Source organism: Prenolepis imparis, unplaced genomic scaffold, assembly GCF_030444845.1.
Source record: "Prenolepis imparis isolate NDT839.2.m4 unplaced genomic scaffold, iyPreImpa1.0 SCAF_11, whole genome shotgun sequence".
Lineage (NCBI taxonomy): Eukaryota > Metazoa > Arthropoda > Insecta > Hymenoptera > Formicidae > Prenolepis > Prenolepis imparis.
This window is the reverse complement of record NW_028141169.1, coordinates 14,285,290-14,408,976: the sequence shown is the minus strand read 5'-3', so window position 1 is coordinate 14,408,976 and position 123,687 is coordinate 14,285,290. Positions and strand designations below refer to the sequence as shown.

Here is a 123,687-nt window from a genome sequence, read left to right as displayed (position 1 = left end):
AAGCAGTGGTATCAACGCAGAGTACTAGCCCATTTGGTAGAGACAGAAATTTACCTAGGGCTGACCGTCTTTACTAGTACCTAGTCGGTGCTATAAGTAAACATAATGATGAAAGCGCGTAATATATCGAAATAAAAAGTTTTATTTAATATTAATTTTAATATATTGCACCGTAATAATACCATAGCATTACATTGTAATTTTTTTAAAAGCTGAAATTTTACTGTTGCCACATTCTTGCAGTAATATTGCAGGAATATTTCACAACTCACATGCAATATTATAATGTTAGATCTATGCAATATGTTTCTACAATCATTCAATGCTGTATGGGTTAGCGAAAAGAAATGATAAGAAACGATAACATATTAATAGGATACTTACGAAAGGAAACGCTAGAGAATCAATCGTACATTTACGATATTCTTTCGTTAACTTTCGATTCATAACTACGATTAAAAACGATGTAATCGTTTTCTGTTGTTTTCTATCGATTTTTTTTATCAGGTCTGTTTCTTATTGTGTCCAATTGAGCTTGTGTCCGACTCAACCTGTTGGGTCCAATTTATTCTATGCGTAACTGGGATCTCTCTTTTAAAACTTACAATAAAGAGCTTTTTTGGTGTGAGAAAAGCGGACAGATCCAAGATGTAATTAGCATCTTACCGCGAATCATACCCATAGCTCTGATCTTGCATTAAGCACCGGTAAGCTATAATTCAAGGCGTAGTGGTTACTGATTAACCCTTAAGATGGATGTAACACATTTTCGATTAGCTCTAAATTTAAAAAGCCATTTCGCTAAGAAATCGATAAATTTCAAAATGTTGGGATCCCTGGAAAAAGCTGGTGTTTTAAGATATTTTTGAGCATTGGTTATAAAGTGATTATGGACAATAAAAAATCAGAATGATGAAGTGATAGCAAAACTAACAACCGTGATGGTTTTCTTGGCGTGGCAATATCTGTTGTCATTTCTAAGAATGCCTGAATGGACTGGAATTTAGACAATAACGTTACTCAGATCAATTTTCTTAAATTTGAAAAGCTTTTGTTTGATAAAATAGATAAAACAATTATCAGAATGTCTAAAATTAAGAGAAGATATAACTCCAATAACACTGAGAAAATCGGAAAAGATAACTGACATGGATATTGAATAAAAAAGTAACTACTCATCAAGAATAAATAAGATAGCTAACAATGAGTAAGCAGCAAAAAGAAAAGAGTGAAAAAATGTTTTCCAGTAATGTATACAGGCGATATTGTGTAACATTGTGTAACAGTGTACGACCAGTGCGGCCAGTGCTTTCCGATTACGAGTCGACACAATCGTACACAACATAAAATGCTGTGTTCGACTGTGTCGTTGTTTTGTATCACTCCATGGATATTAACATTTTTATATTTGTTTTTTCTTTTCTATGGGATAGTATTCTAGTAAGAGATAAATTGAAAAAAAAACCTTAAAAAAACTTAAAATTGAAAAATTATGTAATATAACTTCTGCATTCTGGCGGTGCAGCAAAAAACTAAGAAGTCTTTCAGCGCTACAAAAGAAAAGTCAACATTATAATACTGTGTCGCAGTGTATGATAGTGTTTTGTTCCTAACAAGCACTTAAAGTAGAACAATATTAGACACCAAAAATCTAGAAATAAAGCACGATATGTAACTGAATATGTCAGGATCATCACACTCCTTCCTTTATTAATTAATTAGTAATAAGTCGATACCGAAAAGATCAATCGATCGTTTCAGAAAGTCAAAGCACACTGTATCGCACCCGTATATAACTCGCGAAAAAATCTCATCTGTAAATAAATAAATATACTCTTTAACTTGGGGTGTTGGGGTGCGTTGGGAGGAAAAACCTTTCACCAAGAACGGTCGCATCTGGAGACATAGTCAATGGATGGTTGGAGGTGATTGGTCCCCTCAGGGCACCCAGTTCTCATCTATGGCTCCACGCTGCCACACCCTGGAAACTGCATCGACCTGCAGGCCAAACTAGATGAGGATAGCCAGATATGGTGAAAAAGTGTAGCGTCTGACCCAGATTGGGCGGCTGCAAACAGCGTCTGACCCAAAATGGGCGGCTGATTAAAAGAATGCAGAAGGATCAGGGGCCCCACTGTATTTATCAATGCCCCTAGTAAACCATTATGAGAGTACAATTTAAGGAAAGAGATGTGCCATGCGATCCGGCTAGCGACCGGCGCCTCGAGGAGTCCGGGCTTAGAGGTGTAAAATGTGCTATCAGCCAAGAAGAGGTAGGAACCAGGCCTCACTTGGAAAATATGCGACTGGTCAATAAACATAAAAGGCGCAGACCGCTCAGAATGGCGACGTGGAACGTAAGGACCCTGTATCAGGCGGGGAAACTAAAAAACGCGACATGGGAAATGCAAAGAATGAACCTCGATATCCTGGGAATGTGTGAGACCCGATGGGTTGGAAACGGGCAATTCAGAACGGAGGGAGCGGCGATGTACTACTCTGGAAGCCAGGAGGACGACGTCAACCATAGACATGGAGTGGCTGTCCTCGTGTCGCGACGACTGGCCAAATATGTCGCCAACTTCGTGCCGATCTCCGAGCGTTGCATGCTTCTTCAGATAAAAGGGCAACCCAAGAACATCAATCTAATTCAGATCTATGCACCAACTCTCGATAAAATACAGGAAGAGATTGAAGAATTCTACGAACAATTAGAAAACCTGATGAGAACCCTTAAAGATCGTGACATTAATATAGTTATGGGCGATTTGAACGCCAAAATCGGCCAAGGACAGGTTGAAAAAATTGTGGGCCCACACGGGCTAGGGCAGAGAAACGAAAGAGGGGACAGACTGTTGCAGTTCTGTCAGGAGAAGGAGATGGTCATCACAAACACGTGGTTTCAACTGCCACCCCGCCGCCTGTACACCTGGCGATCTCCATTGGACGGTGCTCAGGGCAACCTAGTCAGAAACCAGATCGACTACATCATGATTAACAGGCGTTTCCGAAACTGCGTCAAAAGCGTGAAAGCGTATCCGGGCGCGGACATAAACTCAGATCACAATCCAGTGGTGGCGGAAATCCGACTTCGTCTGAAAATACAACAGAGAAAACGACCGACGAGAAGAATCAACACCAGTAGCTTGAGGAACCCTGACATCAAGAACAACTTAGCGGACATTCTGAACGGGAAAATTGCGGACATAAAAGTTCGACCCGAACTCGATGTGGAGGAAACTTGGAAACAACTAAAGGAGACACTTAGAGAGACAGCGATAGAACAGCTGGGTATCCAGACAAAGGGAAAGAAGAGTGGATGACTAACGAAATTCTCGAGTTAATGGAGCAACGGAGAAGGAACAAAAATGAGGAAACAACATATAAAAACATCCAGAGAACCATCAGAAGTAAGATTAGAGAAGCAAAGGAGGCCTGGATCAATGTTAAGTGTCAAGAAATAGAAGAGCTTGAAAAAAAGCATGATAGTTTTAATCTGCACAAAAGAGTGAAGGAGGTGACGAACACCGCTCGGAAAAAAGTAGTCGCAGGGTTGGTTGACAACGACAACAAGCTCGTCGTGGACAAGGAGGAACAGGCGAAAGTTTGGAAGGACTACATCACAGAACTCTTTAAAGACAATCGCGCAGCGGCTGAGGATATTGAGGTAGAACTGGAGGGTCCGGAAATAATCAGAGAGGAAGTGAGGAAAGCCTTAAGCCTAGCAAGATCTGGCAAAGCAGTCGGACCGGATGAAGTGAATGCGGAGTTACTCAAACTGATCGACATCGATAAGAATGATACCCTCCTGAGGATATTCAACCACATTTACAACACCGGGAACATCCCTACGGACTGGCTGAAATCCACATTCCTCAGTCTCCCCAAAAAATCGAACGCAAAACGATGCAGTGACTATAGGCTTATCAGCCTCATGAGCCATGCATTGAAAGTGTTTCTGAGAATTATACACACTCGATTATGGATTAAAATAGAAGAAAATATCGGTGAAACTCAGTTTGGATTTAGGAACGGCTTAGGGACGAGAGACGCTCTGTTTGCTATGCAGGTTCTTGTTCAGAAATGTTTAGATCAACAGAAAAATGTCTTTGCGTGCTTTATCGATTATGAGAAAGCTTTTGACAATGTAAAACATGACATCCTCATCAGACAACTCAGGCGCATCGGTCTGGACAGTAAGGACATTAACATCATCAAGAAACTGTATTGGAACCAAATAGCTCAGATCAAAGTAGGAGACTACATTACCGAAGAAATCAAGATAATGAAGGGGGTGAGACAGGGGTGCATTCTGTCACCGGCCCTTTTTAATCTGTACTCCGAGGCTGTATTCCAAAACGCCCTGGACGAAGTCGATAAGGGAATCAAGATCAACGGCAAGCGAATCAACAACATCCGTTATGCAGATGACACTGTGGTTCTCGCTGACAACTTAGAGGACCTCCAATTGCTTATGGACAGAATCAACGAGAAGAGCAGAGAGTTTGGACTAAAGATGAATATCCAGAAGATGAAGATCATGATAGTCAGTAAACAAAGGATCGACAATGCTATAATCACATTAGATAGAAATCAGATTGAAAAGGTGCCGCGATTTAGATACCTTGGCTGCTGGTTAAATGAGAAATGGGACCCTGACGATGAGATTAAAATCAGAATCGAGATTGCGAGAGGGGTGTTCCGGAGGATGGGGAAACTCGTATGCGGCCGCGGTCCCCGATTTGAGACACGATGGCGTACCGTGAAGTGTTACGTGCTGTCGGTTCTGCTTTATGGGGTGGAAGGCTGGACGCTGAAGGTGTCCTCGATGAACAGACTGGAGGCATTCGAGATGTGGATGTACCGCAGAATGCTGAGGATCCCGTGGGTGGACCGTGTCACCAACGACGAGGTGCTCCGTCGAGCCGAGAAGTCACGAGAGGTCTTGACGACCGTGAAGCGAAGAAAAGCCGCGTACTTTGGACACATTTTTCGAAACAACAAATACAATCTCCTGCAACTCATCATCGAAGGCAAGTTAGAGGGAAAGCGCGGAATCGGCCGGAAAAAGTTTTCATGGATGCGGAATCTTCGGCAGTGGTTTAGCGTCCGCGACGTGGCCGCGTTGATTCGGCATGCACAGAATAAAGAAGAATATCACATGATGGTCGCCAACCTTCTGTAAGGAGAAGGCACCAGAAGAAGAAGACTCTTTAACTACAAAATACGGATAAGTGTCTTTATTTAATTAGTGCGTGGGTTAATTCTTTAGGACGAATTCCGGAATCTTTTTCTTAGCGCCGCTATGAGTACAACCAACAAAGAAAACAAAAAATTAAAATAAATAATTAAAAAAGAAATAAAAATGAATTTCTGTATAAATTAGGAAATAATTTAAGTACATTAACTGATCATTTCCCAGATAGCACCAAAATTGAAACATGTCCAAAATCGGCGCATAAGACATCTTTAAAATATTTTAAAAATGTCTTTTGGATATCATAAGACTTCTTAAAGATGTCTTAAAGATTTCTTAAAGTTATCTTATGTTCCAATTTTGGACATGGTGCTGTCTGGGTTGGGAATGCGTAAGTTTTATACCAAAATAGTTTAACTCATTATTGTCAGAAGATCAAATGTAAAAATTTTTGTCAGTGAATAGTTTATATTTTTTGATAAATTATTCTTTTGCCCTATTTCTTTTTAAAAAATCTATTATATTTTTTTATAAATTATATTTGCATTTTTACCGATTCATACAAAATACAATCATATGTTGAGAGATCATAGATTTATATAATATAGACAAAGCGCTCCCGAGGTTTAAAAACAACATTATATATAGTGACAAAGGACAATAATAGTAAAATGCTTTCCTTGTCCGATTGTGCAGTTTTGTTGGGAGGATCAAAGAAGAAAAGTAGCCATCTCACATTTTTCTGTTTCTCCTTTTTGTTTCACCTTTTCTCACAATTAGAGCATTGTGTGACGAAGAAAGCATCTTACCGCGCATCTCTGTTCTTTACTCTTATCATTAGCGCACTATTGCGTACGCGCGCGCATACACACACACACACACACATGCGCGAGTGTTCAATCTTTTATATAAGTCTATGATTGTGATATAATATTTTTGATATTTATACAATATATTAACTTATCTAGTCTTATTCATCCATATAGACTTAAGAATAATACTTGAAGAAAATATTGAAACTTATAGTCTATATAGGTTATAGAAAAAATTGAATACAAAATATGTGTTATATAGTCTTAAAAGGGATCGAACGGTTCAAATAAAAAAATTACTTTATTATTTTGTTCTCCTAAATTTAAATTAATATGTATTATAAAGTGCATACCTATAGATATCGCGCGAGACATATAATTACATATAATTAAAATATCGTAATTTGTATAGAGGAAGACAAGTGCGCAGCACATTAATTATTTCATTCTCTGCAGATATGCTATTAGAAAATTAAAGCGAAAATTATATGGAAAAAAAACTTTATAATAAAAATGTGTAGTTTTAAAAGTTTTACAATACGGACATTTGACTGTAATAAATTGTAAAAAATATCAATCTTTTTCTTAAAAACATATATTATGCGTCAAAGTTTAGTCCAACAAAGCAAATATGATAATTAAAAATACATATAAATAACTCTTTTTAAATAAACAATTTTTTCACAAAAAAATAATAGAACAAATAAAAAAGTTACACTTTGTAAAAGTATACACATATATAAATTCGGCGCAAGGAAATAATTTATTTTTGTTTTATAGTTACTTTCCATTGCTATAATTAATGGAATAAGCATATGTGACCTTAGAATATGTAAATCTGTAATACACCACGATATTGACTTCAAAACATATTTAATAATTAATCTTATTTGTGCAATATTTAATCGATTTGTCACATATTTCGAAATATTTATCTGCTTATACTTATCGTTAGCAATACAAATAGCAATATACAATAATTTTTTTTACAAAAAGGCCTATTATAGTATTAGATAAAGATATACTTATAATATAATCATTAGATATAAAACTTTGTTAACCATTTTTACACATTTTAACAAGGTCAATCAATTAGAAGTAATATAACTGTTCTTATTGTTGCACACCGTTATTCTAAATTTTGGTCACTTATCGCAACTTTTGAAGTAAATAAATTACAATTTTAGCATATACCCATTTTCTTTCTTATTATATATAAGCTGCATACGCACAATATATACACATTTATGTGTATACCTAATACATACATATACGCTATATATATACACGCGTGGTTAAATTATACTTTAACTCTTATTTTAATAACAATAATTAACTTTTACAGGAAAGTTAAATATAAAAAATTTAAAAGCTTTATCCAGTTAGCCAAATCTATTCAAATAGATTTTGCCAAGTGCCTGCTACAAATTGTTATCAATAAAAAGATTACAAATTTGGTACAGGAGCTATTATCGATTAAGTAAAAAGATTGACTGTAGAAACCGAGTAAGATTGTCAGATTGGTAACAATCGTGTAATATTGAGATGTCTCTTCTCGTCGTGCGTTTATACTCTCACGGATAGGCCGATCTTTTTGCGATTATGTCTGTCAGATAGAGCTACGATTATTATGTCTGTCTTTGTCAGCTCAACAGATTGTAGCTCTATCTATCGCGACATCACGCGATTAATCTATTGCTCTGTTTTACTCTTGAGCCTCGATCTCGTACACTTACACACATATGTAAGAAAATTTTGTGCACGCTTTTCTTTTTTATTAGGCTTTGAAATACATATCTAAAAGTTTACTAATACTCCTTTATACAATTTCTAGCGCGGACTGATCTTATTTTGTACGTACAAACTACAGAACTTTTATATTAAACAAATATATTGACGTCAGAAGCTGATAATAAAACTGTAATTTTCAAATTTTTGGAGTTTTTTAAACATAAAATCGGACAGTTTCACCTTTATTATTATGTGCACTTTAATCATGGAAAAGTATTTAATATTTTATTTAATTAATAAAAAAATTACTATGTGCAGAAATTAATCGATTTAGTTGGTAAAACAGGAAGGTCCGGCATCACCTTAAGAGCTTTAAAATAAATTTGTTATCGATTTATGTTATTATTTTATTTAAATGGCTAAAAGATGCAGATCGTGCTCTGTTTTACTGCCAATTTGCCGTTAGATTACATGCGCGCAGATTCTGCTCGGTTTTATCCGCCATTTTGCTGTCAGATTATGTCTTATGTCAGCAGATTCTGCCAGTAAAACACACAAGCACACAAACACACAAGACGCAGTTGATCTACATGATTGAATTTGTTATCTATGTGCTGACATATTGCACATAGAAAAAAAATCTTATAATATATATATTATTGTTTCTATTCAAATTATAAATTTTGTAGCAAATTTTAAAATGTCACATACATTCTAAATTTATTAACATATTTTAAACTTAAATAAAAAAATTTGTTTATTCAAACCTTAGAACATATATTTACTGGAAGGGGAATTGAGCATCGAGAGCTGAATTCAAGAGCTGTATGAGAGAGAATGGTAGTGACTGATTATCATCTACAATATGCATGTGCTGATATTGTCGTTGCCATGGAATGGTTTGTTTGATGATTTAATTTTGACAAATTCAAAGTCAGTGACAAATCAGTGATAAACCATCCCATACATGACAACGATGATATCAGCGTATGCGTATTGCGGATGATAGTCAGTCACTACCTTTCTCTCTTGCACAGCTTTTGAATTCAGGCTTATTCCATGAAAATATATATAGGCAATTGGCAATTCCCCTTCTATCGATATACATATGTTCTAACTAACAATAAGACCCAAACATACATGAAAACACACACACGAAATATGCGCACGCACATATATATGCACACATTCATATACATTTGCGCGCGTGTGCGAATAATTTCATATATTTATAATTTTATTAATAATTCATTTTGTTACTTTTAATTCATATTTATATATCCTATGTTTATTTTATCTTTTATAATCTGTATAATGTATGTACAACCGATATTCTAAGTTATTATATGTAAGATTTTTGAAATTATTATAAAACTTTCAATTACTCAAATTAAAAAATAAATAATTAAAAAAAAAAATTATTTAAAAAATATTATAAGAAAGATAAGACTGAGATTTTTATTTTTTTTATAAATAGTTTTCTAAGAAAAAAGTAAAAATTAAACGATTTGTACTAATCAAAAGAAACACACGCACGCAACACACACAAACGAAGACGCACATATACTATAAATAATGCTAAAAAGAGCTTTATTCATCCTTATTTAATTTGTAGGTTTCAATTTAAATTTAAATTTATTGTTAATTACAAAGTAATTGACTTCGAGAATCAGAATATAATCATTAAATAAAATGGTTTTCATACATTTTTAATTAAAATTTTAATAAAAAATTAAGAAATATTTTCAAACGAAAAAAAAGTTTATATAGTTATTTTATCATTTATTACGAACAATTTATTAATTGCTTTAACTATTGCCAATTATTAATAATCACGTAGTTACAATTTATTATAGTTTCAATTTACATCAAATAACTTCGATGTTCTTACAAATGAGGAATGCAGATGAAAGAAAGAGAGATGATATAAATTCTTCATCTATTTTTAATGATTATGGGGAAAGGGGGAAATGTCTTTATACATACATATATACTGTATGCATATATAGTATGTATATGTGTGTTTATAATACAATAGAATGTTCAATGTAGAATCGAGATGATTTTCTTCATAGATGCCGCACTCATCATCTTGTTCGAAATACTATAATCTGAAATTTTATTTACAAATTAAAAAATGTTTTATAGTATGCTCTACATGAAATTATTTATTTTAATCAACTTCTTTAAGCTGTCAGAATTATATTATATAATTCCATAGACTTGGTGAGATTGGATGGAACGTTATTGAAGTTCTTACACAATATAGATATACTGAAGATATATTCTGCAACCATTTGATAATACTTAACATATTCTAGAGATAATTGCAAAAAATAATTCTAATAAAAAATGTTAAGAACACTAATTTAGGAATTATGTATAAGCTCGAAAGTTCTTGTTAAGTTGATCACTGTCAAAAACCGGCTTGTTAACGATTGAGAATGTAACAAATTATAAATACATTGAATTATTGCTGGAAACTAGCATATTGAATAAGGCATTGCGGTGATAATGTCGCAGACAGCATTTTAATGTCTACTGCATGATACTGCGATTTTCCACATTTGATCGTTAGAAGGCATCTTTAAGGGGATCCTAGTCGGATCCTAAAGTTAGTTCTGTCGGTACGGCAGAACCAACTTTATTATTTTGGGATATCTTTTTATTGACTATACAGATCAATAAATCCTTTTCTACGATTAAAGTACTTATAAAAACGGACCGCGTTAGCTATAATTCCATATATAAATCATATAAAAATAAAAAATTACAGTTTTGTTATCGGCTTCTTTCATGTCAGCTCGTAACAATACTTATTTAATAAAAATAGTTCTGCAGTTTATCTGTGCATAAAATATAGTATACGCGATAGGGTTAACATGAAGAAATATTAGTAAACAATAAAAAGTGAGATTGCAAGTCTAATAAAAAAGTTATATATTAAAAACATTTTCACGCATATGTGTGCATACGTGCATATGTTGGATATGTGTGGTGCTAACCTATCGTGTGTATTTGTGTATACGTGTATATGTTTGGATATGTGTGGTGCTAACCTATCGGAGTTCGACCATCCGACTAGGATCCCCTTAAGGCTCCTGGTACCTCGCCGACCATGTCGGAATCGTGACGTCAGAGGCGAGAAATAACAAGTTGAGATTTTTTAGATGCCATTTCTAAATAAAAACATATTTGCATAAAATAACACTTAAGATCTCTTTAATACACTTTTAAAAAACGCTGAAAACTATCCTTTTCTCTTTATAATCAATCAACAGCTGTAAATATATATATATATATACAGGGTGTCTCAGACCACCCGTATCACCCTATTATATCGAAAACTGAGCGCGGCAGACAAAAATGTTTCAGACAAAAGTTGTAGGGCTTCAAGTAATGCATTACATAGTAATATTAGTATGACCTTGAAGAGTGTTGTCAAGGTCATATAAAAATGACCTTGAAATTTTTAAATGGAAGTACCTATATTTCATTCCATATTCTTGTAGCTTATCTCGAGAGCTTTTCAAAACACTATATGTAAGTCTCTTTTTATTAAGTAGTTTTCGAGTTATGGAGCTTGAAAGTTACAGTACCGCCGGCGTTAGCATTACTCAAAGTCTACCGCGCGGAGGTTGCCCGGTCGGATTTACATTTCTTTTGTATGTGCGCGCGCGTATGTCTGTGTGTGTGTGTGTGTGTGTGTGTAAATGTATGGCTAGATGCTACATGTGATTAGGCCTGATGTTCGAAATGTTTACCGTTTACTTCAATACAAGCACGTATTCTTTTCTTGAAATTATTTGTTGCATAAAGAATTTCATCGGCAAAAAGCACCGCTAGGCGGCGCATGGCGTAACAATTAATCCGTACATAAAATTCACTTAAGCGGAATTATTAACAGGCTCTCCAGCGAAGAAAAATGATCTTCTCTTGCAGAAAAGCACGTAACGAAATTCTCATTAATCAGCTATGTCGTATTCAAACGCAGAAGCTTCGGATATGATGCTTATTTTAGGTGAATGTGGTGGTCAATTTAGAGCAGCTGCAAGATTGTGGCGAGAACGATACCCAGATCGCGTTCCTCACTCATACAATGTTTTTTCTCGCTTAAGTAAACGAATTATTAATAAAGGCATTATTCAACCTGATCACAATAAAGGTAGACAAATTCGACGCCCAGTTATAGAGGAAAGGACGCCAGAAATTCTTGCATCTGCTCAATTGTATCCCCACGATTCATTAAGGCGTAGAGAAAGAGATTCTGGTATTAGTCGTGCCACGATCCACCAGATTTTTCATGAAAACAAGCTGCATCCGTACAGGATGAGTCTTCACCAAGCATTGACGATTGTCGATTTTAGAAACAGACTTGAATTTTGCAATTGGATACGTCAACAACCACAAAACTTTCATCAGAAAATAAAATTTTCTGATGAAAGCACATTTAAAAGTGACAGGTCTGTAAATACTTGGAACTGTCGTTATTGGGCACAAGAAAATCCTCATTGGTTCCGAGAAATTGACCATCAACATGTTTGGAAAGTCAATGTTTGGTGCGGAATTATTGAAAAACATGTCGTTGGGCCGTTTTTCTTTGAAGAGGACTTAAACGGTGCTCGATATGCCAATTTCATTGAAAATAATCTTCCGCTTTTGCTTGAAAATATTCCTCTACAATTACGCCTAAACATGTTTTTTCAGCAAGATGGATGCCCAGCGCATACATCTATAGTTGCTCGTCAACGATTGAACAATATGTTTCCAAACAAATGGATAGGCAAATAAGGCCCACATCATTGGCCAGCACGATCACCGGACCTCAGTGTTCTCGATTACTATTTGTGGGGAAGAGTAAAAGATCTGGTATACTGCGAACCCCCAACGACAAGAGATAATATGATTCATAGAATACGCGACGCTATTCGTTATTTAGATGCCGATGAAATTCTTTATGCAACAAATAATTTCAAGAAAAGAATACGTGCTTGTATTGAAGTAAACGGTAAACATTTCGAACATCAGGCCTAATCACATGTAGCATCTAGCCATACATTTACACACACACACACACACACACACACACACAGACATACGCGCGCGCACATACAAAAGAAATGTAAATCCGACCGGGCAACCTCCGCGCGGTAGACTTTGAGTAATGCTAACGCCGGCGGTACTGTAACTTTCAAGCTCCATAACTCGAAAACTACTTAATAAAAAGAGACTTATACATATAGTGTTTTGAAAAGCTCTCGAGATAAGCTACAAGAATATGGAATGAAATATAGGTACTTCCATTTAAAAATTTCAAGGTCATTTTTATATGACCTTGACAACTCTTCAAGGTCATACTAATATTACTATGTAATGCATTATTTGAAGCCCTACAACTTTTGTCTGAAACATTTTTGTCTGCCGCGCTCAGTTTTCGATATAATAGGGTGATACGGGTGGTCTGAGACACCCTGTATATACACCGGGTGTCCCATTTTAAAGGACTCACTCAAATATCTCAGAAACACTGCGTTAAATCAAAAAACATTTCCTACAAAAGTTGTAGGATTTCGAGAGGGACATAACATAGTAATATTCATATGACCTTGGGCGGCGTCTCCAAGGTCAAGTGAAGGTAAGAATAAATTTTTTAAATGGAAACCCATATTTTTTATTATAACATCTTTTTCTACTAATTAATTTGAACAACTTTTATCTGAAGCATTTTTTTATTTTCTTCAAAATTCACCTTCTCACCTTCAAATTCTTACCTTCACTTGACTTTGGAGATGCCGCCCAAGGTCAAATGAATATTACTATGTTATGTCCTCCTCGAAACCCTACAACTTTTGTAGGAAACATTTTTCGATTTAACGCAATGTTTCTGACAATGAGATATTTGAGTGGGTCCTTTAAAATGGGACACCTGGTATATATATATATATATATATATATATATAAAATTAATGCGTTTTGTAATATTAAACTTACCTATTGAGTTATTGATGAAACGATAATTGCTAATTGTATAAATAATAATGGAAGATTAATTGACACGTAGCCAGCAGAGTTATCTGAAATTAAATAAAACCATTTATTAGAATTCAATTTATAATAATTATTTGAATATAGCAAATATACGCATATTGTTTATATATGTAGTTTTTTAATTAATAGTAATTTTTAAATTACAAATTCAAAAGGAGGCTATATGGAGCCACGCGTAGGGTGTAGGTACGTAAATATTAAAAACAAACTTGTTGGAATAACAAATTTATTGAATCTAAACGTTTCGATCCTTTCTTTGGATCTTCTTCAGTAAATTTAATACAATAAATAATAATGGGGAATCTACATACTACCGCACGTAGCGCAAAAGCCGTGAGCCCCCCCTATCGATATCCCATTAGATAGACAAAGTGACATAATATGTCAGGTACTCAAAAGTGGACTCTAATGACGGGTATAGTGAGGAATTTCCGAAAGGGGGCTCACTCTTACTCACACACTCATCCATCGCACGTTCACACGACCGTACGCGGACGCGCCCGACGCACGAGTGAAGAAGATATTCGTTTTGATGCTATTTATAAGGCGCCCTACCACGGCTCATAGCCTGTTATCGAAGTCAATGTCAAACAATGTGTGGAATTTATTTCTCCTCTCTCTCTCCTTCTCCCCCTCCCTCTCCCTCTCCACTCTCTCCCTCTCCCCCCTCTTCCCCACCCCCCTCCGTCTCTCTCCCTCTATCCCTGTCCTCCCTTTCTCTCGCTTCCCCCCTTTCTCTATCTCCCTCTCTCAAACATACGATGTATGGAGATTAATGTTACAATTATGGCTCTCTAAAGGAATTCGATAACAACTAAACGAAGACCGTCTTTCAAGAAATTTGAGGCATATTTGTCACAACAGATATATATGCTCGATTTAGACACTCTGTGTCTTCTTGTCGGTTTAGGCCATTTATCTGGCGCCTGATAAACAGCATCTCTGAAACAAGTCTCTTCCTTAGAAACGGTTCCTCATCCAAGATCTCAACGTTATCCCAATCAAATTCGTGGTTATTCAGCCTGTGATCCGTGATCACGGATTTTTGCGCGGTGTTTCTTTTTATGTGATTTCTGTGCTCCCTAATGCGTGTTCTCAACTGCCTGCTGGTCTGACCGACATAAGAGGCATTACAATTTTGACATGAAATTTTGTATACAACGTTATTATGCCAGTCTTTCTGCAGTGTGTCTTTATGCACGCGGATAAACGAGCGTAACTTATTCAAATCTGTGTAGGACATTTTTACATCTAGATCACGGACCACATGGCTAAACCGCTCGGACCATTTGGGTATGTATGGGACATTAAAATATGCAACGCGAGCCGAATTAGTATCAGGTGTTCTGTTAGCGTCACCTGAATTATTATTTTTATTTCTCGCAAACAAAGTCCTAAGCCTTTCGTGAAATGTTTCAAAAATCAGTTGTAATGGATACCCATTATCACGTAACACCCCAATGACCAATTCGAGGTTCTTTTGGTGATATCTTGGATGTGATAACCAGAAAGCCCTATCTATTAGGCCAAATATTGTGCCTCTCTTGTGGCAGAGAGGGTGACAGGAGTAATAATTCAGATATCTTCCCGAAAATGTTGGTTTATGATACCAATCGAATTCAACGTGTCCCCGGTTTAGAATGAATGTAACATCCAAAAAATCGAGTCTATTGCCCCCCTTTTCCAAAGTAAACTGTAATCTATTATGACACGCGTTAAACTGTCTTAGTATCTCCTGGCTCGTCCCGAGAGGGACGGCCAACGCGATATCATCAACATAGCGTACGTAGATCGGGAGTTCAAAAGGAAGGTCTCCTATCACCCTGCTCTCCAAATCGCGCATGGTTAAATCGGCTACTATGGGAGACAGCGGAGAACCCATGGGCGCTCCGAAGGTTTGTTGATAGATTATGCCATCAAAGGTGAAAAAAGTTGAGTGAAGAACAAGCCGGACTGCCTCCAAAAATTCCACGCGCGGTATCGTACAGTTATTTTCTATGAAATTCCACCTCGCGGCTATGCCGTCGACTGCCAAATCCAATGGGACGTTAGTGAATAGAGAGACCACATCCAGTGAAATTACCGCCGTTGCATATTTTAATGTCCCATACATACCCAAATGGTCCGAGCGGTTTAGCCATGTGGTCCGTGATCTAGATGTAAAAATGTCCTACACAGGTTTGAATAAGTTACGCTCGTTTATCCGCGTGCATAAAGACACACTGCAGAAAGACTGGCATAATAACGTTGTATACAAAATTTCATGTCAAAATTGTAATGCCTCTTATGTCGGTCAGACCAGCAGGCAGTTGAGAACACGCATTAGGGAGCACAGAAATCACATAAAAAGAAACACCGCGCAAAAATCCGTGATCACGGATCACAGGCTGAATAACCACGAATTTGATTGGGATAACGTTGAGATCTTGGATGAGGAACCGTTTCTAAGGAAGAGACTTGTTTCAGAGATGCTGTTTATCAGGCGCCAGATAAATGGCCTAAACCGACAAGAAGACACAGAGTGTCTAAATCAAGCATATATATCTGTTGTGACAAATATGCCTCAAATTTCTTGAAAGACGGTCTTCGTTTAGTTGTTATCGAATTCCTTTAGAGAGCCATAAATCATTTGTAACATTAATCTCCATACATCGTATGTTTGAGAGAGGGAGATAGAGAAAGGGGGGAAGCGAGAGAAAGGGAGGACAGGGATAGAGGGAGAGAGACGGAGGGGGGTGGGGAAGAGGGGGGAGAGGGAGAGAGTGGAGAGGGAGAGGGAGGGGGAGAGGGAGAGAGAGAGAAGGAGAAATAAATTCCACACATTGTTTGACATTGACTTCGATAACAGGCTATGAGCCGTGGTAGGGCGCCTTATAAATAGCATCAAAACGAATATCTTCTTCACTCGTGCGTCGGGCGCGTCCGCGTACGGTCGTGTGAACGTGCGATGGATGAGTGTGTGAGTAAGAGTGAACCCCCTTTCGGAAATTCCTCACTATATCCGTCATTAGAGTCCACTTTTGAGTACCTGACATATTATGTCACTTTGTCTATCTAATGGGATATCGATAGGGGGGGCTCACGGCTTTTGCGCTACGTGCGGTAGTATGTAGATTCTCCATTATTATTTATTGTATTAAATTTACTGAAGAAGGTGCAAAGAAAGGATCGAAACGTTTAGATTCAATAAATTTGTTATTCCAACAAGTTTGTTTTTAATATTTACGTACCTACACCCTACGCGTAGCTCCATATAGCCTCCTTTTGAATTTGTAATTTATCAATGCAGGGAGCCTACATTGTTACTTATTAGTAATTTTTAATTATGTCAATATTTCAAAAAATAAACATAAAGCTTAAAAGAAAAGATATTATATAAACATAGCTTGTTCAAGTTTTATTTAATATTACAATATATTAAGAAAATGTTAACGTAATCTCCGTTTATTGCAATGTGCATATATGCATCTTAAATGTGACTTGCATTTCACACGTACATTAAAAAGTACAGATGTCGTTCAAATAATTTCAAATTTTTTGTGTTCTTTTGTTTATTCATAAACGTTATTAATTTGTTTTGCATACAAAATTTTAAATATTTTTAAAATAAAAATTTAATGGATTTAAATTAGAACGTCGTCTCTCACTGATCCAGTAGGCTAACTTTTTAACTTTTAATGTTGATACAATATATTAATTATATTATTATCGAAATATTATTATATTACATGTACATTAAATTTAATTTAAATATTATATTTAATAATAGTAATTATATTATATATATATAATATATTGTTTAATAGTATATATGTATATATATATATATATATGTATATATATATGTATATATATATATATATATATATATATGTATATATATATGTATATATATATATGTATATATATATATGTATATATATATATATATGTATATATTATAAGAAAATTTATAATATATTTAAAAATGTACGATATTTAAAAAATAGCTTTTCTCTTACCATCATTATTATCAGATTCTGATTTGTCTAAGGCCTGGATCTCCATTTTACGATGTAACTTCGTTGTAGTAGTTGATGTAGTAGTAAACATTCCTACATAACAAAAATATCATATATCATTTATTCATTTAACGCAAGTTTACCAATAGCAATTTTACCAATAAATAAATGATAAAATCACGTTTTAGCAAATTGACAAGTTTGACAACATAATATTTGACAAATAAATTAAACTATCAAGTAAAATACAAATTTAAATTTCCCAGGCTAGTAAAAACTAGACGCAAATGGTAGTGTATACATAACATATTTTAAATTTTCCGAACTAGCAAAAGTTAGTGCGGATAGTAGATGTAAGTTTCAAGAAAAATTAATCTTTCTTTGAAATTGAATGTAGGTGTGCACAGGATACAAATTTTTCTTAGTGCGATATGAAGTAATTAAATAAGTTTCAATAACTAATGGAAAGAAATCATAAACAAAGTCGATAATGATTGCTAGAAATAAAAGCTGTGTAATTTAAGATAAATAGACTGACAATGAGTAGACAGATCAATAGACAATCAGATTTTAAAATCTATTATTTGGCAGGCGGACTTAAAAACTAGAAAAAAATGGACAACTTTTTCAGTAAAGTTGCCACAAAAAGTAAATAATAATAAATTAGAAAGATCAACCATGCATTTTCATGGAAAATAAATACTGACTAAGACTATACATGCGCTCGCTCGATAGACCATTTTTATTCAATATACATTGCAATAAAATCAAGTGGATAATAAAAGTGACAACTTCATACACTCACACTAAGTTCTCCACACACATTAGTTAAAAATTAAAATAAAAGTCTCCATCAATATCAAAATCTTTAAGACCTCCAATATTCGAAAAACGCCTCCTGATTTGATTAGAAATTTTGATTTGTTAGACTATTCCAATTGTCCAATAAAGGGGATTACCAAAGATTTAGGATATATGCGAAATCCTTCGAAGAAAATTAATCGAGCAAGATCTGATTGCATACATTGCCAATTGAATACTAGGATCTTTTGATTAGTCAATTTTGCTGGTTACTCTCATTAATTGATACATAGGGGAAAGTAGGGTAAAACCGGGCAGGCTGGTCAAACCGGGTACCTCTATTTCTTTGTGATAAGTGTTGGCCTAGTTTACATCGAGCACTTGATGCACTTATCAAATAGTAAATAACTAGTAAGTTGGTTCAGTTATTGGCTGATCAGTTCAAATTCACTACTTGATATACGTATCAAGTGCTCGATGTAAACTAGGCCATTGTCATTTGTGACCAATTTGTGTTATTAGTTGTAAATTGACGCCATTGTTGTTCTGAGATAAACCGTGTCCACGTATACACGATACTTTTTTTGAGAGAAGTTTAAAGTTTTCGAAACAAAAAAGATCGATATCGGAAAACAATCAAGTCGTCGTGGACTTTTTCTATACAAAGCATTTATTTTGATAAATGCAGAATTGAATTCTGTACATATTAGAAAGTATAGATCGCATTAGTTTTCATCGTTTCTTTTACGTCGGAATATACAGCCGCCGTGTTTATTATTTTCCTCGTGTTGGGGCAAAACCGGGTACAAAAAATATAGGATTAAAAAATTAAATAATAAAAAAAGCAAGAAGACAGTTTATCTTTAGAAGAAAAAAAAGATGTAGCCTGCATCTTTTGCAATAATTTGTACTTAACATCAATCGAAGGCCAGATACAATGCATTACATGCTAAGGGTGGGTCCATGAGTTTTGCAGCTATATAGAGCAAGATATTTGCTTTTTTTGTAATTTTTGTTTGTAGAATACATACAGAGAGAATTTTCTTAGAATTTACCCTGAAAATCATGGTAATCGTGAGACAATATGGAAAGAATTTTAAAAATATGATTAATTTTACCATACTTTTAGTGAAACTATACTTTTAGTACAATTAATCAAACATATTTTATATTTTATTGTATTGTGATAGATATTATTTTTTATTGTGATAAATATTAATCAGAAAAATTCTCATAAAATTTTTTTCATATCATATTGTCCCATGATTACCATGATTTTTAGGATAAATTCTAAAAGAAAATTCTCTCTGTGCATTTTTGTATTGTATTATGATTTAAATAAATCAAGATTTCGTAATTGTACGGTAATTTACACGCTTTTAAATGAGTACCCGATTTTAGCCTACCGGTGGGGCAAAACCGGGTATTTTGACTACTTCGAAAAATCTTGTCCTTGGTAAGCAAATATTTTTTTTCAGCAACTAGCCTTATTTTCTCGTAGTTTAAGGTTTACTTAACACTACTAACGGTCAGTAGATTTTTTTTGTCTTCTGATTTTTTGTAGGAAGACAAATCCAAAAAAGTACCCGGTTTTGCCCCACTTTTCCCTATATGTATATATGGATGTGTTATTGGGAGAAGTGTATGTGCCAATGGAATCCTGCCAATCAATTTTTCATACATAGAATCTTATATACAGTTTATCATGTAGCCCCCATGAAAAAATTTATATTAAATTATTGTAGTTCTTTTTTGGCAATTACAATTGGAGCAATTTTGCGATATTAATTTTAGAGTAATTACTAGTAAGAATATGCAATATTATAAGCTGTACGCATATATTATTATGAACATAGATTATTATAGACATTTATGTGCAGAAAGCATATTTTTAGGGAGCAACAATTAAATCGTTACATGCGGGATCAGTACAAACATGCTGAAAAAGTCCAGTTATGCCATGACCGCTTGCTACCGAGACCTTTGCGCGTCAGTAAAAATCTTTTGCAAGATAAAATTGTACTCCTAGCATCCCTACAGTAATTTCTCTTGCGTTAAATTGAATTTTTTATTTAAGATTATCCAATTAGTCAGATGATCAATAATATGTGCAGCGAAAAGCTTAAGGATCATGTTTCTTAGCACGAGAAAATATTAGTTGAGCAACATTACGATCTTTTTTGGATACCAATATAATGCTGAAGATCTTCCAATATCTAAAGACTACTTCAAACAGGCAAGAAGCACTAAAGATTGTTGTAAGAAACCGCGTCCCAAAATCTGTTTCATAGAGATGTCGTAACCCGATCATTTATTAACATTAAACATTAAATATAGAACACAGAAAAGATTGAGGAAGAATAAACTGTAAAAGTACAGTAGATTGAAAAAGGTTATAATAAAAAGATATTAAAGATGTTAGAAATAAAAGATAAAGATAAAATATTACAAAGTAAGAAGTGATCAGGCACAAGCAAGTCACGGTCAAATTCTCAAAAGTTGAGTAAACAGCGAAAACAAAAATGTAAAACGACTATAAACAGAAGAACCAGAAACGAAGCACGATATGTGACTCTGGTTAGAATCATCATACTTTTCTTTCTTTCTAATTAAATAAATCGATAACGAGAAGCAGAGCCGGATCTAGATATTTTGTTACCTGAGGCAACATTAGTAATTGGCGTCCCCCCCTTCCCTCTACATACACACACAAAACACAAGCATTATGTTAAACATACTTTGGATGCAGTAGTACATAAGTTACTGCTAGTATTATTTTCTAAAAAAAATTTTTCTAAAAAAAAAATTTTCTAAAAATTGTTTAATTTATTTAATTACAATACAATTGTTCGTTTCTGCGCCCCCTCACGTCTTTCGCCAGAGGTGAGTGCCTCGCTCGTCACACTCTAGATCCGGCTCTCTAACGAGAAACTCGGACTTTGGAAGATCACTTCCAAAAGTCATAGCGCATCATACGTACAATATATTATAACCGCTAAAACTCGCATAAACTCACATTGTGTGATTAAGTGACAGCAAATATTATTTTTTACTTAAAAGTACAGAGTGTCTTTAGTTTGTATGTATGTGGGTTCTAAACTCTTTAGGCGTATGAATCTCAAAAAGTCCCTTTTTTAGCGGCTAAGGTTATTGTAAGTGATACTTGTGTTGAAACACAAAGTTATTCATACGCTGAAACCGATAATTCATCTCATGCTCCATAAACAGAGTCATAAGAAATGTGACATTCCTTAATCTCGAATAGTTGATATATTTTATTTCTGCGTCGGAACTGTTCATGATGTCCCGCGCTCCGCGCTGCAATGTAATCGTTCGAAGTACGCCTGAATCTGTTGTCACGACACTTGATAGAAGGGAGGTTCCTACAATACTTTACGAATTATTTTGCAACGGTTTGCTGTGTATAACAGTTTAAACGTATAGTTTTGTGTTAACCGTTATGCTCTTTTTCTGACTAACGATTCTGCCGATTTCAGGATTTCAGGATTTTTTCTCGTTGACACTGCTTTTTCTTGGCATTTTCACAGTGCGGCTTTGGCCAATACTCGAGTCAAGGATTTTCGCCTCTAATGCGCTAATATGTTTAATACCTGAGATCTGCTCCTGATTGCCAATTGTGTTTACGTAAAACAATAGCAAAATTTCAGGTTTTTCTCAGTTTTTGATACAACCTTTAAAACATCCGATATAAAGGATGCAAACGATTTGGAAACCATTCAGCGTACAAAAGTTACCCTTATTGACTTTTGATAAGTTTCTTCATAAATGAGGAGCACATATTCGTCAAATGAAAACTTTATATTCACAGTTTACTTGATTACTATAGGAGAGTGATTAATCAATTAACTGTATGTATGCACGGAATGTTTGAAGTAATGTTCATTTGCATCAATAAACATACACTACTACATCTTTTGTAACGTAAGGGAATTATCACTTTATCACTTTTTGTAATTTTGAATAACATTTTATGATAGCTTATTGAACTCTTCTAAATAATCTCTATATCAAAGATAAAAAATATAGCATTCTAATAAAAAAAATGAAGATGATCTTGGATGGTACCCGTTAGGGGTACTTGCACTATTGAACACGTTCCGATTGAACACTGCTTGATTTGGACATAGCATTATTAAACATCGCATGATTGGACACGTACACTGCACGATTGGACACTGTACAATTGAACATCCCACGATTGAACACCGCACGATTACACATCGTACGATTGGACACAGCATGACTGGGTACAAGACGATCGGATATAGCGTTCGGTTTGGACGCTTACACGCTTAAAGCGCTTTTAAGCGTTATTCACATCGTTCGCTTTGGAGTTGTAAGCGCTCACAGATCGACTAATGACGTCATCGTGACGTCATAACTTCTGCTCACAAACGCTTATTCCTGCGAGGTAGGGCAGCGTGAAGGCTGGATTATAGAGGTCGTAAATTTTTTCCGTAACCGTAAATTTAAGGATTCAACCAATCGCGTTGCTTGATTCGGCAACGGTGATTGGTTGAATCCTTAAATTTACGGTTACGAAAAAAATTTACGGCCTCTATAATCCAGCCTTGAGCGTGAACAAGCGTAAGCGCTTACGTTCATTTCGAAACGCATTGTTAACGCATGGTATCAGTGAATTTGGCTTATGGCCTAGTTACACCATCATTTGATACTCGTATCAAGTAGTGCATTTGAGCTGATCAGCCAATGAATAAACGAATTTAATAGTTATTTACTATTTGATACGCGTATCAAACGATCGGTGTAAACTAGACCTGTGACAAACATTATGACAGAAATAGTTTTTTTAAAAGATGTGGAAACCGACCGCGTGTACAAAATATATAGAACGGCAGATGAAGTAAAGCGTATATTTGCGCAAATATAATATAATTAACTTATCGTCTGCCATCTTGATGCGCTTAAGTCGCTTACAATTGCCAAAACGAACGGTATTCCTAACTGTTGTGTAAGCGCTCAGATACCAAACCGACCGATTGAAAACAGCGCTTATAAGCGTGAGCGCTCACAGCGCGTGAGCGCCCAAACCGAACGCACCCATAGTATGGACATTGCACGATTGATTGCATATGATTGGACATCGCATAATTGAATACAGGCTCGATGGGACATAATTTCTATCGATAAGGTGTAGTGAATGAGTTTACTTTTGCAAAGTTGCAAATCTATGTGTAATTGTAAAATAGAATTATTGATGTTATTAAAAACTGAAAGAACCAGTCGACATTGGTAGACTTCGCTTTGCGCAGAAAATTACAAACTCGTGTGGAAATTTGTGCAGTGTCCAATCGTGCAATGTGCATGCTATTCAGTCATATTGTATCCAGTCGTTCTGTGTTCAATCGTCCGGTGTCCAATCGTGCGTCCAATAATTCTATGTCCAATCAACCATATCCAATTTGTATCAAACGGAATATATCTTCTTAAAATCTCTTCTACGTCTCCGTTCACAATAAATTATTTCTATCATCACGTTCTCCTCGATATTATACAACTTTTGTCAACAAAATTATTCCATATTATTAAAAATAGCAAACTTATTCCAGGTGGACAAAATTATTGCCCCATCCTGTACATACAGGGTGAACCGTGTAACGTATGCGTATCCACCTAAAATTATTTTGTTAGTGAATCGGTCAAAATTTTTTTGTGTCGCATATATGATTTAAAGAGGCTCTTAAAATGATTATAGTAAGATATTATAGATAGATATTTTATTAATTGCTTTTTTTAGTTTTCAAGGTCTTTCAGTTTTTTATAGATAAACCTATAATGTGTTTTTCTGATATTTTATACTTTAATTTGACATAATTTTGCATAAACTATAAAATATTTATTTTTTAATATTTTTATCTCAATACTTTTATACAAAAAATAACGAGAGCAATTAATTAGTGTAAAAGAAAAAATATAGTTGTTTAAAAAAAAAGTATGTAGTTGCTAGTTGCAAATTACATATTTTAGACTTTTCATTTCAAAACTGCGCTGAAGATGGTCCAAAAAAGAGACCAAAAAATGTACGCTTATATATCGAATTTTAAATATCGTATAAATTATAGTTATATTGAAAAAATATAATTATATTGAAAAAACCCGAGCAATGGTAACATGAGTAGAGGAAAATACATACATGTAAATCTATGTACATACATGTGTATTTACACAACAGAAGATCGACAAATACACAAACAACATATGAGATGTGGAATAGCAAAAAATCCAACTTGAAATATTTAAGAATCTTTGGTTGTATATGCAGCATATGAGAAAATATTAGAAAATTAGACAATAGAAATAAAACTATATAAAAAATTGTTGATTATACGTAGACTGAATATCGATTATGGGAGCCAATAAAAAGATAATAATTGTCTGAGAAGTATACATTGAACTATATATACTGGAATAAGTGATCCTGTTGGTCGGCTGTCATCGAGAGAGAGGTACATTTGGTGTGATTGGCATCCCTTTCTAATATTACCTGATTGGTCAACGGTATGTCACGTGACATAATTCTCAGTTTACTACCTTTTTTTTTTTTATTATCTTTTTCACATTTCTTTTTAGTTTTACTTTCAATTTCTACTAATTGTAAACACTAGTGTAAATAAATAATATTGAATAAGATTATAGCCTATAGTATATGAGTGCATGACATATATACTGCATGGTATAACCGAGTCGATGTTTTTTAATAAGATTTTATATCGATAGAAAAAGGATGCCAATTACACCAAATGTATCTCTCTCTCGGCGACAGCCAAACAATAGAAATGAATAGGGATTGCTCATTCCAGTATGTATAGAGTTCAATGGAAGTATATAATTAGCAAAGATGCGAATATATGTATAACAGAAGAAGACAGAAGAGAAAATTAAAATCTCTAATATGCACGACGCACGCACGCACGCACGCACGCACGCACGCACGCACGCACGCACGCACGCACGCACGCACGCACGCACGCACGCACGCACGCACGCACGCACGCACGCACGCACGCACGCACGCACGCACGCACACACACACACACACACACACACACACACACACACACACATCATAAAGATAATTTAGATCTAAATAAAGAAATTTTAAGCGATGATGAGGAAGATATAAAAAACGTAGAAGAAAATACTGAAGAAGAAGAAGATGACGAGGAAAATATAATAATCATAGAAAATGTAGGATATATAGCAGAGTAAAAAAACACAGATTTTACCGAGAAACTGTTTATATAATTATACGACAAAGGAGAATACAACATATCTTGGCCGTTAACCTTTTGTAGTAGTCCTTTTTTTTTAGTAACCACGACCATAGCATACAAAACCAAAGAAAGAGACTTACTAGATTATAGCAACGTAGTCATAGGGTGCGTTCGGTTTGGGCGCTCACGCTTATAAGCGCTGTTTTCAATCGTTCGGTTTGGAATCTGAGCGGTTACACAACAGTTAGGAATACCGTTCGTTTTGGCTATTGTAAGCGACTATAAGCGCATCAAGATGGCAGGCGATAAGTTAATTATATTTGCGCAAATATATGCTTTACTTCATCTGCCGTGTTCCATATATTTTGTACACGCGGTCGGTTTCCGCATCTTTTAAAAAAACTATTTCTGTCATAATGCTCGTCTTAAGCCAAATTCACTGATACCATGCGTTAACAATGCGTTCCGAAATGAACGCAAGCGCTTACGCTTGTTCACGCTCATGCTGCCCTACCTCGCAGGAATAAGCGTTTGTGAGCAGAAGTTATGACGTCACGATGACGTCATTAGTCGATCTGTGCGCTTACAACTCCAAAGCGAACGATGTGAATAACGCTTAAAAGCGCTTTAAGCGTGTAAGCGCTCAAACCGAACGCACCCATATTCACTATCTCTAACACCCCCACATGAATATGACCAAAAAAAAAAAGAAATCTATCATATTTATTAAACAAAATAAAAACTAACAATAAGAAGGACAACTTAACTATCTTCTTTTAAACCAAAAAATTTGACACAAGAATTGTGCTTCAGTTTAGTCAAAAATTTCGTTAATTCATTGGCTGGCATCGACTCATTATACATATATACTCTACCTCCACATTACCCTTATTCACGTGATCTCTAATAAAGTGATGCTTTATGTCTATATGATTAGATTTCTGACTAGTAACCGTATTTTTAGCTAAGTGTATCGCCTCCACATTATCACAATGTATAATCATCGATCTCTTAGACTTATTATCTATCTCATTAACTAATTGGTTAATCCATAGAGCCTCTTGAATTGTAAAGGATAAAGCCATATATTCGGCTTCTGTGGTAGATAAAGCGATGGTTTTCTGTTTCTTACTGTACCATGAGATGAGCCCACCATTTACTTTCACGCATAAACCAGTAACAGAATATCTATCGTGTAACTTATTGCCCCAATCTGCATCACTATATACATCAAAATTTGACTCACTGTTAAACTCTAACTTATAATTTAGTATACCTTTTAAATACCTGAGAACGCGCTTTACTGCACTCCAGTGTACCGTAGTATGACAGTTATTGAATCTACTTAATAAACTAGTTGCAAATGCGATGTCCGGTCTACTTATCTGTGATAAATATAATAAGCTCCCTATGGCTTCTTAATAAGGTACCTATGGTTTCTTGATAAGGTTTTTATTTACATTACCGTTGCTAACGCTGAAATCTAATTCTAATTCTAACGGTGTGTCCACTGCTTTACAGTCTATCATCTCGTATCTCTTAAGTAATCTTCTATATAATCTCTCTGATCAATCCATAGTTTTCTTTCATCCATATCTCTTGTGATATTCATTCCTACACATTTTTTAACAGTACCGAGATCTTTCATCTCGAAATTCTTCTCTAAATTTCTCTTGATGTTCTCTCTTAACTTTTTTTGATTCGAAAAAATGAGTAGATCGTCGACGTATACTGCTACTATTAATCTCTGATCTGCATTTTCTTTTAATGAATATATACATGGATTTATTCGTGTTAATCCGAGATCAATTAGGACTGCATCTAATTTATTATTCCAGTATCTTCCACTTTGCTTTAATCCATATATTGCTTTCTTCAAGCGTCATACCTTTCCATTTTCGACGCCTTTTTTACAAGTACTCAAAGGTTGTACATAGATCTCTTCATTTATTTTGCTTTGTAAATACGCTGTGGTTACGTCCATGTGATCTATTCTTAAATTCTCTTTTACTGCTAATGAAAAAAGATATCTTAATGACGCTTATTTCACCACTAAAGAAAAAGTTTCCTGATAGTTAATGCCTTGCCTCTGACTGCAACCTTTTATAACTAAGCGAGCTTTAAATTTCCTTTTACCCGCTTTATCCTTCTTCTTCGTGAATACTTATCTAGTTTTCAATATTTCCTCACCTTCTGGCAGCTTTACTATTTCGTATGATTTGTTCTTCACCAGAGAATTCATTTCACTTTCTATGCTCTCCTTCCATTTTTGAGAGTCAGGTCCTTGTAAAGCTTTTTCTACCGTTAATGGTTCTGTTCTTTCTTCTTCATTTGTAGCATAATATGTTACATAATCCGGCAATGGTTTTCTTTTCCTTTTAGAACGCCTTAGCTCTTCTACTACTTTAACTTCTTCTTTATCTTTTTCTTCGTTTGCAGTTACGTCGTTCTCGCTTGTATTTTCGTTTTCTTCATTTTCGCTTAATTCGATTTCATCTGCTTCACTTGTAACTTCTTCTATTTCTTCCTCTTCTTTATTTTTATTGTCTTCTGTAAGATTTATGTTTATTTCTTTCTTTCCCTCGCTGTTTGAATTATTTTTCTTCCTTTCGAGGAATCTTACGTCTCGACTAAACGTGATCTTCTTGTTTGTAGGATTTATTAACCTGTAACCTTTTCTATTTTCGCAATAACCGATGAATAATAATTTTTGGGATTTTGAATCCCATTTCCTTCGTTCTTTGGGTATTTGTATTATAGCTTGGCATCCAAATATGCGTAAATGCGATAAATTGGGTTTCCGGTTTGTTCAAGCTTCGTACGGTGTTTTATTCCATAGTCTTTTCGTTGGTGAACGATTTAATAAGTAAGCAGAAGTTGACACAGCTTCTCCCCAATATTCTTTGCTTAATCCGGCATCTGGTAGCAGTGTATGAACTTTATCTACTACTTTGAGCAATATATACGTTCCGCTAAGTCGTTCTGTTGCGGGGTATATCTTACTGTCTGTTGATGAATAATGTCGCTATTCTTCAGAATCATCTTCAGTTTTTGATTCACATACTCTCCCATTGTCGGTTCTGAGTATTTTTATTTTCTCGCCAGTTATTTTCTCTGCCTCTCTACCATGTTCTTGAATTCCTTGAATGTCTTTGGCACCTGATCTTTGTGAGTAAGTGTATATACATATAAATACCTGCTATAATCGCCTATAAAAGTTAAAAAATATCTACTTCCACCAATTGATTTTTGTTCCATTGGTCCACACAAGTCTGAATGGACTAATTTTAATCGATGGCTAGAACGTCTCTTATTCACATTAAATGGATCCCTGGCGTGTTTACCTTTAATGCAGTCTTCGCATGAGGCGCCGTTAATTAGGACTCCATTTAATCCGGTAGACATTTTCTTCAATAATGATATACTATTCCTGTTTAAATGTCCCAACCGCCACAAAATACCTGTGTTATCCTCGGCGAAATAAGAATGAGTCTTGCTTTTCATCGGTTGATCAATCTTGTAAATACCGTTTACTTCCGATGCGGTGGCAATGACTTTGCATTTTCGTCTTCGATCCTTTCACCATATGGATTGAAAATGACAATATGATTCTTCTTTACTATCTTGCTCACTGACAACAAGTTTGCAGCAGCTTCAGGTACGTATAACGTCTCTTTTATTTCCATGTTTGATATCTCTTATCCATTTGTAACTTGAATTTCCGCGGTACCGATTGATCTGGAAGCAAAGTTTGTATTATTCGCTGCAGTAATTAACACGTCAGTCTTTGATATCGTATTTGTTAAATTATTAATATCCTTTGTAATATGTGAAGATGCTCTTGAATCCAAGAACCATTCTTGAACATGATTATCTTCCTTTTCTTCATGAACCATGAATGCTTTCTTTTTTTCTTTATTACTAATAGGTTTCTTCTCTTCATTTTTGTTCTTCTTACAATTCCTTACAAAATAGCCTGGCTTGTTGCATATAAAATATTTAGGAGGTCCTCCTCCTTTTTTATTCTTCTTGGCGTACATCGCAGCTTCACTGTTGCTATTTTTTACTTTTTCATGTACCTGAACATCTTGTAAAAGTTTTACTTTAATTGTATCTCCGGTGATGGGTACACTCGAACTTTCTAGCCCCATTATCATGGGCCTGTAATCATCAGGAAGCCCTGCAAGTAATAGGGTTCCTACCCACTCGTCAGCGACCTTGAAATCAATATCATTAAGTTTATGTGCAGTACTAGTAATCTGGTCTACGTACTCATCAACCGACGTACAATTGCTTAACTGAGTAGTAACTAACTTACGCAATAGACCTACTCGTCTTGTTAAGCCTGAATCTTCGAATGCACTTTCTAAAGCATCCTATGCTTCTTTCGCACTTGTTGCATTTTGTATATGACAGTAATTTATTGATTTCACTGTCAATATTATTTTTAATTTTAAAGTGCTTTTTTGTCCTTCTTAGTGTCTTCAATCTCATCTAACACGACTTCCCATAAATCGTCGAGTTGAAGATACGCCTGCATCGCAAACTTCCAGCTTGCGTAATTATCACGGCCACGTAACTTCTTGATAGTCGGAACCACTGTTGACGATGCCATTCTCGTAGGATATATAACAGATCGCACAGATAATGTCTCTCAACAGGCAAAAGTACTATTTCTCGGTCTCTTGCTCGGAATGTTAGCCGAAATTCTTTTTGGCATGTACGATAGTTAGATTAACCCCGCACTACTCAATGCTAGAACTCTTTAATGGAACTTTTTTACTATGTGATATTGTTTAATGGGCATTTCCACTGTCTGGGCTCATAACTTGTAGGATATATAGCAGAGTAAAAAACACAGATTTTACCGAGAAACTGTTTAATTATACGACAAAGGAGAATACAACATATCTTGGCCGTTAACTTCTTGTAGTAGTTCTTTTTTTTTAGTAACCACGACCATAGCATACAAAACCAAAGAAAGAAACTCACTAGATTATAGTAACGTATGTAGTCATATTCACTATCTCTAATAGAAAATAATAATAACATATTATACTAGAACGAACAAAAGCACACCAAAAAAATCTCAAAAGATTAAAAAATTTCCGACAGATACAATGGCCGCGTTCAGCGGACTCAACTGCTAAGCAATCGAACGTGATTGGTTCCTACTTTAAGATCCAGCCAATCAGCATGGAATGACATCGGAAAATTGCTCAACTGTTGAGTCCGCTGAACGCACCCATTGATTATGCATTTTTGACATATAAAGCCACAAGCCACAAGCCACAGTAAAGATAAAAAGAAATAGGTAAGAGTTGTACAAGAAGAGAAGAACTCAATAATGAAACAAAATAACAATAATGAACAAAAATTCCTGAGAATTAATGAATGTTATTAAAGTAAAAAGAAAGAAACGTCTAACAAGTAAATTGGCTTTTTTTCAGATTAAAAAGATATATAAGATAACAAATATAAAGCCAGACTCGTTGCGAGGAGATGTAAATAAGGAAACAACATAGAAATTATGAAAAATTATATAATTTCGTGCTTTTAACAGTGCTGCATCAAGAATGTTGTTTGCATTGGCGGCATGTTACAATTAGAATTTCATAAAATTTGATGTAAAAATTGTTTTTTTTTCTATGGAGAATTAGAAGAGAAAATATTTATGTATTTATATTAGAACAATATGAAGAAAAGAAAAACAAAATTTAATAAGCTCAAAAAAGCATTATAAACGGTCCTAAACAAGCATTGTACAGTTAGAATAAGAACATCACGGATCATTTAACAAATACAGATTAAAATAATTTACTGAACAATACATTTACACTAATATATTTCAAAAGAGAAGATAATTCGGCACTTCTAGCAATCCATGTAGATGATGGTGTACTATTTGGTAAAAACGTTTTTGAACATTCAAGATTTAAAAACAAGATTTAAAAAATTTATTCTTGAAACTAAAAAACGTTTTTGAACATTCAACATTTAATAAAAATCTGTTCTTTTTTAAGTTTAGAAATTGAAAAAAGGAAAGATGATCAAATTTAAACATCAAAATTATTTGGAGAAAGTTTTACAAACATTGCACGAGCAATGCAAAATCAGTGGATATATTAATATTGGTCAACTGAAATTAATAATAAAGTAGGCAGGGCGAAATCTTTTCTTTTCAGAGAAGCCGTAAAAAGTTTTCTCCATCTCACAGCCAAAACAAGATCAGATCTAAGCTATGCAATAACATTTAATAATAATCGAAATACACAAAATCCTTCTGCTACAGATACAATAATTAAGAGAATCTTGCACGGAACAAAATAGCTAAAATTTATGCATGATAATTCAGGTTGTAATAGATTGTATAGGCGGGACAGCTAAAGTTTAGCTATGGTGGCTAATTTTTTTTTGTGTAAGATATTTACAGAGGGAAAAAATTCAAAGATCTTTTTAGGAATAACGTATAATAATAATGTATAAACACTTAGGGAATTTTGTCATGCAGGTTATGTAGGCGACATAGAAGGTAGATAGAGCATATCAGAATACAATTTTGGTTAGAATTTTGTGAAGAGTCTATAAGCTACATCGGGCGCTAAGGAATAGAGTCCTAAATAATCAGAGAAGCGCAATCGATACCCTCTCCATGCTTCCCATAGCCACCATGTTGGGTCCGCAACTGTCGATATGAACACAATAAGTATATCTAAAATGTTTCAAAAATGTCTTAGCGATATCTAAAATATGTTTTTTTTTTTAGAAAATTACATTATAAATATACTTTCTTTTCACTTACGGTACGCCGGTTGCGATTAGTTTGCACACAGGATTCATTACGGGACTAACATGGCGGTCAGCAAGCGAAACGTTAATTGCGCTTCTTTAATTATTTAGGACTCTACTAAGGAGTCTCTAAAAAAGGGTGTGGACAGAGGATAATGACTTACAATTAGTAGAATTGAACTTTTTGAACATTTGTGCGCAAGTGGTCTTAGCAATAACATCACCAAAAATTTGTCAAATAAGAAACATTTATATTTTGTATCAACAGAATATTAAATATTTATTTACATAAATTAAGATGTGTGTTCTTTACTGCTGGTAAAATCTTCGACAGTCATTTATATATGTATATATATAAAATATATGCGTGTGCGTGCGTGCGTATGTGTGTGTGGGTGTGTTAGTGCACATATACACATTTGTCACTAACCAGTATAATAGACAGTTTTGCGAGACACATTGTACGTTGCCTTCGGTATGCTGAGTAAACATTTGACAATCGTTGCTTCCGGTAAATCTTCATCCAATAAGGCAACGTGTGATAAAATATTGTACAGTCCATCGTCACGCGACGTTACGGTGGGGTTCCCAATTTGTTCTTCCGGAATATCTCTGCAATGACGCGAATGCAATAATAAATACAGTAAGTTAAGATAAAAATAAATTAAATTTCTAGGAAACACATCTTTTGACACATCTTCCTTAAATAATACACATGTATGTATGTATGTATATGTATGTATACATATACATATATATGTGCGTGTTCGTGCCTGTGTATTCTAATTGTGTATTTTCTGAATCAAATATAACTAAAAAGTATTTTTCCTACGGTGAATAATTATTGAGATAATATAAATTACAGATTGAAGAATTTAATAAATAATGCAGTGTGTCGGACGACCATTTGTTCCCGCGTACATTTAAAGGTGAGCTTCTTTGAGTCACTTTTCTTTCTATTGTCACCATTGATGATGATAAGAAACTTTTCGCAATGATATAGATTCACGCATATAATTATCTTGCATCGTATTGCTATAAAAGATACAATAAATATATATGCGAAATAAATGCAACAATCATATATCAATAAAAAACAAACAATTAAAACAGTCAAAACAAAACAATCGTTATTTTGTTTGTAATAGTATGTATATAATAGAATCTTTGTTCTTTTTTAAATGTCCACGTCCAAAAAAGGGATACTCACGAAGTGACATAAGCCTTTTGGGGATATGTATATATTTTTGAAAAGTACCGAGACAAACTCATTGTTGGTATATAATTGCTGTCTGAAATGAGATCAGAGGTAAAAAATCAAGGGGGTCAATTTTGGTTAAAATTCATTTTTTATCTATTGACGCGCATATAACTTGAGCTAGAGCTGAAACAATGATAAATTTGAACTCTGCTCGTGAAACTGAATCAAATGATACCTAACATGACCATTGTTTTAATTCGAGCTCAAGTTATACGCACATAAACAGATAAAAAGTGAATTTTTGTGAGTCGTATACGAGATAATCAGATTAATTAAACTAAACGTAGTTCAGTGATTATTCTGTGTACTTTTTTGGTACTCCTTCTCATGAACATTATCTACCATATTGAACAAGACACAAAAGTATGCAAGCGCACTATTAATTCGAATTGATCTTTTAGTGAATCATCTCAAGCAGTTTAGTCCTCATATTGATATATCTGGTGATTTCAGGTTGTAAGATTTCTTGCCAGATCTTTTTTCCAGTTCGACTAATATCGACTAATATTAGCTGCCTTAGATTATTTCTCAACTAATAAGCTATCAAGTTCCAAACATGATGTCTTTTCCGGGCATGACAATAGCCCGATATATCAATGAGATTCTCGGTCCACAACTCCTGCCTTTCCGGAGAAGAGTTTGAGTTAGGTAACTAATTTATCCTGATGCAAAATAATTTCGCTCTTATACCGCTACATTGATAAGAAAAATCTTGTAGGACCATGATATTACGATCCTCAATCATCCAGCAATAAATCCAGATAATACAATCAAACACTGATAGGTGATCAGTAGAGAAGTCATGCAAGGTAGTATCAACGATATTAGCTAAATTAAAAGGGGGGAGGGGGATTTAGAAGATCCTTAAACCTAAAATCAGCAGATGCTATAATATGAGAGAGACTGCTCGAAAAATTGGAATGGACAGATTTCGAGAGTTACACTATTTACTTATGGAAGTAGGCCCGACCACATAGAAGAAAAAGAAGGAAAGGGTTATTGTAGGAAATAGAAGTGTTGTTTGACTAACTCGGGAGTCCGCGCCAACTGACAGTTGCCGATTTGGACAAAAGTGGTACTATTGGACAGCTTTTATCCTGCAGAATCCGAAAAGGTATAATACTATCCATCCGAAATCAATCTTTTAGAAGTTAGGAGTCGATTTGAGTAACAAGTAGCATATCACAGAGCTCGATATTGAATCTTATTTTATTGTATTAATTTATTATATTATATTCTATTTTATTATTTTTAATTAGTTACTTGTTCCACGGAAATACCGTTTGGTGTAAAAGTGCTTGAAGCACAGGATAAGATTTAATATTGAGCTCTGTGGTATGTTACTTGTTACCCAAATTGACACCTAACTTTTAAAAGGTTGATTTTGGATGGATAATATTATATCTTTTTGGATTCTGCAGAACAAAAGCTGTCCAACGGTACTTCTTTTGTCAAAATCAGCGACTATCAGTTGGTGGATTTCCTGAGTAAAAAGGAAATTATATTTTGTATCTATCAAGAATTTTGAAGAGAAAAGGATTGAGCATAGGAAAGACGGTGGAAATTGTCGGAAATGTAAAGAAAAGGAGAAATTTCATAGAGACACGTCCACATGCCTTGTGTGCTGGGTGGATGGGGGGGGGGAGAGGAATGATTAATAATATTATAACGGAAGAAAAGAGCGAAGCACTTTTTATGAGGACAAATAGTCAAGCAACACGAAAAAGAAAGTGAAGGAGAGTCAAGAAAGAGCTGCTTGGAGAAGTGAATGGCGAGTAGAATGGATGATCTGAGGATTAACAAATAGATGAATAATGGAAAGAAATTAGTTTTTAATATATCAAGAAAAGAGAGAGGAAAAGTGTTATCATTATCAAATAAAGATTGGTTTAAACTAAAACCTTTCGAATCTTTTTGTTTCGGAGCGGTTTAAGCTAAATCTCGCTCAAGTCTCCTTCCATAGCAAGTCATCCTGCTTCACGACAATGCGTTCTCATCAAATGCAATTATTGCAACTTTAAAGAAATTTCATTGGAAAGTATTGCAACATCCGCCGTACCTGCGATTATCACATTTTTAGATCCTTAAGAAGACATTGCGAAAACACCATTTCACATCAGAAGGGCCAGGTTAGTTTTTTCACCAACAACCACCAGAGTTTTACGCCAGGAGCATTGATCTGCTTATGAAGAAATGGGACCTTTGTCTAAATAAACATGACGATTACTTTTAGATTTTCAATTTCAATAAATAGCTGCTGTTTATAACACGTGTCCACTTTTCATTTGGACAACCCTTATACATATAATCAACCAATTCTTAGACATTCTTGACAACTGGAATTCTAAAAGTTGTTTGAAGTAGCTAAAAATTCTATTAATTTACTATTTGAATAAAATTCAAGAATCAGTTCTTGGTACAATGACTTGATTTGGCTAAAATAAACGAGATGTTTGGTCTGAAGCCTGGGCCTGGACATTGGATCTGGTCAAAACTTGTGAAAACGTTCACAAAATGCGGAAGCAAGATAAAACTTTATAACAGTGGAACTAGAACAGTATCTACTGAAGAATTGAATAATTTTGCAATAGACAATAGAATTCGCACAGATTTTCCTTTCTTATAATCTTTTTAGGAGGTATGCTTTAGTTTTTTAGATGTAGAATTATTAAAAATTTTTTATATATTAGTTCCAGTATCCTTTTATTTAGCAGGTTTTCCCACTTTAATTGAATTTCATGTTTAATGATTATTTTAATGATTTTGATATTGGGTTAGAATTATAAATTATTTTTTCTTGCGGATTCTATTGTCGCTAATATTGATTTATAATTTTTGATACCGTTAATCGCGAGAGGGAAGTTAGTAAAATATATAGATTTTTATTCTCCGATAATTCTTTTAGTAATTTTCTATTGTTACAATTAGACTTTTATTATTTGTTGATGATGAAAGACTAATAGGATATTTATATACAGCAATGCTATACTATTTTCCGACTATTTTGTTCGCTAGTTTAATATACGGGGAAAAAGGAAAAGGTGGGGGATTTGGTTAGCCAATCAAAACATTTTTTAAGAAACTGGGAGTATGGATTGTGCTAAATTAGACTGAATTTTTGTTCGTTATTTCTGTTGAGGTTGTCAGAATGCTTCTGAATTTTTATAGATTGCATTTTCTAGGAAAATAAGTGTCAATTTTGGCCAGTACTGATGTTTTTTCAAACAAGATTTTGTGTTTTTTAAATTGTATTCTGCTAGTACTGATTGTGTTATATGTTTTAGTCTAAGGGTGAAAACCCATGGACTGATATTTTCCGTGTAACGCGTATCGCGTAATCAATCAGAACATTCAATTCCGCGTATAGGAAACGCGGAACGGCTCTGATTGGTTTCGCGGTACGCGTTACGCGGAAAATATCAGTCCATGGGTTTTCACCCTTACTGCATTTTGATGTTCTTTTATCGCGCGTACTATCCTCCCAGTTTCTCCTATATGTAAAAAAGTTTTTGTAAACTTTGCCACAGGAGCATGGAAGTCTATATTCCTGGAGTATCCAGTGGGGATCTTTTGTCTTTTGGGTTGTTTAGATATTGTATCTTATCCTATTTTTGTTGGTGGTTTGTAGATAGTTTTACTATGATGTTTGTTTAGAATTCTGCCAATTTTGTTGTTATTCCCTGTACGTATGGAAGAAAGATAATGGGTGTTTTTCTATTTGTTCGCTTTTTAGATTATTTGGTCTGTGTATTAAAGGCCTTTTTAGTGTGGCGTTTTTTAATTATTTTGTTTATCTCTGTGTCGTGTAGCCGTTTTGTTAGAATGCGTTTTTTAGTTCTTTAAGTTCGCTTCGGATGCTGTCTTGATCGCAGATGGTAAGTGCTCTATATTAGTGAATCTAGAACTGATTGTTTTTGAGTTAAGTGATGCTGTAAAGAGGCATGGAGATATTGGTGTGTGTAGGCTTTCTATAGACTTGATGACCTAGGGAGCCATTTTTCTTGTGACTAAGACGTCCAGGAAAGGAAAATTGTTCTGTTCAACTTACATTTGTAAAAATAATGTTTCATTTAAATTCATTATTACTTCTTTTACTTTCTCTTTTTAACCTTGACCCCTATGTTTTAGAGATATATCTCTATTCTTCATAATATTGTTTATTGTGACCTGTCCTTGAAATCCTAGAAACCCTGACATATCATAAAAAGACAAAAAATTGCATTATTCCGCCGGACGAGTTCTTGACGACTGTCTAGTTTGTATTGAACTTTACATTCTCCATAAAATGGCGTTGACTATCAATAGACTTCAGCACACCAATAGGCTCTCCGCTCTCTTCGAATAATCGCTGACATTCTGTAGAAGATGAAGATAATCCGGGTTTTTTATTCTTTTATTAGGTTTTCTATTCTTCGATTCTACTATCCATTCTAACCAGTCTACTATCATTCTACTTCCAGTCTACAGATATGTAGACGATGTTATTTGGAAATTTCTTCCTTGTTATTCAATATCGTTCTAAATACACTTAACTTATTTCACCGAGATTACAACTCACAATGGAGGAGAGGACTAACAATCGATATTTCCTTGACATCCCGATGATTTTAAAGCATTTTGGAGACAGCGGGAGTAATTGAAATTCGTATGAAATTCGTTAGCTTGATTTACGTGCTGATAATGGTCCAATTCAGGAACCGAAATGTACATTTATAGAATTAATAAATAGATACTCATTAGAAGAAAAGAATCTGTGCTTCGTTAACCGCGCCTGGCTCTTAATAATCCATTTTCTGTTAATTAGATATTTAATACTATATTCTTTGACTTCGTTTTTAAACTTTTGAATTTATAAATCTACTAATATTGCACAACAGATCTCTAATTTTCAGAATTTTAGATAAAGAAGGCGGAAAAGAAATTAAGATTTCAAACGATATTTTATCAAAGAGTACTCTTCATTAAACCCAAGCAACTTTTTCAGTTTAAGTATTGTTTTCTACAAGTTTTTATACAAAAATTATGAGTCATGAAAATTAGAGATCTGTTGTGCAATATTAGTGGAGATTGGAACCTTCCTAACAAAAAAATGTTCTGAATCTCATATTTTTATTTAGTCAGTAATTCGTTTAGATATCAATATACATATATCACTTTATTTGGCATATATGTATATTTCATATTCTACTTAAAAATTTATGTATTATAAATTTGTTAATTTTGACATCAGATGTGTATTAGTGATATTTAATGACTTAAGATTCCTTAAATTTAAATAAGCATAATTTAAAATTATTTGATAAAGTTTTATAAAATTTTATTTTTACAATATTTTAAAACCGCATATCTCAGAACCAAGAGCTAAACAAGAACTTTACATAATTCAAAATGTTTATTATTGAAAATTGCTCACTTTATAACATACATATGTCAAAAGGAAAATGATCCGTGAATTGTAAATTACTTGTCAACATTTACCAAATTTTGTTGTAATCAAAGTATGCTATTAGGACTTTAAATTCTCGAAATTATTGTAAGTTATATTTGTTATGTTAATTGATTAATAAGATACTTATTGTTAAATGAGGGGTCTACTTTGGAAAAGCAAATTAGATTGTTGAAACTTTAAAAGGCGATTTAGTTTTAATGACCTTAACCTTGAAATAGGTTTCAAAATCATAATTCTTAGTAATAATTCAAAACATTTTTTCATTATTAAAGCAGTCATCATTAAGTAGTAATGATTAAGTTATACACATCATTAAGCAATTACTTAGGCTTGATTGCACCAACGGTATTTTGGTTTTAAGCGAGACTTAAATATGTGTTTGTCTTTATTTATTTAGAAAGAAAGATAAAGATAGACACATATTTAAGTCTCACTTAAAGCCAAAATAACGTTGATGCAATTGGGCTATGGAGATTTAAATACGTAAGTATATCGAATTTATTTGTTTCAAATTTTGTTTTGCGCAGAAAGTTTTCTAAAACTGTGATGTATTAAGTAATTTGTAAGCTAGAATTTTATTCGGCGTACAAAAATTAAGGGAAATAATTATTCTTTTTTTGTTTAAAAAATTATTTTTTGTTGTGTGTAAATTTTTATATGTAAAAAAAAAATAAAAAATTTGTAGGATGTTACATTATTTAAAAAATGTTATAATAGATTACAAATAACACTTACTCGATAGAGATATCTAAAGTCGGTTGAGGGTAAAGTCCTTCGGCCAGACATGTTATTTCGACTCCATCTTTGTTATTTACAGCCTTTTTTCTGTACACAAGATCGAATTTTTCTTCTGTTGCTGCAATACAAATTAAATATGCTATATTATTTACGGTTAATACTTACAATATTTTTGCTGAAAAATAATAGATTATTTCTTAAATTGCCAAAAATGGAGTCATTTAGATATTAAATAGCTGAATTTTTTTAAATCTCCATAATCGATATCTGTATAGTATAAAAAATTGCAAAAATATTTTATTTAAGCACATTACTTTTAAATTTCTTTTTTTCTTTTTATTATATAAACTTAATATTAGTTGTTTTAATTTTTATGGTAGTTTTAATGTATAAATATATTTTTATTTCCAGAAGAAACATATATAGAATGCCCCGTTTTGACTGCACATTACAAATATCTAAAAAATAAGACATTGTAGAAAAAAAAACAAACAAAAGTTTGTTGTTTTGTGTCAAACAAAAGTTTCAGTATTCCGAGAAGGAAAAGAATGAGCACATGCCTGATTACATTACTCATTATAATAAATTCCTTTGTTTCTCATTTTTGAGATGCTTGATTATAGTGAACCTCTTATCTTCTTATGGTACATATTTGTTACATTAAAGTTATCGATATTGTTCAAAATCACTATTCTGCTTGAATACATAGAAAACGTTATTTAAATATCTTAATTGTAACCAATAAAACGTGCTGCGGAATGTCTCTGCAAGCATTTACAATATGTTTCATATCAAATGACAAAGTGGAAACATATAACGATAAATACGTACAGCTCTCATATAATTTCCTCTGCATTCTCTAAGAATGCATTATCAATGATTTCATTTAAAGAATAATCTGCCATAATATTAATTCATTACCAATTAAGCTACAACTTCGACAATTCAGTAGTAATGAAAACAGTTGTTTTCAAACATTAAAAAAATAATAATTATGACTTTTGTGTTTTAAAACTTTTAAGTGTAATTAAGTGAAACATAATTATTAAATATTTCGTAAACTATGAACACCAAACATGTTTTAGACAACGTTTACGTAGAATTTTATGTTTTATCGAATAATTAAATAAAAATTATCCATTTGAATAAAAGAAATTAATAAAATAATTGACCTTAAAATAACTTTGACAAAAGCCATTTAAAAGATTCAACATGGTAATCCTTTTTTCTCCTCTGAATTCTTAAACTTTTGTTTGATTGACATTTTCTTACAATATTTTGTTTTTAAGATATTTGTAAGGTGCAATTAAAATAAGACATTCTGTACACACATGTTTAAAGCAAAATAAGCTGCTACTATTATTGCTTCCTCTCTCCCCCTCTTTCCCTCTCTCTTTCTGCTCCCTCTTCCTTTTCTCACCCATCTCCCCTCCATCTCACTTTCCCCTCTCCTCTCTCCTCTCCCTCTCTCCCTTCCCTTCCCTTTCTTCCCTTCCTTTCGGTTCATTATGCACTTTAAGGGACAATGCTCTAATGACCTTGACCTTGACATATATTGTCAAGGTCAATGTCCTGAGTGACCTTCAGAAGGTTTTAGCTGTCGCTCATTGTTTATTAAAAAGTTATTAAGGAATAAAATTTGAAAAATATAGCAGTTTTATATATTACATTTTTATTGATTTTAGATAGTTAATTGGATACACGATACGGAGATAATAGATCTACATTTGCCAAATTCCACAAGGGGTTGCAACTTTTCACGTGAAGCAAGGTCTACCCCTATCATCCTGTACTTTTAGCGCGAAACGAGATCTATATTTGCAAAATCTAAAATTGCGAGTTTATGTGGAATTTCGCAAATGTAGACCTTGTTTCGCACTCAAAGCACCGGGCGATGGAGGTAAATCTCGCTTCGCGTGAAAAGTTGCAAACCCATGTGTATAATTTCGCAAATGTAGACCTCGTTTCGCGCTGAAAGCACGGGGTGATGGGGGTGGACCTCGCTTCGCGTGAAAAGTTGCAAACCCATATGGAATTTCATAAATATAGACCTCGTTTCGCGCTGAAAGCACGGGGTAATGGGGATGGATCTCGCTTCGCGTGAAAAATTGCAAACCCATGTGGAATTTCGCAAATATAGACCTCGTTTTGTGCTGAAAGCACTGAACTGACCTCGGAATGGATTTCGCTTTGCGTGACAATTTGATGTATATGATGTGATGTATGAGAAAATTGCATATAATTCATGAAAATTATTTTGTTAATTACTTTGTAATAAACAATGAGCGAGGGCTAAAACCTTCTGAAGGTCACTGAGGACATTGACCTTGACAACATATGTCAAGTTCAAGGTCATTGGAGCATTGTCTCCTAAAGTGCATAATCTCTTCCACCCTTCCACCCTATGCAAATATATTAATAACTATGTACATTAAAAAATTCGTAATAAATATATTGAATTTAATAAAGAATATCACACAAATCTTATGGAAAATAAATCCCAGTCGAATTGGCTGGAAAAGAAGTATAATGTAGTTTATTACGTCCTGAAAAGTGTTAATGGGCACAAGATCAAAAAATGGACAGTTTCTGAGTATAGAACGTCAAACATTGAAAAAATGCGTTTATGGTATCTTAATGTGTACGGTTATAGTAGTGTATATGTTAGTGTGTGCCTGTGTGTATTGGCATAAGTGTGCGTGCGCGCGCGCGTGTGTATGTGTATTTATGAACATTAATAAATATAGGTATGTGTATTGAGAATGCAATACCTGCGTAATAAATAATAACCCTCTCGCCCCTGCGTTCGTTTCCGTCAATCATTGTCGAAAGCGACTACAACTCGTCCAACTTCAACTACTCCAGGAAAATTCTCTTTTCTTTTTATAACATCATACTCCATGAATAGTTAGTTAAGTTGATTCTCTCTTTTTTCTCTTTTTTTACTTTTTTATTTCCTAGATCAAGACAACAAAACAGTTCTCGGATAACACAGGCCAGCGTTTTGGTGTTTGAGATTTGACTATGCAATTTTTTTGTACGCTGAATCCGAATCTGGTCTCAGAATTTGCTCATCGCGTCAGGTTTCAGTGAATGAGATTAAATGTATAAAAATGACGATTTTGGCCAAATTCATGCATTTATTTTAGACACCAAATTTTTTTGAATATTTCTGATAATGTCATTACATAGTACTAGTCTTTCTCTTTAAAATCTATTTTTAATCGTCCTCTTACTATATTTTGTTTCCGAGATATGCCAGAGATATTTTAAAGATATTAAAATTAGATACATATGCAAGGTACATACACCTTTTAAACTTACTTAGAACTCAAAAACTCAAAAATTTCAATACCCTAAAATCCAAAAACACAATAAGTCCAAAAATACAAAAATGCATTTGTAATTTTAATATCTTGGTTGGTCAAATCTTCATTTTTGACACCTTTAACCTCATTTATCTCAGAAACCTCAGAACGTGATGAGCAAATTCTGAAGTCAGATTTAAATTCAGTGCACAAAATCACCTACGGAACTTTGTTTTCTCGAATATGTTTTAAGGTCCGTACTTATAGTCGTTTCTCAAATCTCATCTCAAGAGCGTATCAGATTAGATACTCAGAAGTTTTATATCTTGAGGTACGGACGGTTCATTAGTTACATTTTGATTAAAGATCAACTGAAATTTTTAACTAAAATTTTTTCTTTTGAGTATCTTTACTGAATCGAGAACGAACAAATATCAAATTGATTTTCAAGATTCATCTATTAAACCATATCATGTCTCAAGACTGGATTTAGCTGAATTTCTCAGCAGAATCACGATTATAAATACGGACCTAAGACCCTCTATTATGTAGGCCTGTGTAATCAAATAAATTTTAGAAATTATTAATTATTTCTTCTCCTAGTAATAATTACTAACTAAAACTAATCTGTTTCCTTACTCCTTTTATTTCTCTTAAGCTTAAGCTATTGTTCGGATTTTCTATAATTTTTTACTACAGTAAGAATATTTGTATTCTTTGTATTAGCGGGTTTGTCTTATTACGGAAAGATGCTATTAAATTTAAATGTACTTAGTTACTTTATATACTCGTCAAAAAAATTATCGCAACACGTAATTAATATCAAAATTTAGCATAAATTCAAATAAGCGTATCTCCGCGAAAAACTATCGTATTTCAAAAATTTTTTTTTGTTTTAAAGGGTAAAGTCTCTACTTTAAGGAACTTTCGTTCGATTTTGATTTTATTCTCTCCCCCTTTCTCCATCCCTTTAAAAGGGAGGATGTGTTTTTTTTTCAAAAAATTGCATAGTTTGACGAATTCTACGGAGTGTACTAAATTTTTTTCGCAAATATCATCATAACTATCGTAAAATATGGACTTTTCTCTACAAATTTAAAAAAAAATTGAATACCGTACGATTTTTTTTCGCGAAGTTACAGCATATCAAAGTTACCTATGCATTTTTGCCTATGTATTCAATTACCGCCAACATTAGCATTATCCGATGGGCACTACGGGGAAGTTGCTGGTCGGATTTTGCCCATCGTGTGTATGTGTGTGTTGGGGCAGGGATATATGTGTTCATATATACGCTTATTTGAATTTATGCTAAATTTTGATATTAATTACGTGTTGCGATAATTTTTTTGACGAGTGTATAAGCCGAAATCGTACCCGAAATCTATCGATTAACAGGCGGCTACTTCTATCCACTGAACTATCCTGCTCCTCTTATATGTATATATGAGGATTGTTAGTCTTTCCGATTTTTCCTGCTATTATTCGTGTCGAAGCCGGTGGAGTTACGCGTGACGTCACACTATGGCGCAGCCATACGAACGGGAGCGTCCCGATTGATCATAGACTACTTAGCTATATACTACTTAGCTATATACTATACTGAAGTGCTCACTCCAATGGGAAGAAACGGGCCCTGAGAGATAGAAAATTGCCACCAGTTTGTCCTTTTCTAACATAGTACTACTCGAACTAAAGCACCAATCAGAAGACGTTTTAGATAAGGATAGATGTTTGCCACCAAAACCCCTCTCTGTTTTTCGGTAACTCGTTTCTCTTTGTTGGAGTGAGCACTTCAGTATAATATATAGCTCACAATCAGTGTCATAAACTAATTAATTATTTGGTTAGGGTTAGATTAGGTTAGGGTTAGGGTTAGGGTTAAATTTGACTGATTTGATTGGCGGTGTGCAATCTAGACGTGATCAATTGGGTGCCACTTCAACCGTGAGTATATATCGACGGCTTTTCGATATGTGCGCGGTAGATCAAAAAGGCACTTTGCGCCGTGTTGCCAGATGATTGATCGGTTGAGTGGTTTTTCCGACAAATAGTCGATCGGGGAACAGTGCATTTTAACATCATTATAAGAATATAAATAAATATCATACTAATATAATCTTGATATTCTTATATTATAAAAAAAAACTTAAACTTTTTTTTTTATTGTTTTACTCAAATTTGTCATATATAGCTGTGCTTACGAATTATACATTATATATTATTATAAAAATAGATATATAGCTATTATATATTTAAAAATAAAGTTATACTTACAGTACACTATCATTGACGCATTTGCCGTTCGTTCATCCTCGAATGTAGATATAACACATGTGTACTCGCCAGTAAGATCGATGCCTGGTTTATTCAATTTCATAGCTCGGTACTCAGTATATGGGTCATCACTGGCTTTGTATGTCAAATCCACATATTTCGCAGCCGGTTCATCTGCTAATGGGTATCTGCCGTAGATCCACTGGTAAACTACTTGGTTCGTATTGAAAAACCATTTGACGACGAGGCCCTTACTCGATGTATTCTCGAGATCGTAATCGCAGTCGAGAATAATGTAATCATTACTGACTTTTATAATATCTGGTACGTTGATGCTCTTGATAATTAGTTGCCAAGATTCTGTAAACATATGAAAACATGATAAACATTTATAAATAATATACAATATCAAGAAACTTTTTTATATATTATTTAAATTATACATATATAATAGTCATAAAGAATATAGCTCTCTAAAGCTTTAATAATATTAAATAAATATTGTAACAAGTTAATAAAATCTATTTTTATAATATTTAATAATTAAATGTCTATTTTTAATGTCTATTTTTTTGCAGGGATGCAAAAATTGTCTTCAAAAAAATTTGATTAATCAAACAGTACATTGCAGTCCATTTTCGAACCATTTTAAACAACTGTCAAAATATAATAATTCCCAAACACATATTTATATATGTCTTAGGAATATTAAGCTACAAAATATGTTTGATACCTTAATATTCCTAAAACGTAAAACAATTATGAAATGTAAAAACATGGAAAAACTGTAAAAAGATGTTCTATATATGGAATACTATAAAACAAAAAGCTAATATAATTGCATAAATGCTCGGGAGACTCTTGATTTTTGTGCAAATTATTAAAGAGTCCTTCAAGATCAAAGCACAGTTTCTTAAATTTGCGTATTTTATATATGATCTTATAATTTTTTATGCCTATTTCTATAACATATATTATCGTATTAATTTTGACAGTTGTTGAAAATCGGTTCAAAAAGGCACTGAAATGTACTATTATACATACTATTATACATACAATAACATGAGTAACATTTTGAATATCATTATAGATCAAAATATTATAGTAATCGTATAATCAAAATAATAAGTGTAATTATAATTAAATTAAATTAATCTATATATCAATATAAGTTTGGCAATTAATGACAAAGTTCAAGTATCTATGTACATACATACATACATTAAATTAATACATATTATTATTCAAAAGTTATGTTTATATCAAATAGAAGATTAGTAAGATCGAAAAATTGCGAGTTTTAAAAATAAGAAAATTGTCTTGGAAAATATATAAACATTACATATTTATTATTAAATTTGTTTTTTTTTGCTTATATTTATACATAAACGGCCCAGTTGCGAGTTCTTTATATTATCGGATTTTATATAACGAGTTCTTAATGATCTTAATGGATAGCTTGAGTTTTAATTATATAAGAATAATATCTTTTTTTTGTTCTATGTAGTTCATAATTCTAGTTTACAAAAATATTTCATTTCATTATTTTAAATCAGACAAGGTGTTTCTTCCATAGGTTTTGGATGCTGAAAACGGTGCCGCAAGTCAATTTTCACCAGCACGTCAGGTTTTCGAAATAATTGAGGTTTAATATAAAAAATGGCTTTTTAGCGATATTAAAAATTTTTTTTCCGAAAGAGATTAACGTTATCTGAAAATTCTGATCAGATGTCATGAATGTATTATTTATTCGCTATAAAATGCATTTTTTAATTTCAATATCTTACTTTTTAGTCATGTTAGGAAGGATTTAAACACAGAGTTTTATTGAGATAGCAAATATTCCGCCTATGATGATATGAAGTCATATAATTATATTCATAATTCGTAGTTTAAGGCTATCGATACACAATATAACTTTTCGTGATAGATTCCACTAAATATATATTTATATATAGAGTATCTCATTTTAATTGCCTATCTTGAATTTGTCGAAACAGATGCATTTTCGAGAAAATGTTCCGCACAAAAGTTGATCTAAAGAGGGACAAATCATGGTAAAATCAAATTTGGATAAAATATTATTTTTTCCAAAAAACCTTTTTCCTCAGGAGTATCTCCGTATGAGAAATAGTTCCCAGCTTTAATCTTTTAGTCATTTCATCAGAATTTTTCACGGTTGACTTGGAAATGTGCATCTGCATAAGAATTGTTGTCGAGAAAAGAGTTTAACAATATTTAAAAGTTCGGACATCATGCTTCTAAAATGCTTCGAGGAACAGCGTTCTATGATTATTTTTCGCAAGTTTACATATATTTCTATTTCATAAATTTTTCATTAATTCGAAGTAATGCTTTAATTTTCTGACGAGTATATAAATATATATATCCTAAAATTAACCTAAATAGTTTCGAGATATTCGGCTTTGTTCATTCTATTTTTTACATTATAAAACCTGTTTGAAGTGTTCGATTAGGGAAGAATATTATTTTCGGGACTTCTCTCTCTCTCTCTCTCTCAATTAGATAGATCTGTTTGGTAGATTTTTTATTAACAATAAGAAAAAAGAATGTCGCAAAATATGATGCACTACGATCAATAGTTTTCGAGATATCAATGTTTCAAAAAAAATTTTTTTTGAAAAAATTTATAGATTTCAAAATTTTTGGCAAGAGATTATTTTCATAGATATTTTTTAATATAATAAATCTAATTTGAATTTAGTCAGAAATTTTTTCAAATTAATTGATATATATATATATATAAATATAAATTAATATAAATTAATTATATAAGTTAATAATATAAATTAATATAAATTAATTTGGAAATGATACACGAATGCGTAATGGTACGTACGTCTTCTAGTAAATCTCATAATGTACAATATATTTCGTAAAAAATTTTAATGATTTTACTATCGAGAGTTCTATCAATAAAATAAGTGCCAATTATTTATTGATCTGATGATTTTGCATTACATATTATCGGATTGGTATATTACATTATTATATTAGTGGATTTTGATGTTTTTTAAGTGTGGATTTGATTGATTAATATTGACATATTATGCAAATTAACATTTTCAAAATTAGTAAAAATAGCTTGATTGATAAATAATATTAAAACAAAGCAGTTTGTATTATACAGTGTGTCCGGTAATTCCCGGATAACTTTATTTCTTAAATTAATCTTTTTTAATTAATTTCTTATTAATTATTGCAAAAATCGCAAAATGGTACTAGGATTTTCCTACTCGATTTAACCCGCTCTATCTGGACATGAGAAATGGAACAATTATTACAGAACTCTGTATATTTTGTAATTTTTGTTCTTAAGCTATTCACAAAATCCATGTCATATCTTAGTGAAGACTGTGATGTGATATTAATGAAATTTGCAATGACTTATAGTGAGAGTGTGTGATACATTGTTCTACTAATCTTAAATTGGCGTCACAACAATTTGTCGCATACTAATCTAAAAGTAATAATTTATCATTGCAAAATTATTAATTTTATTTTTCCTAGTATAAAGATGGTTATTTATAAACAGGAAGATTTCAAGTTTTCCTCAATTTTTGATAGAATCTTTGAAACATCCGATGTAAAAGATACTTGTGGTTTGGATATTATTCAGCATACAAAATTTATTGTGAGTTTCTTTATAAATAAAGGAAATATAGTTATGTGTTCTTGAATAAAAATTTTATATTTTTTTGATCACTAGTGATAAAAAAATAAGAGACTTATTGATATTAGAAAACATAATAAATTAAACATAAAAGTGTTATTTTAATTGAATTTATTATCTACTATTTGTTTATATTTAAATATAATTAAACTATAAATCAATAAAAACCGATGTAACATTTATTAAATTATTTATGAGAATTTATATTATATAGACTTTTCATTATAATGAACACTTAAGCAATGTTTAAATTATGCATCTAAAAACTCGAGCTGAGCTATACGTTTATATTTACATTTCTATCGAGCTAAGTATTTTCTCATGTCCTCGCAAACAATTTTGCGGTCTAAATTTTGCTTCAGCCATGTATGTACGTAGTTTATACATTCACGTCATGAAGTTTATATATTATCTGTTCGAGGCACGACTTGTGTGCACTGTCCACTGAAACATATACTCTTACTCCTGTGATGAGATGCTGCAAGTTAAGTCGCATAACACTAAAATGCTTGTGACGAGATTCAACTCGAGATAGTGTGTTCGCTATGTTCGTGCTCATGATAAGATTTACTTCGTAACTTGAAGCCATGTTTCAAGCTCACACTTTAGACGATTTATAATTTACAGAATTAAGAACAAAATATGTAATGCACGCACACACACAATACATATTAGGGGAAAGTATACTCCATCGTACCTCCTAAGGTAAATTATAATATTACCCTAAGGTAATATTAAAATTGCAATAAAACTATCAAAGAAATGACAATTTTTTTTTTCATTTAAAACTATGGTTCTTTGTCAACGACATATGCTAAACATTAACTTAAATTTATCATTGTTTCGTATCGTAAATTAAAAATTAAAAAAAGTAGCATTTGGTACAATTTACAATACTGGTTTGCTAAATTGTACCCATGAGTTTTTAAATCGTACCTCTAACAAAAAAATTAAAAAAATTGTAACAAAAATGAAATTATATTTTCTACAAAAGTTCTCTTAGTCTGCAACAAAACATATCTATAAGAATGTCATGTTTATAATCATAAATTCTCTTCAAAAATTTAACAAAAATAGTTTTTGTATCACACAAAAATATAAATAAGTATTATCTTAATATAATTATAAAATTTGATATTTTCTTCAGTTGTCCATTTAAATATAAAGAAAAAAAACTAATGCCTAAGTAAAAAAATTAATTTAGTAAATCGTATCAGTATGATATAGGAAAAAGTTTGTGGTACGTTTTACCGAATTTCCATTGTTTTATCAAATTTGTGAATAAAAAATAATCAAAACATTTTACTGATTTTTCAACGCTTCCATATACAGGATTAAATAGAAAAAATACTTTAATAATATTTATTTTAATATTAATTGTTTATCTTTTTCAATGTGATAGCTTAGATACGGGTGCCAAATATTACATAAAAATCACATAAAATAAATTTATGAACGTCACTTATTAACGAATCGCTTGAGAAAGAAACAAACATTTGAATACTCTGTCTAGCTGCGATACAACAGCGTTAACACCCTAAAATATTTTAATTCTGTTTAAGAAATACAGTAGAGGTACAATTTAACGAAATGTACGATTTAGCGTACTTTCCCTTATAAATTAATTTCTTGCAATATTTTTCGCATTAAAAGTTTAAAAGAGTAGGATGGCTAAAAAATGAATAATTATGAAATATTTTATACTTTAATTTGACACAATTTTATATGAACTGTGAAATATCTCGTATAATAATCATTTTTCGATTATCTTATTTCAATACTTTTATGCACAATATAATGAGAGAAATTAATTGGTGTAAAGAAGAAACATAGTTGTTTTTAAGAAAAAGTATGTAATATGCAATAAGCAGTTGCTAAGTGCTTCGTTACAGTTTCAGTAATGTCAATCTGTATTGAGCAAAATGCCTTTTTTTAAATAAAACAGTAATAAATTTTATATTAAATACATTTATGATGTTAAATGATAAACACAACTCTCATATTCAAGCTGTGATAAATCTTTATTGCACTCCTCATCAATGACATATATTGTCAAAGTTCTGTTTCTGAGTAATCTTTAAACAGTTTACTTGTTGCTCATTAAAAAGTTATCAACAGATTTATGCAAATCAAAGTTCGAATGTAGGCTGATAATGGAAAATTCAATATTGAACAGAATTTATATGCGTATTATTACGCGTACTTAATAGATACTAACATAGATTCGTAATTCACACAAATCCCACAAGTTTATAAAAATTTATATCTCTTTATTAACAACAGGAAGTTAAAAAACTTTCATGGGTTTGTAACTTTTCGCACGAAGTATAATCCATCGTCCGATGCTTTCAGTGCGACACGAGATCAATAATTGTATTCCACGTAGACTTGCAACTTTTTGCGCGAAATAAGATAATCGCATATTGCCCGATAATGTGAAGTCAAAAGCAGATAATATAATAAAATAAGGAATAGCTTTTAAGTACTGTAGAATATCATATGGATCTCGCTTTGCGCAAAAAGTCACAAATCTATCTGTAGAATTATAGAATATAGAAATACATGTCATATTTTTTATTATTTATATAATCATTAATATTCATTATTATTATTATTATTATTATTATTATTATTTAGAAATACATGTTATATTAATTTATAATTATCATATAATGCATTTTTATATTTTAATTAATAATAAATAAAATAAGAATAAAATAATTACATTCATTTATTTTATTAAATTAATTAATTTTAAAAATATTTCTGTAATTATAATTTTAATTATATTTACAAATAAAATTTAATATTTATTTTTAGATTAGCTATATTTTTACTGATTATAAAATTACATTGCATATTTAAATATATATTATATGATTTTAACTCTAATTTTATTTTACTTAATTAAAAAAAAATTGTTTTATTATTATAATTAAAATGTATATTAGTAGCAATAATATTAGTAATATGCACGTTTGTTAGTCTTTATTTACTACTTCTTTTCTCTCTGTTTTTATCCTTTTTTCTTCCTTTTCTTTTTCTTTTTTTTCCTTCTTTTCTCACTTCTTTTTTTTATTTTGTTATTTTCCCTCTGCCATTTCTCTTATTCTTTCTCTTTTTTTACAATTTTTTTCTCCACTCCCTTCATTTATACATTAAAAAAAATTTTTTCCATATACTTTATATTTTCTTTATTTATATATTTGTTTTCTCTTTTCTTATTTGTAGCTGTCATTTTACCATTCTTATTTCCTCTACCACACATAAAGTTTTGTCTTTTTTTTTTATATTTATTTTCCTTTCTCTTTTTCTATGGATCTCTCTATAGTCTACATATAGTCTACTTTTCTCTTCTCAACTATAAATTCTAAATTTTTTCAGCTCATTTCCTTTCCAATATCTAGTCATTCGCATTTTACTTTCCAATTTAAACTTCTTCTTATGTTATTTTCTTTATATTCTTTTCTTTTCTTTTCCTTCTTATATGTATATCTCAATATATCTATAGTATAGGTATTTTTATTGTATCATGAATTTTTTATTCATGATACAATAAAAATACCTATACTATAGATATATTGAGATATACATATAAGAATATGTATTCTGTTCTCTTGTTGCTGCCTCTGTAATAATCTATGTTTTTCTTCTAAAACACCTTTTTTTTTATCTCCCCTTCTATTACATTTCCCGTAGAATTTTTTCCTGTAGTAGTTTTTCTTTTTTCTACACTTTTTTAATACTTTTTTTTAATACTCTATACTTTTGTTTTTTTTTTCTATACTATTGTTCGTTATTTTTTTCTTTGATTTATTTTCATATAAAATATGAAATTTCTATACATCACGTGTTGCTTTCAGTGCAAAACAAAGTCTGTAATTATATGATTCAACAGGGTTTTCAATTTTCTGTCCAAAGCAAAGTTTATCCGACATTGTTTGGCGTTTTTGACGTGATGAGATCTATATAATTGTATGATTTTACAGATTTCTAACTTTTCATACAAAACAAGGTTCTCTCCATTACCTAGTGCTTTCAGTGTGACGATATCTATAACTGTATAATTCCACATGGGTTTGCGTGTGCCTTCTTTTTTTGCATTGATACAATTTTTATGATTAAGTAAATAATAAGCGCCGACTAAAACCTTTTGAAAATTGATGAAAGTTATGATCTTGACGAAACATAATAGCTCTGACAATAATGTTTACGAATTCATCAGGATACAATTGCTACATATCTTATTGTTGATTACTATGTTCATCACTATGTTACTCTTTCAAAGTAATCCTTTTGGGAAGCTACACCGATGCCAGCTCCTTAATGTCATAAATATCATCAATGTCATCAATGTCATCAATGTCATAAAAGAGCGCTTTTTTCAATGTTTCCTTTATCTTTAGGAAAGAAAGTTATAGAGCTAGATCTGGCGAACAGAGAGAATGTTTCAACACTGTTATTCGCTTCTGATTGTGAGTTAAAAATCCAGACTAAAGACTCGTACGAGGATAACCTGATGGCAACTTTGAAGACTATTTCACAACAACAGTTCCAAAACTGCTTCGAAAGGTGAAAAAGCACTAGCATCGATGTGTAACTTCTTAAGGGAGCTACTTTGAAAGGGACCATATAGTGATAATCAGCAATAAGATATGTAGCAATGGTACTGTGATGAGTTTGTAAACTTTATTGTCAAACTTAGTATATCAAGATCAAGATTATTGGTAATGACTGCGGCAACCAGAATATAATTACTTAATTTTTTTAAGAATGCAATGTAGTCGTGTGCGCAATCTGTATGTGCGTATTAATGTCACGTGTACAAAGTACATGTAAGCAATAATACTTTTTGTGCAAAGTGTTGATATGATTTTTTTATTTTGTACGCACAATACGTGCAATAATGTCCTGTATAAAATTTATATTTTAAATTATTAAATATGCGTAATAATATTCGGTAAGCAATCGAAACTGTTGGCAAAATAAAGCTGTTCATAATCGAAATTATAGGGGCCCGTTATTGCATTATAATGATGTATAAATATGTAGCAATTAAAAAAATTTAATTTGTATACAAAGTAAGATTAAAATAAACAAATTAACATTTTAAGATTACTGAATCGCATTAATATCCAGCCCAAAAAGATATTAACTTTTGATATTCAATATTCTTAGGATATTTAATTTGAAGAATAATAATTATAGTCACAAAACAATATTTTTTTTCATTATTTTAAACCAGACAAGGTGTTTCTTATAGATTTTTGGATGCTAAAAACGATGCCGCAAGCCAATTTTCACCAGCAGTTAGATTTCCGAAATAATTGAGGTTTAATATGCAAAAAATGGTTTTTTTGCAACATTTAAGATTTTTTTGTGAAAAAAGTTAACGTTATTTGGAAATTCTAAATAGATATTATAAATATATTGTTCATCCCCTATAAAATGCATTTTTTTTATTTCAATATCTCACTTTTTTGTTATGTTAGGATGTATTTAAACACAGAGTTTTGCAGAGATAGCAAATATTCCGTCTATGATGATGAAGTCATATAATTATACTCATAATTTGTAGTTTAGAACATACATACACAGTGTAACTTATCGTGATAGATTTCACTAAATGTATATTTATATGTATATAGGGTATCTCATTTTAATTGCCCACCTTGAATTTTTCGAAAAAATGTTCCAGACAAAAGTTGTATGATCTAAAGGAAGACAAATAATGATAAAATCATTTTTGGAAAAAACTTTTTTTCCTCAGAAGCATCTTCATATGAATAGTTTCCAGTTTTAATCTTTCATAAAACATGGCTAAAAAATAAGATATTGAAATTAAAAAATGCATTTTATAAGGGATGAACAATACATTCATGATATTTGATCAAACTTTTCACAGATAACTTTAACCTTTTTTACAAAAAAAATCTTAAATATTGTAAAAAATTATTTTTTACACATTAAACCTCAATTATTTTGGAAATCTGATGTGCTAGTGAAATTTGGTTTGTATCATTTTCAGCATCCAAAAATCTATAAGAAACACTTTGTCTGGTTTAAAATAATTTTTGGCTAAACTAGTATTATTTTTTAAGATAATTGTTTAATATTCAATTCATTATAATATTGCATTATTCTTCAATTGTGTCACTGTTTCTCTAATCGTGCCAACATATCATGACATTTTATTAATTTCAAGCGCAAAGGCATTGGTACGATAGAACTAGAATATTTAGAAGATGTTCCTTCTGTTACTTGGAAAGTATATATTTCAATGTCATTACTGCATGGCGCAGACAGTGGGCAGCCATTTGCAAGCTTACCAAGTAGTTTATATAGTTCAGGAATAGCGAAACAGGTATTTATAACACATAGCCGCTGTTATTAGAGAAAGGAAAATGAAAAGGAAAGAAGAAAGAGACAAAAACGAAAAAAAGAATAGTAACTAGAAGATAAATTAGAGGCGAAACTTGTTCCTGCATATAAGCAGTCTGTGTAATCAATAGCTATCTGAAAGGACGCTGAAAGCTTTAGATTATAATGTAAACGCTTTCATGTTAGTTGAAAAAAGTTTGGAAAATTATATACTTTAGATATATATGTTCATAATATTTTAGAAGATTCAAAAAATTAATATCTATTAATGCACATATTGTAATTATCGAGTTGTCTTTCAAGTTAACAAATAATAATTTTTTTGCAAATTTTCTTAAAATAAAATCTTTTATAATTTAAAAAAAAAAACAAGTATTTCTATATACATATAATAAATAAGCGTTTGCAGATGTGCAGCGAAACAAATATTACAAGTTAGTTATTTGTTAATTGTAAGTAGCAGAAAATTACAAAACAAATATATACATATACATATATACATATTCTTTAAAATAATATTTATTTAAATATAAAAAATAAAATTAATAAATTTAATCATGGGAGATATTAAGAGAGCAAGAAATATATATATAAATATATTCTATATTAAGTGCGATATTTCGAATTTATTTTGACATCCGATTTGCATTTAGTAACCTCAAAACTTTTAAAAAACGTAATAACATATATATCTAAAGCATTTTTATATTTGACATAGTTGGTCGTTTTTTATGCATATATTTTATGCAAAGAAACATTTATAGTTATAGTTATAAAGAGATGTTACATCTCTATACTACGACATGGGTTAAGGTTAAGTTATAAAATAGATTTATATAGAAAACGATTTTTTTTAGATTCTCGCACACATAACATGTTATTTTTACATTTCTTTATAATTTTAATATTTTTGTTCTTCTAACGAATTCAAGAACTGTGGCAGTTCCGCTTTAACCTCCAGACACAAATGGCAAATGTCAATTTACGGAGCTTCCTGGTGATGACATGCAATGTACGTACGTGATGCACTCACCATGTGGAAGTAAATATGTCTATTGAATATTCAAGCGAACAATAATACTCCATAAGACAATATGAAGCCAAGCTCTATGCGTAAAATCTTTATCATTTAAGTATACAGAATAATTCTAAAATATACAATCGTATTGCAAGTATATTTTTTTATATGAATTTGAACGAGTTTTCTTTTTATGAATATAATGAGTTATTAACGTAAATTATAGGCTAAAATAAACCGTAAATTAAGTTTTAGACTATAAAAATAGATAAATGACTTTAATTTAAGAAGATTTCAGCAGAATTTTCTTTTAAGACTTAATTATTAATTTTCATGCTGAAAATATCAGATTGCCAAAAAAAGGAGCCAATCAACTATTCTGTCGAAAAATTAATTATTTTCATTTGCCATTTTTACTTTTCTTTGGAGTAAAAAGAATTAATTTTAATTATTACTCTATCTTTTTTAGTAAAATAGTATTTTATTTGCGTCTTTAAATAGGAAGAGAATTGAAGCATAGACTATATTATATCCACCTTCAAAATGTAACGTTATTGAAACAATCTTTGTTGGCTGAAACAATCTTTTTTTATTATATGAAATTTGTATTTTTTTATAGTTATTATATAAAAACTTTGAAAACATTTTAAAACATATATTGTAAAAATCGTTATATAATTTATCAGTTTATTATGATTCAGAAAACACTTTATGACACGTTTAAATTACTAAAAAGCATTTGATTAGAAAAATAGATGATAACATGATTGAAAAAATAGTTGCTAACCAGTTGAAGATAAATTGTGTTTATGAATCGATACTAATATAAACTACATTTATTATGTTATATTATTGTTGACTCTGATACTGAAAATATGCAAATATTGGAATATAATTCCATATAAGAACGAATTTATAACTTTGGAAATCTTTTGAGTCATAATAACACTTAAAAATTTCTGATAGCATGCGCAAGAAATTTTTTTATAAAACAATTAATTTTTTTTGAATTATCTCTTTAGTGATATAACTTTCTTGTATTAATAGCTTACAAATATATGTATGTACATGTATGTGTAAAAATAATTTACAGAAATGATGAAACAAAAATAAAATAAAAACAGATAATTTTTTGAAATTATTCTCATGTATTAATAATAATAAAAAATTAAAGGCAATTTTAAAAATATACATAATATATGTAAGAATTATTTTTTTAATTTCTAAATTTATAAACACAATATTTAATGTGCAATATATTAACAAGATTATTGTTATTTGATTTTTTGATTATTGTGTTATTTGATTTTACTATATGGAGATTTATTAAATTAAATTTTAAGTTTTTAATATAAATCTAAAAATCTTACATATGCTTTAAAGTTATTAATAATAAAGCTAACTTTAAATAAATATTTAAAGTTATTAATAATAAAGCTTTTCTTTATTAGTTATAAAGAAGATCTCATTATTGATGCCAAATGTTAATCAAAAATATATTGAAATCAGAACAGAAATAATAAAAATCGTTACAGTAAAAATTTTTAACTGTAATGGCTTATATTTTATACACAAATTCAGACTTTTACGAAAAGATATATAACTTTAAATTCTAAATATTAATCAAAAATTAAAAAAAAAATTAATTTCAAAACAATATAAATATTGAGACATTTTTTAATCTCATATCAGAAATTTAGTACTGTATTCAAATGAAAAATATTTATATTTCAAAATAGATTTCTGCCTATTATTTACAATATGACATAATTATTTCCACATTGTAGCACGGTGGCACTAACTGACATGATAAGCACACAATATTGTTGTTCATTATTAATCAATATCTTCTATGTTATATCTTATAAACAGTAGTAAGTTTGCAAACCTAACAATGAAATTTTCTAGCTCTATTTGTGTTATGCCATATTGCCATATGCAATATATAAATTTATTTTTACTTCTTAAGGATCCTATAGAATTGTGTTAGCAAAATTATTCGCTAATTGATTTTCAGTTTCAAAACAGTAGTGGAATATCTAACATTCGTCAACGGCCAGAAAAATAAAATCTTATTACCTATCATTGTTTCAAGAGTTCTATTCTGTCTATAACATTAAAATATTATATTTTCAAAAAAGTTTACGCGCTTATAAAAAAATTGTTGTTCAGAGAATACAATTGTATAAAAAAGTGCGTATTTTGTGTGTTGTTTTAATATGTTTTATTATTTAATTTATAAAAATATTTTAATTATAAAATTTTATAATTAAATTAACTTTTTTATAAAAGTAATAATAATAGAATTTTATGTCGACCACTTTATAAAATGGGGCATTTAATATAGGCGGCACAATATATTATTATTCAATTTTTTAAAATGTCAACGTAATCGAGTTACCGAAACTTTTTGACATTCAAGCCTTTCTTTGTTTTTAAAATTAAAATATACATATTATATACATAAAAAATCATGACAATAAATTTACATATAAAATAATAATATTAGAATTGTGGAAAATAAAAATAAAAATTTAATACTTTTTTTTGATAAATATTTACAGAAGAAAATATTTCATCAATTATTTTTCAATTTTTAAATATATCACTAAGAATATATCTTTGCGGAGAATAAAATTCTGAATAATTTATATTTTGAAGTATAGCAGACGCTTAGTCACTGAGATATATGTATAATCTTAATCACTTTCCTACATTTTATATTTAATTTAAAATATTTAAATAAAATAAAATTATTACAGTGGACATTTATATATAAAATATTTATAAATAATTTTTCGATTAATAAGAAAGTCTATTAATTTACCGTTAACGAGTTTCTCAACGAGTTTCAGAAATGTGTATAATCGCAAACAGTTGCAAAACTAATTCTTAATAACTGGCAGAAATAGATTAATTTCTTGCAGACAGTGTTGTAAGAGATACATTTTTTAAATATTTAGATTTAGATGCAATTACAGATATTTTAAAAGAAAATATAATTAGATATAGAGTACAGACACTAATTTTTAATAAATAATTAAATACAGATAATTAGATACAATAATTTTTAAATGTATCTAACTACATTTCAAATTTTTTCAAATGCATATAGAAATATATAATATGTATTACTCGAAATAATAAAAAGAAAAAGCTGATATATCTGGATTATTTTTTATCGATTACTACTATAAAATTAAGCATTTTGTTTCCCCTAATAACTTATTTTTGAATATATTAAACATTATGCTTTTAATATTTGATTCGATCACTTCAAAAAATAGGTGCATTTAATATATAAGCGGAATAAAATATTATTATTTACTTTTTTTTAATGTCAACGCATAAATTATCGATTCTGATACTTTTAACATTTAACTTTCAAAAATTTGGCTTTGAGAAGAATTTTCTTTATATATCTTTTGTACTATCAGGTTCTTTTTTAAACATGATTTGAAATAATATCCTATTTATATTTTTCATAGCATAAAATGTCAATTTGGCACATTGAAGAATGCGGTAGCATGCCAGCATTTTGTGCAGACGTTTTCCATGTTATTTGCTTTCCATGATACAGTTTTCCATGATTCTGATTGTCTCTATTACTGTTTGTCTATCACTATAGACGTGCGAACAATATTCTTAGATGTTTTAATTATTTGTTTAATAGTATGTAAGCATAAAAAAATCGAAAATATTTGCACAAAATGTCACTGCATTTTTAATAGGCTAAATTGAATTTTTAGGATATGATAAATAAGATATTATTTAGGCGGCAATTTTTGTTTACTTGGTAACAATAAGAACAAAACCATCATGAAATTTTTGAAGAGCATGGAGCACAGTATTGACAAGCTTTCTTCTATTATACATGCCACAGATAGAAGCAGTCTTTCTAATAATTAAAAAACTTATTGACATCTCTGTAGCAAAATCTTTCGCTAACAATTAACTAGTGACGAACACATTCATGTCTAAAAATTCCGACATATTATTCACTAAGACTGATAAGAGCAAATGCATACTCTTGAAAAGTTCAGATAAACATACATGATAAACATACATTTATTTAGATAAGTATTTCTAAAGAGATTAGACTTATCTAAATAAAATTTTGACTCCTCAATGACAATAATATCTAAGCAATAGTTAGAATAGATTCCAGAGAAAAATCATTAACAGTCTCCATGATATTCTTACAAGATGGGAAAGATTGAATTACATTGATGTCGGAAAATACAGGCATTTTAATTGTACTGATGGTGTTTTATTGACACACAGCATGTGATATTGCAATAATATTACAGTGATATTACAATATTGCGGTAATATTAGAATAAGAATGAAATATTACGGAAATATTACTGAAATATTACAGTGTGATATATCACAATATAATATTTTGTAATATTTATATTATATTGCTGTGTGATATATGATTTTAAAATATTATTACAATATTTTGCAAATATTACCATGTAATGTATTACACTGTAATATTATGCAATATCGTATAAATATCATAATGTGATATATCGTATACTGCAATTTTTGTGATATCAAAGAATGTTACGTAATTTTGATATTGCATTTTTCATATGCAATATATAAATTATTTTGTAGTATTATTTTGAGTCATATTGTAATGTTATATATGTTATTTGTGTTTCTTTGGTGAATATAGACTCCCCTACAGAACGAAATATTGCTAGAATATTGCATAAATATTTCAATATTACAAATATTGCAGCAATATTGTGCATATATTATAAGTTAATATTTTATTGGAGATATTGCAAAATATTACTAATATATTATAAATGCAATCATATAGTTCTTTTATTTTTCGTTATGTGACGCACGACGCGCTATTTATCTCGTATTTAAGTTTTGTCACGAGAATTATATAAAGCATGCCAAAAGTGGCTATTAGAATTAAATATTTTTATCAGTTTAATTTTTTGATACAATTCCAACACAGGAAACTCAGATATTAAACTGATTATTCAAAAATCGGATAAATAAATGTCCGAATGAATGAAGAAAATCAGAAATAAGAAATATTCTGCAATATTTTATAAATATTATTATATTCATGTTGCAGAAAATATATATCAGCATTATTGCAGAAATATTGCACAATATTATTTGGGAGCAGACATATTATTGCAAGCTTTTAGGAATATTGTACGGAATATTCCAATCTTGCAAAACAATATTCCATCATATATCGTGCTGTAGGGGTATAGATATATTATCGAAATATTACTGAAATATCGCAGAAAGATTTCAGCGATGGATTTCTGCGGACATTTCATATTACAGCAATATTTATGCAATATTACTGATATATTGCCACGTAATATTACTCAATATTATAATATTATTGCTATATTGCTGCAATATTAAATTGCTGTGTGGAGAGTTTATAGGTTGCTAAAGATTCACAAGCTGGATTACTTTCTGCGTATTGTATTATAATAAACAGTCCACTGCACTCTTTTGCGACTTTTATCTATAATATCATTTGTGGTTTAATTCTCAAGGCTCACAGTCATATCAAAAATAGTGCAACATCTGCTTAAATTTCTTCGTATAATTACGATATAATTAAAGATAAATATAATAATAATAAAAATATAATAATGTTATTAAAGAATAATAATAATAAGACCAACAAGTAAAATTAAAATAAGACATCTAAAAATGAAACATCAGAAATGAATAATACATTATTGATATAATATAGAACATATATGACAGGCCTATTCTATTGGAATTAACACATTAATAACATTAACAACATTCGCATCAAAATTATAAATGATAATAGTTAAGTTATTTTTGCTAACTCCGCGCTCGTGGTTCTGCACTTCTTATCCTCTCTTAGGAGTGAAAGGCTACAATTGAGACAGAATATCCATCTCTTTGTTAATCCTCTTTGCGCGGACTTGCCTATGGTTGACATATAGGCAAGATCCCTTTATTAGTATAAGCTCTATGCAGTTAGATACACATTATCATTGGGTGCTTTCCAGCATCGTACACAGGCGACATTGTGTAATCTAGTGTATGATTCAGTATTTTCCAACTATACAACAACACAAGTCGATACAATCGTACTCAGCTAAAATGCTATGTTCGACTGTGTCGTCTCCATGGATTTTGTATCACTCCATGGATACCAATATTTTTACATTTGGTTTAATTTTTTCCTACATAGTGATTTCCTATAGAATATTCCAAAAGTAAATAAAAAAGGAGATAAACTTTTAAAGAAATTTAAAAGATTTTAAAAAATTTAAAAATTTGGAAAAGTTATGTAAAGTGACTGTCCTGCACTCTGGCAGTGAGATAAAAAAACTAAGCAATATTCGAATTACAAGTCGATATTGTGAATACTGTATTAGTGTATGATTGTGTTCCGTTGTTGGAAAGCATCCATTTTTTAACCAATAACAGCGTTTGCAGTTAATTCTATTGGTTTTTGATAGTGTCTTTTGACAAATAAAGGTTTACATTGAAAGTGTAATAATGTAACACATTTTCAACTTTGTTACTATAAAGATAAGATAAATAATGTTTATTGAAAGTAGTTATTAGTAATTAATAAATTGTTAATACAGTTTTTCTGTATGTAAAATCTAAAAGTAAGTAAGTAGCAAAAAAAATGATGTTTGAAGCTGAACTATCAAAGATTTACTGGGCTGAAGCAGTGGCACTATTTACCTAATAAACAGATCATCAAACTCTAGTATCAGAAATAAAACTTCGATTCCGAGTCTAACACATTTGAGAACTTCGGTTGCAGAGCTTATGCCCATGTGTTAAAAGAATTGCGACAAAAATTGGAGAAGAGCTTCTGTTCGTGGGCTACTGTGAAGATTTTTATCCCCTTTCTGTGAAGATTGATCACCGGCTCATGGATCCTGAAACAAAGAAAGTTACGAGAAGTCGCGATGTAATTTTTTTTGGAGAATCATAAATATAGAAACGACAAAAATCAAAATGTCATTCAATTTTCCGAGGACGATGATCCGCAGAACGAGCTGGCAGAAAATGACGTAGAGCGAGAACGTAGAGAAAACGAAGAAACTGACTCTGAGATATTGTCCAAATACTCCGAGAACTGATAGTGTCCAAAATGTCGACGAAACTGCACCGCTTCGCAGGTCTGCGCGACCGCCCAAACTAATAAAAAAATGCGATTACATCACATATTTTATATTGAGCAACGATGTAACAGATCCGGAGAACTTAGAGGAAGCTACAAATTCGTCACAAGCTACAAATTCGTCACAGCGCAAAATGGATAATGGCCATGGAAAAAAAATGCTATTCTCTTGCCAGAAACGGTACAATCTAGATATTGGTTGATCTGCCGAAAAATATAAAAGAGCACTCAACACGAAGTGGATATTCAAAACAAAACAAGACGCTACCGAATAAATAAAACGAACAAATAAAATTACAAAGCAAGACTGGTTGTCAGAGGCTGTAGCCAAATTGAGGGAATCGACCACGAAATAAAACGTATTCTCCAGTAGTGCATATACATCGATCCGATTCCTGTGCGCTTTGGCAAACATGATTTATACATGGATCAAGTAGACATGACGACAGCCTACCTGCACGTGGACGTCGAGAGGAGATATACGTAAAACCGTCAGAAGAACCTGTAAAACTCGGAGAAAAAAAGAAAATGTGGTAACTCCAAAAATCCACTAGACTGAACGGACAGAACGGACGAACTTGGAACAAGAAACTCCACGACACGTTGACAGATATGGGATTTAAAAGATCACAGGCTGACTCTTGCGTGTATTTTAAACAAGACAACAAGAGTCTTGTAATCATCGCTATTCTACGTCGATAACTTACTGGCTAATAACCAGAAAATGAAAGTTTTCCTAAAAAGGAAACTGTCTCAGAAATTCGATATGAAAGATCTCGAAGAAGTAAAATATTTACTTTTTCGAGATGAACTTAGGCATGAACATTACCAGAGATCGTAAGGCAGAGAAAATTTGGCTGGATCACGTACATTCAAAGAATGCTAGAAGTTTGGTATGGACGAGTGTAAACCAGTTTCGACTTTCGATCTCATAACAAATTGAGCAACGAAATGGAGCCAAAGAGTTCGGAAGATTCGCGAAATGAACAAGATCCCGTATCGAGAGGCAATAGGCAGTCTTCTGTACGCCAGTCAGAGTACAGATATAAGATTTGCCATTAACTTCCTTACAGTCGCTAGATGCAGAATCTAGAAAAGGACATTGATCGGCAGTGAAGCATGTCTTTAGGTATCTTAAGAGTACGTCGGACGCAAAACTTGAATTCAGTCGTAACAGAAGGATCCGGAGAATGTCTCGGTTATTACGACGCGGACTGGGCTAACGACACCGACAGCCATCACTCCATTACGGGTAACGTTTTTATGTTTTAGGGAGGCCCGATCATATGGCAAAGCAAGAAGCAAGGTTCCGTAGCACTCTCCACTATGAAGGCCGAATATATAGACACTTTCAACTACGTGCCAGGAGGCACTTTGATTGTGTGTATTGACTAACGATTTCGAACCGTTCATGATTTCAACATTTACTGTTATTTTGAGTGACAAGAAGGGAGCAATCGAGTTATCCTAAAATAGTGGCTAGACCTAGAACAAAGCATATAGATACCTATCACTCTATTTCATTAAGGAAAAGGTTGACAGCGGTGACATCAAATTACAAATTGAGTTCGCTCAAAAACGACCTCATAAGGGTTTTTGAAATCATTGATTACGAATCCTTTGCTCAAATCGAGAAATTCAAAATGGCCGAGCCAAAATGGCGGATCCAACCCTTAGAAGGTTGTATTTGGAAATAACTTAGTTTTTTTTTATCAACCTCCAGTCCGTTGTCCGATTTTTATGAAGACACTAATTGTAAGTATATTTCTGCGCAATATATCTCAGTCTTATAAATGTGCTTCCGACGAATACCTTAAATCCACTATTAGATCCACTGTTAGATCCGCCATTAGTAAATTTTGCACTTCCGAAAAAATCTTTAAGTTGCAATCTGTTCTGGGCAGACAGGTGGCCCGGTTGACATGAAATAACTCGTATATAATGGTTTCTGTGTTTGACTTTTTATACTTGACTTTTTTTGACATTTGTTTATATTTATGGTGTATTACATTTTTTTTGCTCATTTGTTAAGTTAACGAAGATGAATAATTAGAAAATAAATATTAATGTATATATTATTATGGAGATTGTAAAATATACAGTGATTGTAAAATATGAAAGAACTTTAAATTCTTGAGATCTTCAATAAAATCCGTAATATAAAACCGAAACAATATGAAAAAAATTTATGAAATAAAAAGATTAGTCATGCATTTTAATTTATTGTCACCTATAAATTTTTAAACATATTTAAATATTTGATATATTAATAATTGATAGATTATCAATTTTTATGTAGTTAAGATTACCAATATAATGCTATAAAACGTTGTAAAATGTACAGTTTGTCAAAATTTTATCTACGATTGAAAAAAGCAAAATTATTTTTCTTATGAGGTGTTGGAAATGTCATGCATTGAAATTAGCAATTAATAATGTGTCTCGTACATACAATATCTTTGTATGATAATAAAAATATACATATGGAATTTTAAGAGAAAGTTTATGTTACTAAAGAGAGAATTATCAATAATATTTATTGATTCATAACAATATTTATTGATAATACACACATACATATATACACACAATCGTTACCTATTACCGCTTATTTGTTGGTCAACGTTATTTTGACGATTTGACACGTTGATTTTACCGCATATAAAGCGCGATTGTTACGGCGATCTGTAATATGACTGATGAAGTAATACATCACATTTAACTAGAACTTGTGGTTGTATCGGGGCCAGAATCAAATTTCCTGGCACTTAATAAGATGTGATAAGCAGTTACGTGACATTAATGAGAGCATTGCGCGTGTAGGTATTGAGTTGTTTATATGTATATAGAACAATAAAATGGTATTGCACTGTTGCTGGCTTCCATCGCGTGAATAGTGTCATTAAACTTGAAGTCCAGTCTACCCTGCAAATGTGCACACGACATGAAAAAAGAACTATTACCAAGTAATCGTAGGCCTTATAAAAACGTTTATTTTTACACATTGAAACACACATTCAAACAACTTATCTTAATATAAAATAAATTATTAATAATAATAAATTTCGCAATTTTTTCTCTATAGTAATTTTCACATAATTTCATAAATTTATTAACATATTCATAAATCATTTTGTCATAGACTTGAGTTATATTTATTAGATATAAACAGAGAATATACAATATATGTATTATAATTTATATTTTAAGTTTATATATTTTAAATTTTACTTTTCAGAGAGACAAATATTTTATATTTCTAGAAATATATGAAATAAATGTGAGTTTATGTATAAAAGTTACTGCAGTATTCAAATGCATAGTGAATGTACATATCACTTTATCTTATTGTTACACATCTTCAAGCCGATAAAATGTACAAATTTGCAATTTTATGACAAAAAATTAAAAGTTTAATTTTAACAATGACATACAGGTTATTAAAAATAATAATGCTATGTCATGTAAAAAATATTACCGTTTTGCTAAAAAATATCTATAATATATGTATTTTTATTAATATAATCTTTTCAGAAACAAAAAATAGCTTTTATATACATATAACGATTCCTGCAGGCTATTTTGCTCGTGATATCGATTTTGGCATGTTTTAATAACGGAAAATGTACGAAAATTGTATGAGTTTTTATTATATATTAAGCAGCTCCTGTGTGATAAAAATATTTTTAATTAAGTGAATAAAAATATATCGAACAAAAACAGGTAAATGTTAACATTAACTTACACTTTCGCGGAATTATTTTTCTTTTGTCATTATAGTATACAAAATGTAATTCTAAGTTATACATGCATTAAATTATGTAATGCACTATTTAGATTCCTGATATATGAAAAGAATTACCTTTTCAAGAATAGGTGATAGAAAACTCTAAGTACTTGTTTATATATAAAATTATTATATAATTATATTAATATCTCAAAAAAAGCATTACGCAAAGAAGTATTATTTTATTGTGTATTATTTAAATCTATCTTTCCTATAAAAAATTATAATATAAAAGAAAATGCGCTAATTTAAAATAAAAAATTATTTAAATTTGTATATTTAAATTATCTATATTATTAAAACTTTATTCTTGCAAAAGTAATATACAAAAAAATATTGCAAAAAATATAAAAATTTAAAAAATTTAATACGAAAAAAACTTGCCGTTGTTATATAACGATTTATTCATATTATATTTTAATTAATAATGAAATATTAATATAAAATAATTAATAATAATAATAATAATAATAAATAATTTTAATATAAAAAATTATCGTCACAATAAAAACTTTCCTTATTATAACAATAAACCCATTTGATTGCAACACAAGATAACTTGTATAACTCGCAATAATTTTAACGTATTATATTTTTCACGTATTGCATAGTTAATGTGTTGCATTTAAATTGTATTAAAATTTATTATGTAAATTATACAATTAGCAGCTACATACTTTTTCTTTTGGTTGTAAATTAGTGAATTGAGACCTAAGCTATTGATTAAGCCTATTAAGAAGATTGCTCCCCAGCCGTTAATAAGATAATCCGATAATCTAACAAAAGATACTCGCAACTAGGTGGTTCGCGTGTAAATACGCGGTTTGCTGTTACGGGACGAGATATTACCAGGGTTGTGACATAGATTTCAAATTTACGTTCATATGAATTATTTACGCATTATCTATTATATATGAGGTTAGGAGACTTTTTTATGTAGATAATATATAAATTATGTAAACTATTATAAACTAAATGTCAGAATCATTATAAATATTGCAATAATTTATAAAATTGTATAATAATTATATTTTAATAAAATAATTATTATAACAAATAATGACAATAAATAATAAAAAATAAAAAAATATTTTAAAGTAAATCTTCGAAATTTTGGTACTTTTAAAAAATTATAAAAATGTTTATTAAATAAAATTTTTAAAACAATATAACTTATGTAATATAAAAAAATATTTGAGATTTATAATCAAAATAATTAATAAATAGTTAAAATATTATTATATATATATATTTTTGTTGGAAATATGAACATAAACATAAATATTTGCAAGCGGTAAAGTGAGAATTTTATTCATCTTGAGAATTTAAATAAGAGAGTCTTTTTCTAGCGCTAAATTTATTTTGTACAATTGAGGTATAGTTCTGTTTTTTTTTACATATCAAAAGGATTTTTATTGATTATTGACAGCTATTTTGTTTCATTTGTCACATGTAAAATTAGCAATAATGTTAGCAATAAAGTTAGTACATAGTCCATACAAAATATTAATCAAAGGATTTGCGGATTTTCTATTAATAAAAATCAATATGAACCAAAATAACTCAATTGTCATTTATATATAATTTATATATTTAGTCTGGCAATTAAATAATAAAATTTAGAAAATTTTTTTTTATAAAATTGACTGTTAATGTAATCCACTGACTAATATTATTATTTTCAAGCTTTTAACCCAATTCATTAACTAAAAAATTAAAACTTTACTTAAAATTTTATTGATCTATGATGTGTATATTATTTGTTGAGTAAATTATTGTCTTGACAAGCACAAATAAAAAAAATAAAACATTACATAAACATTACATTTTGTTTAAAAATTGTAATTTTATCTTTATAACATAACATTGAATCTAATGTATCATAATGTATGTATCATAATATATGTATCATAATATATATACTTAGGTGCAGTTCAAATACTCAACAGTTCAAATACTCAAAAATATACTTACAAATGTGCTTTCGTGAATATTTTTATAATGTTTACCGTTAAGAATATATGTACATATTAAATACATTTTAATAACATATATATTATTTAAAAAATTATTTAGTTTTATATAAAAAAATTTAAGTATCAAGTATAAAATAAACTGATAAAAACTAGGCGCAGAAAGTAGATGCAATAAACATATTTTAAAATCTTTATTATTTGATTTGAACGTTTCGATCTTTCCAACTTCAGCAAATCCATTGACAAGAAAGAAATTCATGCAAAATTCACTGTCTTGATCTTCATCTCTACTTTATATCTTTAGTAAGTTTCCAATCAATTTCACCCGTTAAGAAATAACGAGAATAGTCTGAAAAGTCAGGTATTGAAAATTGTGAAAGTTGGAGAGAATAATGTAAAAATTCAGATAGAAAAATAAGTAAAAAAGATAACACAAAGTGATCGAAAACGACATGAAGAATAAGAAGCGAAAAATATGTACGTCATGATCTCAGTGATATACAAAACAGTACCTACTAACAGTATAATATAAACAGACCAAACACAAGTAAACCGTCAGCATGCGATAAAAAAGTATCCAAGTGGGGAGAAAACATCTCGATTCTCGAGGTTTTTAAATCTTAATTAAGTGCTCTACAATAGCTAGTAGCGTATGTTTACAGACATTCGGTGTCAATTTGTCAGTTGAGATTATTTTTTTGTATTAACGCTTAAACTAATAACGCGTATTTCTGATAATAATCTATTATTTAAAAAAGAATGTTATTTCCAGAATCTCTCAATAGCATTTTTTATCAGAAGAAGAATGCCGCAAATTACAATATGCTACAATCCGTAGTTTTCGAGATATCGATTTTTATAAGTCGTAATAACAGCAGGAGGGTACCGTCCCTCCCCCTGCACTACCCGAAAAAATTCTAATCCAAATCCATTTTTGATTAAATTAAAATTAGATTTGTTATAATAAATTTCATGAAAAATCTCGATGAAAATGACCTCTTGCCAAAAATTGTGAAATCTTAATAGGGGAAAATATACTAAATTGTATCCCCCCCTTAAGGTAAATATTAAAATTGCAATAAAACTATCAAAGAAATGATATAATTTTTTTATTTATTTGAAACTATAATTCTTTGTCAACGATATACGCCAAACATTAACACAAATTTATCATTATTTTATATCGTAAATTAAAAATTAAAAAAAGTAGTATTTGATCGTACTTTTAACAATAAAATTAAAAAATTGTAACAAAAATAAAGTTTTATTTTCTACAAGAGACATGTCACAACTGTCCGGAATCGATTTGATTCTCTTTCAAATGTTAACACAAAAATCTAAAAGACACGTGTTTTTTATATGTGCGGATTTTGAGGTTTAAGGAGTGAAACACCCCTTTGAAAAAACGGTGTTTTTTTTAAGTTCAAATATCGTCGAAACTGTAAGAGGTAGAAAAAAATGTTAAACGAAAGTTTAATCGCTTGAAAAATACTTTGAAGTTATAAAGAAAAAATTTTTTTTATTTTTATTTTTTTTTTTAAATAAGTATAATTTTTTTCACCAAATCAAAAGTTTTTTTTTCCAAATTCAACCATATACGATAAAATTACAACAGGAATAAATAAGATGAAAAAATGCTAATAATAAGCTTAATTGCTTATCTTTTTTAATGTGTTTAGGCACGGAATGCCGAATATTACATGAAAATCACACAAAATAAATTTATGAACATCACTCATCAACGGATCGCTTGAGAAGGAAAACAAACAGCGTTAACATTTTAAAATATTTTAACTCTGTTAAAAAAATACAGTAAAGGTACGATTAACAAACGGTACAATTTAGCATATTTTTCCCTATATTAAAAAAAAGTTAAAATTTTGAAATATTGATATCTTGAAAACACATATCTTTTTTCGGTAAAAAATCTATCAAATACACTTATCAAATTGAGGGATTCCAGAAATAACATTCTCCCCTTTATTCAAACTAATCTTTTTATCCAAGAGATCTCTCAACTTTATTCTAATCGAATTCGTGATTTAACAATCTATGATTTCTGATCACAAATACTTTACACAGTTTGTATCATACATATACATATCAATGGTGGAAAATTTGAAATTTGAATACTCTCAATTGTTAATGAATTTTCGTATGATTTGTGTTTCAACTTCATCATCCTTCTGCATTCTTTGATGACTTTAGTGAGTTACTTCCTTTTCCATGTTTCGTTTTTATTTTCCTTAACATTTTAGATTATTTCTCAGTATTTCGCGTAAAGATCTTTTTGGTTGTTTGGACATTGATTAATGTTATCAAACAGCTGCTGCCCTGCATTTCTTTTCCTAACGGTTGGAACCGAAAGGAAGGTTTTCTGCGCTTGATTTTAGTGAGAATTGTTGAGTTATTCGGAGTCGAAATGCACGATTTATTTTTCTTTTATATATATGTGCTTTTATAAGTAAATTTTCTCTCTCTTTTCTTTTTTTTTGTTTATGATGTTGATGATGTTTATGGTTGATTATATTTTTTGACAGTTCCTGAAGGTGGTTCAAAGAAAAGATCGAAACGTTGGGATAATTATTTAATAAATTTCTTTTAGACATAATTATTTCTAAACTGTAATTAGTACGCTTGGCTTTTATCGACCCGTTTCTCATATTTGCGAGCGAATAAAGAATACATTTAAATTTTGAAAGAATTTTAAACAGTAGCTATAAAATAGATCGTTTAATAATAAGAGATAATAAGGAAGTAAAAAAAGAAAACCATATACAAATAATTTCAAAAATAATTTTTAGAAATTGTTGTGTACAGAAATTGTTGCAATAAACATGAATTAATATAATGTAATACTCAAAAAATAAAAACAATAATTTATTGTTAATTCGATGTATTGGTATTGCTATTATTGATATTTTGTGATATTGTTTGTAATCTAGCGAATAGTTTCTACAAAGGAATCCAATTGTATGTACGAGAGATAAAACTCAAAGAGATTTCTTACAGAAAAGAATATCGTGGTACAACACATATTGTATTTATGTACAAGCATGAAATGTGTTGTAAGCTCGCAATAATGATACATATGGTATTTCCATGTATAACAGACATAACATATATAATTAAACAAAAACACATAAAATAAATAAAATTTTATTTGTTTTTCATGTATTTCTTTGATAAAAGCAAGAGTAAATTTAATAGATAATATATTAACTATATTTAATTCTTACATTAGTTTAAAATTATGTTAACATATTATCTTATAGAAAAGATAATTTTTTAAAAATCTCAAGTAAACATTACATAACATTATATGTATTATATGATCACAGTATATTTGAAAGTAAGAGAAAATTGATCAAAATAATAAATAAATATATGCAGTTAATTAAATATAATTGTTAAAAAATTATCTTTCCAAAATAAAAAGCCAAATTTATCCATCAAAAGATGTGTTGTGCAAAGAAGCGTTATATTTTTTCCTATTGTTTCTGTTTAACTGTCTCTTTTATAAAAGTTATGATATTATAAAATATTAAGTTAATTAAAAAAAGTAAAAATTATGGATAACATAAAAAGTAAAATTATGGATAACATATTTGTAATAGAACTAAAATATATTTCCTCAAATATAACATTTTTAAAATAAAATTGTATACATATATTAATGAAAGCGATAATTGTAATTAAGGAAAAAATTTAATACTAAAATTATTAGTGTTGTAACAATTATATTATACTATATTATATTTCATATGTTAATTAATAAATAATAGTTAATAGTTAATAGATTATCAATTGTAATTAATAAATATAAATTATAGTTAAAAGATTACATAATAAAGATGATAGATAATAGATAAAAATAATAGTTAATATGTTAATATTTAAGGATATGTGGGAGATATCTAAAAATGGTATAAAATTCTCATAAAAATTATATAGATTTCCACTTTGATACTAAAGCTACTGTCAAAATTGGGTTTAATTTACTAACTCATTTAAAAGTTATTGCAATTTAAATTTCCGTTAGTTTTACATATAATCTTATGAAAATTCGTTACTATGATCGATTATCTTATGTTAAAAATATCGAAAAAATAGTGCCATGTATTTCAAATTTTTTACATATATAATTGGAATTTTAAGGAGCAATGATGCAAAATTACATTAACATTCACTAAACCGTTTAGAAGAAAATAATAATTTGTTGAAACTCTGGCTTTTTCTCCGATTACTGAGCACTCGGTTGTGTTAACGCTTTGGAAACAGCTGAAAGTTAGGAAATTAAACTACATCGATTTTTTATAAGATGAATAACGTTGATACTTTTGTCTCCGGTTGTATCTCATACATCCTTAATATTTAATATATTAATTAACAGTTGAGTTGCGATCTTTGTTCCGACCCGACGTTCAGTTTGATGTACTAGGGCGATGAACTAATAAGTGTTCGTTATGCAATGCTTTGCTTCCTAGCAATCGCGACCAGGTATTTCTGTTCTTAACTAGAATCGAAGGGAGAATTGTCGCGATCAATCGTCTTGGAGATCGCTGGAGTCATCAAAGATCGTATAAATTCTTTTAGCTTGATTACATGTTGATGCTGGTCCAATCCAGGGATCGAAACGTATATTTATAGAATTAATGAATAGATATTTATTGGAAAAAAAGGATCTGCGCTTCGCTAACCGCATCTGGCTCTTAATAGCCATTTCCTGTTAGTTTGATATTTAATACGTTAATCAATAATAGCCATTAATAATTAAGAAAAATTAAAAATTTTTTTTAATTTTTAAATTTCTTAACTTTCAGATATCCACTTCAATTTAGAACAAGAAAAGTTAATATCGGATAAAAAATGTAGTTTGGAGGTTTGAGTACACAATTTCACAATTTTCCGAGCGAAAAATATGGTAAGGAGTGGCGAGCTAACGAAAATCTGTTATCGCTCAAGATAGGCGGGTGCAACATTATTTTCATTATGATCATCTTAAAACACAAGGTTCAAGCTTTCATTGGAGCCCTATTAAAAGATTCTAACATGTCAGGTTCCGCTACGTTGTTTCAGAAACACGGCCAAAAACACGTTCTTTTGGCACTTTTAACCTCAAATTTCTTAAAAACCTGACGTGATAGAAAAATTTCGCTTTCGGATTCGGATTCAGCGACCAAAAATTTATGAGAAATGATACATCTTATTTATGTTGCACGTTTAATATCGACTTGTGTTATTTATAGATGTTTTAACTTATATATACTTCTCTTCACACACGTATACACGCCTTATTTTTTAAACCTATATTTTTTTAAACAGAAAATTCGGTTTATCAGTATACAATTTAATGCACTAAAATATATAATTAATTAAATAATAAATTAAAGTAATTAAATTAAGTAATTGATTAAAGTAATTATTTTAGTTAATACTATGTAAATTATTATAATTAATTATAATTAATTATATGATTAATTAGTTTTTTAATTATTTTATTAATGCATATTTTTAGTGCAGATTAAAAAATATATATTAATTTATTACAGAAGATTACACTTAATATTTAAACGATTAGCAGCTCATACTCAGTTGCAGTAGCAATAATTAAAAATGCAGCAACAGCTGCAGTATTTACTTTATTAACAACAGCAGCTGTCAGAGCAGCCCATGGAACAGTTTCCGGAACAGCCTCAAATTTTAAATTAATTGTTAATTAATAATAAATAGTTAAGAGCGATCAAATAAAGATTTTTAGCTGAATTTAATAAATATTAATAAATAATTTTATATAAAAGACGTAAATATCATATAATAACATTAAGTTGCTTATAATGCAATATTTATTAACATTTAATATTTAATATTTTTTAATAAAAATAATATTACAAATGATATGGAATGTAAAATATCACAAAATTATTATTTATAAGTAGAAATTTAATTATTAAAATATAAAATAATATTAAACTAACAAGGAAATAAATTGTGCTTTGTAGACTTTTCTTATAGATCTTTCAGCTGCTTTTTGCTTAGATATATATATATATATATATGTCAATTGTGATACCTTTTATTTCGTTAAATTTTTAACTATTTAACAAATTTGGCAAGCATTAATAAAAAATTCTAAAAGAATTATATATAGGTATATTATACATATACGATAGAAGTTGTATGTAAGATAATCTTTTGTGTTTTTACTAGAATTATCATTAATCTTATATACTTCAGTTTTGTATGTAATATTTTATAAAAATTATAATGTTGCAATATTGATCTTTATTAATTTATATATATATATAAAAAAATTTTATAATTAATTAATATTGATCTTTATTCATTTTGTGTGCTTTGATTGAACATAGAAACTGAGCAAATTGTGTGAGCACTGGCCATATTTCCCCAAAATTTTATTAATACTTGTGATATTTCATATTTTAAAATCTTGTTTGTTACACATGTTCTGACAGATCTGATATAATCAAATCAGCTGCAAGTATCGCTGGCATAACTTTGTATCGAAAATTGCAAACATACAGTAACGAATGTTTCTTAAATAGAAATTTCTATACATTGCAATTTTGCATTTAATATACCTAGTATATACATATATATCTATTTATAATGCATAAAAGTAGAGCAATAATAAAGACATTTTTATTATTTCACAAAAATTCGATAAAATCTATTGAAAGCTTATTCAATTTAACTGTTACTGAGATCCGATAATCAGAGATATTTTCAATTAAATGGGCCACATATGGACATAGTCTCATTATTTGCTGCGCTTGACCTGAAAAACGATTCATGTCTCTTGATATTAAATTATTTTCTATCTTATTATTTGCTATCTTTGATGTACTAATGTACTCTGATTTTATGAAAATTATAATAATATGAAATAAAGTACTTATTATATTGAAATTTTATTATATTAAAAAAAGTACGTATTATATTAAAATAGTACCGAATGGCAAATTGAAATTTTAATCAATTGATCTCTTTTCAATGCAATTCTATTAAAATTTTAATAAAAATTTAAGACAGATTTATTAAAAATTGATTTTATGCAACAAAACTATATTTATTTAGTCGTGACAGTACAGAAAGGTAGCAGACACTTTGGATCTCAATGTAATTAAATAATTAATAAAAGAATTAAATTTGAACAAATTAATTTATAAAACTCAGAATTTTATTTATATGAAAATTAGATTCTATTTTACATCTTAAGTAGATAAAACAGACGGATAATTATCGTTCAATCGAACATTTATCTATCCAATTTCTAAACAAACAGTTCAATATCTAAATTATCTGTGTTCAAATTGGATAAAAAATTACAGCAGATATAGTAGAGCTCTTTATTGATCACGGTCGTGATAGAGCAATTTTCTGAGAAAAAATAAAAAAATAAAAAACTTCTAATAAACGTGGAGAAAGTGCAACTAGCCATAGGTCAGGTGCAGTTGGCCATGAATTCGTATTTTATTTATTAAAAATTTTTAAGAGCCAAAATGCAAAATTTGGTGCTGTAACAACCTACGTAATTATATAAACAATAAAAAGTTTCATGAGACAATGTATGACTTTTTCGAGGCTACATACGAAAGCAGCGAATCTCAAAAAAGCAACTTATGAAGAAATTTTCGTAGTGATATACTGACAGCTTGACAAAAAGAGATTATCGCTCTATTTTTATTTCTGCTGCACTTTATATGCATGTAACGTCCGTATAAGTACAAAACCAAATATACTAGCCACACGGATATGACTGTTGAAAGATAATGTTAAACAAGAAGTGACACAAACACGTATTATCCTTGTCCTTCTATTGTGCTAATGTTACACATGGCATTGATCACTGAGCTATATACTATACTGGAGTGCTCACTCCAATGGAAAGAAACGGGAAAAGAGAGATAGAAAATTGCTACCAGCCCATCCTTTTCTAACGTAGTACTACTCGAGCTAAAACACCAATCAGAAGACGTTTTAGACAAGGATAGATAGTGTTTGCCACCAATTCCTCTCTGTCGTTCGGCTGCTTAACATGGAGTGAGCACTCCAGTATAGTATATAGTTCAGTGGCATTGATAGTGATCAAAACCGAATGTATCGTTCTGTCGGACAATACTGTTTATCCTCTTGTGGCAGAAAGCAATAATAACACAACGAGAGTAACAGGCACTCATTTTTTATGAATTTTATGTTACATAACATACGTCTAAATTATGGAATTGTCTCTGAATTATTTCTATTTTTGTTTGTGTCTAAATTATTAAAAATTATATATGTGCGAAATAGTAACAACTGAACAACGGCTAACAGAGTTAAATAAATATATAATAAATATAGAGTTTAATATAAATATACATACATATGTAGACACGGGTGCTTATTTGACTTTGTAATTTGTTGCTTTCTCACTATTGATACTTATTATTAATATATCATCAACGTGATAGACAAGGTTGGTACAATTGTCAATTCTTGATTGATATTATCTTCTAGCAGTTATAGTAGCAGTTTTATAGATCGAATTATGTGTTATTATAATCTCTCTTTGATTATATACCAGCAATATTGCTGTATAAGCGCATTTGTTGTTAAATGCTGATAATACGAAAGCGGGGATAAGTAATGTGACTCATTGTTAGTCAAGTGCACGCGTACTCAATAAATATTCAAAGTCGATTTTATCAAAAATAAAGCCTCATATCAAAAAAAATTTCATATTGCAATTTTGAAGAATCAGCCTCTTGTCTTGTCACGAATTACGAACCATCTTGTATTTACATATTATTCTACTCTATTGTATTATAATATTTTATCTTTAATAGTCTCTCTCTCTCTCTCTCTCTCTCTCTCTCTCTCTCTCTCTCTCTCTCTCTCTCTTTCTCCCTCTCTATTTCTCTTCCCCTCTCTCCCTTCTCTATTTAAAATTTATAATGTCAATGACTAATTTATGAATTTCAAATATGAAACTCGTAAAGTATTGATTTTTTGATGAACATGAATCTTATTGAGACGTGTCTTTCTAAAAACAAAAATTTTTACACATAAAACATTGAAGTACACTTTTGTTAGTATGTAATGTGTATATATTTATTATATATAATATAAGTAATTAAGTATATAATATATATACATTTATTGTTTATAATATAAGTAATTAAGTATATATAATGTACATACGTTTATTGTATATTACACAGATATACATTCTTGATGCAATGTACATTTACAGAATGTGAAATGTACATGCAAATGGTAAAGGGAATAATAGAAATACATAGCAGGTCCAAGATACATACATATACGAGAGCAGTTCGATAAGTCAGTGACTTTTACAAGATATGGCACTTAAATCGCAATCTAATTTTATTTTTGATATTTACCATCTTATTTAAGTATACACACCAAGTTTCAAGTAGATCTGTCAAATAGAAATTTTTTGACAGCGTTCTAAAGCGGATAAGTTTGTGTTTTTTGCTAAAATGGAAAAAAGTGAATTTCGTGTGCTAATAAAACATTACTTTTTGCGTGGAAAAACCATTAAGGAAACTGAAGAAAAGCTAAAAAAGTATTATGGGGCCTCTGCTCCGTCGCATGGAATGGTTCACAAGTGGTTCACTGAATTTCGTTGTGGTTTTTGGTCGATTGTGAGCAAGCGCGGCACCCATCTGGCCGACAGCTTCTTCATGCCCAAATGTTTATGCAAGATATTAAAAACACGTTCGTTTGAGATGTTTACCATTTTGGCTATCTCGCGTATCTTCACTCGACGGTCGTCCAATACAATATCATGGATTTTATTGACTGTTTCTTCAGTTGTGACCTCATTCGGACGTCCCGGGCGCTCAGCATCATTCGTGCTTGTACGACCACAACGAAATTCAGTGAACCACTTGTGAACCATTCCATGCGACGGAGCAGAGTCCCCATAATACTTTTTTAGCTTTTCTTCAGTTTCCTTAATGGTTTTTCCACGCAAAAAGTAATGTTTTATTAGCACACGAAATTCACTTTTTTCCATTTTAGCAAAAAACACAAATTTATCCGCTTTAGAACGCTGTCAAAAAATTTCTATTTGACAGATCTACTTGAAACTTGGTGTGTATACTTAAATAAGATGGTAAATATCAGAAATAAAATTAGATTGCGATTTGAGTGCCATATCTTGTAAAAGTCACTGACTTATCGAACTGCCCTCGTACATATAATGATTAATACAATCTATGTATACCTAGATAGCACATGGACGTCCAGTAACTATTCATTGAAAGTCTATTTCTAGATATCGAATGTCTATTTTTGATTCAAAAAGGAGACTTGTGTGTGTGTGTGAATAATATAATTATATACATTTAAGTAATTTAATTTATAAAATTCAAAATTTTATTTATATCAAAATTAGACTATTTTATATCTTAAATAGACAATAAACAGGGATGATTTTGATTTATTGTTAGTTCGACATTTATTTGTGTGTTCAGAGATTTCCAGAGATGTGTATTATTTAAAGTAGATGCATTTTTAAAGTGGAAATACAAAATGTAAAATGTCTATTTTGTATTTTTCATTTAAAATATATTTTTTCAAAAACTATTTTATGTTTCCATTTAAATGGTTTTCATTATCCATTTTCTACTTCAAATGCATTTTTTTGCAAACTAAAAATTAATCGAGATATCAATAATACATGTGTATATACAATGCAATGATGCCACGTCCTCATTCTAGCATCCCTGGTTCTAATTATGAAACTGTATAGAATGAAAATAGAGAATTTATTTTTAAAAAATTTGTTTCTTCGAAAGCAAGTTCCACTTTTAAAGAGCATCAAAATGTCATTTAAAAAAAATAACAATATCTGTAAACAATATAGACAAATATTTTTTGTAATTTTATATGTAAATGTTTATGTAATTAAATTTTTGTAATTCAATTTTATATTTTAAGAAATAAGAATTTTAATATAGGAAATAAAATAGTAAGAGAAATATATATAAATAACAAAAGATAAGAATTTAAATGTAAATAAATATAATAGTGTATAAATAATTAAATGTAAATAATTAAAAAAATTCTTTTTATTTAAAAAACATTTTAGAAATTCCTATTTTCCATTTCCTATTTTAAATGTCTAAAAAGCATTTTGCATTTTGTATTTTCAAATGGAAGAGTTCCAACTATTTTGCATTTTTTATTTTAAATAACACGCATCTTGCATTCTTCCGATCTCTAAACAATCAATTCAACATATGAAATTCCTGTATTGGAATTGTATGAGAAATTAAATTGATACAAATAGTTATTAATCTTATTCTCTTTTAAGCTTATTAGCTGTTTTTTGCACGCTTTATATATAGTTTTCATGATTAAAATGTAAATACGAGATAGATAACGATAAAGCGCGTCATGTAGCAGCAAACAAACGAATTAGCGAATCTTTTGTATGTGTAATGTGTGTATATGTGTGGGTGTGTGTGTGTAGAGTTAGAGATTTGATATACATTGTATATGTATACTGTATGTCCATACATATAAAATATATCAATGAATATACATATTATAAAGAGTGAGTCATTTTAAATGCCTCAGGTAAATATTTTGAAAAATATGGAAGATACGAAAACACGTTTTATACAAAAGTTGTAGGATTTCGAGGGAGATATGTCTTGTTATAAACATAGTCTTATTTTAAGTGGAGACATTTTGGAAATTTCGAGGTTATCATTACTTTTTTAAACGGAACCACTATAATTTTCTTACATAAATTGATTTCTCGTAATATTTGGTGTAAAAAATGTTAAAGTTAAAATAGTCAAGAAATGAATGGTTTACGAGATATTTTATGCTTCATTCTGACACATTTTGACAAAAAATATGAAATATCTCGTGATTATATTCATTTTTCGATGATCTTATTTTAATAATTTATAGAATAATGATATAAATCGATAGGTAAAAATAACATATAGTTATTTAGAAAAAAGAGTATATATAGTTGCACATTGCAAATTGTAAATTTTTTTTTTAATCATAAGATGTTTTTCTGCATCATTCATTAAATGGAACATTTTTTTAAACAAACACAAATACTAATAATGTTTATTTAAAAAATTGAAATGAGACATCTCAATTATACTGAAGATTAATGATCATATATAGTCTTTATTTAAAAAAAAAATATCATGTTTGGGAAAATTAAGTATTTATTACATTGTCTAATTTTAAAAATTAAATGAGTTTATTTGTGTTGACAAAGTTTATATTTAAAAATAATTGATAATCATAATTTATAGATTTGATGACAAATTATTGCTATATATTTTTATTCCGGTTTGTATTGTGAAAAAATTATTATCGTTCGAATATATGGCAGAAGGAACTTTTTTGGCCGTAGAAAAACGGTACGATAAATAAGTACAGATAACAATTTTAGCCAAAATCGTTAACTTCGCTTCTATTCTACACCACTTGCACCGTTTTCGTTTTATTTGCCGAAGTTTTTTTTTCTTTCCTATTATTCGTTCTCCTGCACGTCCGCCATGAAGGGATAACGTGATTTCAAACGATTTCTAACTAGATTTAAGCCTAGACTAATGTTTGCTAGTAAAGTAAAACGCAGGATGTGAATAATGCTTTTAAGTTAAAGCTAATCCTTTTTAGAAGAACGTGTAACTTTATTTCGGGATCTACTCGAAAGGGCTTTAAATCAACTTGGAGCACTTCAATTGGAATTATTTTTGAGAAAGCTAAGATGTGTAAAAGAGAATGGAAAAAAATTAAATAAATTTTTTGGACGAAATTCTACGAGGTTTTTAACTCTTTTGATATATTTATATAACGGCAAAATCGACAATTTAGTATGCATATTTTTATAATATTTTTTTTATAATATATACATATACATATATGTATATATTCATATAACATAATCTGTACAAAGTTTACTTACTTCATTCATATATGTATATATACATAAAACTATTTTGCTAATACTAAAATATGTATGTATGTACATCTAAATTTTTACAATAAACTAATAAAAATTTAAATAACAATAATTGTGTTTTTGTTATAATTTTATGTAAAGTAGAAGAAAATATACTTAAGACGTGATGCATTGCAAGTTGAAATAAATGCTAATATATAATATATTTTATTATTTTCCTTTTATAAAAATATTAGAAATTTATCCGAAATTATATAATAAATTTTATCTTACTTTATTTTATCTTACAGAAAAGATATTAAGTATTATTATATAATACCTTGTGACATTGATTGAAGTACGCAATATTATATTATTTTGAAAATAATTATAGAGAAGCACTTAAGAAATGAATTATTTGTTACGTTTTACATGCGCTTTAGAGAGATGATATGATTGATAATAGTGTAATTTAGCATCGTTAATCTTCTTTCAAACTAAGAAATTATAAACTTGGCAAAGTTTGATAATTTCTCTTTCATTTTTTATCTTATGATTTTAATGAATGAATAATGTTATAGTACTGTAAATTTAAAAATATTTCTATAATATATATATATATATATATATATATATGTATGTTTATATATATATACATATATATATTTTATTATTATATGTATATATATACATATATGTATATATTTTATTATTATTATTATTATATATATATATATATATATGTGTGTGTATTTATATATACATATATACATATATATATACACATATATGTATAAAACGTAACAAAGATCAATGTCTCAACAAAATAGTTATTTAATAAAATTGTTTAACAAAATGAACAAGAATGGTTATTCAATAAATAAAACTTATAAAAATAATATAAAAGTATGTATTACATACTAATTGAGAAAATTGCGACAAGATACAAACAACACTATAGAAAAACGATAAAAAGATTAAATTTTGAGTAGCAGTGAAATAACCAAAGTACTTTCTTGTGTGTCTTTTTAACTAATTTCGCATTTCAACTTTTCGTTTATTTTTAAATGTTGTTTGCTTAAATGTTTATGACAAAGTTATCAGATTACGATACAATTTGATAGAAAGCAATTTCTAGTAAAGATCTGTGTCTAAATAATAATATTTAAAATATCTAAAATATCTAAAATATATTTATATAAATATATTTGTATATTTCCTTATTTTATCTAAAGTCTAACAATAAATATGAAAAAGAAAAAGGTACTTTACATCCGTGTTGTTTATTCTCTGTTTTTCTATTGTTTCATTTTTTTTTTTTTTTGCATTGCGTACTTACAATTTTACGGTTATATTTGCATGATCATATTACCATACATAGAATAAAAAACTCACTTATTTATTAGTTCACTTATTTACGATTATATAAATAAGAAGTCGGAAACACAGAGGAAAAACAATAGAAAATCGGTAAGTTTGATTGTAATCATTAATTATGAATTACTTAAGAGCAGTAATTCCGGAATATGAAATAAAATGTTATTAGTGATATTATTTCTACTTGCTACTATAATACTTCTGCAACTTACAATTGCATTACAGTTTACAAGATTGCAAAATATTTGAAAGATTTTATGCCATACTAGTGCGATATATTTGTACATATACAAATTTTTCAACAAATGTTAAGCTAAAATTTTAGCTGTAATAAACAGAATTAAGATACTGCTCGATCAACATACCTAGTATTGTGCTTAGATGATTTAAAAATTAGCTAGATAAAGATGAGATAAAAATATATAAATTTATCTTAAATAAGATGAAGTTGATTTTGTTTGAAATATATCTAAATAAAAGATAAAATTATGTGGCGATTCATTTAGATAACTTCCAGATAATATTATTTTTTGAGCGCTTATGTAAACACAGTTATAAAAAAAATGTAAATTATAAAAGGGATATATTCATATTTTTATTTGTAAGTTTTCATCGCTTACTGCTTAAATTCTACTACTTAAGTATTTTTATGTGCTATGAAACTTTAAACCAAATTATCTGAACATTATTCTAGATAATTTAGTAAAGATAACATTTTTTTTTCATCTAAGATGCAGATATAGATAATACATATTTTTATTATCTATATAAAGATAAGATAATGCAAAAATTTTATCTAGATGATCATCTATATAATTTTATTTAGATAACAGCAAACACTGAACATACCTCAAACGCTTCGGCAGCCTAGCTCGATTTTTGGCGTTTGTGAAATCAGCTCCTAGCTGAGTAGCTTTTGCAAAACTACTCTCTCTCGATGGACACCCACGGGATATGTGTAATTCGAAGTTCAGGCGCAGAATATCCACACGGATTTCGAATCCGATTCTGTGGTTAGCTTATTCAGGCTTTGGGGTACGCAATTGGAAATAGATCGGACATGCCGACCTGCTGACAAGGAAAGTGGATAATAGAGAAAGCTCTTCCTCGGGTGCAGTAACGTACTACTAACGCGGCACCCCTTCAGAGAGGAAATCCGGTATTGACGTAATTAGACTACATCGGCATACTAGACGTTTCACGTGCCGTGACACTATCCGTTCAAGGTATACCAGTAGATTCCGTCCTGCTGACTCATATCTCCACCATGGTTAGATCGACCGTAATTTCATCCTTTGGATTAACTGGAAATTAAGTTGACGATCGATATGGAATATGTAATGTAGAAGCCAAGTCTAGCCGCGCACACATGAATTCTCAATACTTATTTAATACCAAAAGTAATATCTAGATAAAAGCGGAATCATATTATAATATTTGCATCTTCGAAAATTCTTTAAAATTGGTAAAAGAAAGATTATTATTTTCTATTATAAATATTTACATCTACGCTTTCTACTAGTTCTGATTAGATCTTTTTTCTATTAGAAAATATTCTTTCGAAAATTCCTTAGAATAAAAATTTCTTCTTCTCAGAAAGACGTTTCGAGATCTAATTTGATAGGTGTTTAATAAATTTTTAACGAGAAAAAAATATCACAAATTATGTGTGTGATGTGCTATAATCAATATAATTTAATCGAAATATTGATGTTTGAAAATTTCATTTATTTATTTTTATTTTTTTTTTGAAAAAATATATTAAGATTTTAAAATTTTTGGCAAGAGGTCATTTTTATAGAGATTTTTATTAAATGTTTTAATATAACAAATCTACCGTCAACTAATCGAAACTCTCGAGGCGAGTCGAAACGTTTTCTTTAAATGACGATATTTTGTAAAATATTCACTATTTTGTATCTTAATACCTATCAAAATAAAGTTTTTTTTTTCGATATACAAAGTGTTTTTGTGTATGAGCTTATCGTGACGTGTTCTATATTACGAGTTCAAAACAAAAATTTCGGAAAAACATGCTAACTTTTATTTTGTTCTCAGACAGTAGACGGCGTATGAGATTAGTGCTCATTTTTATAGGAAATTTCATTGTGAAAAAAGTGGCAGATTATAAATTCAAAAATAGTAATTAAATTAAAAAGTTTTAAGTTATGACGCTTTAAGTGAAACGCCATGAAATACTGGGACGAGTCAGAATGTTATTTAATTGATAATAAGTCAAAAAAACTTATTGTTAGTTAAATTACTTACTATATATATACAATACAACTGATTAAAAAATAATTTAATTTTAATTTCAATATAAATTAGATATTTAATATATCTAATAGATATAAAAATATTGCCTTTATTTTAATCACACAAACATTGTATTTTGAAGAAAGCATGCAAATGATCAAGTGCTCGTGGTAAAGTGATAAAGATTATTCCACTTAAAAAATTATGAGGAAAAAGATATTTTTATTGTGCCAGAACTGTTAAATTAAAATTAATTATGTTAAAAATACTAATTTAGTATAAAAATTTATAAAATTTATAATTTAATTTTGTTATTAAATTTACATTAAAAAAATTTCTGTTTAATAAATTTTGTCATAAATATTCATAAAAATTGAAAAACATTTTTTTCACTTTTTCCATCACTTCCATCTTTTCATCTCCCAAAACTTTTTTTACACAAAAAATATAGTTGGAATATTGTTTCTATCTATATATATAGTATGATAATATAGTATTATAGTATATGATATATATATATATATATATATATATAATATATAGTATGATAATTAAAGAGTAAACACAAAAAACGCATTTTATTCATACATTTACAAAGCCATTTTGACTCGCCCCGAATTCATATTTCTTGCATTGTTTTATTTAATGCTTTGAAACTCACGAATGGTTCTATTAATTTGGATCACACTTTCATACAATATTTAGAAAAGATAACAGAATAATTTAGTGACTAAAAAGTGTAGCTAAAATAAGCGGTTTTGGTTTCACAGCTTTTCAAAGTTCAGAAATAGACCTTTTCGTTTCGACTCGCCCCGGTTGACGGTAATTTTAATTTAATCACAAATGGATTTGGATTAGGTTAGAATTTTGTTGGAGTGGGATGCAGAGGGAGAGGGGTTCCGCCCAGGAAAATTTTCACTTTAAAATACATACACACATAATATTAAATTATTCCACTAAATGAATATAAGGGAAAATATGCTGAATTGTATCCCCTAATTAAAATTGAAATAAAATTCAAAGAAATGACAAAATTTTTTATTCATTTGAAACTATGATTCTTTGTCAACGATATACGCTAAACATTAACACAAAATCACTGTTCCACATCGTAAATTAATAATTTTAAAAAAGTAGTATTTGATACGATTTACAATACCGGTTTGTTAAATTGTACCCATGAGTTTTTAAATCGTACCTCTAACGATAAAATTAAAAAGTTGTAACAAAAATAAAGTTTCATTTTTTACAAATGTCTTCACAAGTGACATGTCACAGCTGTCTGGAATCGATTTGATTCTCTTTCAAATATTGTTAAACACAAAAATCTAACAGACACGTATTTTTTTATATGTGCGAATTTTGAGGTTTAAAGGGTGAAACACCCCTTTGAGAAAACAGTATTTTTCTTTTAAGGTTGAATATCGTTGAAACTATAAGAGGTAGAAAAAAATGTTAAACGAAAGTTTAATTGCTTGAAAAGTACTTTGTAGTTATAAGAAAACATTTTTTTATTTTTTTTCTAAAAACTCCCAACACCCAATTTTTTCAAAATAATAAATTTTTTTTTTCGCCGAATTAAAAGTTTATTATTTTCCAAATTCAACCATATACAATAAAATTACAACAGGATTAAATAAGATAAAAAAATGCTAATAATAAGCTTAATTTTGCTTATCTTTTTCAATGTGTAGCTTAGGCACGGAATGCTGAATATTACATGAAAATCATATAAAATAAAATTATGAACCCCACTCATCAACGGATCGCTTGAGAAGAAAACAAACATTGCGGCATTCGAGTGAGACTAGATAACAACAGCGTTAACACCTTAAAATATTTTAACTCTGTTTAATAAATACAGCAGAGGTACGATTTAACGGTAGTATACTTTCCCCTACATAATATCATCAATTGTTATCGCGAAAGTAGTGCTGTTATTGCGAGTTTTAAAAATCGATATCTCGAAAACTATGAATCATAGCGCATTGTGGTTTGCGGCATTCTTCTTTTGATAAAAAATCCTATGAAAATGACCTAATCAAATTGAGACTTGAATTAAATAAATAGATAAATTTTAATTTAATATTGAATATATTGTAAAAATTATTTATACCAGTAATTTGTGAGATAGAAAGATTTTAGATTGATTTTTTAAGTGCAGGCTAAGTTTAGACGATCGTCTTTCAGGAAGTCGCGCGTGCGATAGTAGTGATCGCGTATTTTAAATTTTACTGATGCTAGGCATAAGATTGTGCGCGTGTTCTCCGCACATTATCGTGCACAATGTTATAATATCGCGAAGTAACGATCCATTTTCCTTTTTTAAAAGTATGCTAAATCGATATTCGAATGTTATTGCTTTTTTTACGAGACAATTTGGAATACGATTGTTTCTTTGTGTTTACTTCATGAACAGCTGTTATTGCTCTGGACTAGTGTATTTTAATAGTTCAAAGAGAGTTAGTAACAGTATAAATATCTTTTGATTGTAAATTTAATGTACTGCTTTTGAAGAACGAAAAGATTTTAATACATTTTTCTTTGAGTTTACAATGGATAAACTTCAAATCGAGTTGAATGGTTATTATTGTAAAAATTGCGAATTTTGACAGCTTGAATTAAAGGCTTAGCAGTGAATAATTTTATGTGATTTCAGTTTTTAAATATAAATTTTGTATCAAAAATATCTTTGAAATATGAAAATGATCGGATAAATGTTATAAAAACTTGTATAAAAACTTGTACAGCACAGATTACTGTGATCTTGACATATGGAGAGTTTACTCCTGAATGAACATGCACTTTTAGAACCGCCCTTTTTGGTTTTTCAGATATGTTATATTAAAATTTAATCATTTTTAAACTACGTGTGAGTACATATACAGGGTGTTAAAAAAATCCATTCAATAAGATTCATGCATCATATGGTATATAGTACACAATACTAAGTAAAAAGTCTTAGTAAATATAATACAACATAGGTTGAAAACTCAATCGTTTCAGAGATATAAACAATTTTATATATTACTATCATGACTAATTAGTGGCTTGTACGTGTCGTATATGAAAGTTTACCTCGATGTTTACAAATCTATTTACAAAAGGTCAGTGTTTGCTGTTATCTAAATAAAATTATAAAGATGATCATTTAGATAAAATTTTGGCGTCATCTTATCTTCATGTAGATAATAAAAATATGTATTATCTATATCTGCATCTTATAGATGAAAAAAAATCTTTACTAAATTATCTAGAATAATGTTCAGATAATTTGGTTTAAAGTTTCATACCACATAAAAATACTTAAGTAGTAGAACTTAAGCAATAAGCGATAAAAACTTACAAATAAAAGTATGAATATATTTTTATATCCTTTTTATAATTTACATTTTTTTTATAACTGTGTTTACATAAGCGGTCTTAAAAATAATATTATCTGGAAGTTATTTAAATAAATCGCGATATAATTTTATCTTTTATCTAGATATATTTAAAACAAAATCATCTTTATCTTATCTAAGATGAATTTACATATTTTTATCTCATCTTTATCTAGCTAATTTTAAAATCATCTAAGCACAATACTGGTTTGGTTCCATATGTCCTCCTTCCATTATAATGCATGCTTGGCATCTTCTTCTTACAAAGTTATGTGCTTGTCAAATAATCTAACAAAGACCTGAAATTTTCGAGAATTCTCAACTCTTAGAAGAAGATCTCAAGCGTGCATTGTAATAGAAGGAGAACATGAAAATCGCAAATATAACTTGTATTACTTAATTTTTATCAAATATAACGAACATTAATTTAATCTTGGATTAAATTTCTTTAAAGGTAGGTTAAGGTTATCTTATTTTTTTAAATAGAAATATCTTTTATTTTTTATTGCATATTCTCTCATAGAAGTCGAATGATTTCGAAAAACTAATCATAGAATGCAATTCTTGATATAATGACATATAAAATAAAACAGATAGAACTTATGCCGATAAAGTATACTATTATTTGATTTATATCCAATTTTCTTGAATTTACCAAAAAATTGATTTTGTGAATAATCAAAGCCACAACCTCAAGAACTATACTTTGGTTTCATTTATCATTTATACAGATATTTTGAATACAAAAATTCTTTTTTTGACAAACACAATGACAAACACAAATTTTCAAAAATAAGACATGATAGATAACATTGATTTGGAAATTTTGTTTTGTACTAAATTTCTGTCTGTAGAGAATATATTTTTTTATAAAACAATTAATTAATTAAACAAAGGCTCGTATATTGTAACACAAATTAAATTATTATAAAAGACCAAATGTGACGAGCAGTTTTTTGGATGACAATAATATCAAGAACGTGTGTATATTATATTCTATTTAATATCTATAGACGTTTCGAGTTTACTTAGTCTTTTTCAATATAAACGATAAGAAAATAATAATAAAATAATCAATAAGTTACAGTATAAAAAATCATCGTGAAGGTTGTTTCGACTTAAACATAACAAATTTAAAATTGAGATAGATTCGTTAGGAAATAGAACATTGTTAGTGACGCAGTTCCATATAGATCGGTCAGATTACTTGATAATGAACGACTCCCCCTGAACATCAACGTCTCTCGTCATTTTTTGATAACAATATTAGGGCACATTGAGTTTTAATAAAAAGAAAAATTCATCGTTGTGAACCGAGAAGTTGTCCTTTTTAAGGTGTCCATATTTTAATATTGTAGTTCTTATAAGCTGTTAATGAATGAAACAAAAGACCATCAGTGCAACAGAATCATTATAAAATCCGCAATCTGACTTACAATTGTGTAGAAAGATGTCCGCACACACATTACAATTATTGTATAAGATCACACTCCTATCAAGTCTCAACATTGACTGGTGATGTGTATTAGTGAGAACTAAGTTCGATGTGTAAATAGTAACTAGCAAACAGTATTCTAGTAACAAACCAAGACACTATGTTTTCGACAATTCTCCAATAATATCAAAGTATGTGCAGTCAAACAATTCGGTGTCAGTTTTTAAATTGATTCCATTTTTTTGTTCTTTAATATGAATCATTTCTGAAATTAGTCTCTTATGATAGTTATTTTCCATGTCTAATATTTTTACTTTGTTCCAATTAAACGAGTGTTGTAAGTTAGTAATATGTTGTGAGACCACCGAATGACTTGTAGAATCAAGTTTGATGTTGTTCATATGTTCCTTGATTCTAGTATGCAATTGTCTTTTTGTTTGACCTACATATGAAGCGCTACAATTGTTACAATTAATTTTATATATTACATTGCTATTAGAAGGTTGATTATTTTTATCTTTTTGTGTCTTTATGATTTTATCAAGTTTGTTGAGGCACCGGTAACCCACCGTAAAATCTGATCTCTTGATTGAAGATGCAACTAGTTCAGAAATATTCTTAATATATGGAATCACGAAATAGTTCTTTTTAATTTCAGTTTCTGTATATTCATGTTCTTTGTCTTTGTTTTATTGTTTGTGATTATTTTAATTCTTCGATTGATAGTTTCAAAGATCAAATGTAGCGGATATCCATTATCCAACAAAATGTTAATAACAATTTCAAGGTTCTTTCTGTGGAAATGAGGATGTGACAGAAGCATTGCTCTATCTACCAAATTATATATAGTCCCTAATTTGTGGCATATAGGGTGATTAGAGAAAAATGAAAGCAATCTTCCAGAGAAAGTTTCCTTTCTATGCCAATCTATATGAATTGAATTATTAATTATTTTAATCGATAAATCTAAAAAGCTTATGCTCCTGTCCACCTCGTATTCAATTGTAAACTGTAATCTTTCATGGTAATTATTAAAATTATTTACAATTGTTGTGACTTGGTTTTCAGGCGCAGTTAATATTATGTCGTCGACATATCTGTAATAAAATAATATATTCGCGTCGCAAGTGTATAGTATTGATCCTCTAAATCTTGCATTACAAGATCAGCAATAATCGGTGATAATGGGGATCCCATGGGGGTTCTGAATGTTTGCTTGTAGATCTTATCATTGAACGTGAAAAATGTCGAGGTTAAGATGAATTTAATTGTTGAGATAAATTCATTCTGTGGAATACAAGTGTGTGTTGCAATGTATTTCCATCTTTTATTGATGCTGTCAAATGCAAGATCAAGAGGAATGTTTGTGAAAAGCGACTTTACATCCAAAGATATAACAATGTTCGATGTTCGCAATGTCCTTCCAGATAGTATGTTGCACAATTCGTAACTATTGTTAACATGGCTTTTTGCACGAGGGATACTCGAAGATAATATTTTATGCATAAAATTAGCAATGGAATATAAGGCTGTATTAATCGAGGAAACGATGTTTCTAAAAGGAATATTGTTCTTGTGAATTTTCGGTAGGCCGTATGCCTTTGGTAGGAGAGAGTCACTAGATCGTAAACCATAAAATTCTTTTTTTGAAATATACTCCTTCTTTAACCAATTTTTTAATTTGTTATTGAGATCTCTTTCAATTTTTAAGGCTGGGTTTTTTTGCATGACAGAATACGTGTTGTTGTCATTTAATAAATCCTCTACTTTATTAATATAATATTCTTTGTTCATAGCGACTGTGACATTACCTTTGTCCGCTCGTGTGAAGATAATGTTAGGGTTATGGTGATGAAATTCAATTGTGGATTTATACATTTGATATAATTTATCCTGTGTCCAATCCTTCTGCAATCGGTTGTGTAGGAAACGGGAAAATTGTGGGATGATGGTGTTCCTAATCCCCCTTAAATTAGTCATATTATTTCTTTTGGAATTGCCTTCGAGATCTTTAATGAATTCATAAATCGCTGTTCTTTTATTGTTAAAAGTAGGAAGGCTAAATTTACCACCGAGCTGTAAAAGATTGGATACACAAGTAGGGATGTCCGTGTCAGTCAAATTAATAAACCATTTGTTATTCGTCTGAATATTTTTTTATATTCTCCCCAAACTCTAATATTATATCAGTTTTTTTTTAATAAATGACATTTTAAACAAATATTAAATTATATAGTTATAAATTTTAAACAGTGTTTGTATGATTGCACAATAAAATATTATATATGACTAAATTACATATTACAATTAATAAATGTTTAAGCTTCTTTTTCTAAGGGAGACAGGAAGATTAATTTTATTTAAAAATAAAATCTCAAATTGAAATTTATTCAATTTCTTATTATTACTATTATTAATATTATGCCAAAGAAAATTTGTGCCCTGTGCACAATTAATCAGTTTCAATGAAAATTAATTCTTCCTTGAAACTGACGCATTACCATCTGCGTCTGGTTTTTTTTAGCCCGTTGAAATTTAAATGTATGTATTTTACATTGTGAGAGCCTTTCTAAAGTCTTAGTTGTTAATTTTATTTCAATTAAAATCTATGATTAATTAGTTTTTCTATTTTAATTATTTATTCTTTATTTAAAATAAAAATAAATAAGATTTGAAACTATAGACAAGCACATATATTACAGAATTATAAAAATCTATAAAAAGAACATTAGGTGTATGATTGCATTACTCAAGAAAATTCAAAAGAGCGGGCATATTTTATTATCAAATCTATACTAACTTACTATATACATGCGAAGTATAACGAAAATTTAATGAGCTACTTCCATTATTGTTTAATTAGCTCTGAGATACGCAGAGAAGTTCGCAAGTTTCTATTAATATATAAATATCTTACTCCATACACTTAATTCATCAGTTAATAAATATAACCGTGCAAAATTAAGAAAGAAATGCTTCATTTACTTTGTTTCAAGATTTATATAAAATATAGATTTTTCATGTGTTGCGCTAAAATATTAAAAGTTTGACGATACAATATATGAAACCTTTCAGTTATCTTGTACCACATCGCAAAAGAAATTATAATTCAATGTTGCAAAAATATTTTAAAAATATATAATTGTACAGTTGCAGTAAATTAGCCAACAATTATTCTGTTAAACTGCAAAAATATTATATAAAAAAATATATAAAATTTATATATTATATATTACAATACAATAATTGTTACAAATACAAATCGTTTGTCAGGTGATATTTAAAGGTGGTATTTAAAACTTTATGTACCTGTGTACAGAGAAAAATGTTTTTTTTACAATTGATATTTCTATTTATCTGATATATTTGTTCTATTAAACATAATAATCTTATATGGAATATTATTTTCTTAATAAGAATTTTATAATTTTTTATATTAAATTATATAAATTGACAAAAAAAAATTATTGGAGAGAGGGAGAGGGAGAGGGAGAGGGAATGAGAGGGAAAGGGAGAGGGGAGAGGGGAGAGAGAGAGAGAACGCTTTTTAATTTAATATTTTATTTAATTATATGTAATTTGTAACAAAATAAAACTTTTCTTTGCAATATTTAAACATTTTTAAAAACAACCGTAATAAGAATTTTGATTAAAAATTTGAAAACATATTGCGTCATTTATAATCTAAAAATGATCAAAGAATGAGGTAATAAGTATGTCTATACATATGGTCATAGATATTTATATGATACTGACTGAGCGTTTCTGTTAAAGACTTAAAGACAACATTAGATATAAGATAGTATAATCTAAAAATTCTTTACAAAAAAAAAACGCCAAGTATATATAAGAAAATTCCAAATTGTGTGTAAAATTTTACAAATATGCCTTTATAAAAACTTTTCTAGTAAAAGGCATTTTTTAAAAAGACTTCACGCATACAAAACAATGTTTAAAAATAAACATACACATACAAAATCAAAGTTTGAAAATAAGGCTTAAAAATATATTTAGTAATATGCAGCTCGGAAAATAAATATAAAATCAAAGCTATACTCAACTAGATATAAATAGTGTATTAATTTTTACAGATTATTATCTGATCTGATATAAAATTTATTACAGAATCATTTTTGTAAATAATGTTATCATCTGTATAGTCAAAACAATTTAGATTCGACATGGAAGTGATTATAGTGACAACAAAACTTGGCGTGCCTGAGTCGGAGCATTAAAATGACATAAATTTTCTAATAAGATTGCTTAAAAATTAAATTATAAAATTTATTTGTAATAAATAAGATTTCTGTTTTGTGTTATTTTATCTATACAGTAGCTTCAAAATTCTCAAATTATATACACATACATCATTTCTCCAGTAACTAAATGTGATACTGTTGTTAACGGTCATATCACGTTGTTGAAGCACCAGTTCTCGTCCGATCACTGAAGTTAAGCAACGTTGAGCATGGTTAGTACTTAGATGGGTGACCGCTTGGGAACACCATGTACTGTTGGCACCATTTTTTTTTTGTTATTCAAAGCTTATCAATAATAAGATATATTTTTTATTTCAAATTGTACATATTTTTTATGTAAAAATCTGTAATTTTTATAATTATTTCGGTAAAAATTGCATTAAAACATTAATTTATAATTTTTATCTTTGTAATTTTAATTTTTATTTTAAACAGAAAATAATCGTGCGGTTGTGTAATAAAAACTTATCATCATGATATAGTTACATATTAGGGCATTAAAATTTGACATGCAATAAACTGTAATATGCATTAGTAAATTTATGTATATAACAAATAAAATTATCAATTATCTGTATATAAATAAAATAAATATAAAATTAATCAAAATTACACTGCCTTAGCATAATATAACATAATATAGAATAAAACATAAAATATAAACAAATTAAAATTCTAAAATTTTTATTTTAAGAATATATTACAAGCCTATCAAATAAAGTTTGAAATATAAAAATATAAGAGAAGAATAGCATAATAAATTACATCGTTCAATGTGGAATATTTTTAAACACAAAACAAAAATCTTATTTATTACTTTACAAATTTCACAGATTAATTTTTAAGCAAACTTATTAGAAAATTTATGTCATTTTAAATAAAAAAAAATTGCGCCAAGTGAAAGTAAAAATTTGTATATTATTTTATTCAAAATAGATGTTTTATTAATTTCTTATATATACTATAAATATAACGATATAAATAATACTGTAAAAAACTATTTATATAATTAAAGACCTGGATTTACGCTAGAAATTGCAAATTCATATAAAGTATTTATAATTATGTTTATAATTATAATTATGTTTATAATTATAAACTATGTATAATTATATATACAGGGTGTCCCATAATTCGCGAACCACCCGTCAGTTGCAGGTAGAGCATGTTGAACTGAATAGAAAAGTCCTCTACCATTTTGCGATTTTCGCAATAATTAATGAGAAATAAATTAAAGAAGATCAGCCAATTCGCGTGACGACGGCGAGAAAAGACAGCCCAGTTTCATATCGTTACTAAGCATGCGGCGAAAAGAAACAGTATAATGTTACACGGTTGCTAAGCGCGCGATGAAGCGGGGAGGAGCGCTTTACAAAAGACAGTAACTACATACGAGTAGCGCTAACTCTGAACCCCCGAGTGGGCTGTCTCTTCTCGCTGCACGCTTATCATCGCTCGAATTGGCTGATTTTCTTTAATTTATTTCTCATTAATTATTGAGAAAATCGCTAAATGGTAGAGGACTTTTTTACTCAGTTTAACCTACTCTACCTGCAACTGACAGGTGGTTCGCGAATTATGGGACACCCTGTATATAGACTTTGCTTCCGAAACACCCATTAATATGAGTTGAACTTCGTTTTGCTGGAAGTTGTAAACCCATGTAGAATAATAAAACGTAATAATAAAAGAAAGATAACACAAAACGCAAAAAAAGAATAAAATTAAAAATTACTAAAAAATTATCAGCGTTTATTGTCGTCGACTGGCATGAAAGACTTCTTGCAATGTTTGCATTAATGTATCTAGTAGATATGACGTAATACGTCAAAATGGCGATTATTCAAGAGAAAGCAGCCATATCAGCTAAATGTGCTTTACCAGCAAGATGGCGCACTGTCACATTGAATTCTTATTGTCCGAGAATCTCTTGATATGCATTTTCCTGGGGTGCTGAGTTGGACGTGGTGAACCTGTGGCCTTCGCGCTTATGACATTATGCCGTTTGATTTTTTCCTTTAGGGATATGTGAAGAACATTGTTTTCAAGATCTTTGTGACCTCCCTCGATGAAGTGAAGACTAAAATTGTTGCTACGATAGAAACAGTTACACCGCAAATGCTGGAGAATACTTAGAGAAAATTAATTATTGTTTGGAAATCTTGCTGTAAAATATGCATGTTGAAATTGTTTAGCATTCTGCAATATTGATCCTATAAAACTTTTTGAGTTACACTTTTTTATTGAGTAAGCAGTTTTATTTTGTTCTTAAAAAATGTGGCGTCTTATTCTATCTTGATATATCGGATATGTGCTCTAATAATAAGAAGGATGAAGGGTCTTGTATGTATAAACTGTATATAACTTAAAGGGCTTTTGGTCGCTGATATCAAATCAAAGTTCAGATTTTCAAAATTCAAAAGTAGCCGATTCAATATGGCGGACTGAAATCGCACAAAATGGATTAACTCAATCGGTTGTCACATCTTTGAGAGGAAACATTGATTTATAAAAGATTCTAAGAGTATTTGAATTGCAATTGCCGATATATCGGGCGAACTCGGAAGCTTTCAGCTCGAGTTACTGCGGACCTTAGTATTAGAAAAGATATTAATTATATTTGCCTAGATCTTTTCCGGAAAGAAAAATCTAGCTGCAGAGAAAACGTGAATCTCTTTGCTTCTCTTCTCTTCTCTTCTTTTCCCTCGCATAATCGTTTTCCTGTTTCTTCTCCAGAGCCAGACCTCTCGCGATGTTCTGTTTCGAGCACTCAAATTCCTTCGTTCATGCTTTCTTCGAACCCCATCCAAAACAACCTCCATTATCTTCGCGCGTTTCTTCCGTGTTTCCCGAATTTAATTCATCACTATCTATTATTTTCGCAGTTTTTCATAATCTGTGAATTTTCCCCTTCTTCTTCTTCTTCTTTTTCTTCTTCTTCTTCACAGACGATTTCAATTCCTTAAATTCTAGAAATTTCTTAATAGACGTATTTTTTGACCATTTTTCAAATGATTTAAAACTCGTCCTTTACCTCTTTTTGGACTTGATAGTTTATTCGATCCGAAACAAACGCCTTTAAAGCATCTGTTTCTTAGAAAGTAATAAGTTACGATCTTCCTTCGACTATTCCTGGTCTGGATATAACAGTATATATCGAGAAAATCAACCCGATAATAAATCTACACGAGCGTAGAATCAGACACATTTTGTATATCATCAAGATTGACTTCCCGACCAAATATGACAGAATATTAGAAACAACGAAGTCTAAGGTTCTGGTATTAAATATCTAACTAACGGGAAATTGGTTATTAAAAGGAGCGGTTAGTCCCTTTAAGTGCAGATTTTCTCTTCTAATGAGAATGACTAATTCTATACATGAATGTCCTTCGGTCCTTCGAATTATCAGCGTTTAAATCAAAGTAAAGACTGTATACAACCTTCAATGACTCCAGTAATCTTCACGACGGTTGATTGCGACAATTTTCTCTCTGATTTTAGCTGTTGAAGACAAAAATATCTGGTCGCGGTTGCTCGGAAGCATTGTACAACACCAGTTACTTACTCGAGCACATCCAACGTCACAAAGATCGGAATTCAACTGAAATATTAGGAGTTGATTTTTTGAGGAAGCACAACAAGCCACCTGCAAAAACGAAGCAATTAAAAGTAGGACAACATGTTTTCAAACTTTAGCTATATGATAGCGTTATTATCTCAACAAAACAATAATATAGGTCGATAAGAACGCGATAAACGTAATAGACAAGAGACAAAGGAGACAATACCTGTAATATTATTCAGTAGAACCATAAGAATATTTGTGCGCAACAAGCATATTAAGACTCCTTGTTCCTCGCCGACCATGTCAAAATCGTGACGTCAGAAGCGAGAAAATACACGCTGAAAATTTTTGCGTGTCATTTTTAGATAAAAAAATATTTTGATGAAACACAACTTTAAATGGCTTCAGCAGACTTTTAAAATAGTCCGAAAACTATCCTTTTCCCTTCATAACCAATTAACAGCTGTAAAATGACTGTAATATGAAGCTCAGTCCGTCTGGTCTTTGCACATGCGCTGTCATTTCGCATGACAACGTCTGATGTTTTAATTATTTTACGGTTATTGATTGACTGTCAAGGGAAAAAAATAGTTTTCGGACAATTTTAAAAGTGTGCTAAAACCATCTAAAGTTGTGTTTTATCAAAATATCTTTTTATCTAAAAATGGCATGCAAAAATTTTCAGCGTGCATTTTCTCACTTCTGACGTCATAATCCAACATGGTCGCGGCGAGGACCAAGGAGCCTTAAATACAATCGACAAATACAATCGACGCTACACTCAAAATGTCTACGCCGCAAGTAACTCGAGGGCATTAAACAACATTACCTATAGTACTGTAACCCTCTAAGCCAATGTACAACTACTACACATAAGAATTAAAGAAAAAAAAATTACGTGCTACACAACAAATCGTAAAGAAGCATTTAAAAAATAAGAAAATTAAAGCAAAAGATAACTACAAGAAACAAGAAAATGTTTAAAATGAAAAAATTTCTTCTTAAAACAAATCACTTATGACAAAACTTTTCGCCGAGGACGCTCGAAGAAACTAGACTTCCTATAAATAGAACCCTACACTATTGAGAAGAAAATTCGGATATAAACTATACTATACAATAAAAATACTAGTCGCCAATTCGTTCCCTGAGATAGAAAGTATAGAAGATAGAAGTATATCTCTATGACGCACGCCATTAGCCAACAATGGTCAACTGGCGCGAACTTATCGATACTAATCCATTGGTGGCTTGCTCTGTTGAGATTTGTTGGATGCCACTATAGGGTTGTGCGCGGTTTTATATTGCTGCCGCGGTTGGATTTTTTTTCTTTCTTTCTTTTATGATTGTTGGCCTGTGACAACCATATATGGTCTTTTCTTGCTGGCCTTAAATAGCTTGATTAGTTGTAGAATATGATGTTACGATAAATGGGGTCTAGTTGGGTATTAGTTGTCTCTATTCATAGAATTGATTTTCCGCTGCAGTAGAAAGTAAATTGAAAGAAATTCTTGAATCTTCTCTGAAGAATGTAAAAAAATTTTCAGATTTTTAATTTAGCAGATTTGAAAAATCCGTGGAGAGAAAGAATTATTCCGGAGAAAGGTCTGCTGTGTTGTAAATTTTTTTAAAAAGAAATTTGCTGAGATGAGTAAGTAGCGACGTTTTTTTGACTTTCTAAGAGAGGGCAATTCCAAAGAATATGATTAATGTCTTGTCTCGGTAATCCAAACTAGCAGGAGGGGTCTGAGACTATGTTGCAGCGATGAAGACTGTAGTTAAGTGAGTAGTGACTTCTGATTCTGCAACAGGTGATAATGCATTCTTGGTTAGTATTAAAGTAGTGAAACCAAGGTTTCGAATTTAACTCTTTGCAATTTTAGAAGATTACTGGAATCTGAGATAAATTCTTTCTTAAGAATATAGAAGAAGTCAGTGTAGAGGAATGGATCACGAATCTCCTGATCAATTGAATAGCTCTTTTAGCCAGGTGATCCGCTGTTTCATTTCCCAGTATGTTTGAATGGGCGGGAATCCAAATTAAGATGTTGTCTAAACTAGTGAGCTTGATATCGTAGAGAATTTGTAATATCTTGTGTATGATATGATTCGAAGAGTGATTTGATTTGTAAGAGGTTGAGGCCTTCAGGACGCTTTTAAAACTACAAAAAACAGCTGATTTAGAAATGGAATGAAAGAGAATATATGTCAGGGTGTGTAACAATGCTAATCCTTCCGCGGTGAAAATTGATCCATACAAACTGATTTTATAAAGGAGAGGTTGTAGGGGAGTATATGGCGAAACCTGTGTAATTTCCTGGGTTTTTCTTAAGGTCATCCGCAAAGAGAATGCTACGATATAATAGCAAATAATTATATATCGAGGTAAATACTATTTAAAGAATAAGAAAATTTTCGATGTCCTCCACTTCTTTAGTTTGACGTAAATGAGATTGATAAATTTGAGATAATTGCGTTATAATCTATTGAGAAAATCGAGAGAAATCAAAGTTAACAATACCGCCTTTAAACTTACGCAGAGTAGAGTAAAAATCTATTGAATAAGAGGAATCTTTGATTTTTCTTCCAAGAATTCCGTGCATACCAAAAGAGATCATATAATTTGTCTACTGCGGGATGAAAGTCACGGGAAAAAATCTTTAAGATGTACCTCGATGCAAAAAGACTGAATTTATATTTCAGGCGTCCTTCTCCTACCTCCGCTAAAATTGATGGGAGTGATTTTCCTAAGTCCTAATAATAGGCGTCGAGCTTGCTATTGAATCTTGTTAAGTAAACTCATGATCGAGAAGTTGTTAGAGTTGGGAAAGTAAAGACACAATATTCCATTGAACTCTTAACTAGTGTTTTGTAAATATTGAGAAGAGAGCGAGGACATCCGCCTCACCATGTTTCCCTAAGCGCACCTATTATATTTAATAATTTAGAGCAACGATTAGAGAGATAAAAGATATGAGTTTTCCCCGATATTTAGAATTTAAATAAATGCTTAAAAATTTGCTTGAGGGAGTGGAATTAATGATAGTGTTGTTTACCTTGATGGAGAAGGCGTGAGGGTTTATTTTCTTATTTATGACTAATATCCATGAGGATTTGTTTGCTGAAACTGTGAGATCCCTAGACTTGAGGAATTTACAGGCCCTGTTTGAGAAGGATTCTAGGCTTCTTAAGATGAACAATTTTCTTGAGCTGGAAAAAGTTGCGATGTCATCAGCAAATTGGATAATTTTGTAAATGTTAAAGAGTATCAGACTTAAAATGGATCCCTGAGAAACCCCCTTGTATGAGAAATGTTCCCCGCCATTTATGACAAATTGCAATCTGTGACAGTAAATTAGATTATAAATGAACTGACATAATACGGAAGCAGACCAAGTTCCTGTAAGTTTGAGATCAATATGAGAAGGATTACGTCATCGAACACATTGGAATAGTTTAAGAAAAGACATGTCGTGAATGCTCCACGTACACAGCTTGTGAATCTCTGTAGTTAGGATGGATAAGTTATCCTGATATGAGCGGAATTTGTGAAATCCAAATTTGGATGCAGGAAGTTCGTTATAATATTCCAGCCACCAAACTAGTCTCGAGAAAATCAATTTCTCTAAAATCTTAAGGCAGATAGAGATGAGATCAGTCGGTTTCACTGAAGTGGATTTTGAAATAAAGTATACTAGCGAGTGTCTCCACACAAATTTGGAAGATCTCCTGAGGAAAACATATTGTTTAGAATGTAGTAGAAGTAATAAAGGGTGATAGTCCTAGGGCATATGAGAGAGCATTTCATAATCGATTTGATCGAATCCTGGAGAAGATCTCTTGTTCCTTAAAGAAACAAGAATGGAATTGATTTCCTCGAATTGCAAGGAAAATCAAACATTTTGCAAGAGTAATAGCTAGAATTGTTAAGAAGGGGAAAATTTAATCTATGTAAACAAGAGGGTGGACAGTTTTCAACTACGGGTTTGGCGCTGGGCACTGTGTCGCGTAGCAGCTTGAACCCACTAGTACCAACTAGTACTTGCAAATTTGCACCTCGCAGATTGCTGCCGCGTAGGCGTATTTGTGCAGTCTTATAGACCGTCACAAATATATAAATAAAAACTCATTAATTTGTTTTTTTTTTCAAAGGCGGAGGGACTAGTTTTTAAATATTACACGGAAAAAACAGTATTGTAGGTTTACACATAAATCTAATTGTGTCAACCAGATTTAATAGTAAATCTAGTTGGCACAATCAGATTTATGTGTGAACGTATTATACTGTTTTTCCGTGTATTTATTATTAAACATCAGAACAGTAAAAAAAAATATTAAAAAATATTAAATAAGAATAAGTGGAGATCAAGAAAGATTAAATAATACAATTAATATATTAAAAGAATGAACAGCTAAAGATAAAATATTGTAAAACAAGAAATGATCAAGCACTAGCAAGTCACGATTAAGTAAACCATAAGTTGAGTAAGCGAGAATGAAAAAGTTAAAGTAGAACAATAATATAAACAAGGAATCAGAATGGGGTATGGTACGTGACAATCAAGGTTATTACACTCTTCTTTCTTCCCAATTAGTACATAATTAGGAAACTAGACGCAAGAAACCATAACGAGAAGATTAGTCGATCGCTTCCGAAAGTCAAAGTATAGATGCAGTACCACTGCATCTATATATTGTAATATTGAAGTCTTGTGAAACTCTTCCCATCAAACTTAAAGAGTTTCTAAATCAATTTAAGAAAAAAATATCGTATGAACATGGATCTATTTAAGTTTTCTAGCTATAGACGTTTGAAGTTTAGAAATAATACTCAATTTTTTGGAATGTTTTTTATTATAATAACACGGAAAATTAGAACTATGAAACAAATAATAACAAAATTAAACATAATTTTATAAGTCGTTCAAAATTATTTCTTCCGCATTTATACAAAGTTTGGTACGATTTAAAATTAATAAAATGCCATATGAAAAAAATTTTATGTTTCTTATTTGTTGATATTATGCATCGTTAATTATATTAGATATTAGTAAAGGTAAAGATCTAGTATTAACTTTTTCTTTGTACACAATCAAACTTTTCACATATGATTTCATAGATATATTGTAATCCAATAGGAAAGATCTTGGTCGCCAAGCATGGAGACCTTCACGCCCAATTCATCTGATTTGAGATAAATATCAGTTAGATAATCTATCCCTTGCCGATTGAAGCGAAGCGAAATTTCATCATATTGTATTAACATTTGTTGTCATGTTATTAAAGGTCGAAGAAAAGAAATACATTCTTTTTTTTTTATGAATTAAACTCCTTCACGAAAAGTTGGCATACACTTCTCCGGTAAAACAATCTTAAAAAAACCTTTATAAGTTAATTGTGATTCATACCACACCAAAATCGGCGTTGAAAGTTATTATCTGTTGTACCATGTGAATTTGCACCTAACCACATATGAGAGTTGTGCGAATTGTTTAGTCTATCTTTAGTAAACTAATAGTGCCTAATCGCGAAATAAAATAAATCTGAGAAATTGTGGATTTGCTTGGAATCAGTGGTAAAGATTTAACAGTAAAGCATAGTCTTTAGAGTTTAAATGCTGAATTTTTTGTATTTGATATGGATATAAAAATATTCAGCATTTAATATTTATCATATACTTCAGTGAGGAATATCCATACATGCAGAAATTATTCTGGTACTCAATCCTGGATTACACTGAACCATTTGTAAAATATATTTGTTTGCTCAAGAGTATACTACACAAAATGGTCAGCTCTAGTTGAAACTGAGTTGGAAATAAACAATGTGTTCGTATATGTAAACAAAGAAGAAGATTTATAATTTGGCAATTTTCTATTATTGTCGATATATTTTCTACATGCTCTGGTATTTCTATTACAAAATCCATAAATATAATTTATCTCAGCATTCATTTGAAAATTAAACAGGCATTTTTAATAAATTTGAAATTAATGCGTCTACACTTATTTTACAGATGTATTAACAACAAAAAGCTAAACTATAGCAATTTAGATCAATCATGATGCATATCAAATAGGAAACAACCATAAAGTTTTTTCGTACGACTACTCAATTGATTTTAAATCACACCGAATTTCGTATAAATGCTGAAGAAAGTTATTTTGATTACTTTATGTAGTTTTTATGTTTAATGTCGTTACTATTTGTTTCACAGTTCTAATTTTCTGTGTTATTGCTAATAAAACATTTCAAGTCTGTAATAACCATATAAATAATCCCTGCACAAGGATAAGGTTACGAGAAGAAACAAGAAAAAAAGAGCAATAAAAGGTGATCCATGATAATGGAGGTAAAAAGAAAAGAAATAAAAGAAGAAAGCAAAATGGAAAAAATAATAAAAAAGTTAATTATTAGAGAAATTAAATTGGGAAAAGAAAAATGAAGGATAGTAAAGATTAATGCATATATGGAAAAAAGTAAGACAGATTAAAAAACTAGGCGAAGAAAAATGAAGAGATAAAAATAACTATAGAGAAAAGAGAAGCCTTTAATACTGCGACAAGAGAAAAAGAAAGATAGGCAAAGGAAGAGAGAAGTAGAAAGAGATATTTAAGAAAGGAATTGAATAGAGAGATATAGAAGGAAGTATATAATACAAGAGAAAATACAAGAAAATATGAAGAGAATAAGGGAAAAAGTGAGAAAGAGAAAAAATAAAAGATAAAAAAGAAGAAAAAATGATGCGACGAGAGTGCTTAGAAAAGAAAAAAAAAGAGTTAAAGAAAAAGTAAGGTATAGTTTAACTGAGAAAATGGCAGAAAGAAAAAGGAGAAACGTACAAATGTAGAAAAAAGAAAACTAGGAAGAAAGATAGGAAACGCTAGAACAGAAGGGAAAGTGTGAAAAGTAATCTATAAAAAAAAAAGGAAACGAATAAATGAAGAGATATGAATAAAAAAGAATGAAGAAAATATTTTATAGAGTTATTAAAAGTTGAAAAATAATAAAAGAAAAGAGGCGAGAGAAAAAGATGAGAAAGAAAGCAGGTTATAGAGAAGGATATAAAGACTGCTTTTAATCGCTACTTATTTTGGAATTTTTTTTATATTAACTTATTTAACTTGCATTATTCAATCGCGGATATCAAAATAGATAAAAAAGATTATATATATAAATATATCTTTAAATTTTCTGTTTTGTAAAATGTTATTTTATCATGTTCTCCTTGTGATGCTCTGTGTGACATTAGAAAAATTTGTTGGAATCAATATTAAAAAAGTCATTAGGACTTTCAACTATCAAAAAAAAAATTATATTATATTTATGATTAATTAACTATTTATTGCTAAATTTAGTCTATTTCGAAAAAGTAACAAATTAGATTATTAAAAGTCGATCAAATAATTTTCTATTATGTTTATTTAGATTTGAAAGTTCACTGAATACTAATCTGTCAAAAGATGTGTATCTGTCAAAATGTATGTATAAATATACATGTTTGCAAATATACATGTAAATTTTTTCCATAGTTGGATTATTTTTAGTTTTAAAATAGTGATTCTGCAATTTTAAGTTTGATTTGTATTAGCAATTTAAAAATCTTTAAATTTAAATAAATGTAACTATTTATATATACTGTTTGGTACATTTACAATTTTCCGTAATCGATTTTATATTTAATCACGAATATTTTGTAAACCATAATTGACAACAAATTTCTTTTGAAAGTCAAAAATTCTAACATATTTGATTGCAACAAAATTTCCTCACTACGTTACATATTGTAGTATGACAAAATATATTAAAATAATCTATTTTGTAAATTTTATTATACATTTTTCAAAGTTATGATGTAATAAAGCATTTTGGAAGACGAAATCGTATTCAGCATAAAAAAGCTATAAGAAATTTTTTATTATTTTCTTTTTTATTTTTTTCTGTTAATAACCTTGTTATATGTTGTCTTAGTCTCCAAAAGATCAATTGTTGCTTATTAGAAAATTATATAAATAAATATATAAATAAAAGTTTATGTAAAAAAATAAGACGAACACACATGATTGACAATAAAAAAATGAATATACTTAGAATATAATTTTTATAAGAGTATTACTCATATTATCCCATACTGTATATATATACACACACACGTTCACATGTTTAGACAAGCACTTATAAAGATCTTTAGACTAAATGTTTAAATATCTCAAAAATTGAAAAGTGGATCTATAAACAAAGAAGGGCTTCCATGAGTTTGCAACTTTTTACGCGAGATTCACTCCACATCGTTTAGTTCTTTTAGTGCAAAACGAGGTCTATAAATGGTCTATGGTTTTATGTGAGTTTTCAACTTTTAATGCAAAGTGAAACTCAAACAATAATAAACAAAATAAATCTAACATAGAAAACTAAAACATTTTGAAAGTTGTTTATGGCCATGATCTTGATCACATATATCAAAATTAAGATTTTTAGATTTGTTAATTAAAATATTTATTATATTAGTAATTTAAAATTTGTTCAAGAAAATATTGATTAACACATACATAATATATGTATACATATAATGCTATTTTTTCATTAGAATTATATAATACCAAAATTACATATTATCGAAATATTTATCTTCTCTCTTTCTCTATTTTTTTTTTTAATAATAATGAGGGCAAAATTATGAAAGCTATTTTGAAATAATGTGAATTAAAAATGAACTCTTCATATCAATAAATATGACAATAAATGACAAACCATAACCGACTGTGCAGTAAAAATCAATATTTACGGCTGACTATAAATCAATAATAGATGACAGATCGGTACGCGTGTAAACATCGTTACAGAGATATTTACGCGCGAATTCTACGACCATTAAACAGCTCTAATTGATTGTGAACGTTATTAAAAATTATAATAATTATTTGAGTTAGCATTTTGTATTCCATCTTTTATATTTAGAATATGTTATTAAAGTGTTGTACGAGTATTCACTAATTGATACCTGTATGTAGCAATCTTTTGACTAAAATAACATATATAAATACAAGAATCGAATAACTATATTGTTTTAACTATATTGTTTTATTAGTTCTTTATTCCTTTCTTTTAATTATTACTTATATATTTTTAATAATATTTTTTGTAAATTTTTATTAATTTATTATTTGACAATTTTTATTTTATTTTTATTTTAATATAAAGTATTTTAACTTCTTAAATATTTATTAAAATCTATTTTATAGGTTTGCGTAAACATAATATAATTATAACTTTTTAAGAAGAGATGAAAAAAGGACTTTTCTTCAAACAATTATTGTTTGTTTAGTTATATATTAAAAAGGCGTTATACAAAAAAGTATTATTTTATTGTCTGTTGTTCAAATCTGTCTTTTCTACAAAAATTATGAAAGAAAATGCGTTTATTAGAAATTATAAATAAAAAATTATTTTAATTAACTGTATTATATATCTTTTTTTGTAAAACTTACAATATCAACACATATTGCAAAAAATATAAAAACCATAAACTTTTAATGTTAAAAAGTTGCTATTGTAACAATTATAGTAAAGTAACATAAATAATATAATAATATTTTATATAATATTTTATAATAATATAAATAATGTAATATTATATAATATTATATTATAACATTATTATAGTATATTACATAATATAATATTATATTATAACATTATTATAGTATATTACATAATATAATATATTATTATAATATATGTATAATATAATAATTAAAAAAAATTATTATTAATGATGATGCATTTTAATAACAAATTTAAAATATAATTTAATTAAATTGTTGCAAGTTATGCAAGTCATCTGTATAACGGACAAATATGTTTTCATCGTTGTAATAAAAAAAAAGTTCTTATTGATGACAAACTATTTTATTATTAATTAAAATATAATACAAATAAAATATAATACAAATAAATCGTTTAACGCTAAATTCTTTTGTATTACACTTTTATGATTCTTATATTTTTTGCAATATATTTTGATATTATAACTTACAAGCAAAATTTAATATTTAAATAATATAAATAATTTAAATATGTAAATTTAAATTATTTGTTATTTTTTTATTTGTGTATTTTCTTTTATCATAATTTTTGTATGGAAGAAATAGATTTAAACATTAAAATTATATTTGTTTATGTAAGATTATTTTATATTAAACGAATATTTTTTGATACAATAATTTTTTATACGGATTGACCCGTGGATTTGATGTCTTTCTTTACCTACTCTTTTGAAAACATAATTTTTTGAAGTATATTTAACTCTATTAAAAAGTTTAATTTTTATTGATAAAAATCCCTTTTTATTGATAAAAAACTTTACATAATAAAATATTAAAAACATATATATATACACATATATAGGGTGTCGCAGAATTAGTGGTACACTTGTTAATGACAAGCTGGGATCATTTGGAGACGATTTTTCCTCAGCAAAAATGTCGAGGCACCAATAATTTTCGAGTTATAAGCGATTGAAAATAAAAGATTTTTCGCAAACTAAGCTTTGTGGAAATAAAATATTAATAAAATCACATTCTTCAATTAATTTCAAGTAGAGCTTACTTTAATAGAATTTTAATTTAGACTATTTAGTAAACTTTATTAACTATGTATTAATAAGGTTTATTAAAAAGTCTAATTAAATAGAGTTCGAACGAATATTATATTAATGGGTATAATATTATAATTATGTCAAATTATATTAAAGTACTTATGAATAATTCTATTTTGAGTAAACTCAAAAGACTAGAAGGTTCTTTTTGTTGTTAAATGAAGTAACGATTTCATTTAACGCAAATAAAAAATAATGTTTATAAAAACAACGCATGTAAATCTATGAATAATGAATATTTGTATATATATATAAATATTATAAAAAATTTTATTAAAAAAAATAACGCAAATTGTTAAAGAATTTGTTCTAATAATATTCAACTTTGATACTCACTACATATAGTTTTGTAATGTGTGAATTGTTAATCTATTTTACTTATATGCTCCGTCATTCACGTAATACTATCAGACGAGTTACATGGTTGAGTAATGGTGGGGGAACAACTTCTCTTCTAATCGATAAATACGGCCGGCTCGCCTTTACTAATGTGTGAGGCTGATAAATATATTAGTTTCAGATATATTTGATACACGTTCTTCTTTCATATTTGCAAGTAGCGTAATATTTACAATGTGTGTGTGTGTGTGTGTTTATGCAAGTAATGTTACAGAACAATATTTATAAATACTCATAATTCTTCTTATTACTATTTTACATTATAATTTTAGCTTATTAGCTGTTGCTTGCATCAATGCAAAATCGATATAAATTTAAATTTAAAAAATAATATAAATTGTTATAAATTATACTTTCTTATATTAGATAATTTTCTATTTAATAATTATTGTACAAAAATCATATTACTTAAAAATTATATGATATTGTAAAAATTATATGATATTAGATAATATAAAAATTATAAATATCATTTAATAATTATAGGCCAATAATTATAGAAGTTTTAATTAAACAGTTTGCAGTAAAAAAATTTGTGATTTTAATATATCTATATATTTTAATATACATTATACATATTTTAAGATATAGTCACACACATAAAAATCTTAGTGAAATTAAATGACAATTAATTTATAAAATTAAAAATTAGCGAGAAATTGATCTTGAAATTAAAAATCTAAAAATCTTAATTGTAAAACAAAGCTTTAAAAAACAGGAATTAACAAGAAGTTTAGAATTTACAGGATAGATAGTACTTACTAACAATAAGTAAAAACTATTTAACAAAATATAGATAGAGGAATTAATACTGGTTAGAATTATAGAAAAGAAACAATTTTTATATGATTATTTTTATGTGATTTACTTTTAATTACAGCATATGCTATGTAAATAAAGAATTATTCTTTAGAATTTGTCACTTTTATAAACAAGTTATATTGTATTCTTCATACATCACATTTTTATTTTTTTTAAGAACAATACTCAATTTTATTATGCTGCAATTTTATATCAATATTTTATTATAAAAATTTTATTATATCAGATTTTTTATAACAATATTAATTAATAAAAAATTAATCAGACGAGCAAATGTCAAAATTCTTCTATTTATGAATCCGGTTATATACAACAATAGGCAATAATGTATATGTATATAAATAAACGCATTTATTGTTATTCAGGATACTTTACTGTTACGTATATGATGTAAAAAAATATGTTTTTTACAATTTTGTTAGATGAATTCACGGTTTAAAAATTGGTGAAAGTATTGAAAAAATGTAAAACCTCACTCAATTTTGAAATAAAATGATTTTTTTACTATCTTTCTGTTTTAGTTAAAAAATATCTTTAACTATTAATTTCAAGCAAATTTATACTTAAATAAAGAACATAATCTCATTATTTATCTATATTTTTGAAGTTAAATTCAAAAGAAAAAAAGTTATTAATATAATTTTCGACATTAAAGAAATCTGTGACTGTAACTATTATAAGTTTTTCATAAAATATCTGAAGACAAAAAATCGACTTCAAATTTATTAGGAAATTTTTTATTTGAACTTACTTAACTTTTCTTATCTGATGGCAATTACTGAACATTCTGTATAAACTGTGTAAATACGAAAAAGACAAAAATGAATTAACTATTGTCTGCTGAATTATAAGGAAAGTTGGAGTTAATTTATTATATTAACTTATACAAAGAACGGGAATAGTAAGTAACAGTGGTAAATAGCATGATAAATATTTTGTATCTGTCAGGGCTTAATGAAAATGGGGTATGTTTCTAATTAAAGAAGTACTAATTAAGAAAATAATACACATCAATCAGCTGTTTAACTCTAATATTGAAATATCTTTAAGTAACAAGAGAGTGTTCAGATATTTTGATAATATAAATTGGCGATGATGAAAAAATTTATATTATCTGCAGAAATAAGTCAACATTAAATATTTTATTAAATAATTTATTAAAGTATATAAAGTATAATTGGATATATAATTATATACAGTAAGTACGCAAAAATTTATTTAATTTACGCTACTCATTTTTGTTAAAAAAATTATGTAATTTCTTCGACGCATAATTCAATTTTTAATACAATAGTATAAGTTGTCAATTTGTTGGAAATATATTAGTTCACTAAGTGATATATTCTGTAAGAAAATTCTCGCTCTATAAGCTCTGTAGCTCTGTAGCTCTGTAGCTCTTTCTTTTTTTCGCTCTTCGCTTTTTCCTTTTTGCTCTACAGTGCTACATAGCTTATAGAGATGTATAGAGCGTTATAGAGCATTTTTACAGAATAAACCCATAAATTTTGAAACAATTTTGTAGTAAAAACTTGAAAAAATGAAAAGAAACAAATAATAAAAATATATTAAATATACATATATTATATTTATAAATATATTTATATTTTATATATATTATATTTATAAATATTCATTAATTATAATATTAATTTCAAAATGTGTTATAAAAACATTAATATAAATTTGATACAAAGCAATAAAATAATTTACTAATAAAGTGTTTAAAAAAAGTGTATTAAAAAAATTATTGTTATTAGAATATATTATTATATTAATATAGGTACATTTAGTTGACTTTATTTTTAATATATTATTTTGTTCTTAACATAAACTATTTATCAAGTTTATACATTTTATCATATTAGATAGAGAATATTAATATCTGTTTGGACAAGTTAAAAGATTTTAAGTTTGTGTACATTAGCTTTTCTATACACTTTTCTTGTTATAAACTAATGTTTCTTCAAAAGTTTATTGTTTTTATATAAATTATATTGTTAGCATTTACTTAATATTTATATAAATTACAAAATTAAAAAATTTTTGTTTTTTAACTAATAAGCAAGGGTGTATGTACTAGAGATGGCTACAAGTCCTAACACACTGTAATAATTCGTGGCAGACATTGACGTATTTGTAGAATATTTTAATTTTATTATAAATCAACAAATTTTCGCGAAAAGACAATATTTGTCGATTAAATGATATGTGAGGTGCGAGTGACTGAATTGGGAATCAAACCTGAGTCTTTCGCTTTCCGAGCAATTGCTTTTATCTGACAATGAACTGACAATGAATTATTCAGACCTGACGTTTTACGCTACTTATAATTTAGTATAGGATTTCAGAGCGAAGGATGGTAATTATTCAATGGATGTAATGCCAACTGCCACAGAGAAATTTCCCACAGATCTCAATATAACATTAATAAAATAATCATGTATGTATGTGTGTGTTGTGTGCGTTTGTATATGCGCGTATACATGCATACTCTATCATATTCATTGTCACTGACTTACAGCTGTAATGTATTTTTGAACTTAACGTAATCCTAAAAAAAAGTGATATGTTGGTGCTTTATAGTTGGCCCTCCAGGTCACCGGATGTTACACCGTCCGACTTTTTCTTTTGAAGATATTAAGGATGCTGTATATGTGCTATCAGTGTTCACAACTTGTAGGATAAGTTCAATCATCGCATTCTTATAACTGTGAAATTAGTGACAACGGATATAGAATAAAACCTATTATTCCCGTTTAGCGCATCTCCGAGAATAACTAAAACAAGTATGGAAGAAATTTGACTATCGTCTCGACGTTTTTCATGTAGCTAAAGAAAATCACTTCGAGAACTTATAAAATGAAAGACAAAACTTGGATAGTTTTTCTTCTGGTTGACGTATCACTAATCACTATATGTATTTGTAAACTTTAAAAATATTAGTTATTTAAAATTGTATGCATCCATTTTTAATCATTTCTGTATATAATTTATTTATTATATATATGTATTACTTATTATACGAGAGCTGTCCATGTAGAAACCGAATTTGAAAAAAGAGCCGATGGCGTAGAATCATTTGCCTTGTGGCATTGTATGAGGTTCTTTACTCTCTCTCATTATGCTATCGTTCTCTATCTTTTCGTTTTATGATGATTTGAATGAGGTTTTGTTTAGCATTCGTGGCGATTTTCTAAATGAAAAAGATGAACTCTTTTATAGAACGTTTAAATTTTGTTTTAAATTGCAGAAAAATTTTCACTGAGCTTTTAAAATGTTACAACAAGGTTACAATGGTACAACAATATTACAAAATTTAACACACACACTTATATATCACTTGACTCGATATAGTCGGTACACTTAACAATTAGTTTATCATTAGTGATCCTCCAGGGAGTGATCGGAATAATTGTCGCCATTCGTTTCAAAAGCGGAAGTGGTATGTTCAGCGGCAAAATTCAAACGTGTTTCAATACAAATATGTACAGGTATATGTATATGTGTATATCTACATATCTCTCTTACTCGCTCCCTCTTTCTCTCTTTCTCTATTTCCGGTTTTGAAACAAATAACCTCTGACTGATGAATAGAAAACGGATACCGCTTATTCACTTCCTGAAGGATCACTATTTACCATCAGCTGCAAGCGTCATCTCTTTTCAAACTTTTAAGTTGGAAATTTTTCCATCTCTTAATAGAAAACTCTATAGATTGAGACTTTGCATGTTAATATCTCTATTTATAGAATATATAAAGCAAAAATAAAAACACTTTTGTTATATAAAGCAGATTCAAATTATTGATAAAGCTTCGATCAACTCAACCGTTACTGAAATTCACACACACATACAACCATATGCTATAAATAGCGAGAGAACATCCGATTTGATTGCAAACGCTCGCCAAAAAAATTTTTTTTCCAATGCGGATAGCATGTTCACAAGACAGTGCCACTCGACAATAGAAAACGCCTAGCGGTCTGGGATCATCACGGCTGAAACTAGTTCCCTGAACCCCACGTAAAATATACGCCGCATATAACAAATTGGCAAATATCAATGCTTAACTCCAAAGCAAAAATATTATTTATAAACGCTGGAATCATCAATCAGATCAATGAGGATATATGAATTGCGCTTTAACGGTAGCTCGCAAATGGCATATTCGCTTGGCATATCCCAGATACGATTACGCCAATCCATATACACAATCAAACTTACACGTACGAATTTTCCATTACCAACATTAGAAAGTGGTACTTAATGGATCTCTGGGCTTGCATCAATATTACGATACCATCGCCATGACATCACAGACTACAATTCGCCGCACCGTCGCACCGAAATGTGAAACTGCTAATGGATTAACCACATGCTCAATGCACGAGGTGCGTCTCGAAGAATTCTTAAAGATCGAACTAGAGAAATTCGAAGTTGTACTCACGCAGAATTTTGAAAAGGGCGAACGGGTGATTGCTTACGCAAACCGTATTTTAAACGGAGCCGGACAAAATTACAGTATGATAAAACGTGAGTATCTCATGAATCCGGTGAATAAAGAGCTATCTCAACAAATATTTGTTCATGTTGACGTGGGCTTTCTCAATTCACTGACACGTTAATTTAGTTGCTGTGCACGTTTTAATACAGAGATACTTTGCTCACTTGTACAAAATAAAAGATACAGTAACGAGAATACATAAGTACGTGCTTACATGCGTAGAGCGTAAAAACCAGAGCTAGATGAAGAAGCGCCGCTGACAACGAACAAAGGGAAAGAATGCGCGGGAAAATAAGTACGAATATTAGTAGTGCGCATACGCAGTAGTCAACGCATAGAAAGAAATACAAGGGATATAACACAAGATATAAACGGAAAATACCTAATACAATTTTCTCTTACAACAGTTCATAATGATCACTAAACACCAGTCGCTCCACTGATTATAAAAATTTAAAGCTTCTATTGAGCGAGTCACTTGCTGAGTATTTGAACTTCAGTAATATGACTTTGAGGTAAAATACCGCTGAGGCATCTTGAATCGTGTAGCAATCGCGTCCTGTCGCGACAACCCAAAAATGTACGCCGCTGATACCGATGCATCTACGAAGAGATCAACCACATTTCGACTACCACACCGATAAGAGACAGCTATATCGACGTTATACTCCACAATTTCAGATTTAAAGAAATACTTACCAAGAAATAATGGGAGCAATGTGTGAGATCAATAGCCAACTATAATTCATGCTTGATTTTGACATCGCAGAAGATCATATTAGCACTATATTCAGAATGTTCCGGGAAATCGCAGCTTATCGGATATATTAGAACTGCTTGACGCTTAAGACCGCGCAATCCCGACCAGCCAGAACACGCCATACAACGGAAACGTCGTGTTTTAGGAAACGCACCAATAATGTTCCAGCGAAATATTATTAAGAGTATACGGAACGAGTTGTTGATGCCGATGATATTGTTGCCATTACCACTCGTTCACGTAAAAATAAAACTTGGCCCGATCGTCGATCGCACTTTGGGGAGAAAAATAGTTCGCACGCCCTGAGAACACTAGGTCTTGCGTTTTGCATGGGAAGGCTAATTATGCTATCGAAGGCGTTTTAATTAAGAACATGTGCATGCCTCTAAATTTAAAGCATTCAAAAGAAGAGAATAATGCATTCTTCATTTTTTCTGGCCGATTATCTATTGAAAGTCTGTCACCCAGAGCGGACACCAACTAAACAGGGATTGTGCTGTTTTTAAACTCTGAAATATTTGCTAACGACCATATGGCAATTATATGGCCATCATAATAACTGTTTCGAAGCTGCGAGAAAAACTGACCCGAGCAGAAATTTTAGAAGGGTTTTAATAGGGACCTAATAAACATGCCCTAGCGCCTGATCAGGGGCTCATCGGATAGCCCTTGTTGGGCCCCGATTATAAATGTAACGTCGAGAATTAAGATTGCCTGATCAGGTTTTCCTTATCAGGACCTCATGACTGCCCCTTACTGCGCCTTACATTTAAAACTTATAACTAAAATAAACATTTTAAAAATGTGTATAGTAACTATATATATATATAGATGTGTGTGTGTGTGTAAGTTGATAAATAATTTCTTATTTTAATATTTTATAATTCCCAAGCGGTCACCCCCCATCCAAGTATTAATCATGTCAAACGCTGCTTAACTTCAATGATCGGACGAGAACTGGTGCTGTTGTTAAAGCTGTTGAAGTTGTTTAATTATACCAATTTGAGTAACAATTTTTACAAAACTAATAAACAAGTTTTTACATGTATGACTGTTGGCAATATTTTTATAATTTAAAATACTTGTATATAATACTTTTTTTATGAAGGTATTATATAATTTGCACATACATTATATTATACATATATGCAAATAATAAACTGATTTTTGAAAATATTTTTTAATAATATTCAAATTTTATATATATATATATAATATATAAGTATTAATATAAGTATATTAAGTATTTTAAATTATAAAATATTGCCAACAGTCATATATGTAAAAACTTGTTTACTAGTTTTGTAAAAATTGTTACTCAAATTGGCATAATAAACAACTTAAACAGCTTCAACAACAGCACCAGTTTTCGTCCGATCATATATATTATATATACATATATGTATATGTATATACATATATACAATTTTTTAATTTTACAAATGATATATTATGTATATATATAAATATATATTGTATATAATTATAATATAATTAAACACTTTTTTTCAAGATAAATGTACTTAATAATCATTTTTTTAATTTACTTAATAATAAAGTTTTGTAAAGATAATAATTTGTCTGTAAAAAAAACTAAGAATTTCTTATTAGGGCATACCTTACTGCTTCCCGATCAGGTCCTAATCATACATAGGGCATGCCTGATTTCATTTCTGCTCGGGGAGCTAATCCAGGAAGTATCGAATTATGGCAATTAATTGAATTTACATCTGAGAATAATCGAGTTAAGATAATTAACTGATTGTGAGTAAGAGATCGTCGGCTACCGAGTTATTTCGAATCGCCAAATTATCGCCGAATTACCGCAATTAGGCGACATAAAAGACCGCCAATTACTGGGCTATCATTAGATCTGCTTCCAAATTCATTTAAGCCGGCATTCCGCAGCACTTAAAAGAGCACACGGAAGAGAAACTGGAGTATAGCGTTTTCTGCCTCCGCCGAGCCTTTACGGAAATCCGATGTCTAACTTGCATATCCCATCGAGAAAACTAGGATATAGCGTTCTCAACCTTCACTGAGCATTTTTTGCTAAATATCCGATACCCGCACGTTGGCAGAATCTTGCGGATAGAAGTTTTCTGTCTCCAACAAGATATTTTGTCCATTGATGTACATCCACCTGGCCTATCGCAGACGACGTGGAAGGAGAGTCTTAACTTTCTCGACCGTCAGCGAAATTTATACGAGTGTTTGGGGATAACTCACATGTGCTATAATAATCACTGGCCACATTCAGTGGACTCAACCGTTAAGTAGCAATAACGTGATTGATTTCTACTTTCAAATCCAGCCAATTAGTGTCGAATGACATCGGAAAATCTAGTAATGTTGTCCAACCGTTGAATCCGCTGAATGCGGCCATTGTTTACAATAAACTACAATCTCACGCATACATACCACAGCCGTGATATTGCGGTACAATTCGCTATTAATACGTTTGAAATACCGTACGGTATGGCCTTATCATCTGTGTTAGCTGCAATTCATAAAAGATTCGAACATACTTGATCTGGGTTCAAATATACTTGCTCTTGTTTTTAAGATACTTACTCGTATAAAGAGTTCGAATCTATCTCGTTCAGGTTTGAGTCTACTTGAAAGTATTGTTTTTTAAAAAGTAATTATAGAGAATTCAAAACTATGCAAATCAATTCGAATTTATTTGTAAGACTTAATCCTATTGCTACTACTAATACAATAAAAATCTTTGAATCACGCGTTTCATGTTTCGTTGTTCTTTTTCGAGCTCTGATTCCGATGAGCTAAGACACACAGCCAAATCTCGCGGAAGCGGAACGTTACAAAATATTTTTTAATTAAACATTTTATAACGCCTCGGTTAAATAAATGTTAATGTAATAAAAATTTAAAAAAATATATAGTTGCAGCCAGTGTTGTGCTTAGATGATTTTAAAATTAGCTAGATAAAGATGAGATAAAAATATGTAAATTTATCTTATATAAGATAAAGATGATTTTGTTTTAAATGTATCTAGATAAAAGATAAAATTATATGGCGATTCATCTAGATAACTTCCAGATAATATTATTTTTTGACTGATTATGTAAACAAAAAAATGTAAATTTTAAAAGGGATATAAAAATATATTCATACTTTTATTTGTAAGTTTCCATCGCTTACTGTTTAAGTTTACTATTTAAATATTTTTATGTGCTATGACTCTAAATCAAATTATCTGAACATTATTCTAGATAATTTAATAAAGATAACACATTTTTTCATCTAAGATGCAGATATAGATAATACATATTTTTATTATCTATATAAAGATAAGATGCTGCAAAAATTTTATCTAGATAATCATCTATATAATTTTATGTAGATAACAGTAAACACTGGTTGCAGCAAAATTTTACTCTCTCTGTAACAATTTATACTTTTCCAAGATTATTTTTATATATAAATCAATGCTCCGAAATATATAATAAATCTTATTGTTAGTTTAATTTTAAAACTTATATTCTTGAATAGAGGATGCTATGTTGGAAAGACTTGATGGCCCATATTCTGGATCTTCTTTTATCGATAAAAGCGCTTTGAAGCATAAAGTTTCTGTTACAGAAACTGCAATAATGCTTAAAAGTGTTTTTATCGATAAAAGAATAAGATCCAGAATATGGGCCATTGTATATGTTTATATACATCAAAAATTAATTTAGCATTATTTTTTTGTAGTAAATATTTTTGCATTGTCATTTTAGTTTATCTGTTTTCTTATCTTAATTTATCTATTTTCTTAAAGAATTACTACATTACTACTACTACTACTACTATATTTCTAATCAAACATTAATGTAATATTAAATCAAACGTACGAATATAATTATTAATATTTAAAATTATATAATTCTTATAAATAATTTTTATAAGATAATCGATAAATAAAACTAAAAGTTATATAAATAAAATTTCAAGCTTATTATATAAGATTTGATTCGAATATCTTAAATAGTTACAGATATATTACTGTTCTCATATTTCCAATAATTCATATTTTCATATAATTAGTTCTCTAAGATTAATTCTTTTATGCTGTACAATAGCATGCCATAAAATTTGTAATAAAATAAAATTAAATATAAAAGCGTTTACATATTTAGATCCCAAAAGGTTCAATTAAATGCCTTTATGCATTTTGTAATTCCAGTTACCTGCAACAATAGAAAAAAAAAATATATATATATATTATATGTATTATTAATATTTCGAAAATTTTTTTAAATTCAAGATAATTTATTATAAATATAATTAAAACTAAAAAAATATAAAATGTTTTATATATAAGGTAAATATAATCCAAAAATTTCCGGTTGAAAAATATAATAGGTGTAGCAGATGTAGATGATGTAGCAGGAATAGTGTAACGGTGAGCTAGAAAGTGAGTAGGGAAAGTAGGGAAGTATCAGGAAATATAAAGTCAGTGAGATAGATAAAGAAAATCATATCAAATCAATAACACATTTGATATACAATTGATAGATGTGCAAACAATTTCAGTTTGAATGATCATGCACGCTAAGAACGATTATCAAAGTGTATGATTGTCATTATACTCTGTCCAGCGAGAGAACATCCACAGAAAAATTTGTCTGTTTTGAGCAGGTCTCCGCCCATGATACATCTAGAAAGCCGCTCTATATTGCAGCTTATCAGTGCTAGCAATGGCTCCTGAAACATCAGAACATTACTCCGAAACATCGGATAATAGCCTTAGGTCCAGGCGTGCCGTACATGTATACGTTACTGAGTGAGTAGCGAGTTACGCTTTTCTCACTTTTCCCGTCTATACACCATAGATGTTCTCTCGCTGGACGAAGTCATATCATTGATACATAACGTGTTTTTATGGATGCTTAATTTTTTGTCAATAAGTGTATATATGTTATGGTTAGTGTTGTGCTTAGATGATTTTAAAATTAGCTAGATAAAGATGAGATAAAAATATGTAAATTCATCTTAGATAAGATAAAGATGATTTTGTTTTAAATGTATCTAGATAAAAGATAAAATTATATGACGATTCATCTAGATAACTTCCAGATAATATTATTTTTAAAATCGCTTATGTAAACAGTTAAAAAATGTAAATAAATAAAAATGTAATGTAAAATAAAAAAAATGGAAATTATAAAAGAGATATAAAAATATATTCATAGTTTTTTATTTATATAAGTTTTTATCGTTTACTGCTCAAGTTCTACTATACTTAAAATATTTTCATGTGCTATGAAACTCAAAATCAAATTATCTGAATATTATTTTAGATAATTTAGTAAAGATAACACTTTTTTTTATCTAAGATGCAGATATAGATAATACATTTTTTAATTATCTATATAAAGATAAGATAACGCCAAAATTTCATCTAGATGATCATCTATATAATTTTATTTAGATAACAGCAAACACTGGTTATGGTCAAAGCCCATAGCGTGGGTGTTATTAGGATTGACTGGTCAATGTGCAGAGCAACCAAGTGTTTTGGTAAAAGCCCGAAATGATTTTGTGTTTCGGTTTTTGACTGGTTTTTAGATAATCCTACGAATAATTAACATGGATGGTCAAAATTAGAAATTAAAAGGAACTACTACAGACTTTGACCAATCAATCGTAGGTGTACTTTGTTAAAAAATAAAATCAATTATTTAAAAAAATAATTAAGATATTTTTGTGTTGTACGTTTTTAAAGAGAGTACATTTTACGTTCTAAAAAGCTAAATACTTACCAAAGGTATGTTTATTATATATTATTGTATTTTACATTATTTTAAAAGTACCTAACTAATTAAATAGATACTTTCTAAGATCAAAAAAAGCCGAAACTATTATGAGCTTTTATCAAAACGCTTGGTTGTTCCGCACATTAACATCTACAAGTCAATCCTAAGAACACCATTCGCACATTCTCTTCCTCTCACTCCCCCTCCTCTCTCTCTCTCTCTCTCTCTCTTCCTCTTCTCTCCCTCTCCATCACCCAATCTTCTTCCCTCCTCTATCCTTCAGTCCCTCCTCCTTTCCTTCCTCTCCCTTTGTCACTTCCCCCTCTTTCTTTTACTCAGCATTCATGACTCACTACAATACATATTTGTTATTTTCAACTGTTCTATACTATGTATATACTAATATACTAATTAAAATTCATTAAAATTAGAGAATGAAAAAGTGGAAAAAAGACAAAAAATATAAAAAAAACGTTACTGTCATATAAACAAGTATTTCATTTTAATCAACTACCCCTAAAATCTTTTTTATTTTTGATTGTATAACAAAATGTTTCAAACGAAAATTATCTAATTTGAAGGGAGACAGAAGATGGCGCTACTGACTTATTTTGAAGAGCCCTTTTCAAGGTCATTTAAAGGTCATTTGTTTTATTAAATGGTACTATAATTTTTATTATAAATCGATTCCTCGCAATTTTCGACATAGAAAATTATAAGGGTAAGATGGCTAAAAAATAAATAGTTTACGAAGTATTTTATACTTAAATTTGACATAATTTTATATAAACTATAAAAAAGCTCGTAAAATATTCATTTTTCGATGATTTCAGTACTTTTTCATTTAATACTTTTTTCAATACTTTTATGCATAAAATAATGAAAAAAATCAATTGCTGTAAAGGAAGCACATAGTTATTTCCAAGAAAAAGTAAATAAATTGCAACTCGCAGCTACATATTTTTTCTTAAAAACATCTATGTGTTTTCTTTATATCAATTACTTTCTGTTGTGCTATGGGTATTTTTAATAACAGCAGACAGTTATCGACGTATATATTAGAATATTTATTAAGAACTTTAAGCTTTTCCTGAAGATATAAACTTATAAAAGCAGAACGCAGACACAGCATAAGTATACAAAACGTAACGGAACGGAACAGGGGAAAAAGCACAGAACAGACCTGGGAACAAAAAAAAACGCGCTCTTTTCATCAGTGCTGCCACATAAAAGAAATTTACCATTGTATTCCAACACCCCCCTTCAATGGCAGATTTCTTTAACAATATTTTATATAATTTTTCTTAACTTATTCTATACCTAAAATAGTACGAAACTTTTGAAAACTTTGTTTTCCTAGCGGTTTGGTGAACATATCACCAACCTGTTTATCAGTACTTAGATATTCTACTTGAATAACATTTTCTCTTAGCTTATTTCGAACAAAGTGAACTTTAATGTCAACATGTTTTAACTTTTGATGAAATTCAGGATTATTACATACTTTTATAGCTGATTGATTATCTTCATAAATTTTTACAGGTATATAATTGTTATTAACTTTTATAAATCTTTAAATAAGTATCTTAGCCAGCACGCTTCGCTAGTAGCTAGACTAAGCGCTACATATTCCGCTTCAGTTGACGATAAAGCGACTGCTGACTGTTTACGAGAAGCCCAGGAAACCGTACATCCAAACATCTTAAATATATAGCCTGCAGTTGACTTACGATCAACTCTATCGCCTGCCCAGTCCGAGTCAGCATATCCATAAATAAGTTTTTTGTCATTATCTGATTTCTCAAAAATTAAACTCATATCTACAGTTCTTTTAACATATCTCAATAATCT

At 29.7% G+C, this 123,687-nt stretch overlaps 2 protein-coding genes and 1 non-coding gene across 5 annotated transcripts; 2 read left to right on the top strand and 1 right to left on the bottom strand.

Moving 5' to 3' along the window:
- Nucleotides 1–2,165: 2,165 nt before the first annotated feature.
- LOC145942983 (protein CFDP2-like) lies at nucleotides 2,166–3,323 on the top strand. The gene has a single exon (XM_083050162.1). It carries the CDS (start codon nucleotides 2,166–2,168, stop codon nucleotides 3,321–3,323), a length of 1,158 nt encoding a protein of 385 aa, XP_082906288.1.
- Nucleotides 3,324–9,579: 6,256 nt separating this feature from the next.
- LOC145942505 (uncharacterized) lies at nucleotides 9,580–63,551 on the bottom strand. 3 transcript variants are annotated; one of them, XM_083049302.1, is made up of 7 exons: nucleotides 63,494–63,551; nucleotides 45,669–46,028; nucleotides 40,081–40,201; nucleotides 33,066–33,247; nucleotides 17,790–17,882; nucleotides 13,732–13,814; nucleotides 9,580–9,851 (listed from the first exon to the last, which is right to left on the bottom strand). In XM_083049302.1, the coding sequence occupies exons 1-6, from the start codon at nucleotides 63,507–63,509 to the stop codon at nucleotides 13,732–13,734; spliced, it is 855 nt and encodes a 284-aa protein (XP_082905428.1). In that variant the 5' UTR covers nucleotides 63,510–63,551; the 3' UTR covers nucleotides 9,580–9,851. The 3 variants fall into 3 exon arrangements, with proteins under 3 accessions (XP_082905428.1, XP_082905430.1, XP_082905429.1); XM_083049304.1 differs by lacking the exon at nucleotides 63,494–63,551 and having other exon boundaries at nucleotides 45,669–46,038; XM_083049303.1 differs by lacking the exon at nucleotides 9,580–9,851 and having other exon boundaries at nucleotides 13,683–13,814.
- A 31,949-nt stretch (nucleotides 63,552–95,500) lies between these two features.
- On the top strand, nucleotides 95,501–95,621 carry LOC145943333 (5S ribosomal RNA). The gene has a single exon (XR_014426501.1). It is a non-coding gene; the product is annotated as a 5S ribosomal RNA (ribosomal RNA).
- Nucleotides 95,622–123,687: the final 28,066 nt, after the last annotated feature.

Bases quoted from the DNA above. Each gene is read 5' to 3' on its own strand.
- LOC145942983 (XM_083050162.1), top strand. From the start codon at position 2,166: ATGAGAGTACAATTTAAGGAAAGAGATGTGCCATGCGATCCGGCTAGC.
- LOC145942505 (XM_083049302.1), bottom strand. The intron at 40,202-45,668 runs GTAAGTATAACT...TTTGTATTGCAG, and splicing joins TGCGTCAATGATAGTGTACT to CAACAGAAGAAAAATTCGAT. The intron at 17,883-33,065 runs GTTAGTGACAAA...TTTGTTATGTAG, and splicing joins CAAAACTGTCTATTATACTG to GAATGTTTACTACTACATCA.